The 125,124-nt window shown below is 46.0% G+C and overlaps 3 protein-coding genes and 1 long non-coding RNA gene across 4 annotated transcripts; 2 read left to right on the plus strand and 2 right to left on the minus strand.

The window, feature by feature from the left end:
• The first annotated feature begins 71,133 nt into the window (after positions 1-71,133).
• Positions 71,134-76,816, plus strand: LOC146079702 (uncharacterized). The gene is made up of 4 exons (XM_083186366.1): positions 71,134-71,182; positions 74,773-74,972; positions 75,286-75,444; positions 75,566-76,816. Exons 2-4 carry the CDS (start codon positions 74,788-74,790, stop codon positions 75,849-75,851), a joined length of 630 nt encoding a protein of 209 aa, XP_083042492.1. The 5' UTR covers positions 71,134-71,182; positions 74,773-74,787; the 3' UTR covers positions 75,852-76,816.
• Positions 76,817-80,155: 3,339 nt separating this feature from the next.
• LOC146005803 (uncharacterized) lies at positions 80,156-95,384 on the minus strand. Its single transcript, XM_083145230.1, has 8 exons — positions 95,150-95,384; positions 87,461-87,538; positions 86,913-86,990; positions 84,810-84,878; positions 83,663-83,842; positions 82,756-82,806; positions 80,759-80,797; positions 80,156-80,563 (listed from the first exon to the last, which is right to left on the minus strand). The coding sequence occupies exons 1-8, from the start codon at positions 95,382-95,384 to the stop codon at positions 80,487-80,489; spliced, it is 807 nt and encodes a 268-aa protein (XP_083001356.1). The 3' UTR covers positions 80,156-80,486.
• Positions 95,385-107,247: 11,863 nt separating this feature from the next.
• LOC146081071 (uncharacterized) lies at positions 107,248-111,262 on the plus strand. Its single transcript, XR_014475055.1, has 4 exons — positions 107,248-107,346; positions 108,858-108,920; positions 109,445-109,507; positions 110,571-111,262. It is a non-coding gene; the product is annotated as an uncharacterized LOC146081071 (long non-coding RNA).
• Positions 111,263-112,967: 1,705 nt separating this feature from the next.
• On the minus strand, positions 112,968-118,408 carry LOC146081072 (uncharacterized). Its single transcript, XM_083188998.1, has 2 exons — positions 118,090-118,408; positions 112,968-114,448 (listed from the first exon to the last, which is right to left on the minus strand). Exon 2 carries the CDS (start codon positions 114,427-114,429, stop codon positions 113,038-113,040), a length of 1,392 nt encoding a protein of 463 aa, XP_083045124.1. The 5' UTR covers positions 114,430-114,448; positions 118,090-118,408; the 3' UTR covers positions 112,968-113,037.
• Between the last annotated feature and the right edge of the window lie 6,716 nt (positions 118,409-125,124).

The raw sequence follows: 125,124 nt of genomic DNA on the forward strand, positions 1-125,124 counted from the left end.
TTGATACTGGTTAAACATTGGAATCACTCATGTGAGTGGTGACCTCTGGCCTGCTCAGACTTCCATATATCCTGATGTTCACAATATATCCCTATTTATTTCTTAATGAGAGTGTGTGAGAGCTTCATATCACCATTAGTACAGAGGTGATCTTTGAATTGGGAAGGCCAATCCCTGGCTGTTTTTTCAATCCTGGGTCCAAAAGTAACAGGGTGTGAGAATCAGAAAGTGAGAGATTTTTGGAGCGTTTTCCTATATTTTTAAAGCAGCAATCATTTACATTGACAAGCCAGGTTGATTTTGCTATGTAAATGATTGCCGCTTTAAAAACAGGGAAAACTCCCAAAATCTCTCACTGTCTGATTCTCAGGCCTTATTATATTTGGCCCCAGGATTGAGTTGAAAGACAGGTGTAATCCCATCTAATAATGTAATTCTATGGCACATACCTTGTTTAGCAGGGTACACTTAAGTGCCAAGGTCCAGGAAGTCCATAGCCATGTTGACTTTTGACCATGCTGACCATATAGTGTTGTCATACGACTCAACCTACCATCCGGATTCCTCATTGGACAGTGAAGTTTAGGTGCAAGCTTTATGTGCTATATATACTGATTAAGGATGCCAATCCCGGGGCACTTTTTCAATCCCGGGATTCGGGATTGAAAAATGCTCAATCCCGGCATCCCGGGATTGGCCTCCCTAATAAAAAAAGGCCCCTCCCCCAAGTGTTACTATAAAAAAAATTGCACCCCCCTCCCCGCAATCCTCCCCCAACCCCCCTGCCCTGTCTTGTCACTCACTGCAGCAGTGGTGAGCACAGCAGGGAGCAGGATCGTTTTACTGTCTCCTGGGGGTGGCACAGCGGGCAGCTGGGGGCGGCACAGCGGGCTCTGTCCGGGTTTGGGACAGTGACTGTGCTGTGTCTGACAGGCATAGTGGTGGCCAGGCTGCGCAGCGTGACGTGATGTCAGGGGTCACGCTGCGCCGCCATGCTTGTCAGACTCAGCACAGCACACTGTCCCGACTCCCAAACAGCATCGGGGTAAGGAACATTCAGCCGGACAGCGTCTGAGCCATATTCTAAGGTGCTCAGCGCTGCCCGGCTTTAAACAAACAGTAAATTTTTGTATGGGGGAAGCTTCCAATCCCAGGATTCAAATCCCAACGATTTTAGGCCAAAATCCCGGGATCCCACCTATCCCGATCCCGGGATTAGCCTTCCTAATACTGATAGAATTGTAAATAATCTTTCTACAGTAAAAACTATGGTCAGATAGGGATGCAGTCATTAGGACAAAAGGTCATCCACAATTGGTCAAAAGGTTAACAAGCAAAGGGTCTCCATAGAAAAGGGTCAACATGAGTTTTTCATGATATTTTTTAACCAACTTCATACTTTACCATCCCTGGGGACATGACACACTTATACACTGTCCATGTCAACAGACACCAAAAAAAAGTGTGAAAAACTCAAGTCAACTTAATGCATAACAATGTTTTTGAGGTGTTGACTGACTTTCAACCATTAGTGGTTGACCTTTTGACTGACGACCTAACAACCATCGCCCATCAGATCCCTATAGTGATGTAGTTTACAGGGTTGTCAGATAGAGCTCAGTCCACATGATCATTAACAATCAGTTTTTAGGTTTATTAACCAGTCAGAACAGGTTGCAGGATGACACCGGGAAAAGGCTGGTATCTATGACAGGTACAATGTAGGCATGCATTTCTCATTGAAAGAGACACGGTTTGCCTGGAGCTGCAATTTATTAATGCAGTAGGACAGTGTTGTCATTTGGTGCAGATCTCTTGCTCAGATAACTCCATATGGTGTGTTGACAAAATGCAAATCTTCCACAGTAATTATCAACCATCTCTTGTACAGATATACTGTAGTTAGAACAAAACAAATGACATTTTCTTGGAATTCTAGTATTTCTGGTTTTCCATCTTTTCTCCTTCCCCCTAAACACATGTTCATTTGTTTAAAACACAAGGAAAAGTTGGGGGACATAAGGGTTTCATTAAAGTAATTCAGCTCTAGTTAACAAAACATTCTGCCATGTTTCACGGAAAAGATGCATTTAGAACCTATAAATATGTGGACATATTTGAACAAAAAAAATAGGAGTGTGTGTGTGTGTGTGTGTGTGTGTGTGTGTGTGTGTGTGTGTGTGTGTGTGTGTGTGTGTATGCTAATCCTGGGAAACTGGGATTGAAAAATGCCCAATCCTGGGATTGGCGTCCCTAATATAAAAAACCCACCCGGCCGCTCTGCATATGAACTTAAATGCCCGGCAGGGAGAGTGACCGATGAACTCGGGTGGGCGTTTTGAAGCGGGAGCCAGTCGGATAAAGCCGGTAGCCATGGGCGGGTCGGGCGCACAGTGTATACGGGTGCCGGGAAGCCAGGCAATTAAATCTGCAGTCAGAATGGGAGGGTGGACAGGGCTGTGGGGCCTGCGCAGCGTGACCTGTGACCTTGTCATGCTGCACAGAGCTGCACTGCCATGATGGGAGTAGCTGGGCAGTGCCTGAACACTCACTTAGATGCTGCCTGGCATTAGACTGCGCATGTGCAGTATAATCCCAAAATCCCAGGATTGGAATCCCGGCATTTTAAGGGCCAAATCCCAGGATCCTGCACAAAACTGTTAGGAAAAAGACCAGCACACCACCAAAAGTGTATTGAGTTAAACATATAAAGCAGCCACAAAGAATCAAAAAGTAGAGCAGCATTGCATTAGTTTAGTATAGTAGTTCAGATATATACCGTAGTTATATATAGGTATTTTTTGGTGAGGCTAATACCGCATGCCTGAGTCTGGGGTATAAATAGAAGGTAATGTGGATTTAGAACAGCAGCAGGACTAACTAGACTCAGTTCGGGTTTTCCAACACTCAATACATAGTGGGATCCCACCAGCACTGTTTCTAATGGACAATAATAAATGACAGGTGTTCTTTATGGACCTCCCTTTGGGACCAAACTGACTTTGATTCTGGTCCCTATATTCCTATAAGGGTATCTTTATATCCAAAAGCCTCTCCCTCCACTTTTCAAGAAGTCCTTCAGAGTCTGTACTGACCTTCTAATCAATACCTATTTTCATGTAAAGGTATCTTTCAGCTTCATCTGTTACCACACATCACAATTGGTATATATGGACCAAAGTACTGACCTGAAGGATAATACCTATGTTCACATAAGGGTATCTTTGAACCTGGATCCTTATTCCAATGCAGTAAATTACATCAATCCTCCATTAATACAGGGGGGTTTATTGACAGATTTCCATAAAAACAAAAAAAAGTTAAAATTAATGGATGGTTTACACAAGCAAGACCAGTGGGCCACTGCACATGATGCTTCCCTCTCACCTGGACTGAGTTTGAAGACAAAAGTTGCAGACCCTGTTGAAAGGGGAGACAGGCGTACTGGATCCTCTCTTGGGATTCTGTCCTAGCAGCAAAAGCAAAGCACCAACGCGCTTGGGACAGTTATGTCCTTCCTAAGTGTGTGTGTATATCTCTCCTCCATACCTTCTATTTATACCCCAGACTCAGGCATGTGGCATTAGCCTCACCAAGAAACAGGTCAAAAGTGTTTCCATATTCTTCCTAATAATAGAGAAATTCATTATTTAGCTAGTTTCTATCATTTTTCTACTGTACTTACTGTATATGATTTATCTGCTTTTTCTGTTCCCTAATTACATATTTCTCACTTTACGCAAAATGATCTTTTCATAGTACTTCACTAAATGCCCATACACACAGCATGTTTGAGCGGCTTTCAGTTCAAAGCCGCCCAGTGTGTATGTCCCGGCGATGAGCGGGGATTGCTGCTGCGAACTCCCACATCATCACCGGGAAAGCCGCTCATCTGCTGGTAATACCAGCAGATGAACGGCTTTGAGGACGGCTTTGCATAGCGCTGCGCTATGCAAAGCTGTTCTCCCCCCAGCGATGATAGTGAACATAGTTGTCCATACACGCTGGGTATAATCGCCCAGTGTGTATGGAGCTTTAGATTCCAAGCATTGCACCCTTTTGGGGTTTGGGTAAATAGGCTAGTAACTAGTTGTGCTATACCCTTAAGGGTTGTACTACTTATCTAAGTCACTTTACAATAATTCTGTAGTCCATATTGCTGTTTGTATATTACTTGCTGACAGGTGTACAGTATACGGCATCATTCCGTGCAGTGATGGTGCCACAGTCCAAATATTATAACCTCCAAACTGTTCATAATTATCTTCTATAAATACCATGGCTATTCATGGGCACTTTGAAATCTCAGTAAATTTGTGTTTTTCCAAAAGAAGCATTTAGATCTTCATAATCACCTTTTCCATTTTTATCTACAAAGAATAGAAACCCAGAACATATCCTTTACATCCCATTTAGATCTACATTTTCCAAGCTTTTCAAAAAGCCTTTGACTTTAAGATGAGGAGTTGTTACCTTAATGACAGCTAGCGGAACAAAATTATTAGTTGACTCTAGTATTTAGTATTTCCCATTGATCAAGAAAAGCATTTTGTAAAATACTATGGCAAATAATGGAAAACTGTATCTATGGGTTAGGCCAGGCACACACTGGGCTATATGCCATCCAGTTGGACCAGCATATTCCTCAATATATGCTACACATCACAACATTCACTCTGGTAGATATGCGTTGGAGCAGTTCAGCACCCTTATCACCATTAATACTGATCTCCTCCTGGACTGGAGAAGAGCGTACAGAGCGAGCAGGAACTGAGAAACTGGGATTTAGCGAGAATGCAACCCGGAAGTCTCATCCCCAGTTAGCTCTGTGGAGCCGGGCTGGTTGTGCGGTCGCTGCGCCAACCACAGCTGCGGTGGAGTGGAGGATCGCGACGTGGGACATGAGGAAGACCTAGAGGATGGCCTAGAGGATGGCCCACCATTCACAGGTTATAGGTGCACTGCGGAGGGGACGCCACCACCACCCTGTGAATTCCCACTCTTAGACTTTTGTACCCATCATTCCTGACTGTTGTTCATTCCCCACACCCCTTCTATTCCAACCATTGTAAAACACATGCCCACAGTAGTGAGGCAATATAGCAGCAGCAGCATAATTTCTTTCACCTTTATTTATTTATTAACAGGTTTTTATATAGCGCACACAAATTCCGCACCGCTTTACAGAGAATAGTTATGAGCAAAAACACATACCGAATTACAGTACAAGACAGTTTATGACAAGTACATGGTAAATATTGATAGTTGCAACAGAAGACAGGACACCTACTATAAATGGAAGAGCAGGTGAGGTGAAGTCATTAGAGTTACAGTTGTGCATTTTCAAAAAAGACAGTGCAAATACAAGCTTTAACAGTGATATTCAAAGTTTTAACAGTTGTAGAGATGGTGATATCACGGATGAATAGCCAGATAAAGCAGCCAGGAGTAGTATGTTGTGAGTATGAAGTGAGCTCACTCAAAGCAGTCCCTTGGTTTTCTGAGTTGCTGTTGTTTTCTTTCTGTGTTGCTTTGATACCAAGTTAGTTGTCAGTTTCTGTCCAGGCTAAGTCCAGGCTTGAGCTACTGCAGTGGTAGCCAACCCTAGCCCTCGAGAGCTACCAACAGTTCACATTTCCAGACAACCTAGCTGCTGCACAGCTGCACTCAGTAATCACTGACACATTTTAAAAGATCCACAGATGGAGCTAATTAGCTCACTTGTGATTCTGTGAGGTGACCTGCAAAACATGCACTGTTGGTAGCTCTCGAGGACTAGGGTTGGCTACCCCAGAGCTAATGTATGTAACTGTTTTCTCCCTACTTAAAAATATTCCTACTTTCAAATCTGACAAATATCATTAGTCTGCTTTCAATAGTCATCCAAGGTTGTGGTCAGCCTGGTATCCTCCACAAATACTTGAAGCTGTTTATAAGTGAACTAGGTTATTCATCGCGCCCTATGGGCGCTCTTCACACCGGTGTAAGGAGCTGCGCCCCCTTAACCTGTGAATTCAGGGTGAGGGTAGGGTGCTATAAAGTGTGGTAGGCATTTGGGCATGGGAGATTTGGGCGGAGTGTGGTAGGAGATGGAGGGGGGGTGCGGGTGGTGATGTTTAGGGGTGGGGGGTAGATATGCTGCCGGGAGTGAGGGAGGCTTGGTTGGGGTTTGCGGAGGGACGGAGATGATGGACGGGGGGTGGAAGGAAGACTGGCAGGTGGAGATGCTGCTACCGTGAGGTGGGGTAGAGGTGCGGACGGACGGAGATGAGGGGGGGGGTCGGTTTGGACCGAGATGCGGGGCCTGGGGTTGCGGACGGATACACTGGCCGGGTGGGACGTGCGGGTGGAGATACTGTTGCCGGGAGGGGGGGGGTGTCGGATGGCAGGTGGGGGGTTTGGACAGGTGGAGATGGGGGGAGTGCAGATGAATGGAGACAATGGCCATGGAGGGGCGACTTGCGGTGTGAGATGCTGCTGCCAGCAGGGGAAGGGTGCGGATGGATAAAGAATGGGGGGGGGGGGGGCTGACAGATGGTGGGGGGGCAGGGGGGAAGGAGGGGTCTCAGGTTGAGATGCTGCTGGGAGTGGGGGGGGGGGTGGACGGACAGAGGTGATTGAATATGAGGTTATTGAAGCATATTATTGTGCAGTTATTGTGCATATTGTACATTTAGGTATATGCAACCATGCATTGTACACATTGAGCGCAGGCCTCCAGACTTCTCCTTTCTCAAGTACTACCTATAACGGGTGCCCCCCCCCCTCTTTTGGAGAACAGCAGCTTGTGTATACACCATTTTCCCTATTGGATAAGCACCACCTACCTCTTTTCTTAGATAGTGCCAAATAGTGAATTTACATCATAAATAAATAATGTAGACTACAGGTTGAGTATCCCTTATCCAAAATGCTTGGGCCCAGAAACATTTTGGATAAAGGATTATTCCGTATTCAGAATATTTTTTATATTTTAATGATGTATCTTAAAATATTTAGCAATTTTATTGTACAAACACATCAAACACATAAACATATTTTATTTGTGCATAAAACAAGGTTTCAAAACATGAAACAAAGTTTGTGTTCTATCTCAGACACTAAATGTAAATGCCAAGCAATCATTGTCTTGCACATATTTAGTGCCACCTACATATCATATACCCAGTAGTGCCAGTTACATAGCATGTCCCCAGTAGTGCCAGTTACATATAATATCCCCAGTAATGCCAGTTACATATCATGTCCTCAGTACTGCCACTTACATATCATATCCCCAGTAGTGCCAGTTACATATAATATCCCCAGTAATGCCAGTTACATATCATGTCCCCAGTAGTGCCAGTTACATATCATGTCCCCAGTAGTGCCAGTTACATATAATATCCCCAGTAATGCCAGTTACATATCATGTCCTCAGTACTGCCACTTACATATCATATCCCCAGTAGTGCCAGTTTCATATCATATCCCCAGTAATGGCAGTTTCATATCATAACCCCAAGTAGTGCCAGTTTCATATCATATCCCCAGTAATGCCAGTTTCATATAATATCATATCCCCAGTAGTGCCACTTACATATCATGTCCTCAGGAGAGCCAGTTAAATATCATGTCCCCAGTAGTGCTACTTACATATAATATCCCCAGTAATGCCAGTTACATATCATGTCCTCAGTACTGCCACTTACATATCATATCCCCAGTAGCACCAGTTTCATATCATATCCCCAGTAATGCCAGTTTCATATCATATCATATCCCCAGTAATGCTAGTTACATAACATGTCCTCAGTAGTGCCAGTTACATATCATGTCCTCAGGAGTGCCAGTTACATATCATGTCCTCAGGAGTGCCAGTTACATATCATGTCCTCAGTAGTGCCAGTTACATATAATGTCCTCAGTAGTGCCAGTTACATATAATGTCCTCAGTAGAGCCAGTTACATATAATGTCCCCAGTAGTGCTGTTACAGATGTCACCAGTAGTGCCAGTTACATATCATGTCCTCAGTAGTCCCAGTTACATATCATGTCCTCAGTAGTGACAGTTACATATAATGTCCCCAGTAGAGCCAGTTACATATAATGTCCCCAGTAGTGCTGTTACAGATGTCACCAGTAGTGACAGTTACATATCATGTCCTCAGTAGTGCCAGTTACATATCATGTCCTCAGTCCCAGTTACATATCATGTCCTCAGTAGTCCCAGTTACATATCATGTCCTCAGGAGTGCCAGTTACATATCATGTCCTCAGTAGTGCCAGTTACATATCATGTCCTCAGTAGTGCTGTTCCAGATGTCCCCAGTAGTGCTTTTAGCAAAATATATATATTTTTTCACTCTGGAATGTATAGTTTTCGGAATAATTTGGATAATGGATATTTGGATAAGGAATACTCAACCTGTAGTAATAAATCATTGACTTGCTGTACCTAGTTTTTTTTTTAGCTGTAACAACAACAATACCCACCTGTTGCCCTTGCCATGCTTCGGGCACTCTTATATTCTCACTCTATGCCCACTTAGATAGTAAAGTATGAACCAAATTAATCTAACAGAAAAAAACATGAAAAACTTGTGTCGACCATGTCAGCCTTAAGCTTGTGTTAACCTTCTGTCGATGTCGACCTATGGTATATCAGCCGGATACCATCAGGCCCAATATGCACTAGGTAATTACATTACGACTTCTGATTGGCTAGGTTATATGAACTCTTTGCCCAAAAATTCAGCCACACCTAAGTATCCTGGGAATTTGTTAACACAGATATCTGTCTTTACATTTTAGATTAGCTCATTACATTACATATCAATATACGATGTATTACATAATTTAATACATAGTTTTTCCAGTATTTGCCACTTTGTTGATGGCATTGCAACACGTGTGTCCATGATATGTTACACAGAACAACATACACATTTAATTCACTTTTATCCAGCTTAACTTGATAAATAACTTGAGAGGTGAATCACCCATAAGTGAATATAAAACATATTTTTAACGCAAGACTGTTTACATGTAATTGATAAGACAGAGGGTTCCTATGTACACTCAATGATAGTGTTGCTGGGAGCGATGTGATGTTGTCTCAGAGGATTGCCATCATCTGCTGCTTTTCTCTTGTCACCTCCTGGCTCTTCTGTGCATTGTGTCAAGCAATGGCATCTGGTGTAATGTGAAGACTAAATTCTAACACATCAACTGGCTGCTTCTTCCTTTGGGAAGATACACTCTACATACTCTGCCGTAAGGCATATTAAATACACATAATTACATATATATATATATATATATATATATATATATATATATATATATATATATATATATATACTGTGTATGTAAATATATACAGACTATATTACAGGCTGCCCACTGTGCTGCTGTCAGTGCAGAATGAGCAGTGAGAGAGAGAGAGGACAGCGCTGGAACAGGTGAGTATTATCAGTGGGGTGTGTAATTTTTATTTACTGTTCTTGGTGTCCTGTCATTATTTCCACATTCTTTTTACAGTTAAACTACGAGACCCAGAGTGCACATCAATGCCCCCCATGCTGGGTCTTGTACTTCTCCTGTCAAAAGCAATGTGATTTAATCTAATTTTTACACACATCAGCCCAGCGTTCACCACCCTGGGACACTGGGAACAGCCCCGGGCTTCAGACCTGGACTGGTTAAGCCTGTGGGGGATACCTTTATTGGGGGGGGGGGTCCCCACTCTCTCGCAAGTACCCCATCCAGGGCTAAGCAGCTATGGTGCTCATGTGACGGCTGGGGGACCTTAAGTGACCCTGGCTGTGGCATGACACCGGTGGGTCTTGGAGCCCGGTGCTGGTTCCAAAATACAGGGGACCCTATGTTCCCTCCCCCCCCATATATTTGGAACCAGGACTGGTCCAAGAGCCTGGTACTGGTTTCTGGAATACGGGGGATCCCTATGATTTTTTCCCCCATATTTGGGGAACCAAGCCCTGCTCAATGATCTTGGGTCTGGTTATGTTATGGTTTCGGGTGTGCACCCGGGAACTGCTGTTCAGGACAGCCACAGACGGGATCCTACGCTACCTCTGTTGACCCCCCCCCCCCCCGAGTAGGGTGACCGGTTCCTGCAGGAAATAGGCTTGCTTCGCCTGTAGCCGCTAACGTTTGAAAGGGCCAATTAGGCCCGCCCAAGCTTCGGTGCAGCCAGGTGTTATGTACAGACAAGAAATCGGGGACCCCCTCATGGTACAGCCAAAATAAAAATCTAACTACAGAAGCCTAGCTGGAATTTAAAGAAAAAAGGGAACTTGCCATAACTATCTAATGTGTCTAATAGCACCAGTGACCTAGTCACCCACCAACCGCGACGCATACACAATAGAAAATACACCACACCAAAAAGCACACGACGAACGACCGAGACACTAAACACAGAATAAACTCCCACTGGGAACACCCAGTCTGGGAAAACTGAGGACACAGCAACTGCTGGAGATTCCCCCCTAAATACCGAAGTAGGGGAATGACAACAAAGGAAGAAATGCCCAGGACGGTGCCTTGCAAGAAACAAAGAATCAGGTCCCCAGAATGGGGAACTTACTGCACCAGGAACAGGCTGCCAGCCAAGGGGTGACCACCAAGGGAATTCCAGCAGCAGACAGGCATAAGAGCAGGAACAGCTGAGATCAGGCAGGTGGACAGCGTCTGGGCAAAAGCTGACAGACAGGATTCTGTAACTGAATGAAAGCAGGGTGGAACTGCCAAAGGCCAGGAAGACTGCACTGGGCTAAGTGCAGGGAGAAATGGACAAATCACCAGAAAACGGCTGGTGAACTCCAAACAGAGCAGTACCCAGACAGGTGACCAGCTGTGGATCGGAAATAGCAGCTACCTGCACAGGAAACAGGAAGCTGGTTACTGGAAGGTAGAAGCTATCACTGGCAGGGCAGAGCTAAAGAGAATGCCTTAAGAATGGCTCAAGTGATTAGTTTCACATGGGAGAGATCTAGGCAGCTCCAAGCTGTGATAATGAGCTTTTTACTTATCCCTCCTCCTAACCTCTTTTGATCCTCCATCCGTTCCTACTTATCCTATTGTTTTTCGTTCATCCACCCACCTCCTTTTAGTATGTAAACGAGTAGGGCCCTCCTTCCTCACATACTCACCCTACCTCTTTACCTCACCTGTGCTCCTGTCCTGTTCTTCCCTTCCTCTACTTCATCTTCAGTCTCCTCGACAATTTCGACACCTACTTCTGAACTGATGCTGATTTTAGTTCTACCAGCTATACCCCTATGTATGCTGTATTTTATCAACACACCCTGTACGTTACCTTGTAATTTGTTTTTTGTTTGCTATGTACGGCGCTGCGGACACTTTGTGGCGCCTTATAAATAAACGTACTACTACTACTACTTTACCTCTCAGACCTGTGAATAAATTAAGTTCATAGAATACTGAGCTGCTATGGCACAGACCCACCACTGGAGGACACCAGAGAGTCAAATGCCAAACCCAAAGTGAACAGAACACAAAAAAGAACTGAACCATTAATCATGGTTTCTAACAGGTTATGCTATCTGGATGAGATTTTTTTAATGTACAATTTATTTAGAGAGGTTAAAACGTGCAAAATTTACTGCAATTCGCACATTACATGTGCGGTTTTCGGAAAACATGCGAATTCAGCCATTTTTGACCAAAAATCGCACATGTCTAAAAAAAACACACCCTATATAATATTACATCTCGCCCTAAATCTACTTTTAAACACAAAAATATATCCTTTTCAAAGTGTTAATGTTAAAATTTCTCTTGAACACACATACTGTAATATCAAACTTAGAAAAACTGTGGGGTAGATGTATAATCTGGCGATGGACACTGATAATGCTACTCCCCTATGTATGAAGATGGATGTATTTCCAGGTCACCCGACAGGTGCACTCATTATTCACTAACAGATTTTCAAAGATCACAGGTGGAGCTAATTATTTCACCTGTGATTCTGTGTGGAGACCTGGAAAACGTGCACTGTGTGGGGTCCTGAGGACCGAGGTTGAGAACCACTGGTGTAGATAATCCTCTAAGCTATCAGTGACCAATCCCTTCAGAGGAGCTGTCAGCCCTCTCATTGCTCATAATAAAGCCAAGCGGGATGCATACGGACGACCGGCATTGGGGTGCCATGCACCTCAATACATATACATTCGTTATTGGATGATTTGAACATCACAGCAGTGAATCAGGACTGTATAAATATGTGGGGTCAAAAACTGCAACATCAGTAACTCCAGAAAGAAATCTGATACATTTATTCAAGTGAACTGAAACAATTGTTTCTCATTGCTGGTATTGGCACTGGTAATAATCCCAAATTGGTTTATAGCCAGGGCCGCCGAGAGTGGGGGAGCAGGTACTAATTACCTGGGCCTGGGCTTGCTGGAGGGACATGGTGGGGGCCCAGTTCCCACCCCCCCCCCCTTCCCTCTCTGTCCCTCCCAGGCAGCAGCACACACCTCTACAGCATGTGCTGTGCTGTCAGCACAACAAATGCTGTAGGTGTGTGCTGCTGCTGCACCACCTCCCTTCAACTTTAGAGTGGTTTTTGACCCCTCCCCTTAACATTTTGGGGGCGTGGCCTAATCACGGGAGGTGGTCCCGCCTCCCACAATTAAACCATGCCCCCAAAATTTTACCGGGGCCCGGTGTACCTCGGCGGCCCTGTTCATAGCATTACATTTACTTGTGTAACAATACTTAGAATACACTAAATATAATTCAGCACACGTGCATAATGATATTTCATTGGTATCTGTAACATAAGGTGATAAGGACACGTTATACTACGCTCAAACAATAGCAGGATCTGTTATTTAACAGAATACCGACTTACACACAACCTAATTAATAACAGGACAATAATATAACACCCAAGTCTTACAACCCCAGTGATGGGCACATAACTAACAACAATTAACATACAGGAATTGGTTTTAGATCTTTAATATTTTTGTAATTATTATTTCTTTTCTTACTGTCCTTTACTTGATTTTATACTATATTTCACTTTATTAGCCCTATTATAGGGCACTTTCTGATAATTAATAAAATTGAAGGATAGGGATTATTTTTAAGATAAATTATCTATTCTGTGCAGGGATGAGTGCTTCCTTACAAATTGGTTTCTGTTGCCTTTTTTGACTCAAGCTGCATGGATCAGTCAGATAAAAAAAAGAATAATTAAATAAATACTTATTATATAAGGTCCCGCGGCCAAACCATTAACCCCCTGACCGATAGATGAGTTTGCTTTTGAATACCAACCTGAATCACCCCCACAGTCCCTTGGGTGGAGTAAGGTTGTCCTTGTTTAAACTGACTGAGCAGGATGAAGTAGATAGTAAAGGAAATCATTAGAGAAACAAGGTTATTTCTCATGCACTAAATCATAGTGTGTACTTGTAGTATTTGGGCTTTGTGAAATGTTCATTGATTGGCTGCACTACATACTTGCCGACACTCCCGCATTTTGCGGGAGGCTCCCGCTTCAGCCACCATTCTCCTGGTCCCCCGCAAAGCCCCCCCAATCCCCCGGAATTTCAATGCCGAGCTGAAAAAAACAGACTGCGCATGCGCTAGTCCGGCGCGATGTGGGCGGGGCTTGGAACTACTACGCAACATAGCATGATGAGAGCCGCACGGGAGAGCCTGCTTGCAGTCAGCATTGCAAGCAGGGAGACTACGAGCAGCAGCAGTGAAGCCCGCCCCTCTGGCCTCTTCCCCTCACCGCCTCAACTAGGAGCTGCACGCTGGAGGCAGAGAGGAGGGGGAGAGACGGGGACCTGCACAGAAAGCAGCTGTGTGGAGACAGACAGACCTGCCAGCTGAGAGCTCGGAGGAGAGGCTGGGGGAGGAGCAGGACTAGTGCTCCGTCCCAGGTTAGTTCATGTTGTTCTGCCACAGACAGAAGCTCCATACTGGATGGAACTGTGTGTAGGCAGCTCTGTAATGTGATGTTTCTTTTTGTGTTTACTTATTTAGCTTGGCACTGACTGTAATGTGTGTATGTAGGTGACCTATGGATGTATCTATTACAGCTCGCAGTGTGTGTGTGTGTTTGTGTAGTCAGGTACTGACCCATGTCATTGTGTGTGAATACACTGGCACTGTGTGTGTATAGCCTAACACTGTTCTGTGTGTGTGTGTGTGTGTGTGTGTGTGTGTGTGTTTACTGGCAGTGATCCCTGTGAATTTTAGGCTGGCACAGAGAATTTGTTCATGTTGTAGGTAGGATCCCTGTTTGTGTGTGTGTGTGTGTGTGTAGGGGGGGACACGATAGTGACCCGTGTGTGTGTGTGTGTGTGTGTGTGTGTAGGCCAATAGTGTGACCAGTGTGTGTGTGTGTATGCAGAGACTGGTAGTGACCCCTGTGTGTGTCTGTGTGTGTGTAGGCCGATAGTGACCCCTGTGTGTGTATACAAGGACTGGTAGTGACCCCTGTTTGTGTGTGTGTGTGTGTGTGTAGGGGGGGGGACGATAGTGACCCCTGTGGGTTTGTGTGCTCTGTGTGTGTGTGTGTGTGTGTGTGTGTAGGGGGGGGGGGGGGGAGACGATAATGACCCCTGTGCGTGTGTGCTCTGTGTGAGTGTGTGTAGGGGGGGGGACGATAGTGACCCCTGTGTGTGTGTGTGTAGGGGGGACGACGACGATAGTGACCCCTGTGTGTGTGTGTGTGTGTGTGTGTGTGTAGGTCAATAGTGTGACCAGTGTGTGTGTGTGTTTAGGCTGGCAGTGACCCCTGTGTGTGTGTTTGTAGGCTGGTAGTGACCCCTGTATGTGTGTGTGTGTGTGTGTGTGTGTGTGTGTGTTTAGGCTGGCAGTGACCCCTGTGTGTGTGTGTGTGTTTGTAGGCTGGTAGTGACCCCTGTGTGTTTTTAGGCTGGTAGTGACCCCTGTGTGTGTTTAGGCTGGTATTGACCCCTGTGTGTGTGTGTGTAGGCTGGTAGTGACCCCTGTGTGTGTGTGTGTGTGTGTGTGTGTGTGTGTAGGCAGGTAGTGACCCCTGTGTGTGTGTGTGTGTGTGTGTGTGTGTGTGTGTGTGTGTGTGTAGGCAGGTAGTGACCCCTGTGTTTGTGTAGGCTGCAGACACTCACGGATTTTGCAGGAGGCTCCCATTTTAGGCGTCAGTCCCCCAATTCCCCGCAAAGCCCTCCCAATACCCCTGAATACTCAATTTCCATCTAAAAATCCAGACCGCACAGTGCGAGTCTGTCTGCAATGGGGGCATGATCATGCCTAATAGGCCTGCCATGCACCCCTGGCAGTAGTTAGCATGAGAGCCGCCCAGGCCAGTAAAGCCTGCTGGCGGCCAGCCACCGGGGAGACCTTCCATCACAGCTTTCTCTCTCTAGTGGGAGTGGCAGTAGCAACGGATCCTCCCCTCTTGCCCTGACCCCTGCATGGTGGGAGCTGCACCTTGGAGACATCCAGGACGGTGAGAGACGGTGAGCTAGTGCAGAGAGCAGTTGGTGGGGAGGCTGACAACTGGGAGCCCACAGGAGAGGCTGCGGGAAGAGCAGGAGTGCCAGGGCTGCAGGTTAGTGTTTCCTCAGCAGCTCCATTTGTCTCCTTTTTGTGTGTGTGTGTGTTTGTACAGGTGACCCTTGTTTTTTGGCTAGAGTAAGTTGGCCCCCGACCCCTTTGTGCAAGACACGGTCCCTCATCTGCAGGCCATGCAAACACTCGAGAATCTCATACCTCTCAATTACAGTTGGACAGTCTTGCTAATTGCAGACAGTCCCGCTGTACCTAAGGGGGCACAGAGATCACTGGCAATCGCTGAAGAGATGCTGTGTTCATGTGCATGGCATCTCTTCAGTGCAGGGAGGAGGCATGCCCCCAAAATGATGAGAATGGGTGTTGCTACACTGGGCCACGCCCACTTTACTGGAGACCACACCCACTTTTGAAGCCCCACCCCCCATCCTGGGTCGGGCGCGCCTCCGGCGCGGCAGGTCACAATTTCAGCCGTGCACAAGTTGGGAGGTATGGAATCTCCCTGAAAGCAGTTTCAAAAAGTAGGCAAGTATGCTGCACTATGAATCAAGATCCAATAGGAATGCATTGATTATTACACCGATTTCCCATGCTCAGCTGCACTGCAGTTCCTTGTATTGTTACAATGTGTTCATAATATAGTAAATCCGACAATTACACAATAAACAGTAATGAAATATGCTTGCTGATCTGCCTGCCTGCAGTTTTCATGGGCAACATGAATAATTGTAATTGTCCTGCATGTCAAATCACAATAAACAGATATCACAGTGTAGAAGCGCATGAAATATTCATTTGTCAATGTGGTATTTTTAGAAGCATAATAAACAGACAAAATGACATTAGACAATGCTCAGTGATTTTATTCATTTTCTTTCTCCAGCAGGTCAGTCACAACTGTGGCTGCCTCAAGGGGAAGGTAAAGGAGACCTAGAGGTGTATAGTCTCCCCAAGAAAGGTGGGACTGTAATTGTCCTTGAGGTGTCAAGTATAGGGAATGTGGCACAGTGTACTGGAGCCAGAACTCAAATAAGCAGGATGTTGATGGTAGACAGATATGCCCCTTGGATCATCATAGGAGGATTGTACAGATAATGAAATTAAATGCTAATAACGCTATATCCACCTATTTACCCAACCCTGAGGCTGGGACCGAAGCAGTAGATTATGGTGTACCAATGCCTCTCCCTCTGTCTGTTTTAGGCACTAGAGCGGATTTTGGGTTAGCCTGCGTGGGTGGAAGTCAGGGGTAGATGGTGCACTGCCTGTGAGGAGGAGGGGAGAAGGAGGACCCAGCAAGTTGCGAGGATCCACAGAAAACACTGCAGGAAGGAACTCCCTGTCAGCCTCCCACCCAAGGGAGTACTTGTATTATGTATTCTAGTCAGTGACGTGCGGTGAGGTCATTGCCTGGGAAGGCACTGACCTCACCGCACGTCACTGTCAGGGACTGTTCTGCACCCCCCCCCCCCCCGCCGGTACATGCGCGCCCCACCTGCCCTCCCTCCACCCGGCGAACTCACCTGTCCTCTTCTCGGCGGTGACGGCGGCCGGTCCTCTCCACGGCGGTGACGGCGGCCGGTCCTCTCCATGGCGGTGAGTGTCAACGGCAGTCCGTCTACCAGCAGGCGCCGGACTCCCCGCTGCCCGCGCCCCACGCTGCTGCATCCTCTCACGGGTGATTGGACAGCGGATCCAGCACTGGATCTGCTGGCCCAATCACATCTGGGGGCGTGCGTTTATACTGGTGCCCCTGTCATTGCGGCACCAGTATAAGTGCCGCTTCCCCATTCATTTTCAATGGGCTTTTACAGCCCATTGCTGCACCCTGCCCCCCTGCCCACCCTTCCCGCCCCACGCTGCCCGGAGTTTCAATGTAAACAGCGGGAGGCACCTCTCCCGCTGCCTCCCACCCTCACATGCAGCAGTGTAAGAGGGTGGGAGGCAGCCGGAGAGGGAGAAATGATGAAAATAATAAAAGAAGATATATAAATATCTTCTTTTTATTATTTTCATCATTATCACAGGGGAGGCTCTGCCTCCCCTGCCTCCCCTGACTGCACGTCCCTGATTCTAGTTCAGGCTGATATCTCTATTGCTCCTACAGTACCTCTCTCCCAATTCTTCTATCCCTCTCTCTCTCTTATTTCTTACTCTGTCACACACTCTCCAATTTCACCTATTCAACCTATTCATTCTCTATCCTAACCTCCCTCTTCTACAGTATATCCACCTATTCTCTTCTCCCCCTCTTTCCTCTCTCTCTCTCTCTCTCTCTCTCTCTCTCTCGCTCTCTCTCACACACACACTCCCATTCCCTCCTATTCATTCTCTCTTTCCTGCCTATTTCTTCTGTTTCTGCAATTTTACTATATTGCTCTTGCGCAGGGGGGTTCCTGCTTTTTTGACAGTCCCAGGCCCCATCATTCCTGATGGCAGCCCTGATGGTATGCCATGGGCTACAATTGCTAATGCCATAAATGTGTTAATAACGGAGCCCCCATAGAAACTTACGCCTTGGTTGGGGTTGTGACCTTGCTCTGTGCCTGCAACATTTAACTAATCAGCAGGGCATAGAGGTAACGGGATCTCCTGGAACAATAAAGTTATTTTTGTTCTCTATCCTGTAACTGGACTTCAAGGTCTACCAAAAGTTCCCATTTTCCAGACAACCTAGCTGGTGCACAGGTGTATTAATTAGTCAAATTTTCAAACATGTTCTGCATTCATTCCTAACAGACACATTCTACAGATCCACAGGTGGCCTGGAAAACCTGAACTGTTGGTAGATCTCAAAAACTGGTTCAGCAACCCCTGGTATTGCCCTGGTGTCAAATCACAATGATTTGTTCCGTCAAAGTAATTTGTTAATTACCATTTCATGAAATGTTTAATGGTGGGCATCAGTTCCAGCCTTGTTCTGTGCAATGCATATAAGAAGGGAGAAAGAAATTGAAGATATAAGGAGAACTGGTGTTGGGGCCACTGCAGAGACCAAGCGAGGGGAGCAGATCTTGTAGGAGTACCAGGAATCTGCCTGTGAGAGGAGCTGCCCAGGACTGGTTTCTGAAGCATAATCTGGCCCTGATGCAGGCACCAGGGATCCTGGCCACTGCTTCACATATGTAGTCAGGGTGAATGGAGTCACCAATCCTCCCATCTGCCCGGGTGCCATGCTGACATGCAGGAGTGCCAGCGGTACCCCACTGATGGTAGCCCTCAATTAAAGGAATATCTAGTCACTTTAAAAGATGAGTACATATAAAGGCTCCATACACTTACGCAACTTCTCGGAGGGAGAAATCGCATAGGATATTGCATGCGGTTCTTTTGCATGTGATATATACCATTCATCGTTACCAAAGGCTGTCCGATCCGACAGATCCTTCATGTGGCAAGTCCAGTCTCCTACTCTGATCTGATGCGCCCAGGACCACAAATCTGATTGGATGTCAAAACACATGCGATTTGGTCCCTTTTCACATGATTTTTCAGCCTGATCTGTTAAAATCGGTTGAAAAAGTTGCCAAATCGCACTAGTGGCCATACAGTCTTAACTTGGAATTAGTGCTGCCCAGATTTTATTGGGAGGAATGTGACTTCCTTTAACAAAACTACAATTTTTTTTTCAAATAGTTGCTCAAATTATCAAATAAAAGAACATGTTGTAATAGATTTTTACTGTTCATAAGATGAAATCGGTGTTAGCACTATAGAATGAAATAACAGGATAATAAACTGATAATGGCAGATTACTCCCCATTATCAACATACTGTATGTGGCAAAGCAGTTCCAATACTTTATTTTACACAAGGTTAATAATAAAATAATAATAAAATTACACATAATGTGAACATAATCACTCACTGTTCAAATGAAGAATGAAAATGAGCACTAAAATGTAGCTAAAAATAAGACTTAATATAATTATATGCAGAAAATTCGGTATAAAAGGTTTGAACAAATTTCAGCAAAACCCATTGCATCTTCAGACAATTAAGACATTAGTTCAAAATCATGTGTGCTACTGCAATTTCTTGTGTATGTATCATTATGCACTCACACTTATGTATTCATTATAATTTTTCTGGTACCCAAATTTTTTATTTTCCATTTTTACAGACAGGGGCATCTTAAGAGAGGAGGAGGCCTTAAGAGAGGAGGAGCCACATGTAGAGCACTCAGACCCTACCGCTCAGACCCTACCACTCAGACTCTACTGCGCATGCGCAAAACTTAGCAAAAATGGCATAACATCCATTTTCCAGCAATTTGTGCACCGCTGCTGCCAGCAGTGGTTCTGCGCTATGGAGTCTGATAGGGTGCTTAGATTCCACTGCGCAGATCACCAGAAAAATGTCCGCCACGCAATTTTCACAGGATCTCGGCAGTGCTCCTGCAGCCGCTGCACTTTGGAGGGTAAGCATTGTTAAAATGGGTGCAGTATGCACGGTATGAGCACCCATGGGACTCAGGAGTCCATGTGCACCACGCACATTGCACCCATTATAGATATGGTTCCGGGGGCCGCTGTCAATGTTCCATTCATTTTGAAAATGCGGTACTTGTTTCCTATCTGGGCGCCCAGGTTTTCTACGTACGGCACCGTAAGGAAATCGAATCGCATCGCATCGGATTCGGCATCCGATGCTGTACGATGACATACGATGCGATCCGATCCGATCCGATTTCATTGTAAATCGGATCGCATTGCATGCGGTACACAATGCTGTACGATGGCGTCCGATCCGATACGATCCGACTACATTTTGTAGGGAAGACAGTTTGGTACCCATTAATAAAATTCACAATTTTATTAATTTTTTACAATACAATTAAAATAAAATAATCAGGCGACACATTTATTTCATTCAAATGTTTTTATTAAAAAAATTTTTTTTATTTTGAACTAACTATTTCAGGCCCTGGCCTGGATTCCTTGCAAAATAAGCAGAGACCAGCTGCCTTTTGGGAAGAGACAGCTGTAACCAGAGAATTTGGAATCGGGCATACAAATAGTGCCGCAAACTGCACATGGGTTCAGCATAACCAACAAATATGAGTAACAGTGCTTCGTGAAGGAGCACAAAAAGTAGGGATTCACAACGTTCAGAACTTCGGGACTGTGTCCCGAAAAAGCCAAAATTGTGGTACAACAGAGGAAATAAATAATGTCCGTGGAACAAACACAGGAAGAACAACAACAGCATTGCTGTATGATAATTTAGGAAAAATCTGAAACTGCCAAATTGGGGAGAATTTAATAGAAACGCGCATCATCTGAGGAAGGTGATTGTGTACTCACCAAAGATGTATACACAACCCCAGATAATGTCGAGGGGTCAGTGGCAGAGGTAGATGAGATATGGCTTCCCGCCGCATAAAAAGAAGGGGGAGGCGGAGGATTAACCGGCGCATAGTACATAGGATGTGGATGTGGGTATTGGGGTGGAGGGGGGAATTGACTGGGGGTACTAGCATGTGGTACGATATCACACACATCAGTCAAAGTCTTGTCTGATGCGCGGATCAGACCAACATGCAGTAGACGCTTGAAAATGCGGAACTGGTGTGGATCCATATTCCGCATCTCATCGATGACGTAATTTCCAAAACGTTGGAAATAATCTGGAGGATTTTTCCGTGCTTCCTCCGCATATATACAGCCACACTGTTGCCCACTAGAAAGAGAGCTGGTTGGCTGGGAGCTTTCTCTACTCCTTCGCCTCCTTGAAGAAGCAGCAGTTCTTCTTGAAGCCTCCCGCGGAGGAGGAGGCGCTGCTTCCGCTAATTCACCAGCTTCTTCTTGTGGCTCAGGGGAAAATTGCTAGTTAAAAAAAGCAAAAAAACATAATTACTGTACATAAACATTCAAATTTACAGTTGGTCTCATACAATAAATGGCATATGAAACACTTACTAATTCTGCACTCTCAGAATCACTGCAGTGAGAGGCATCCTCTGTACAACTTTCCTCTGGTGTTCTCCCTGTTGTCTGTTCCACGACAAACTTCATTTCCTCGTAATACCACAATGTTGGCTTGTAACGGGGAACAGTCTCGTCTTCTGAACGCTGTGAATCCAATACTTTTTTGTGCTCCTTCACTAGCACAGTCCTCATATTTGTCAGCTTACGCCGAACCCATTTACAGTCTGCAGCACTGTTTTTACGTTTGCTGTAATCCACTAATTTGTTGTATGCCCGATTCCGCATTCCCTGGTTCCGATAGTTCGGATTTGCCACGTTCCAAAGGCAGCTGTTCTCCTTGAAGATTGCAAGGAATCCAGACCAGAATTTATTGCTGTATGTGCGTGGCATGTCTAAAAAAATGCAAAGAAAACAAAAACATTGCTTCATCTAATCATGGAATGCACTGTTAAATAGTCACCGTGAACACTGAAATGGCCCCCACAATTGTTAACGCCACCCCACCATCAACGTTAACCCGAAGCGTGGCGAGCGGCGGCGGTACGCGTCCTCCGACCTTTTCATGCCCTACTATCCACGTCGGCGTGGAGTTGAGAATATAATAGTGTGGCGAGCGCAGCGAGCCACCGAGCCCGAAGCGTCGCCACGGACACCTGTGGAGCCCACGAAGGGACGCGCTTAACTGTGAAGGTATCCGCGTCCCCTCGCGGGGCTCGCTGCGCTCGCCACGCTTCGGGTGTGCATGGATAGTGGGGGTGTCGTTGGTAATGGGGTGGGAAATTACCAATATCAGTCCAATAAAAATTGCAATCAACTTTTTTGGTCCTTATACCAGACTTAGGTCTACATTTATTAAGTCGACACCGTAAGGTCGACAGGGTTGAATGTCGACATGACGTAAGGCCAACATAGGCCAAGGTTGACATGGGTTTAGGTCAACAGGCATTAGGTCGACCGGAGTTTTTCACTGTGATTTGGGGAAAATGTTGACACAGTCAACATGGACACAGTTGAAGTTGAACTGCACACACTATTTTCTTCTACAATAACGTCCTAGTGCATGGTAGGGCATGAAATACTGCCTGTTGGCACATGTCGACTCAATATACAGTTCAAAACTCTTATGAACCTAATGCCTGTTGACCTTAACCCATGTCGACCTTTGCCTATGTTGGCTTGAAGTCATGTCGACCTTCAATTCTGTATCCCCCACAGCCCCACCTCACCCCCCAACAAACACACCCCCCCTCCCCACAGCCACATAAACATGCCCCCCACCCTGTGCATGCCTCCCCCACCCCCATCCCCCCACCCCCATATCTCCCCCACGTCCAGCTATGTGCTGGATTACACTTTTAAGCACTTACTTATTGTAAGTCAGCCAGGGAGCCAGACAACGATCCTGTCTGCACAGTGTGTGGTGTGATTTCCTGGTTTCATGTACGTTTTGGCGCCTGTACAATGTGATTGACAAGAGGGCGTGAAATCGCGTCTCCGATGCGATGCGACGCGACGCGATTTCATAGCTAAATGTATTGACTGAGACGACTGACTTAACATATTAAACCTATGGGAAACGATAATAAATCGTGTGTCATCGCATCTTATGCCATACGATTTTGGCATAAGATGCGACCACACTCAATTTACTATTACACTACATTTGTAATGTGCTGTATACCCCAGCACACCCCATACCCCAGCCCCCACTGCTCACCCCAACCACAACCAAAACCCCCCATCCACAATCCTCCACCATATTCAACCCCCCTTTTAGCCCCCCCACTATACATGTTTTGCAGAAGTGTGGCAAGCGCAGCGTGACTGCGCAAGGTGACGCAAATTATTTAACTGCACTCACCACACATTTTGAAGTAAAGGCCAGTAGGAAGGGGCGGGGGGGGGGGGGGGGGGTGAAAAGGGGTGGAGGGAAACATTGTTATCAAGTATATCATACCGTATCAATCATATCATACATCTGAGACAGTAAAGATGACCTGTTTTAACAATGGTTTTTTTATATTATGTTATTAATATACAACTTTACAGGCAGACAGATCAATTAATGGATTATTCATCCTTAGGGAGGAGGGTTAATGCATAAAGTGCCCTTTGGAAAAGATTATCCCTGGCCAATGTCTGTCTCCAAATGAACTCCTGGAGATATGATTTGAGCATGTGGCGTGCTGTTCCTCTGTGGCGTTTGTTGCGCCACTTGCACGCACCCCACATACGTTCGACGTTTTGCGTATGCACGCCTGTATTTGGGTCCACAAAATTAAATCTATGGTTTACTTGGGCATGAAAATAACCGGCTTGTGTCAGTTCATGTGTCGTATAGCCCCTCCAGCAGTCACTGTAGATTTCAGTCCCAGGCTCAATGTTTTCAATAATGGCGGCCACCAATGTGGCCGCATCCCTCCGCTCCACCATACATAAAAAACACTGGCCTGTCTCACGGCAGATGCCCCCAAAAACCCACTGCTGTGGGAGCATCCTGCCAACATTGTATTTTCTCTTCACAAATAAGGATTCATCTACTTCCACGATCCTTCCTGGACCACCAATTCTGCGCTGTGGCTGCGACAGGAGGTCACAAGTGCAGGCCTCTCTCATAGTGCGGTTATAGAGGACAGCAGTCTTCTTGGACATGGTCAGTTCTTCCGCACAATATTGGATCGAAGTGAGCTCCTTCGTCCAGGAATAAATAAATCTCGCCATGATGACAAGAGGCATGCGGCTTCCTGAGAAACAGCAGGTGGCACGGACGCTCACTTTTTTGCGACACACTTTAACGTGGCAGCGCCACTTCATCTCTTTGACAGACATTTTCATATTATGCCCATTTTCACATGTCATGACGGAAGGGATCAGACTACAGCGTTGGAAAAACGTAATCGCATCCTCCTCCGATTTAGGCAGCGTAAACAAATTAGTGGCAGATGCCATCTCAGAAGCAAACACTATTAAAATAAAATGAAAAATCCACCATCAGTACTTTATCTGTAATATATTTTATCCACTATTATTACCCATGTTATTAATCATTCAGTAACTCACCAATATAATTCAGATGGATACTGGAAGCAGTAAATGAAGTCTGGGAAATGAAACTCAGTCCAAATTCCAATAATTCGCTAATTATCTGTCAACTAGGTGATTCATCGCGCCCTCCGGGCGCTCATTACACCGTCGTGAGGGGCTTCGCCCCATTAGAAGTAGAAATATGTGAGTGTGAGATGTAGTGTAATTGTGTCTGAATAATGTGCGTGAAGTGCATTTGAGTGAGAGCCTAATTGTTTTTAAATGAAAGTGCTTAGAATTGCAAAGGGGGGTGTAGTATGTGATAGTGTTATGAAGAATTTTTGTTTTCTGAGCTCTCACAATATCAACCTCTCTTATCACCAACAAACCCACAAAGATTTCAATGTACAGATGTGACAGGGGGCCGGCTTGGGGCGGCTGTCATGACACTGATAATGATGATGTAATGTGTAACTGTGCAGAAACTGAAGGGGGCAGGATTAGCATGTACATATGAAAACACATTATTTACAGTGTTTCTGTGCAGATGTGACAAGGGGAGGGCTTTCAAGGATAAATAAACACAGTAGTGATACAGATGGGCCATCCTATGGGCCAACCATAAAAGCGGGAACGAAATCGGATCGCATCGCATCGTTCAATATCGTGTATGTGCATTTGTGGTATACGATGCGATGCGATCCGATTTTTATACGGAGAATACATAGGAGCGCAATTAACGTAGCGGGCGCCCAGATAGGAAACAAGTACCGAAAATGCCATTATTTTGGGGCCACGCTTATGGGTAAATGGGTAAAGTATTGTTCCTGTACTACAACTGTCAATTTTCGTGGTTCCCTAAAAATATATTACACATCTGGCAATTGGGTGTTCTTAAAAACAGGTTCTTGGATTTGTTACAGGTTGTGTACTTGTTGGTTGGGGTGCTTAACATGTTACATTGCTAAGAATAAAATAGCCTATTTTGAATAAAATGAGTGTGCTCTCATTTTTGTAGGATTTTGTAGATGGGCGAGATGTAGGCACATAATGTCCCTCCCTGTCCTCTCCAATTTTTATATTTCCACTATCAGACACAGTAATGTTGACTGATTGGGAATAAGTAATCAGGCTTGTCCTCTGAAGTCTTAAGACCCCCATACACTTATGTGATTTCTCAGAGGGCAGAAATTTCGGTACTTGTGTATTTTGGCATCGCATACCATAACGTATACGATGGTATGCGATGCGACGCGATATCGTACGATAGTGCACGATGGCATACAATTTTCAATTTGTATGCCATTGTACATGGCATACAATGCCATACGATGCAATGCGATTAAACATTGTATAAGCACCCTAATGGGTGCTTATACAATGTTAAGCACCCTAATGGGTGCTTACAATGTTAAATGCACCCCCACGCCACCCCCCCACTATAAACGTGAACCCGAAGCGTGGCGAGCGCAGCGAGCCCGCGAGGGGCGGCGGTACGCGTCCTACGACCTTTTCATACCCCCACTATCCACATCGGCGTGAAGTTGAGAATAGAATAGTGTGGCGAGCGCAGCGAGCCACCGAGCCCGAAGCGTGGCGAGCGGACGCGGATACCTGTGAAGCCCGCGAAGGGACGCGTTTACCTGTGAAGGTATCCGCGTCCCCTCGCGGAGTTTGCTGCGCTCGCCACGCTATGGGCTCGCTGCGCTCGCCACACTATTCTATTCTCAACTCCACGCCGACGTGGATAGTGGGGGTATGAAAAGGTCAGAGGACGCGTACCGACGCCCCTCGCGGGCTCGCTGCGCTCGCCACGCTTCGGGTTCACGTTTATAGTGGGGGGGGTGGCGTGGGGGTGCATTTAACATTGTAAGCACCCATTAGGGTGCTTATACGATTTTTTATCGTATAGGGGGTCAAAATCGCGTCGCATCGCATCGCATGCCATCGGGTACATGGCATGCGATGCGATGCGATACGTTCATCATACGATGGACATCGGGGGCGCCGCCAAAATACACAAGTACCGAAATTTCCCTTGATAATTTGGAAATGATACACCGTATGCAGTCCATGTATCGTATGTGATCCCAGCCATGGCTTCGGGATCTAATAAATCCTTATGACAGCCATGGTGATCTCCGATCCGATGCGCACGAGACCGTGCATCAGTTAGGAATCGAGTTAACACTTTCCACTTGTTTTCTCGGCCCAATGCTTTGGAATCATATGAAAAGGGCCCAAATCACACTAGTGTATGGGCACCTTTACAGTATATGCAGAGGACGAGCCTTAAGGTGTATACACACTCTATGATTTTTTGACCAATATCGTCCAATTTGGCCCTTGTGAACAATATTGGTCAAAATATCGTCCAGTGTGTATGCTATGAACGCCGAACAATGACCGATGATGCGCTTACCTGTCGGTCGTTCATCAAGGTTGTTCATCGACAGTGCAGGCAGCTTATAATATAACACTTATATATAAGTGAAAGTGGGAGGAGCTGAATGACATACATCAGATGTTCTGCACCTACTACACTCGGCATTTTTTCAGTTTTTATGACACCTTCACCTTGGGGAAATATGGAATGAAGGACGACACCTTGTCGGTGGACATAATTCACATGTACAACCCCAGGGGAGTTGTCTGTTTATTGTATTATACATATTATAGGGCTAGTGTGTATTTCCCAATTTTTCTTGTTTGAGCTTAATTTGAATATCTTTTAAAAAAGGGTACTTGTGACTTATCTGGGCGCCCGATGTTGAAATTGTATGCCAGTACCCTAAGCATGCGATTTGACGCGATTTCCCTTGAAATTCCCTTGAAGAGAAAATTGCGTTGCATTGTATGCTATTGTATTGCATGCGATGCGATTTGATGCGATTTGATGCATTGTTAAAGCCACCCCACTATCAACGCCAACCCGAAGCGTGGCGAGCGCAGCGACCCTGCGAAGGGCGTCGGTACGCGTCCTCCGACCTTTTCATACCCCCACTATCCACGTCGGCGTGGAGTTGATTTTATATAGTGTGGCGAGCCCGAAGCGTGGCGAGCGCAGCGAGCCCCGCGAGGGGACGTGGATACCTTCACAGCTATACGCGTCCCCTCGCGGGCTTTACAGGTTTCCGCGTCCCCTCGCTGCGATCGCCACGCTTCGGGCTCGGTGGCTCGCTGCGCTCGCCACACTATATAGAATCGACTCCACGCCGACGTGGATAGTGGGGGTATGAAAAGGTCGGAGGACACGTACCGCCAACACTCGCGGGCTCGCTACGCTCGCCACGCTTCGGGTTGGCGTTGATAGGGGGGTGGCGTTAACAATGGGGGGCATTTAGTCATCAGGGTGGGTATACAATTAAAAATAGGGTCTGGGGGGGCATTTCACATATGAAACAGGCATCTGGGTGCCTTCACATATTAAAATCGAGGCAAATCACGTCAAATCGCATCGCATGCAATCTGATTGTATGCGATGCGATTTGACGCGATTTTTAGGAGCGATGAAGAAAATTGGGCGCCCAGATAAGTCACAAGTACCTAAAAAAGGGTTATGTACAAGTCGCAACTATTTATAAATTAATTGTGTTTTGACTGTAAGCTCACTGATTTACGATTTGTTTGATAAAACAGTTGCGCTATATTGCGTAGAGGTCAGGATTTGACAGCCATCATCCGACCTAAGCAACAATCTGATCACCCTGAGGCCCTGCACGGGCACACACCTCAGGTACCCACGGTTGATAGGGTCCAGGCAGTTAGCCTCCCCACAACACAGATTGAACTTATACGTATGAACCCGATCTCATGGTAGATCTCATTCAAGGGTCGCGTAAAAACCGCAACTGTTCTTGAGTCTAACAGTCACCTACAAGTGGGTCTCTCCTAGGTGCATACACACCAGGAGACGTACATAATAAAATCTTTGATATTATTACTACAATCTGGGGGCACACTGCATGAGGATTTCTTTCCTCTTTTAAATCACCAGTTATGTGTGTATATGTATGTTAGTGTGTTTTTATATGTTCGCAACCTTTTAAAACATCCTCATTAAAAGTTACATTTTATTGTACAATTGTTTTCAAGGTGCACCATAACAGACATTCTTTGCTCTCTCTCCTCGTGTACCTAAAAAAGGCCTATAGATAGTCTGTAGCTAGACGGTTTGTCTCCTATCCTGCCTCCGTTCCTGCCTTCGATCCTATCCGTTCCTACTTATCCTATTGTTTTTCGTTCGTCCACCCTCCCCCCCCCCCCCCCCCCGGGAAGGTGGGCAACCCCCCCTCCCCCCCCCCCCCCCCCCCCATTGCCTCAAGGCAGAGTATGGAGGTGAGGTCTTTCTTAAAAGTTCCACAGCAGCCACGTGCATTAAGTACAACAAAGATCCTCATAGACATTCTTTATTTTTTGATAGGAAGACTTGATGCCCCTCCCCCCCCTCCCAGGATCCCAGCGCCCTAGGCCTAAAGTTGCCTAATGCTAATGGTAGAGCTGGCCCTGAATCTAAGAATAATATAGTAGTAGAAAATAAGTCAAAGTCATAATTGCATTTGTGTCTTAATTATAATGTATTAAAAGTGACAAATGACCATATAAAACTGTAATGCTCTCACAGCGGAAATCTCGCTAAATGTCAATGCTTCTTAAGACATATTCATAATAGAACCACATTCTGATAAAAAATATATATATAACCACTCTCTCTAAGGTTAATTACCATTTTTATCGCACAATATAATGAAGCACATTTAAAAAGAATTTTTAATACTTTGCCTAAATCTTAATTTTTATCTGAATACTTATCTTGGAATTTGCTAATTGTCAGTTCAGAACTGTCCTAAAGCGCTTCTTAATATATGCTATTCGCTAATGTAATGTCCTTGAATGACACTCCTATAATCTCACAGCTCCTCTAGTGCAGCTCCTTTCCTATGTGTTGGAAGGAAGCCTTGTCCTAAATTCTGTCTATATGGGTGCACAGCCTCTTCTTTCTGGTGCCTACAGCTGACTTTTCCTGTATGCTGAATCAAATATACTGTAAGGATTCAATTATTCTAGAGCACGGTTGTCAAACACAAGGCCCGCGGGCCAAATCCGGCCTGCCAGACCTCGTCATGTGGCCCGCGTGAGGAGATAGCACGCAGGGGCAGTGTGTCTAAAACAGGAGTGCTGCGGGACGCGTCCACGTCCGCGGCCGCCTTACCTGTTCCTCCACTGTTGGCGGCCATGTTCCTGTAGGCACATGTATATGCGGCTACAGAAACATGGCCACCGGCCTCCACGGCTACGTGGAGGAGGGCCCGGCCGCCTGTTCCCTCTGATGCCCGGCAGTGACAGACACTGGGTGGGGACGTCATGACGATGACGCCGCCCGCCCATGCGTCTGTAGAGAAGTATGAGCAGGCAGGGAAGCTGGACCGGGAGTCGGGGACAGTGTGGCCGCAGCAAGCAGTGAAGAAAAGCTGGAAGCCGCAGCAGCTGCAGGACAGACGGAGAAACAGTAAGTGAGGATGAGGATCACACTCACAATAAAAAATATATATATATCTGCTGTTTCCTGAGGTGTCCCCGTGTATAATAATAATAATGCCATGACACCACAGGCTGCTCCTCCTGTATAATCATTTATGTGTCATGGCATTACTTTTATTATATTATACAGCGGGAGCAGTCTGTGTTGTCATGGCATTATTATTATACAGGGGGAGCAGCCTGTGGTGTCATGGCATTCATTTTATTTTATACAGGGGGAGCAGCCTGTGGTGTCATGGCATTATAATTATACAGGGGGACCTACAGATACAACCGGCCCTTTGAGGGTGACCAAACTGCTGATGCGGCCCCCGATGAATTTGAGTTTGACACCCCTGTTCTAGAGCTTATCCTACAGGGTTATGGGATTGATTCAGAGTTGTAAAGAAAATAGGAGTAAATTACTCCAAAAACCATTCTTGCAAATAATTGTCACATGTTATATGGGGGAAATTGACTAAGCTGCTGTATTTTATTTGATTTCATTCGCTTACAAATGGCATTTATTTTTTTTATTTTACAGATGAAAATGCATTATTTACAAAGCTGATGAGTTGCCGCCATTATGATTCAGGAGAAGACACAGTACTGAAACAGCCCTGGTATGTGTGCCTAATGATCTTCTGATGGCAAGAGACAGAGGTGACTGCTCAATCTTAATCCTTCTGGATCTCTCAGAAGCTTTTGATACCATGGACCATGATATTCTAATTCAGCACCTGAAAAATTTCTGTTGGTTGGATGGCACAGTTCTTAGCTGGTTCAAATTTCATTTCTCACTGGTAGGTCACAGCAGTGGCGTCACTAGGCAGGTGCGGGGGGTGCGGGCCGCACCGGGTGTCACCAGTTTCTGGGGTGACACCACCTTCTGCAGGCAGCCAGTGCAGTGGCAGTGCACAGCTCTGAGATATCATATGAGGATGTCGCCTGCACTCCCTGGCTGTCAGTGATGACTGATAGTCAGCAGGCTGCGAGTGCGAGCGGCGCACATACAGCAGGGGGGGGCAGCGCTAATACAGCAGGGGGGGGCGGCGCACATACACCCCACGTTTTGGCGGGGTGACTGGCATTGCATACCATAGCGGTATGCACAATGCGCAGGGAGGCTGGGCGGCTGGTGGTGTCCGTGCAGGGAGGCTGGGCAGCTGAGAGTTATTGAATCCGCAGCCTGCGACGTCTCTGACTTCAAGCAAGTTGAGTTCTGCTCCGTCCAGCATCTTCCACCACCACCTCCGAGTGACCTGAGCGAGCAGCCTGCCTGCTTCTTCTGTGTGGAGAGTGACAACCAAGTCGGACACACACTGGCACTGAGTCACTGCTGCCTAACCTCCTGGACTGGTGAACAGTGCATCTTATTTGTTGGTGAGTGACTGAGTCTGTCTGCACTGCAGCAGATAAGTAAGTTAGTACTGTTCAGTGAGTCAGGGGCAAGGCAGGGCGTGGGGCCTGGGGGATCAACAGTATGTATAATAATGTATGCTGGGATGTTTTGACACTGTGGCGCGGGGGCATATATGGCACTGTGGGGGCATATCTGTGTCTGGCACTATGGGGCATATGTGTAATGGGCATCATGATGTGGGGTCTAATGAGCAGTATTATGGTGTGGGGAGTATTGTGTAATTGCCATCACAGTGTGGGGTGTAATTGGCATCACGGTGTGCGGCATATTGTGTAATTGGCATCACGGTGTCTGGCATAGTGGGCATCATGGTGTGCGGTGCAGTGGGTATCACGGTGTGCGGCCTATTGTGTAATTGGCATCACAGTGTGTGGCACAATGGGCATCATGGTGTGCGGCGTATTGTAAAATTGGCATCACGGTGTGTGGCGTAATGGGCATCACGGTGCGCGGTGTAATGGGCATCACGGTGTGCGGCTTATTTTGTAATTGGCATCACGGTGTTGCGGCATAATGTGTAATTGGCATTACGGATAAACAGTATTTAATGATTTAAGTGGGCTGTAAAATTGCAGGGAAGAACTAAGCTGCACTGATCAATCAATTAATCTATACAGCCCTGCTATAATACTGGAAGATTAGAATAGGTGCGCTGACACAATCTGCAGGTACACAATACAATCACGGTACAGGCCACACCCCCTTCTGATAGGCCACACCCAATTTTTCAGCGTGCACAAGCATCATATCTCTGGATTATGGAAAGTTGGGGGGTGACACCATGAGTTACTACACCGGGTGACACCAACCCTAGTGACTCCACTGGGTCACAGAGAGTTTCATCTGGAGTGTATTCATCATCACCAGTGCCACTTCCATGTGGTGTTCCGCAGGGTTCCATATTATCTCCCATGCTTTTTGCTGTTAACATGCTACCACTGGGTGAAATAATCAGACGTCATGGCCTCATTTACCACTACTATGCAGATGATACACAACTATACCCGTCCAGGTACTGAGAACCCAATACCAACCCTAAATGGCTGTCTAGCTGAGCTGCAGGAGTGGATGAGTGCCAGTTGGCTGTGACTGAACCCTGATAAAACAGAGGCGCTTATTATACAGTAGATCACAGGACAAGACTGCAGAAGAGCCAACCAACAGGACTTATGCTTGGGGGTGCAGAACTTCAAAATAGGGAATATGTGCGGAATCGTGGTGTTGTCCTGGATAGTGGCTTGACACTTAAACATCAGGTATCAGCCACAATCAAATCCTCATTCTATCATCTAATGAATATAGCCAGAATCAAGCACTTAATTCCCTCAGAAGATCTGCCTTAAGTCATACATGCATTTGTATCATCATGCCTTGACTACTGCAATGCCCTCTACCTCGGTCTCCCAGCAAAAGAATTGCACCGCTTGCAGATGGTACAAAATACAGCTGCAAGGCTATTAACCAATCAGCCCCGCTCTAGCCACATAACACCCATTCTGCACTCTCTTCACTGGCTGCCTATAAGACGGCAAATAATTTTCAAGATTGGCTTACTGACTTTTTTTTTTTAAATATTAAATGTTTTATTGGTTTTGGAAAAATGAACATATTAATATACATACAGATAGGAATGTATATAATCTTGATACGCACAGAATCCGAAAACAAAGTACAAGTACACAAAAATCAATGTCAGTATGTAGGACATTTGTAGGACAAGCTTATCCTATAAACAATAAAAGTGGTATTGGACACAACAGAACATAACAACACAGACACAGAAGGAGGAATAAAGGTAAGGGGACGCACATATCACACACCAAGGACTGATATCATATTCAGTTAGGAGGAGTCACCAAGCTCAGGTGAATGTAGTACGGACATGTCAATGGGGTCACTATATATGGTAGAATGTCCCTGTCTCTCCCGATATTCACTCCATTTAAACCATTTTATATGAATTGAGGAGGGCGAGGAGGAGTATCTGCAGCCCGCTGTCTCAAACAGAAAGTGTTTGTGAGTGTTATTAATTATAGTTTGTATACTGGGTATGGAGTGCGATTTTCACAATTGTCCTATGGCTGCCTTTGTAGAGATCAAAATGTGGCCCAGTAGGTAGCTATCACAGCTTAGAAGTGGATTTGGGGTATGATGGAACAGAGCAACCACGGGATCGACAGGTACATGCATTCCAAGAACTTCGCTGATTAGGGAGAATACTTCAGTCCACAGCGGCTGCAAAACTGGGCATTCCCAGAAAGTATGTAAGATTGTTCCGATGCATCCACAGTTTCTCCAACATAGACTAGACACCGACGGCCAAATTAGGTGCAGCCGCTGTGGGGTAAAGTAGGCCCTATGACACAATTTATAGAACATTTCACAATGGTGTAGGCATTTAGATACCTTAAAACATGACTTAGAGATTGAATCCCACTCAGTATCTAGAAACACTCTGGACAAATCTCTCTCCCATTTAAGTTGTGAATTTAATTTCCCCTTCTTGCCTAACAAAGTAATATATTGGTACCAACGGGATATCCCTCCTCTGTGGTTAGGGGAGGCCAGTCTAAAAGAGACCACAGTAGGCAGACATAAAGTAGTGAACGGCTTAACCTTATAAGTGGATAACCAATGGCGTATTTGTAGATATTTAAAGAAATCCGCTTTAGGGATATCAAATTGTGCCTGTAATTGGGAGAAGGAAAGCAAGGCATCTGTACCAAAAATATCCTTCAAGCAAGTAATGCCTCTCTCCCTCCAAGGGTCTAGTTGAAGATCGGGAATGAGGCTAGCCAGAGTCCCAATAGTGAGACTGGGTGCTGGTAATGTCACATCAGGGTCATCCGAAATCACAGTGCCATGCTTGCAGAGTGGTCCTGATTGAGATTCCAGGGCCCTTCCAGGATGGGATGGCCTGCTCGGGGAGTAAAAATAATTCGGTGAGATTATACTTTTCCAGAAAGGATCTTTCTATAACAACCCAGGTTTGGGGGAGGTGACATCATACCAATCACGGGCTTGACTGAGTATACAGGCCGAATGATAACTGTTAAGATCTGGATAGGCAACACCTCCGGAGTGTTTAGGCAAAACTAAGATATGTCTGGCAATACGGGGTCTAGAACCCTTCCAGATATATCGTGAAAATAGCTGGTTAGCTCTAAGACTGATGGGTCTGGGGATAGGTTGCGGGATGGCACGAAAAAGGTACATCATTTTAGGCAACAACACCATCTTAGCTGCAGCTATACGCCCCAACAATGAGATTTCGTGAAGCAGCCATTTTTTTATCAGCTTTTCGAATGAGGAGAGTAATGGTAGGAAATTACAATTGATAAGGTCAGCGTCTCTGGCCAACTGAACCCCCAGATATTTAATAGAACGCTGTTGCCATGCATATTTATAACTATCTTTGAGGGAGGCCTGAGTCGTCAGGGAGATGTTAAGTGGGAGAGCTTCAGTTTTGGAGGTATTCAATTTATAATATGATATTTTTGCGTATTCGTCGAGAATGGCATGGAGTCTGGGAAGAGAAGTTTCAGGGTTCAACAGGCATAGGAGGATATCGTCAGCAAACAGGCTGATTTTATGGGCTACACCTCCAATCACAGGCCCCTCCACCTCACTGTCAATTCTAATAGTCTCAGCCAGGGGCTCGATCGCTAATGCAAATATAAGGGGCGACAAGGGGCATCCCTGTCTGGTGCCGTTACCTATATTAAACGCAGAGGAGAGACTACCGTTAACAAATACCTTTGCAGACGGGTCAGAGTACAGGGCTAAGATAGAGTCTAGAAATCTACCTTGAAAACCAAATGCCATTAGGACAGATCTTAGGTATCCCCAGTGTAATCTATCGAATGCTTTTTCTGCATCCAACGACAATACTAACATCGGAGTCTTATGGAAATCACAATGTTCAATGACATTAAAGACTCTACGAGTATTATCTGGGGCCTGCCTTCCCGGAACAAAGCCCACCTGGTCTGCAGAGATAAGGGAAGGGAGAAGGGGGCAAAGACGGTTTGCTACCAGTTTGGCATAGAGTTTGATATCTGTATTCAGCAACGCTATAGGGCGATAGTTTTGAACTGAGGAGGGGGGTTTACCAGGCTTTGGGATCGCTACAATCTGTGCTTCCAACATTTCTTTTGGGAACCTCCTGGTATTGGATGCCTCGTTAAAGACGTTCAGTAATATAGGGGCCAATTCCGTTTTGTAGCTTTTATAAAAATTGGTTGGATATCCGTCCGGTCCAGGGGCCTTATCATAGGGTAGACTGTCAATAGCTTTTTCAAGTTCAGGGAGGGACCACGGGGAATCTAGGGCCAGGCAAGTCTCAGGGTCCAACTTAGGCAGAGCTAGTTTGTTAAGGAAGGATAATATGTCTGCTTCCCGAGGTTGGGGCGTATTAGAGTCGGAATGCAGATTATATAACTGGGAATAGTATTCAGCAAAGGTGTTAGCAATATCGTCTGGATCAGAGACCTTTGAGCCCCTAGAAGTGTACACGTGTTGTATACGAGCCTTAGCTCGATGACCTCTCAATTTACGGGCTAGAAGCCGACCGGCTTTATTGCCAAGAACATAAAATCTCTGATTCATACGAGACAGATTACGCTGCACTTCCTGGAGTGAAAAGGTGTTAACCCTCTCCCTCGCAGAAAGCAAAAGTCTATAGATGGATTTATTAAGGGGGTCTCTTTTATGCGCCTCTTCTAGTCTTGCTGCCTCCTTTTCTGCCTGAGCAAATTTAAGTTTTTGGGCTCTTTTGAGCCTAGCAGCAGTTTGAATGGCTGTTCCACGTATCACTGCTTTAAGGGAACACCAATGGTTAAAAACAGATGTGTCCTCGGGGGCATTAGAGTGCATATACATTTTTATAGATTGCTGAATAGATTGAAAGGCTTCTGGTTGGGATAACATATATTTGCCAAGTCTCCAAGGGCTCGGGGTCATTCTACGGTCCCCTATATCCCAGGCAACAAATATGGGGGAATGGTCAGACCAGGTCATAGGTAAAATGTCAATCTTGGTGATTGACGGTAAGGTCCATTTATCGGTCAGGACTAAGTCAATCCTAGAATACGAGGAATGCACATGCGAGTAGAACGAATAGTCCCTAACCGTCGGGTGTTTGGTACGCCATGCGTCATAGAGGTCATATTCCCCGAGCAAGTGTCTAAATCCAGAGGGGTTGGAGTGGGAGGGCTGGGGGCCATGGAGAGGAGATTTCGTCGGGCGGGATCTGTCAACTGTAGGATCTACAACTAAATTAAAGTCCCCTAGCATCATTATGGCACCTTTTGCACATTGCTGAACCTTCACACATACATTCCTACAGAATGTTAATTGTCTAGAGTTAGGGGCGTAGCATGATACTAGGGTGACTGCAATGCCGTCCAGGGTCCCCACCAGTATAAGATATTGGCCCTCTGGATCCACTAGTTGGGATTCTAATACGAAGGGGCTGTGAAGAGAAAAGAGAATGGCCACACCTGCTTTTTTAGTCGGGCCATTCGCCATATAACACTGGGGGAAATGGCTATCAAAGAAACGAGGAGGGTCAGAGCGTCTAAAATGAGTTTCCTGGATAGTGACAATATGTGCCCTCATTTTATGAAAAGAGGAAAGCGCCAGTTTTCGCTTTTGTGGGGAATTCAGACCCTTGACATTTAGTGATACAACATTAACCATAGTAGAAAGAGAAGAAATATGTAATTTTCAAACATAGAAACAGTATTGGTGACGGCATACGACCTTGGTGCGCAGAGGGGAAGACATGAGACAGACAACACACATGGGGGAGGGATAATAGACAAGAAGCACATAAAAAACAGAAATAACAAACAGACTCCATATGGAGTCCTAGTAAGGCGCCAAAGAGGCAGCGCCTCACCTATCAAGATGAGAGGGGGTGGTGGCCAACCCCCCCCCCCCCCACAGCCACCTAATAGTCAGACAGACATAAACCAAGAACCTTATGAACATAGAAAATATGGATCTCTGGGGTGAATGTCGAAAAAGGGAAGAAAAACCTGTTTTGTTACAGGAGACGCTTGGCCTCAACAGCGACAGGGGTACCCGAGGCCCCGTCGCCGCCGTGTATATTTACATTTCCTGAGCATATCACCGAGAGCCAGAGATCCACCAGCATACATACACATGTAAAGATATGTATATATATATATATATATATATATATATATACATAACAAATATACAAAGCAACATCAAATTTGCAAATAGCTAGGCAGGATAACACATGGCTAAATTACGTATCAGAATGTAGAAGATTTGGGTATATCCTGTCATCAACATCAGGGGAGCAAATGGATATATCTAAGACCAAACAAAGAACCACTGAGCCAGAAAGACCTGTAATAAGCAGAACAGATAATACCGCTATTTCTCATGCGTCGACCAGACCTGCTGGAGTCGACGGCCTAGGGAGAGGAGCGTTCGGGCAATCGGCTAGGTTCCAATTAGCAAGTTGTCTCATACCCTCTTCGGGGTTGGTAATAGAGATGGTGGAGCCTTCACGGGAAATAAGGAGTTTAGTAGGGTACCCCCATCGATATGGGATATCTGCTTTCCGGATAGTGGAAGTAATAGGTTGCAGGGAGCGTCTCTTGGAAAGGGTAATTTGAGAAAGATCTCCAAAGAGCTGTAGTGAGCCCAGAGCATCTACAGTGGCAGATGTAGGCCTAGAAGCCTTAAGCAGAGCTTCCTTAACGTGGTAGAAGTGGACTCGCATGAGGACATCTCTTGGAGCTCCCTCCGGGGCGGTTCTCGGCTTTGGTAATCGATGTATACGGTCCAGAAGCAGATCGTGGGTCGATGCCGAGGGGAGGAGCTTCTTAAATATGTCCATGGCAAAATTGTGGAGACTGCTATTGGAGACATTTTCGGGGATCCCCCTCAGTTTGAGATTGTTTCTTCGGGAGCGGTCCTCCAGGTCCGCCACCTTATTACGTAGAGCTGCTACCTCATCCTCCAGAGAGTTGTGTGAGTCTATTAAGGCATTGTGAGACCCAACAGTTTCACCTAGCTTGGTTTCCAGGTGATCAGTGCGCTCCCCAAGATCATCCACGGAGCGCTGGCATGACTGTAGCAACGTGCGGAATTCAGATGTGACTTCATCTTTGAATTGGTGTAGTAATAGCCGCAAAGTGCCAACAGTTAAAGCTTCACTATCTTCCAACCTCGACGGAGGTGGGACGCTTTGAGGTGTAGGGCGGTCCTCACGGTGAGGTGAGGGAAGAGGGAGGAGTGCAGGTCCCGCAGGGGGTGTGACCGTACTATGAGTGGCGGTACGTTGAGGGGACGGTTTAAAGAAGGAAACCTGGGAGACGGACTTGGAGACTTTTTGTCTTTTTGAAGGCATAGTTTAGAAGTATAAGATAAAGTTTTCCTGATAAAGGTATGAGACAATATATAGAAGTTAGCTATCCAATGCACCCCTTCTACTCACCGCAGATCATGGGTGGCTAAGGGGGAGGCACAATGGGGGCCCATCAGGTGAGGCTACTAAAGTCAGCCATTATAGTTCTTATCGCTGGGGATGTGGCCGTGGCAGGTAGCTCTCTCCGAAGGGGACAAATTGCAGTGAAGCAGTACTAGGGGAGATCAGGGTGGTCGTCACTGGCCAGGCGAGGGGCTACTTTGAGCTTCCTGTTATTCAATGGGAGCCCAGATATATCGAAGGGGGTGAGAAGGCAGCGAGGGGAGGGTGAATAGTTCAGGGCATCAGGCCCAGATCTCCCAGAGTTATAAGTGCTGTGCTAGGATAGGACTGGCACTGCAGCTGCCCCAGCAGTTTTCAAGATGGCCGCCGCCTATGGAGAGGGGAGAGAGAAGCACAGGGTCTAGTGCTTCTAATTCAGCTCCGGGGCCTCCAAGGTAGGGTGAGGCAGGGTGTACCAGGGTAGGGGCTGAGCTGGGGGCCCCCGGGACCGGAGCCAGCCGTTTTGCGGCGGTTTCGCGGCCGCGATCTGGTGCTGGAGCCCGACTGCCGGGTGCAGCAATTAATTTAGCCCGCGACTTGGTGCTGTGAGTAGGCCGCGGCGCGCCTGGATTGATTTTTCTGTCCCCCGGCTCTCAGGGACACTCACCCCAGCTCCGGAGGGACCCGGTGCTGCAGCAGGGCACTCTGATGGGCAGCAGGTGGGAGGAAATCAGCCTCTTTGAAACGAAGGAGCCGGAGCTCTTAAAAGTAGCGTCCGGCGTCCTTCTTGTCCAGGCCACGCCCAGGCTTACTGACTTTTAAAGCTTTACATGACCAGGGCCCAAGGTACCCGCAGCAGCTTCCTTACTGTCCTACTCGATTACTGTGATCTGTTGATGAAGGACTACTAACAGTACCCAGAATTTCCCTGAATTCATCTGGGGGGTCAAGCGTTCAGCGCTGGGGCTCCAACTCTATGAAACTCACTTCCCCTCTCAGTTCGAGAAGCTTCCACTCTGGAAACATTCAAAAATAAACTCAAGACTTTCCTGTTCACCCAAGCATTTCACTAATGTCCCTTGTTAAGTTGTTAAGTTTGTTTTGTATTTTGAGCTGAAAAAGGCTAATGCAAGCACTTTGAGTTCTATTAGGAGAAAAGTGCTATATAAATAACATTATTATTATTATTATTATTATTATTATTATTATTATTACGTACCCATTCGTATTTTCCCATCCATATTTTAGTATGTATTGGTATGTACAATTTTTTTATTAATTTAATAATCAGGCTCTAAACAACATTTTTCAAACCAAGCCTGTAACATGACAGTTAAGAGCCGATTGGCTGGTTGTTTATCACTCTCTACTCACTTTTTGAAGATAGGTACAGCTGGCCCTGTGTATTGCTAAAGGTAGATCATGTCTGTGCTTTTGGCAGCTTGTTTCCAGTCTTGCCGACCATGATTCAGGGCAGCAGCCACAATGCACCCCCTATACAGCTGCTCCGATGGAATGACCCTTGAACATGCTCTGTCCACATCCATGTACTGAATTACCAGAAGCCTAAAAAGTTTCTTCCCTCAAGCGGTTCACCTGTTGACACATGAACTCATGAACACCTCACTGTCTAGTCGCGCCATAACCCTTTGCACATAATCTAACACAGTGTCCCCTCAGAATAACTTTCTATATGACTGTACATGTTCCTCCACCTGGTTATATTGTTTATTGTTTATACTATATGCTGTTTACTTGTTACCCACCTGGCTGCTGCACAGCAAACCAAAAACAAATTCGTAGTATACGCAAGTATACCTGGCCAATAAAGCTGATTCTGATTAGTTTTACAGTATAAATTGCTATATGAATACAAATCTATCATCCACTTAACCAAAGTGTGTAGGAAATACAGTCGACATATTCAATAAAAACAGTACATATAATTCACATCAGACATTATGCAAATTATGAATGGCATTACCACTCTGGGGGATCATAAGGAGGTTTCTGATAACATTAACTCCCAATTTAGGGACATTGTGTCCATTCAACCAGTGAAAATTTTCTCTCTGAGTTCTTGCATGGATGACTTGGATAATTGCAGTCTTCACAGTAATATCCATGTCTGATGCCGTCTGGAAGTCCTTCCACAATCTAGATCTGGGTTTGGACCCTAACTGCAACATTTATTTGATAGGGCTCACCAAGCTCTCCGTCCCAGAGGTTACCAACTGACAAACCTCAAGATGCTATCTGTCACCTCCCATTCTATACTCAAACAGACCATCCTGGTGAACAATCATCAATTTAACACAATGGACTTTAAAGGCAATTAAATGCAAATATTTCCTGATCCCCTCCCTCTTCTTAAATTGAGAACCATGGTATTGTGTCCTTGGAATTAAGGCATCTATCTGAACCTAGTACGCTTTATGTTACGTGAACTTTTTCTGCAATTACCACTTTTGGTGAGCGTATTCCTGTTTACTATTTTGTGCCAACAAAATTGACTAATTTTGTATCTTTTCCGCTGTCATATTTTCACTGTTTAGCATTAGTTTCTTGTGTTTCTAGTAACATGTTCTTGCCTTTATTCTAGTTTTGACAAAAGTTTTTTTTTTAACTGATTTCAGTTTGTTTGCTTTAGTATGTCTATGCTGTTTGGACATAGCCTAATGTGCCATGTGCTATTCTTGCATATTCTACCAAGTTACCTTGTGGCCGCTTGCTGTTCCTTTCTGGACTGGAGGTGGTCGTGCCTCTCCTTTTTTCCCAAATGCAGTTTTATTCAGTGGTTTACTTTCTTTTCTCAGTTACTGTATATAGGTTTTGTTATTATCCCTTCCTACTGCCTTTATCCTTTCTCTCCCGCTACCTTACCCATTCTTTACTTGGATGATGCTGCCGGTTTATGGCACAATGGGAGTTTATCTAGGTTGTATACCGCGTATACTTTTCTTTACAAAATTCTGTTTCTGGTCAGATGAACACTCTATGAGTTGAAACCCGAAAAAAAGAATCCAGTTATTTCTGTCTTTCCGGGCTGATAACATCCCTGCAGTTCCCATACAAGAAAGTAAATTTCAATATGCTAATGCAATCACTCAGACATCACTACTTTCCCCGTGCCTTTTACAGTGATATCTCTTCCATAGAATACCTGATGTAGTGCAGTGGTTCCCAACCTTAGTCCTCAAGTACCCCAAACAGGTCAGGTTTTCCAAGTCACCCAGCCAGTGCACTGCATTTTAGCAACTCTCACATTTTAAAAATCCACAAGCGACCTGGTAAATATGAACTGTTGGGGCTACTTGAGGACTGGAGCTGGGACCCACTGGTGTAGGTTATTTGCATGAAATCTATCTTAAATTGTTTGCATGACTTCTATCCAGCATGTTGTGGGCCCTCTCAGCAGCAGTTGTTCAATTTATGCCCCATAGCTGTGCCCTAGTTCATTTTCTGGACTATAGTAATGCCTTAGTTAATGTTATGCCCCATAGCAGTGCCCTAGTTTATATTATGAAACCATAGTAGTGCTCTATTTCATGTTATGTCACACTGTATGAATACACGTACACATATGCTACATAGTACCCTTATTTCACATTATGACATACAATGCACCAGTTCATATTGTGTCAGAGTACAGTGTTCCCAGTTCATATTATGTTGTGTTACAGTGCCCCAGGTCAGAAGTTTGTACGGACCCCTAGGCATCACTTGATGGTAAAAAATATTTTTAGAACATACAGTATGGAATTTTTGATAGGAAAGGCAGGCCCTTCATCTTTCTTGGCCCCATAGCATCTGCGCTCCTTGCGCCTATGGTAGTTATGACCTTGCATCTATTATTCACATAGACTTTTTGAATGGAGATCACAGTGATGAAGGCTGAGGCTTTACTGCAGGGTGTTGGGATAGTGGGATGTAAACTGGCCCTTAGAATCTGAACATGATACTTCAAATAAAACCTCACTGCAGGCCCAGTAAAGCTAATAGGTCAGCGAGACATTTTATATGTTGTGTCACCTGTCCCCCCTTTTTATATTTACTACAGGGTTGCCGACTTTCAAAAAATCCTCTCCGGGAGAAGCCCGGAGAGGAATCTTGCATTACGAGTTTTGGGGGCGGGGGCTTAACGGTGATGTCATTAAGCCCCGCCCCCATTACAGCAAATAGTCAAAATAACTGATATCCATGGAGGGGGCGGGGCTAAAACATCACGATTGTGCCATTTTAGCTCCGCCCCCTCCCCTGAGACCCGCGGATTGCGGCATATAAATGCCGCGATGGGGGGGCTCAGTGGGGGTCCCCCTGATTCCGGGAGGGTTGTCCACCCTTCCGGGGGCCGGGAGGAAGGACCCGATTTTCGGGAGACTCCCGCAAATTCCGGGAGGGTCGGCAACCCTGATTTACTAATGATAATTACTATTTTCTGACATTGGGCCTTATTTTGGTTCACTCCTTCTGGCAAATTCCTTCTTAGATGGACAAAACCATGTGCACTGCAGGGGGGAAGATTTAACTTGTGCAGAGAGAGTTAGATTTGGGTGGGGTTTTACTTCAAAGTGAGATCTATATTGCATTGTAAAAATAAAGCAGCCAGAATTTACCCTGCACAGAAACAAAATAACTCACCCAAATCTAATTCTCTCTGCACATTTTACATATGCCCCACCTGCAGTGCACATGGTTTTGTCCATCTAAGAAGGAATTTGCCAGAAGGAGTGAACCAGAATAAGGCCCATAATGCTCATTTGTAATTCAGTACTATCTTTATCTTCATGTGGTACTATAGCTAGATTTGACACTTTAAATATAGTTATTACAAATACCCCTATATCTACCAAACAGAACTTCTACTAGCTCTAGGTCCCACAACTTAAGTGTTCTTTATTCATAGTCTGTACAGTATTCTTGTATAGCGTCTTGCATAGCATCCTGTACATACAGTTTTTCTTACATTCAAAATAAAATTCATTGTTATAAACAACCGAAAATGACCTTTAACCCAGTAAGCACCTGTCTGGATATTAAGCCGTAGTTTCAGGTTTCAAATGTATCTGTGTGGAAATGTTTGTCCTTGAAACTGTTCTTGTTTGTATTTATACTGAGCCAAAAACAGAATAAAAAGCAGTTCAGAGTTTGTCCATTGATTCATAACCAAGGTACCAGTAGACCAGTCCCATGTACGGCCCAAATTTTTCAATACAAATTTGTCGCTCTGGGGGCATATTCATTTGTAACTGCGGACTGCAAAGTGCCTGCAGAAACAGTCATGTGAATGCAGTTTGTTGCCAGTGACCTCGCTTATTTCCCTATATCCTACCCTTAGTGAATAATTGCTGGACTTAGAGGGCTGATTTTCAGAGAGTTTTGGGTTAGGGACATCCGAGTGCGTAGGGTTGAGGAATGACATAGTTCTTATGTCTCAGATACCAATATTGTACACAGTGGTACTGAGAACCTATGCTGTTGCCACAGTTGATGCATTATTTTACAGACACATTTTGTACACAGTGGAAAAGGGAAATACCGACAGGATTTTCAAGCGCTCCTTCTAATCATTTGGCCAGATGTCACTCCGTCTTAGATGTCTCTGATGGTGACTCGTGTGACATGGAAGGAAAGAAAAACCATATATAGTGTAATACCCTTAGGTATGGTTTCTAGCACAGAAGGATTCTATATGTTGAGAACCGTACCCTTTGTGGTGGTCCACTAAATGAATGGTGGACAAATCACGCTCAAATTTGAGGGAGTGGTACACCTCCAACGGATACTTCAATATTCTCCGAGTTGTTCCACATAGAATAACCAGAAAATAGGTGTCCAAATAGTGAAATAACGTTTTAATAGTTTAAAATAACATACAATAAAAATTGGGTGTAAACAATGGACTCTCACCAGATAGATGGGTCTACTATACAAAAGCAGACATACAGAGCATAAGATGGTAAACCCCAGGCGTCCCTGGATGCTTTCTGCAGGTGTTCAAGTCCTGGTGTGATGTCCAGAGTCCACAAGTCCCCTCCGCCAACGCGTTTCAGACTATATGTCCTTTATCAAGGCATAGAGACTTATCCCAAAACCTGGGTTTTTATACCCACAACTCTAATTGAAAAGCCAAGCCTATTTCCAGACATGGATTTCTATCCTCTAAGACATTCCCCTTTATTCCCGGATTCTACAGCCACTTTTTCGATAGCACGCTGATCTCAGGTGCAAAACTTGATTAAACACATGCTATCCTGTCATTTTCTGTCCGGCGCCGTCTGCCGGAACTTCCTTGCGTTCCATTGGCGTCGGCGCCGGAAGTCGTCTGCGTCTCACCGCTATAACTGCATTCTTTTGTCCGGCGCCATCCGCCGGAACTTCCGTGCGTTCCACTGACGTCGGCGCCGGAAGTAATCTGCGTTTCACCCCGCTGTTTCTGTCTCAATGGACGTCATTTCTCCATTCGGCTTGTGTTCTGATATGTTCCGCCTTACAGGAGATCACGTGTGCGTTCCATTGGTTTTAGTCAGGATGTAAATGCGGTTCACAGCTGAATTTCTGTTCTTAGATACCCATATGTGCAAAGAATTATTAGCGAAGTGCTGGGATCAATGTTGCAGTGTCCCATAACATTCAAAAACAAGAAGAAAAAGCCATATTAATGCCATATTAATATACATTGATCAAAAAACATTTAAAAAATATACTCATAGAAAACGAAGTCTTTTTTTTAAATAATTTTTATTAGTATATTAATACAGAAGATATAACAGAAATTGTATTGCATACAATCCAAATATTATTAACGGTACAGGTGCATTGCACAATATAAGCATAGGTAGATGCAGACATATCACTCCTCCAGAAAAAACGAAGTCTTTTAAAGTGCCAGGTACATCTATAAAATATTATAGAAGAATACATAAAATACATGGAATATTAAAAATTTATAAAAACCACTTCAATTCGAAGTCCTTGTTAAGGCCACCAGGTATTAATGTTTTGTATTGATATATCATGTTCTTTTCAGTCCTGGCTAATTTTGTTGCAGTATTCCCACCCCTCTCCTCCACATTAATCTTTTTGAGGGCCGCAAAACTTTTTATGTGTTTGGGGTCACACTGGGGCTCTTCTTTAAAGTGCAAAGAAAGTGCATGTATTTCCAGGCCCTTTTTTATATTGCGGAGACGTTCTCCGATTCTGATCTTCAAGGACCTGCTGGTACGTCCAATATAAAACTTCCCACATGTACACTCTATAATATAGATAATATTTACAGTGTGGCATGTTAAAAAGTCCTGGATAATGCACTTCTGCCCATTCATTAATAACTCTGTGAGTGTAGCTCCAAAGGTGTTGGTCACACACTTGCACCCTAGACATGCTCCACATCTAAAGAAACCCTTAGTGTGTATTATATCTCTTTTTGGTGAGCTTGGGCACAAGCTTTTAGTGAGTTTAGATTTTAGGTTAGGTGCCCTCCTAAAGATGCACTTTGGTAGGTCAGGTAGTAGGTGACCAATTATTGGGTCTTTCTTTATAATCGACCAGTGTTTTCTGAAGATGGTTTTAACCTTGCTGTGTTGAGTGGTATAATCTGAAATGAAAGACCACTTGAACATGTCGGTTTCTGATGTGCTTGATTGTGGTTTTTTTCTGAGTAAATCTTTTCTGTCAATATTTTGTACGACTGACATGGACTTCTCCAAATCCTGTTGTTTATATCCACTGGATATAAAATTCCTTTTCATTTCTTCCGCTTGACTCATATACACAGTTGGCTCAGAGCAATTCCTCTTGAGCCTTTTGAATTGTCCTATGGGTATTGAGTCAAGCCACGTGTCTTGATGGCAACTGTCTCGATTTATATATGATCTGGAATCATTTTGTACACAGACAACCATCGGCTATGCCTCTAATCCGCCACTTGCGTACAAATACCCACCATCGGTCGTAGAACTTCTGAGCAACCTTATTACTTCATAGAAAGTCAGTTGAAGCTAAATCATAAGGGGCTGTGAGACTGCATATACAGACTAGGGTCTTCGGAGAAAAGAGATCGACCCCCCCCCCCCCACACACACACACACCTCCTCCCGAATTTCACGATCTGAGAGGGTATGGAAGCCTGGCTCAGATTTTCCCTCTAGTCTCGGATTCCAGACTGAGGCAAAACGCCATCATCCCGCTGTCGGTTTATCGTGGGTTTTGGATCCCCACCGTTAGGCGCCCTCTTCACTCCAGCAGTACAAAGAGCAGTTTTAGTGTGGCGTAGGGTGGGTGCTGCAAACTACTGAATATTGGTCCAGTGGCTGTGGTGTCCTGTTCTGTGCTGCTGTATAAATCCAGCGGTGGTCTTTTGTGCTGTGCTGCCCTGTGCTGCCGTATAAGTCCAATGTTAGTGTCCTGTGTTGCCATCTGCTGCTGTATAAGTACAGCGGTGGTGTCCTGTGCTGTGCTGCCCTGTGCTGCTGTACAAGTCCAGCGGTGGTGTCCTGTGCTGCTGTATCAGTCCAGTGGTGTTGCCCTGTGCTGCCTTATAAGTCCAGTGGACGTGCCATATAAGTTCAGTGGTGCTGCTGTATAAGTACAGCAGTGGTGTCCTGTGTTGTGCTGCCGTATAATTCCAGCGGTGCTCCTGTATTAATCCAGCGGTGGTGTGCTGTGCTGCCCTGTGCTGCTGTATAAATCCAGCAGCGGTGTCTTGTGCTGTGCTGCCGTATAAGTGCAGCTGAGCTGCTGAATAAATCCAGCGGTGCTGTCCTGTGCCGCCGTATAAGTCCAGCGGTGGTGTCGTGTGCTGTTAGGGGAGCTGCTTTCCTGTGCTGTTAGGAGAGCTGCTGTCCTGTGTTGTACAGGGTTACAGAGCTGCTGTCCTGGGTTGCTGTTCCGGCGGCAATGTCTTGTCCTGCGGTCGTGTGATATTAGGGTGCTGCCCTGTGCTGCCGTATAAGTGCAGTGGTAGTGCGTGTTGTTCAGTGGTGGCTCCTACCTTATAGTAGGAGGGAATCAGGGGTGGAGGGAGGGCGGAGCACGAGCTCTGGACACTCCCCTGCTCCATCCCCTGCCCACTCCCTGCTCTACCCGACTGAGCTCAGCTGCCCTGTCCGCCGCTATCAAGTCTCCCGGTGGGCCGCTAGCCAATAGGCGCTTGCAGTCCTGCAGCCAATCTGAAGCAGCATTGATGGCTGCTGGACCGCAAGCGCCTATTGGCTAGCGGTCCTGCAGGAGACTTCTATTAAAATAGATTCGGACAGGGGCATCTCAGCCGGTCAGAGCAGGGAGCGGACGGGGACCCCCTTGGCAACGAGCAATTGTAGTCCCCCTTGGCAATGAGCAATTGTAGTCCTCCTTGGCAATGAGCAATTGTCGTCCCCCTTGGCAATGAGCAATTGTAGTCGCATTGGCAATGAGCAATTTTATTCCCCCTTGGCAATGAGCTATTTCAGTCCCCCTTGGCAACTAGCTATTTCAGTCCCCCTTGGCAACTAGCTATTTCAGTCCCCCTTGGCAATAAGCTATTTCAGTCCCCCTTGGCAATAAGCTATTTCAGTCCCCCTTGGCAATGAGCTATTTAAGTCCCCCTTGGCATCGAACATGAAGCCCCTTGGCATTGAGCATGAATCCCCTGGCATTGAGCATGAAGTTCCTAGCAATGAGCATGTAGGTAAGTGGCACCTATGTGGCAGATGTGTAAAGGGCATTAAGGTATGTTATATAGTATGTAATGGGCATTACGGTTTGTTATATAGTATGTAATGGACATCATGTGGGGCCTTATATGTAATTGGGATTACAGCATGTGGCTTTATGTGTAATGGGTATTACAAAGTTTGCTAAAATGTGCAATAGGCATTACAATGTGTGGTATAATGTTACGCAGCGCAATAGCGCCGTGCCTACTACAAATCAGAGGGAGGGGGGGGGGGTGAAACATGCCCTTGGCAGACTAGATGGGCCAAGTGGTTCTTATCTGCCATCAAATTCTATGTTTCTATGTTTGCTCCGGGCACCGTGACACCTAGCTACACCACTGGGATGGAGGCAGCCGCAATGCCCTCCTCTCCCCACCTCTGCTGTTGCTCCTGCTCCCGGCAATCCACACTGCTGCAGCTCCTGGGCAATCCCCACCGCTGATGTTCCCAGGCAGTTCCTGCCTCCACTACGGTCCCGGCACTCGGCTGATGACAGGCACTAGCACATGTGCAGTACTGACCTCTGTACTACGAATGCGCTGGCCTCTACCTTCTATGGGCAGCCCAGAGAAGGGAAATCAAGGTGCATGTGCAGTACTGACATAGGTACTGCACATGCGCAGACACCAGATTTTATTGGCAGCAGCTCAGCACAGATTAATGCGCAGTACAGATAACGTTGACCAGCTGCGCAAATAGCAGCATAGCATACAACTCTGAATCAGGACCAATATTTTGAAGCAATCCCTGGCAAGTGGCATTATGCAGCAGTGAATGGGTCCTACATGGCACATCATCACACCCATCTCATCTGAGAACTGATGGCATGGCATTATATGCAACAGATGCCCACTCTCACCAAAGAGGGGAAACTCCACAAAACTGTGCAAAGGTGGGCAAGCACGCCGAGGGGGGTTCTGCCTTCTACGGTTATTTGTGAAGTCAAAAGTCCTGAAGAATTTAATCTCCCATGAGTACAAAACACCTTGGTGTGGGCTTAATTTAAAAAAAGTGGTAAAGCCAACAAAAACTGACACATGACATAAGGATCAGAGCTTGCGCCCACAAGCTAACACCATCATTAGGTAACATTAGCTATTGCAGCCAATCGCCTTCTCTTAGCTAAAAGCCCCAAATGCCTATACTTTTACCCTCAAGCCATAAACCTGGAAGTCAATTGGGGAAATTTACTAAGATTGGAATTCAATTTCACAGATTCTGACTGTTTGCCTATAGCAACATCCCATGTGAAATAGAACTCCCATCTTAGTAAATTTCCCACAATGCATCTATTAGGAATAGATGTCCGAGCAAGAATGTATTCATGTATATCAGCAATCTAAAAAGCCAGTATGGTCCAGAATACAGATGAGATTATTGCAATATATCTGCAATAAATTATACATCACCCCTCTAGATTGTAAGCGAGTATTATGCATCCTTATGCGTGTCCTTATATTAAGGAGTAGCGGAGGAGTAGTGAGCAGTCAGGATCCCTCTGTGTCTGGCTGCTGGCTGTGTACTGTCTCTGGGGTTCTCTCTAACACCTGTAAGATTAATGCCGCTGCTTCCTCCAGTGTGGGGCAGATGATCGCTGATGTCTGAGGGCATCGGGGGTAGCTCCCAGTGGATTGCTGGTTGGGCAAAATATGTACGTTTTTATACTCCGCCTTTTATCCCAATATCTAATAAAATATACTTTTTAGGACTGATATTATTACCCCTCTTTGGTGCACTATAAACATGACATATTCTCTTTCCTCATCATCTGGTTGGGAAAAGCCTGAGGAGACAATGGTGGCGGCAGACGGAAATGACGTGAGTGGTTTGTCTTCAAGGCAATAGGAGACTTCTTCCGCCATCGGGACACTTCTTCTTCCCGCCATTACCAATATTATTTTCAAGTACCCCCAACCGGTGTGCTGCATACCTCCAGGGGTTCGAGTACCCCAGGTTGGGAACTGCTGTAGAAGGAAGTGTAATCTGAAGTGGATTTGATTATTATAGCATTTCCCAGGTAAGAAAACACAGCCATGGTAAAAGGACAGTTGGCTTGGAGCAATCGTGTTGCAAGTGTCCTGTATTATGCAACCATATGACCTTATTGAAAAAGCAGATAACTGCAGGCAGCACATATAACACATTGATACTGTATTACATCTGCAAGGACATGGAAAACTGCAAGCACATGAATGACGTTATAAGATAAACACTGATAATAAAACAGCCATAGCTGGGTCTCATGTGCAACATCTGGGATGTAAAATTAGATGTTGTTCTTTTAGTGCTAACCCTGTATGCGTCTGTCCCCTGCTGCCAGGCTCATGTGTGTATGCTTCAGCAACACTGTACAGATGGCTATATGACAATATTCTATAAGACCAAGCAGACTACAGAAATCTCTGCCTCACTAATGGTGGATGATAATAACATTACAGGATCTAATAATGAAATTGCACTGAAGCAGCTGCATGTCTTTGCCAGGAAAGAACTACAATTAGTTCTACTGCTTAATATACTGCACATTTATGAGAGTACATTGAAAACTGCAGAAACCATGTTAATAATTAGAATTACAGAGCTAGTTGATATGTTTAAAGGTGAATGCCTCTATTGTGAGTTGATATTAACATATTCATTGTGGCCAGGTAAGACATAAAATGTATATTTTTGGAGTAATTGTTTGTTGCATATTAAGAATAAATCATAGCATTCTGCAGGAGACTCCCTGAAATAACAGCAATCTCCCTCATTAGTCTAGCAATCTCCCTCATGTCACCTAGCCCACATTACACTGTTACATTTGTGTCACTTGTGCTCAGGGCAGCCGAGAGGCATGCCGGGCCCCAGTAAATTTTTGGGGGCGTGACCTAAGTGTGGGAGTTGTGGGCACGCCCGAACTTAGGCCACGCCCCCAAAATGTTTAGAGGAGGGTGAAAGAAAACGCTAAAAACTGTAATCTCAGCAGCAGCACACACCTATAGCATGTGCTGTGCTGACAGCAGGCTCAGCATGAGCTCTCAAGCTGTCAGTGAGACACACATGCTGATCCTGCTGTCAGCACAGCACATGCTGTAGAAGTGTGTGCTGCTGTTGCTACCCGAGAGGGACGGAGGGGGAAGGAAGGGGTCCAACCAGGGGCCACTCCAGTAAGCCTGGGCCCAGGTAATTAGTGCCCCCCTCTCGGCTGCCCTGCTTGTGCTCAAGCACGGATGTCACTAAAACCTGGACTTTTAGTGTGCCTTGAGGATTGGAGTTGGAAATGCCTGCCTTTTATACCCTTTTCACTCTATAAGCAAAAGTCCGGGTTCTTGTACATGTAACCCAGGCAGTCCAATGTCAATGTCAATGTCAATCCTGATGTCAGAATCCTGACTGCTGGTGCTCCGACGGGGGGTCGAGCGCAAAGAAGCCCCCTGCGGGCTTGTTGCGCTCGCCACGCTGCAGGCTCGGTGGCTCACTCCGCTCACCACAGGTTCTATTCTCCCTTTATGGGGGTCGTGGACCCCACAAGGGAGAATAGCCCCTGTCAGTCGGGATCCCCCTGTTGGAGCACTGGCAGTCGGGATTCCGACGTTGGTATACTGACCGTCAGGATCCCCCCTGTCGGGTAGTCATCCGGCAACCCCCAAGACTAAAGGCAGTATTCTGACTGGATGCATTTAATCTACTGGATTTATGATTGCCCTCACCTGTAGTGAAACACCTTTAAATGCTGGGGATTGCAGCCAGACCCCCGTTCTCCCTGTTAGGCAAATTACCGGGTGAAGCAGTTCTACCCGGTAATTTATTTTGCAGTATGAATGGGTCAACCCGGGTCGGCATACCCGGGTCTCCAAACCGGGTAAAAAGCAGGGTTAGAGTCGCGGGAATTTCGACCTGGGTTGACCCATTCACACAAAAAAAATTGCAAATGGTACAAAGGCCGATAAGGCGCGTGCTAGCGGAAATGGCAAGACACTGTAATATGCTGGGATAGTGCTTCGAGTCCATGATTCCTTCTATTTTCACCAAATCATCAACAGATCCATTTCCAAAACAACCTCAGACCAAGATAGAACCTCCTTCATACCTCCCAACATGACCCTCTCCAGGATGGACACAATACTCTCTTTCTGAACTTCCCTCTTAATTTAAGATTACCATCACCTGTGGTGAAACACCTTTGTTATCAGGTAACCTGTTTAAAACAAGTGATGGTAATCATAGATTTAGAAGGAAGTTCAGAAACAGAGAATGTGTCCCTCCTGGAATGGGTTATGTTGGGAGGTATGCTTTAGGCCAGGGGTTCCCAAACTTTTTTGAATCGCGGCACCCTAGAGCATCAAAATGTTTTCAAGGCACCCCTAGGCCAAATGTTTCTTATTGAGAAATTACGGAAAAAATATAAAAGTAAGTACATTGTGTTTATATGTCACAGTTATGTGGTGAAGGGCAGGATTTGCTCCTGTTTGTCCACATATGTTATGATTGGCGGCCACTAGCCCTGCTTTTGCCTGTTACATTGCACATAACTAATATGAATTGATCCTTGTCCACCAACCCAAGGCAACCCTGTAAGTGTCCTGAGGCACCCCAGGGAGCCTAGGCACACAGTTTGGGAACCACTGCTTTAGGCTTAATGCATGCTGGGAGAATGCGCTCGCCTGGTACTCGATGGACAAATTTGTGGCTCTTTGACCCAAGTTAGAGGTTCAGGAGAAAAGTACTCTCTTTTTGTTGGGGCACTCTTGATATAAGTTAATATATATAACTTAAATTTTTATTTAAGAATAAAAAGATACGGAAAAATATTTCTGTATCATTAATTATACATAGAAAAAAATTACACAACAATATAAGCAGACACTGTACACAGAGGAAAGCAGCACATAAATATAAAAAATCAGCCCACAGTAAAATTGAGGGGCACTGAAGTGGCACTACATAGTACAAGGAAAGTTACTCAGAATTGCTGAGGAACATCATTTTAAAACATAACTTTTAATGGTGTTAAACTGCGGAATGTTCTGGAGAGAAAACAAACAATGTTATGCTGTTGTAATAGCAACACAAATACAAACACACACACACAAAAAATGAGTAACGAAAAATAACAAATATAGCATTTTAGTAAAATCGGAGGAGATGATTACACAGTGGTAAAGATCACATGCATGTGCAGGGCTGATACAATATTGCCCTGAGTGATGCTGTCAAAGAGCCTTGATTGCATTCAATAATGTGGAGATCATTCCATGTGCTCACAAATGTACGGTTAGAGGTAATAATGGTATATACAAAGCAGTAATAATAATAATGGTTATAAAGTGACAGGGATCACATACATATGTACAGTATGGCTGATTAGTATTATCCCTGGCTATGAGTGACACTATAAATGTGCCTTAATTGCAATCAGGGATGCAAACAATCATCAAATGTGCTCGCAAAAGCACTGTGATTATATAGTCTCTATATAGTAAATCCAACTAGCCTAGATAAGCCTCTATATCACATCCAGCTGTGCTAGGTGTCTTTTTAGAGGATACAGTAATGATTACACATAAGCAAAATCAATTATTATATTCACAGTGCGTGCAGAAGGTAGTATCACTTATTTGTAGCAAGTACATATAGGGTTCGATTCCGGTTCAAGTAAACCAAACTTGCCCCCTGCCCCGATGGTTGGTGATTGCGCATTTCTAAGCAGTTGCAAACCCTGACTGCAAACTGCCCAGTGTGTATTTATTTAACTATTTTTTTTTCTGTGGAACTACAAGTGCCAGCAGGCCCTTTAATACCCCGCATGCTGGGACTTGTGGTTCTCCAAGTCCCAGCATGCGGGGGAGGCTTGCTGGGACTCATAGTTCCACAGGAAAAGATAATAGTTTTTAATTCTTTTTTTTTTACACTGAATCAGCTCGTGGCCACCAGGGACAGCACCAGGCTTCAGCCTGGTCAGGTAAGTCCTGGAGGGGGTCGGGATCCCTTAATTGGGGGGTCCCCACTCCCCCAGGACCCCTGGCCAGGCTGACCGGTCAGAGGGCTGAATGCTTTGGCCGTGGGACCTTATATAATAAGTGTCCCCCGGCTGTGGCATTACCCTGCTGGCTGGTTTGGCCTGGGGCTGGTTCTTAAAATACGGGGGACCCCTAGTCAATTTATCCCCCGTATTTTGGGAACCAGCCCCGGACCTGGAGCCTGGGGCTGGTTTTAAAAATCAGCGAAGCCCTATTTGTCGGGTTTCCTGATTTTTTAATACCAGCCCCGGCTCTTCAGCCTGGTGCTGGTTACAGCAGTGGGGGGGACCCCACGCCATTTATTTATTTTTTAGTCACCCTGCCAGAGGTGATGCAGCTATGGAACGCCCACATGGGCGTTTCAGCTTTGGCAGTATAGTCGCAAGGACGGCCAGCATATCGGTCGAACGTGCGTACACACTGCACTTTTGTTCCGATATGGGGCCATCCTGTCGGATGAAAATTAAACAGCAAAGAACCGACAGTTTATCGCTCGTACGGGACAGTGTACACACATATACAATTGAACGGCCGTCCGACCCAGAACGGAAGAACGGCCCGACAATTGTATATATATATGTGTACCCAGCTTAATAAGGCTCTTATTTTTTTGTTTTGTTTGTTTTTTTCTCTCTGTGGGGGAGACATTCTGTTAAGGGGAAAGTATGCAATAAAGTAATTATTTACTTTAAGACTGATCATAGAACACCATGCACACCCCAAGTCTGACACTGATCTGAACGCCTTATCCCCTTCGTAAGGTAAACATATAAAGTGATTATTTTGGATCTAGAGGTTGAGAAAACAGTTACATAGCACTAAACTGAAGAACACGGTCTCCTGTCCCAAGCACACTCGCAGGTGCCGCACTTCCTGCGTGCCCCGCAGACCCCACTGGTGCTGGCTCCGCCAAGCCACTGCGGAGTCTGCGGCAGGATTGTTACGCCACTGTACTTAACCTGTATATATACGCAGCATGTGTAGATTCTGTATGCAAGCTATACTTCAATATGAAATGCCGCATTATAGTGCCAGTGTAACAATTTTGTATACATAGTCACACTCACACACAAACATACACTGTAATGTAGCAGTCAGACACAGAACATACAATTACCGCACATCATATTAATTATAGTAGTCTGCTGAGACTTGTATTACAATGCAGAAGAAGAAACATGCAGGTGCACACTTCAAACACTAAGAACACTGATAATCAGAACAATTATAACAAAAGATACCATTTAACACAGAGTAATAATTTGGTTTCTTAGCACGTTTGGCCAAATATGCGAGTCCGCCCAACACGGCACGGTGAGCCTTTATCAGGTGGGTCCAATTAGAATGTCAATATTTTAAATGTCCACCTTCTGACCTTAATGTCATCTATTACATTTCCCAGCAGATATCAGATGAATAGAATTGGGGATTTTGGCTCTAATGACAGCTGTGTTGTTGAATCACAATGAGAAGAAGGACTTGCTTTTGTTCCCATTCTGCTGCTTTGTATTCTGGATTATTTTGAAGCATGCGATTGCCAGAGAAAACGTATTATTAGGCACCACAGAGAAACTTCACAGGGCGATATGACAAGCGTAAGCAGTGCAGCGGCATGCATGGCGTGCTTACACCAAGAGGACATCTGATTTTTCTGATGAATCCTCTCTCTTTTGAGGCTTTCATCTAGCACACAGTGACACAGAAGTGGAATTGGACAAATTCTATCTGAAACTTGTGCAGAGATTTTACTGGGCTTAGAAATCATAGCAGTGTCATAGAACAACAGTGCAATGCATACACCAATATAAACAAAACAAACAAAAATGAATTTGGGCCTGGTTCATGGTTGGACGCTATGCCGATTATTTGCAAATGAGCAGTTGTTAGAAAAATGTACAAGTATCGCACTGCACATGTGCAAACACCCACCTGGGATCCCACATGCACTGCATATATCCAAGCAGAGTGATTCATGGGAGGGAACGGGGGAGTGTTGGGAGAAATGCTGGCATGGTGTGGACATTTTATGGGCATGTTGATGGCTGTGCCAGTGTATGTGATCCTGTGCACTATGAGCGGTATCCAGTCACTGGGTCGCCAATGTCTTGGTCATAAGTCACTAGGTCAACCACTATTGGTTGAAAGTGACATTAGTGAAGAGTCATGCAGAGAACCAGGCCCTTTTATAAATTAGGGAAACAGGGGTTTTTAAGGAGCACCTACTTTGATTGTAAGTAGAGCTAACCTTGGTGGTTTCCATAGAAAAAAAACATGCACCCAAGTTCATCCATGATTCTGCTCCACCAAGTTACTGACCTCTAGAAGAAGAGGTAGGGCCCACATCATTTCCCCTGCACACCTCTGAGTCAGTTATATATGAGCCTGCTATATAATCATAGTCACCTCTCTGGATTCCCACTTAAGTGCAGCAGCAGCATCTACCTGTAAAATTAAGTGGTTGTCTACATGTAAAATAATGTATTTTGGACTTTTCCCTGGTGGATGTAGGAGAGAAAATGACAATGTACATTAGTGTTGTGGATTGGTTAGGAAGGGCAGGAGCACCATGCAATTTGCATGAGCTTCCAGGAGGAAAGGCAAGTATTCCCTGAATGTATATACCAGGGGCCGGAGCAAATATCAGTGATATATGTTTAAATCCCCCATTTTTGTTTATCAGGATCCAGCCTCGGTAACCAATGCTAGCCTCTGTAGCCTATGAGCGTCTTACTACAGCATTGGCATGGGAGGAGGCAGAAGCAGAGTGTGCAGTACTGTAAAGTGTTCCACCTCTGTCTCGGTGGTTCAGTAATGACAATGTACATTCCTGCTAATAAAGAATCCATATAGATGCAAATTGAGGCAATAAGGAATCTTTATTAGCGGGGGCTGGCTGTAAAACTGAATAAACATGCTCCTTACAAACATGTTTTTCCTTGTACATATACAGGAACCTGTTGAGGAACACGATGAGTACAAAGGGCCTGGACTACTGAAGAAGGTAGAGACAAATCTTCATTGTACTTGTATTTCTAATAAGCATGGCCAAGTCCAACGCACTTGGCCATGTTCCCTAGATTTATAATGATGACTGGCAATTAAAAATTATGCATGTACCAAGATTAAAACTTAATGTTTAGTTCAATAATGTCAGTATGACAGACATGGCAGTCGCTCAGAAGAATTAGTAATAATTTAAAATTAATGCAATTTCAGACCTCATTTATAAAAAAGATGGCCATAGGGGAAACAGGAGGCCTTGACCTGTAATTATTTTAAAATGGCTTACATCAAAAATTATCATAAAACTATGACAATGAAATATAATGAAACTAGTGATTTATACTCACAGTACTATATCAAAAGACAGAAAGCACCTTTATATTCATCTGAATCAGCAACACCTTGTTCTAGATAAGGACACAGGCCCATTATTTGTGTAATTGTTTACCACTGCAACTGCGCCAAAGCTGCAGCGGCACTGCGCATGTGCTGTGACTGAATAGCAATATTGCAAAAAACGGGACGTTCCCGCAGTATGCGGGACAGTTGGGAGGTATCATACCTGCACATGCACAGAAGATGTATTCAAGTGAGTGACCGGTAGTCAGTGTTTTGTGGGAGGTAACGGGGGTAGCTAGATAAATGCAGGCATGTTGGGACCAATTTCTGAGCATTCCCTAGTCAGCCACTGCTGATATACCTACTTATGTATATGACGGGCAAATACGAGATGCAAACTGTGGGTGCCTCTGTACTCAAGATGGCAGCAGAGCCATTAGCCTATTTTTATAAATACCCAGGAAGTAAAATTGCAGCTGTGCAAACATCTCTGAATCAGGTCAAAACCTCAATAAGGGGGGGGGGGGGGGGGGGGGGGGGGGGGGAGATTCTGATGACTAAATTGGTGATGGTGAAGATCTGGGCATGCGGATAAGCACATGTGAAGGTCTTCTCTGCGGGCGCCACTGGAGACTTGCCTGGGGAGCCCAGGAAAACTCGGGTGGTCACCTGCCTTCCGGGAGCGGGTGGCTGATGTCTACAAATGGACACTAAAACAACCATGAAAAACTCATGTCGCCCTTCGACACAAGCCTATTTGCAAACTAGAATGCATTGCTGACACGTATGTAACATTTTATACTTTATCAATGTGTCCTTTTCCATATCGCCAAAAAATGTGGATGTTTTTCCAGTTATTGCTGTTGATGTTATAACATGCTGATTAAAGTGAGTTTCCAGATTACACCAGATTATCTGGATTATGTCCTTTTGTGTATGCTTGTATCCCGTCATATTTTCTAGCGGAATCCCTGGGAGGTAAATCAATTGGAATTAGAGAGCCAAAGATAGATATGTCAAGGTTTGTGTGAGTGACACACATGCTGCAACGGAACCAGTTCTCAGCAAGATTGGGTGGGGGAATGGGTGAGTACAGAACACCTCTCCTCTCTTATATTCTGTTTTTCTACTCTCCTTCCTTTCTCGCCTACACTCTGTCTATCAGCAATGTTATAATTAGCTTTACGTACTACCCTTTGCAATATACGACCAGCCTATAAGAATATTGGGTGTGATTTAGAGGGGAACACAGAAGAGTAGCGGCTGCGAATTCCAAAATTCAAATAGGGGAGATACACCAACTGCCAGTTAGAGTCTGGAGTGGCAGGTGATGGCAGTGGGTATGGCTCCCCTATTTGAATTTTGAACTATGCTGCCGCTTTAACTCTGGAGCCTCCCCTGATGGTGGCAAAAGGATCTGCAGTGCCTAACAAATGGCCTAATTCATGGGTATGGATCAAAAGGGTTGACAGTATCTAGGTCGACCCCAGAAGGGTGACATGCACTAGGTCAACGGCACAAGCAAAAGGTCGCCATGGGAAAAGTCTACATGAATTTTTCGCATATGTTTCGCGTCAATGTCGACATTGGACCTGAAGCATGGACACACTTCGCTCACTATGCTACGGGCCTGGTGCCACGCTCTGCTGCTGCTGCACTCAGCACACTCAGTAGATCATAAAGCAGGATAAAGTCCAAACAATGAAGAAGAAAAAGCCATGAATGAGTTTGTGTTGGCTCTGGTGGACGTCTCATTTCATTATGGGTGGCCGCTAACATCAGCAGTTCCATTGATTTCTGTGAATTAAGCCCAAAATACACCCAGTAAACAGATAACCAAGACAATGATTAGTAACTACAAGACTAATGGAGCCTACACATGTAGCGATTAAGGGGTATTTTGTAAGCGATCTCACATTAATGGGCCAGATGCACTAAGCTTCAAAAGTGATACAATGGAGAGTGATAAACAGCCAGCCAATCAGCTTGTACATGCTATGTCACAGGCTGGGTTTGAAAAGTGTCAGACAGGAGCTGATTGGCTGGCTGCTTATCACTCTCCATTTTAGCACTTTTGAAGCTTAGTACATCTGGCCCTAGATTGCATAGAAAATGCCCCTACTGTGCATTGCTCCGTGTGTAGGGGCATAGTAATGCGCTGGATATATCTAGTTAATCACCGGGGTCAGGGCCTGTGTTCTCATGGAGAACACTGGCCCGACAGATTGCTCAGCGGCAAATCCCTGTGCAGTGCTGTGTGCTGAGCGATCTAGCATCGTTCAGAACGCACATCGCTACGTGTGTAGGTCCCAAAGCAATCAAATAAGCAGGAGAGAGGCAGAAACCAAGAGTTAGGTGCAGTTGTAGCAAGTATGAAGTCGGTCATAGTATAAGCAAGGGAAGAATAGCACATAAGGGAGGATGACCAGAGACAGAGATGGCTACACCAGTTTACAGCCACCACCACCAGTTTAACTGTTATTTACTGGTCTCTTCCTGCTCCAGTCCTGTCTTTGTATCTTGGGAAATCAGACCACCACTTTCTGACATCAATGGGTCCAGATTTGACTGCTGGCACCCCCTCCTCTTATAATTCGCTAACAATCATTGGTTGGCGGCTGCTGTTGTTGCTCTCTCTCTCACAATGATGGTTTCAGTGTCAGTCACAGTGTCCCACTTCAAGGGCTTAAGAAGCTGTCCGGAGACTGCATAGGGCATGAATCGGATATAGAGATGATGAGTCACAGGGAGCAAGGTGACGAGCCGCTCGGGTGTACTGCTCCTATACTGTACCCACTAGCTTTCTAGGAGAACACAAGGGTAGCTGGGCAGTGACTCATATGGTATTCCCATGAATACATTTTTAACTCTACCCCCTGGACACTGAAAACCATTGGCATTAGCATAATGTCTCTTCTGTGTTGTGCAAGCAGATGTGTCGGGCACAGACTCTACTGTGTCCTTCTGGGGTTAAATGTGTTTTCTTTTTCTGTTCTATGGGGTCATATGTTTTTTTTTCCCCGTTGAGACCAATGTGTTTTTTCCCTGTGGGGGTCTAATGGTGTGCCTTGGTAAGTTTTACATCTTGTTTGGTGTGCAGAGGGTTGAAAAAGGTTGAAAATCACTGGCTTCGAGTCTACATGCCTATGCCTAGGGGCAGCACTTGATAATTATTGTGGTACTCTCAGCATGAAATGTACCAGAAATTGCTAACATATTTTCATTCTACTGTACCATATGCCATTGTGAGTGTAGTGTAAATGAGTAGGACGGGTGTGGTATAACACCCCAACAGTCGGGATGCCGACAGTCATTAGCCTGATGTTGGAATCCCAACTGCCTGGACTCAGACAGCGGGGGGAGCGCAACAAAGCCCCTTGGGGGCTCGCTGCGCTCGCCACAATGCGGGCATAGTGGTTCGCTATGCTCGCCATCTAGTTTATTCTCCCTCTACGGGGGTCATGGACCCCCACGAGGAAGAATACCCGCTGCCTGTGTGTTGGGCTTTTAGCAGTCGGGGTAATAACTGTCGGAATCCCGTCTGCCGATGACTCCTCCGGCACCCCAGTAGGACATGCACATACTTCCTGTGTCATAGATAGCGGCTTTTTTAAAATGATTATTCTATTAAATTGGCAAACACAAATTAGGGCTTATAACCAATTAATGAAAATACTAAAATAAGGCAAGGGGGTGCCCTCGCCCCTAAATTTGAATCTATCGCCCAACCCACAGCTTGTGCAAGAAGCCAAACTGCTCTATATGTGGGAGGACTGGGCCTGATTAAAGGTTCCAGGTGCCCTAGGCTATTACACATGTAACTTCCCCTGTAATACTGCTAAACACATGTGTATGAGCACTCAGGGACTCGCCATTCATACTACCCATGTGCTTGTACCGAAGGTTATACAACTGGCATGTATGGTCTAATGCTTGTGGCGGAGGAAGGAGGCTTTGGCTTTAGGCTGACCAGCTGGTGCTGTAGCCCAATGTACATAGGCCCTTATTCAGATCTGATTGCAGTACACATTTGTTCTCAAAATGGGCAAAACCATGTGCACTGCAGGTGGGGCAGATGTAGCATGTGCAGAGAGAGTTAGATTTGTGTGAGTTATTTTGATTCTGTGCAGGGTAAATACTGGTTTCATTATTTTTACACTGCAATTTAGATTTCAGTTTCAACACACCCCACCCAAATGTAACTTTCTATACATGTTACATCTGCCCCACCTGCAGTGCACATGGTTTTGCCCATTTTGAGAACAAATTTTTACTGCGATCAGATCTGAATAAGGGCCATAAAGTAATTCTGGATACACACCTACAGATTTATCTGCCAAATCTAACTGGTGGGAACAAAAACCAGGAAATATATGGGAGCAAAGGACATTCAAAAATGTACTCCCAAATGCTGGAGAACAGACAACGGTCAGTCAGAGAAACTGTTTAAATCATTCTGATCTAACAAATTTTTCCAAGCAACTGTTTTTGTTTGTTTTCAGCATTTGGAAGCAAATGTTGATTTGCTTCCATACATTTCCAGTTATTTTTTTCCCCACCTGACAGATTGGACAGATGAATCTTTGTGTGTGTACCCTGCTTTAGGGTTCCATCAGTAAGTTACATTGGCACACCCATCCTGCAGTCACCTTAAGAACTTTGCCCCCCACTGTTATGAAGGTGTCTGTGGCCCCACTCCCTAACTCTGTTGCCCAGGCCTAGCGTCCACGGTTAAGTGCAGAACTAGGCTTCGCCTGTACCCATCCCGGCTGTAAGGGCGGATTAGGTCCTCCCAGACTCCGTTACAGGCAGGAGTTAAGATTGGACAACTTATCCCTCCACGAGAGACGTGACTGCCAGGACGTATGGAAGCAGCAACACAGGCACACAGGGTGGTCTCTCCAGGTGGAACACAGGACTACTTGGTAGTAAACTCCGGATGAAAAACACCAACAGGCAGGAAAATCCAATGAGGACCGGGAACACTCCTAGACACGCTAGGGGAAATTTACTAAAGGAAATTTGTAAAAAAATAGGTGTATTTGTATTTAGAAATACACTTATTTTTGACATTTACTATCCCGAAAATACGGCAATTCGTAGTCGTATTGAAGTGCTATCAATACGAATACAAATTGCCGTATTTTCGGGATAGTAAGGGGGAAATTTACTAAAGGAAATGTGTAAAAAATAGGTGTAAAAATAGGTGTATTTGTATCCAGAAATACACTTATTTTTGACATTTTCTATCCCGAAAATACGGCAATTCGTATTAATGTGCTATCAATACGAATTGCCGTATTTTCGGGATAGAAAATGTCAAAAATAAGTGTATTTCTGGATACAAATACACCTATTTTTACACCTATTTTTTACACATTTCCTTTAGTAAATTTCCCCCGCTGGGTCAGAACTATAACCGGCGTCTGACCCAGCTTACTATGGTGCTTAAATACTGGAAGCATCCAATGACAGCCTGCCTGCCTAATGAAACTACCGCCGCCGCTGATCGCTGCACTCGTTCCTTCCCGCGGCTGCCTGGTGTCCCCATCGCCTAGGCAACCGCTGCGGCCGGGGAGGAAGAGGCGGCATGCAACTAGCTGGGAGGTCAGCTCCGCCTGCCGGCGCGATGTCACAGTGACGTCCCGGCTGTTGCACTGGTTGGAGAGTGCCGGAGGATGGCGGAGGCCGACTGTGCGGCCTCTGACACCCACAGAACATTGGGATGGGCAATATCTAAGAAGCATGGAATAAATGATGCCTTAATTTTATTCCCCAATTGTCACTTGCAAGGCACCGCCCCTCCCAGTCCTGGCACTCTAGGCTGCGGCCTGATCAGCCTTTTGGTTAATAAGCACTGGAGGAGGATAAACAGGCAATATGGCTACAGGAAGGTTCATGGCGCATTCCACACAGGAGATCAGTGCTGAAGAGATAGCTGTTGAGGCAATAAAGGAGCATGCACATGTTGTGTGACATTAACGCATTCCATCTCATTGGCAATGGAGACTTTCTCAAGAGAATGTGTGCAAGTGGCGTGGAAGTGGAATCATAAGAGAAGACAGAGAAGGAGCAATCAGAGATGTAGGAGAACAGTCAAGAGAGGACAGTATCATGATCAAGGGCATGAAGAATTTGTAATCGGGAAGGGTGGTCCACTGTGTCAAAAGCAGCATGGAGATCCCAGAGAATGAGCAAGAGTAGTGTTTCTCAAGGTTGTGATATTTATGATTTCTCCAACTCCCCATTTCCCATCTCTGACCACCGCCTGTTCTCTATTAGCTTATCTCTCTCTGTTTTTCCATCTCTCCCTCCTAAGGCTACTATCACTAAGTGTAAAATTTGGGTCTATTGACACCACGTCTCTATCCTCCCTTATTGGATGACTTCTCTCTCCTATTTTCATCTCTCTCTTAGCCTGAGCAAGCCACTCCCCTATACAATTCATCCCTTACCTCTGCCCTTAATTCTGTCACTCCACCGAAAATGATTCACCCTCACAGGTCAACACCTCAGCCCTGGCACACCAAATGCACTGGATATCTGCAAAAATGCTCATACTGTACACTGCTGAGCAACAGTGGAGGAAATAAAGTCATGGCCTTCATCAGCTCCCCCTTCCACATCACCATTTCACCCAATCCCCTCCTACCCACTCCTCTACCTCTCTCCTTCTGCCTGTTTGCATCTTGCCATCCTCCTCAAACTCTCCCTCTCAGACACTGTACCTTCTGCTTTCAAGAATGAACTAGTCTCCCCTATTCTTAAAAACCTACCGTTGATCCTAACACCCTCTCCAACTACTGACCATTCTCACTCCTCCCTTTTGCCTACTGACTCTTTCCTCACACTGCTTGACACATTCCAGTCTTGTTCCATCCTCTCAACTCCACTGAAACTGCCCTCACTAAAGTCTGCAATGACCTCCTTGCTACAAAATCCAAGGGCCACTACTCTTTGCTTATTCAATTTGACCTCTGCTCTGATTTTGACGCTGTGGACCACCTTCTCCTTTTGCAAAACCTTTACTACCTTGGTCTGCATGATACTGTCCTCTCCTAGTTGTCTTCAAACCTATCTGGCCATTCCTTCTCTGTTACCTCTCATGACTCCTCCTGCCCCCACTTCCACTAAAAGCAGGTGTCCCTCAATGTTCTGTTCTTGATAATTTTCCTTTTCTCACTCTATACATACATTTTAACTTACAATATCATCTCTATGCTGATGATACTTTCTCCGCTATCTCTTCTTGGGTGTCCGAGCGCTTTTTTTTTTTATTAAACTCAACATATCTAAGACTGAGCTGTCATCTTCCCACCCTCCCACACTACCTCACCTTACACAATTTCATGATCTATTGATGGCACTAGTATGTCCTCTAATCCCCAAATGCCCTGTCTTAAAGTTATCCATGACTATCCCCTCTCCTTCAAACCACATATTCTGCCCCTTTCACAAACCTGCCATTTTCATCTGAAAAATATTTCCAGTGTCAGACCATTTCTCACCCAGGATGCTACTAAGACCTTCATTCACTCACTGGTCATCTCCAGACTGGACTACTGTAATCTCTTATGTGGAATTCCTTTCAAATACCTCTCTCCGATCGAATCTATCCCAAATGCTTCAGCCACAGTTATCTTACTCACCGAATGTAGTGCATCCACCTCCCCCTCTTACAAGCCCTTCACTGGCTCCACTTCCTTTCCAAAATCCATTTCAAGCTTCTCACACTCACAAAGCTCTCACCCACTCATCTCACATTTCCATCTCTGAACTTATTTCCCTTTACACTTCCATCTGCCTCTCCTGCAAACTGGTAACTTCAACGCACTCCTGTCACAAGAATGTTTTTTATGTGCTTGCTTCCTATCTTTTGAATTCTCTTCCTCTCCCTTTCTCATCAAAACTTTAAATGAGCTCTCAATGCCCACTGCTTATCCAAACCCAGCCAACTCTCAACCTAACACACTGTTACATGCTCAGTTCTACCCCTTTCAGTGTCACTCCTCGCTGTCTGCCCTCCCTCATTCTTTTACCTAAACCATCTCTATTCTTATGGAGTTTTTCTGGGGGTGATGCAGCAACCTGAGATATGTCTGGCATTTTTCTGGGGGTGATGCAGCAACCTGAGATATGTCTGGAGTTTTTCTGGGGGTGATGCTGATGATGGAGTTGCAGTGCAACCAACCACTGTCCATCTCCATTCTTCATTGGAGGGCATCTAATCCCTCAGTTTTATGCCATCCTAATACTTTTTTTTATTATTGTCTGCTGATGCAGATACAGTGGCAAACGCAGGATTTTCAGAAGGGGGTTTCCAGAGGGGCGGAGCAAAGCACGGAGATGGACACTTAGGTGACCCAGTATATACCGGGTCAGTTAAAGTATTATAGATAGACCAAATGTATATAAATAATAATAATAATAAAAAAATATATATATACATACATACATACAGGGGCGTCAACAGCAGTGTAGACCCCTGGGCATAGCAATGTATTGGGGCCCCTGCCGATCCTCCAGCGGTAGGGATGGGGTAAGCTTTGATGTCCCGCGGGTGGTAGGGGGTGTTATATAAACCGCTCAGCATGTAGGGCTAAGTAATTTCCACTAATTACCCCTTTACTGCACAGATGGTGGGAGATGGGGGCATTGGGCTGAATAAAGGGGCCCTGATACATAACTTCCAGGGTGGTAGAGGATGTTTAATATGCAGAGGAGGGGTGTGTAGTGGAGTGGGCTTATTATTCATAATTTTCTGCTGCGAGGACAGCTTGCTTGACTGCAGATATCTCCAGTTCCTGGAAATAGATTTCTTAAAAAAAACTAGAGAATCCCACCTACCAAATGGTATTGGGACTAGGGGATCAGAGTTCAGGAGGCAGAGCAATCCGCCAACGAGTATATAAAACTACATACCAGGTGTGTGGAGCTGGGGCAGTAACGCCAGCTGCTGGAAGGCTGATATCTCTGGTTCTGGGAACAGTAGAGACAAGCTACTAGGGCCCCTCAAAGGGGGAGAGTCCCAGCTTTTGGAATATATCCTCAGAAAAACTCTAAGTCAGACAGAACCTGAAATATCTGACTGGGAATAACAATTAACATGCTTGGATGGGGACCACTGCTTTGAAGTCAGATATCTCTGGTTCCCAAGGGCCGATTTTTACAATTCTTGTATCCATGGAAAGAGGGGACCCTCAGCTTTCAGCTGAGGGCCCTTAGACTCCTGGGGCGTTTCTGGGTACTCAGAAACCCCCCCTGCGTGCGCTACTGAGATATCTTTATATAATATCTATTTGACCTAGGTTTTTAAAGAAATCATCCTTGACAAGGCATTTGATTGACAATGATGGACCCCAGAGGAGACATTGCCGCCTGCTCCCGCCTGACGCCAATACAAGGCAGAAGCCGGAGAATCGAGTGACGTCCCCAGAAGCCTCCCGCCACGCGCTGAAACCGCTAAACGGCAACACGTTGCCGCATCCAGCCACCTGAAGTTTTCATACAATGGAACTCAGGTAGCCATTAGGGAAAGCCAGTTAGCCTCTGGATTTTGGACTTATGCCCTCCCAACATCTCTGAAAAGAGTTGTAAAACCATTACAGAAAAGAAACAAAAACCTAAACCAAAAATAAAAATGGTAGCACCATACTGTCACAATTCTCATTGTGCAGCCTAATTTTTATGGGACTATACCACTTTTCCCCCTGTTTTACGGGGTGGTGGCCAGTTGGAAGACCCCCTGGCACACAGCATCTATTCGCAGCAGACACAGAGACAGGGAGCCTGCCAGCAGCTCACAGAATGTTGGGCATGCCAACATAATGATAAATGGGCTTACAGTTACAGCACTGCTGTTAAGCCACTCCCCCTTTGTCAAGGCTGCATCCCCCTTTAAAACTACATGAAAACCATGTACAGTAGTAACGATTCCATATTTCTAAAAGTTGGGAGCTATGTAGCACTGCGAGGCACGTTGTTACAAGTAACAACTTGCCTCTGATACTGTGTAACAACTTGCCCCAAGTGATTTCAGATAACTAAAGGAGCCTACACAAGGAACAATTTGACGTTGTGGGCATTCCTGATCGATCGGCACGACCAATGGTTCAAATCGCTCTGTGCATCGTTAACGATGCGCATACCCGCCAATTGTTATTGATGATCTATGATCTTCCATGCATGCAGGAAGCGCATGATGAATGATTTGATACACTTGTTCATGTCTGATCGCTGTAACAAATAGCCCGCTTTCCCCTACTGTTTTGTGACCAAAGCGACACTTATTAGGGATTGCGCTGCTGCTGATTATGAGGAATGTGGAGGAGAAATGTGTAGGTATTTTAGCAATTGTCCGTGGTGATCGCCCCTGCGAATGTGGGGCAGAGAATCGGCTGGCCTGCAAGGCGTGAAACTTACTTTTACAGAGCAAATGATTTTAAGCTCAATCAGTCCTAGTGCTCTCACAGTGGAGCGAACCCATCGACAAGGCACATGTAGTCACCACCCCAGAATACACCCCGGTTACTGCCCAGTTGTGCCCAGTTTTGTGGCCACGCCAATCCATACGCCCACATTACGACTACTCTGCACAAGTTTATTCGCTAGCGTATTCTACTCGTAAGGTCGTGAGTTTGCACGGTTGCCCAAACCTACACATGCGCCTTGCGAATGGTACGCATGCGCAGTGGGCTAAGATACACTCTGCAAGCAGAATATGGCCCTACAGTTCTGGCCAGGTACATCGTGGTTTACAACGCGCTTTTGAGGGCTCTGACTCGCGAGTTGCAGATCGCGTTTTGTCCTGCGTTATGTACCACGCCATGCAATACATAGTTTAACCACTGGGTGACTAATGCTCCACGTTAAGACTTTACGCTACGGATTTTTGCTAACCAGCCACTTTTCACTAGGGATTTTGTCCTTACTTTACGGACAGAGTATTTTGTATTTATTCGCAGACGCAGCTACGTACGGTCATTTATGTAATTGGTACAGAAGCCATGCTAACCTTTGCTATTGCTAGATGACTACTTAAATTATTGGAGGACCTACAGTATCATACAGTACTTTACACTACGGATTTTGTCCTTACTTTACGGACAGAGTTATTTTCTTTTATTCGCAGCCGCAGTGACATACTGGATGGTCATGAACTGTATTTGATTGGTGCAGAAGCCATGCTAACCATCTGCCAGCAGTAAAATCACAGGCAATAGTGGCCTAGCGGGTAGAGGCACGGCTTCACTACTGTATCTCAGTATCAGTAGTTCGATCCTCAGTTGGTTACATTATATTTTTATTTTTGAAACGTTCTTTTTTTTTTTTTTAAACTAATACAGGTACTGTAGTTACAGTAGTTGGTGCTTATCAAATTCTTTCGGACTTTTCCACAAACAAAAATTCACAATGGCAGGCATCCATGTACACGATAGTTAATACCCATACTGTACATACTGTACAGTACTGTACGGCGCTACAGAGAACGGTTTTTTTCGCAAAATAGATTTAGCTGTGCAGGTAAAACTCCTTGCCTTGAGGACCGTGTTTCGGGATAAAATTCGCTAACCTTTGCTAACGTCACTTTTCACTACGGATCTTGTCCTTAGTTTACGGACAGTTTGTACAGTATTTATTCGCAGAAGCAGCTACGTACGGTCATGTATGTAATTGGTACAGAAGCCATGCTAACCTTTGCTATTGCTGGATGACTACTTAAAACATTATTTGAGGACCTACAGTATCATACTTTACACTACGGATTTTGTCCTTACTTTACGGACAGAGTTATTTTCTTTTATTCGCAGCCGCAGTGACGTACTGGATGGTCATGAACTGTATGTGATTGGTGCAGAAGCCATGCTAACCATCTGCCAGCAGTAAAATAACAGGCAATATTGGCCTAGCGGGTAGAGGCACGGCTTCACTATCTCAGTATCAGTAGTTCGATCCTCAGTTGGTTACATTATATATTTATTTTTGAAACGTTCTTTTTTTTTTTTTTTTAACTAATACAGGTACTGTAGTTACAGTAGTTGGTGCTTATCAAATTCTTTCGGACTTTTCCACAAACAAAAATTCACAATGGCAGGCATCCATGTACACGATAGTTAATACCCATACTGTACATACTGTACGGCGCTACAGAGAACGGTTTTTTTCGCAAAATAGATTTAGCTGTGCAGGTAAAACTCCTTGCCTTGAGGACCGTGTTTCGGGATAAAATTCGCTAACCTTTGCTAACCAGTCACTTTTCACTACGGATCTTGTCCTTAGTTTACGGACAGTTTGTACAGTATTTATTCGCAGAAGCAGCTACGTACGGTCATGTATGTAATTGGTACAGAAGCCATGCTAACCTTTGCTATTGCTGGATGACTACTTAAAACATTATTTGAGGACCTACAGTATCATACTTTACACTACGGATTTTGTCCTTACTTTACGGACAGAGTTATTTTCTTTTATTCGCAGCCGCAGTGACGTACTGGATGGTCATGAACTGTATGTGATTGGTGCAGAAGCCATGCTAACCATCTGCCAGCAGTAAAATCACAGGCAATATTGGCCTAGCGGGTAGAGGCACGGCTTCACTATTTCAGTATCAGTAGTTCGATCCTCAGTTGGTTACATTATATTTTTATTTTTGAAACGTTCTTTTTTTTTTTTTTTTAACTAATACAGGTACTGTAGTTACAGTAGTTGGTGCTTATCAAATTCTTTCGGACTTTTCCACAAACAAAAATTCACAATGGCAGGCATCCATGTACACGATAGTTAATACCCATACTGTACTGCGCTACAGAGAACGTTTTTTTTTCGCAACAATAGATTTCTCCAAACTCAGACACAGACCGACACCTCACACAATAAGATGTTGATTGCAGTCATATGTTAATTGCAGTCTGCCTTTTTGTTATGCTGGTAATTGTACATAATTCAAATGCACCTATCAGCTTCATGAAGGATTTCCTTTGTCTGCCAGCATAAATTCAGCTACAGATATTAAAATTGTCAAACAATCCAGTTTGTTTTTCTGCATCTAAACCGTGTAGAATTGCTACGGATCGTCTCTTCATCTCTTGCCTGTATACAAGCACGAGATTGTACCTGTACACCTGGACTATTCATTCTGCTGAATCCAAAGTCAAGTTGTTGCTGCGTTCCTGTTCTACCAAGCGTTACCATCATACTGCCTTCCTTCCGCAAGAAGAGTACAGTACTGTATCTTCTCGCTGGAGCAGTAAGTACACTATACAGTACAGTATTTATACTATACTGTAGTCATTTGTACATTTCACTGATTGCTGCATTACAGTATACAGTAAGCAGCACTACAAAACGGTCCCTGCGCGGAAGCGCTCGTTTCCCACCCTTCCCTGAATGAAGATGTTTCCCTTTTTTCCCTACTGTTCAAATGCACCCGGTGCAGAATACTGTATACAATCGCCTGCTGTGTATACTGTATTCAGATACTGCAGGCTGCCGCTATGGGTATTGTCCGTAAATACTAGAGTCTGTTTCGCAGACTACTGTAACTGTATACAGTAGCGAGTAGTGATATCGTGATTTTTGATGTTCAGTGCAGTGCAGTAGAGATAGCGCCATTGAGAATATTGTACAATGTGTTAAAATTGCCTGGTGTGTATGGGCCGCAAATCCCCGACTAGCGATGACAGTACTCTATTAGGGTGGGCTACTGTAGGCTGCTAAATACTAGTTCTCTCCGTAATACCATTGGTGTAATACCGTAAAACACGTATTTTTTCCTCAAACGAGGGGACCGGTGTTTTTCTCATGTTTACAGACTGTTTCGCAGGCTTAGTCAGTAGTAGGAGCACGTGATACAGTATCGTGATTTTTTCATCTGAAAATTGCCTGGTGTGTATGGTCCAGAGTTCCCCGACTAGTGATGAGAATACTTTATTAGGCTACTGCAGGCTGCCGCTATGGGTATTGTCCGTATAATGTGTAATAAATCCTGGATTGGGGTATTGTCAGTAATATTGTTGTAATACCGTAAATAACGGATCATTTTGCATTTTTTCCCGCATACTGTACTAGTAATTGAAGTAGTCACAGCAATAGGATCACGTGGTATCGTGATTTTCCGCCATTTTAGGGATCAACATGGATGCCACATACAGTACAGTGCAGTGCAGTAGAGATAGCGCCATTTAGAATATTGTACGTGTTAAAATTGCCTGGTGTGTATAGGCCGCAGATCCCCGACTAGCGATGACAATACTCTATTAGGGTGGGCTACTACTGGCAGGCTGCTACTACTGTATGGGTATTCTCGTATAATCTGTGCAACTGTAAATACTGTTGGTGTAATACTGTAAATACTGTACAGTAACGTATTTTTTCGCAGGTGGGGGATTTTTGCGCATATTAATAGACTATTTCGCAGACTCAGTCATACTGTATTTGTGTAAAAAAAATCCCCTAGCTGTGTACAAAATCCCCTAGCTGTGGGTGTATTGTAAGTACTGTACAGTCATTACATTAAAAGTAATGCCATGACCACAGGCTGCTCCCCCTGTATAATAATTTGTGTCATGGCATTACTATTATTAATAGTAATGCCATGACACAAATTATTATACAGGGGGAGCAGCCTGTGGTGTCATTGCATTATTATTATACAGAGGGAGCAGCCTGTGGTGTCATGGCATTACTTTTACAGTATATTATACAGGGGTAGCAGCCTGTGGTGTCATGGCATTATTATTATGCAGAGGGAGCAGCCTGTGGTGTCATGGCATAATGCCATGACACCACAGGCTGCTCCCCCTGTACAATAATAATGACACCACAGGGTGTGTCATGGCATTACTATTATTAATAGTAATGCCATGACACAAATTATTATACAGGGGGAGCAGCCTGTGGTGTCATTGCATTATTATTAATACAGTATACATGAAACAGCACAGCAGATACTGTACTGTGTATTACGCGTCCCCTCACGGGTCTTGCTGCGCTCGTCACGCTTCAGGTTCGGTGGCTCGCTGCGCTCTATACAGTATACTGTACTGTAAAATCAACTCCAAACTCCACGCCGACGTGTGTAGTGGGGGCTGCCTGCGCTCGCCACGCTTCGGGTTGGTGTTGATAATGGGGTCTCGTTAACAATGGTGGTGCATTTAAAATAGTCATTACCCATCAGGGTACTCATCTGGTTGCCTGTACAATTAAAAATCGTTCCTATCGCTTCATATCACATGCGATGTGATTTTTGGTTGTACAATGCCCTGCGATGGAAATCGGGGGCGCCTTGATAATACACAAGTAACCCATTTCTTTTTAATCATGCTACTTTTTGCCAATTTTCCGATCTACAGTAAATCTCCAAGTGTGTATAGTGTAGGCCACCAATGGGAGACACAACACTAGCAAAGTCTCCCGTCTGCTGATTTGACCAGCATGCCAGCGATGATGGATAATTTTTCATCCATCATCGCTGTGTGTGTGTGTGTGTGTACACCGCGCGTGCTTTCAACTTGCGGACCGCCTCTGCGCCTCCCCTTCTCCTGCCCCTGCTCCTTCCCCCTGCTCTGTGTTGTTATGAGCAGGGAGAAGCCACACATTACCGGCCGCTAGGGTTGCCACCTCATCCCTTTAATCCTGGAGACTGTACTGTATTTGGTACTTTATAACAGAAAAAATGGGAAAGGTCACTTATCGGGCGCTTGAAGGAGTTTGTTCTGCGCTGTAATCTCCAAAGTCAAATCTTATGGGAACTGAGTTCTCACCAGTCCCATATGCGTTTAAAGATGTAGTCTCTCCAGGGCACATCAGCTGGGCTTTAGTACTGCCAAAGGTCCTGGTCCAACGATTCCTTTCTCTGTCCCATACACAGTCCACCAACGCGTTTCTTCCTCCGCAGAGGACTTTTTTAAGGTGTCCTGCATTACTGCGTATGAGCCCTTTATACAGTATACAGTACCTGGTCTATTCCCGCTTCCTGGCCGGACTCTAATTAATTGTGTAGAACTACTGTACGTGTCCCATAGTCCTTTGCGAGGAACAGCGGGACTTCCTGTTTGCCGCTGCCGGCTTACAGGGTAGTCTTGGCAACCCTGACGCTCAGACGCAGCAGAGCGCAGGGTGCGTGTTCACGTCACTCCCGATCCGGCACTCTTATACTGTAGATCAGTGATTTTCAACCTTTTTACCTTGCGGCACACTAAATATGATTTTAAAATTGCCAAGGCACACCATGAGATCCCTACAGGGCAAAACTCATTGGCCCCCACAGGAAAAAAAAACAAACCTATTGGCCCCATACAGTATAAAAGAAATCACACTGGTCCCCACAGGTAACAAAAACAAAATACTGTACATTGCTCTTTACACGAAAAGAAGAGACCAGTAAATAACAGTTGAAATGGTGATGGCTGTAAACTGGTTCGGGCATCTCTAGATCTGGGGGCACACTTGAGAACAGCTCAAGGCACACTAGTGTGCCACGGCACAGTGGTTGAAAAACACTGCTGTAGATCCTTTATATCGTGGGCTGTTTGTAGACGTTTGTGTAATGTCGTAACGTCACTTCCGGTTTCGTCTGAAGTGACTACAGCTCACAGGATTCCTCTCACAAAGTGCCGTGATTCTGGGCAGTGTATTTGGTACAGTACTTGTCTATTATCACGGCGCCCATCGCATCGCATACCACTAATTAAGGGAAGGCAACCCTACCGGCTGCACGTCCGGCCCCAACTTCACTCCTGCCTGCCCGGCTGCCAGCCAGTCGACTTGTTGCCGAAGTACCAAAATTTCCATTACTGGTCAGTATTTACGGTACATTACTGTATCTTGTCTCCACAGTTCCTGAGATTAAACATGCCGCCAAAAATCACCAAAGAAATGAGCCAGATCATCGTCAAGATGAAGCAAGATAACAAGACAACACGAGAGATCCAGGCTTGGCTGAAAGAAAGTGGTACTGAAGTTCATTTACAGACTGTGCGCAATCATGCTTCTATGAGGATGCGCCCCAGATACAGAACTCCTTCTCACTGCACATTGTAAGTACAGTACTCTATACAGTATTAGCAGATTCTATAATTACTGTACTGTACATTACTACTGTATACTGTACTGTACCAGGCGGCTTCAAGCTGTGGCCCTCCAGCCGTTGTGAAACTACTGTACAATTGCCATCATGCTGTGCCATCGATTTGCTATTAGAGAAAGATACTGTAAAGTACAATTACAGTGTGGCAAGGCATGCCTGGATGTGTAGTTTCACAACAGCTGGAGGTCCACAGTTTGGACATGCCTGCTGTACTGTACAGTATGCTGTACAATCATTTTTGTCTGTGTTATACTGTACTATAGGAAAGTCCAAAAGATTGTAGAAGAATTAACTTGTGGTGATGATGAGCGTACTGCTGGAAAAATAAAAAACATTCTTCATTCGGACTATGATATGGACGTTTCAGTTTCCAGTGTGAAACGGATGCGAAGAACAATGGGATGGAGATATTGTCGCACAAGGTAATGTAAAATACTGTACTGTACAGTACATCAACCTTAATTTTACAATACTGTATACTGCAAGTCATAAGCATTTAATGTCTCAATGGTCCTAATTTTTTTTTACTTACTGTACCTGTAGGCTGCATCCCATGATAAGAGATGTCAATAAAGAAAAGAGAGTGATACAAGCTCAACAGTGGATTGACAGTGCCGAAAAATTTAATGATGTACTTTTCACAGATGAAACTTCTGTTTCTATGGAGAGGTTCTCAAGAATGTCCTTCCGCAAACCTACCTTTATCTCATTGAAACCACGAGCAAAGTTTCCATTAAAAGTCCACGTATGGGGAGGTATATCTCGCAGGGGTGCTGGACCTATGTTAGTTTTTGAAGGTACTGTACTGTACATTTCTACTGTACTGTAGTTTTAAACAACTCAGAACCCTGAAATGTGTACATGTTAATGGCATCTTACTGTATCTCTGTAGGGATTATGGATAAGATCTTCTTCCAAGAACAAATAGTCGATCGTGTTTTGGTGCCATTTATCAGAAAATACTATCCATCTGGACACAGAGTATTCCAAGATAATGACCCAAAACATTCTGCTTCTGCAAAATACATGGAAGAGAGAGGAATAATTTGGCAACGCACACCACCAGAGTGAGTATTATTCGAACAGCATTTACTGAACTACAGTACACTACTTATTGTACAGTCGTGATTTTAATACTACTGTACTGTACAGTACAGTATGTTAATACAGTAGTACGTACTTAACTTTTGTATGTACTGTACTACGTATACTTTAGGTCACCGGACATGAACCCAATTGAAATGGTCTGGGCACAAATGAAGAAGTTCATCAGGAATGAAGTGAAACCGAAAAATAAACAAGAACTTTTGGATGGGATCAGGACTTTTTGGGAAAAAAAACTGACACGTGTCCAGTGTATTAAGTACATAAACCATCTGGACACCGTCTTGCCTGTCGTCATTGAGCGAAATGGGCATGCAACTGCTATGTAGATTCTCCAGTACTGTATAATACAGTATAAAGTACTGTACCTGTAAAACTGAACCCCTCGCAGCAGTCTCTTACAGTACAGTATACTGTACTGTACAGTACAGTACAGTACCTCTCCTTTTACTCGCTGTCCACCTCACAACTTACTGTATTTCCCTCCCTTCAATGTTTACTTGACATGTACTACACATTGCAGTTTGCTTGGGTCAGAGAACAAGGAAGAACCACTGGCCTGAAAAAAGTAAGTTTATGATCTTACTGTACAACACTCTTACAGATTGTCATGTGTACTGTATCTCTCGCTCGCTATTATTTTTTCTACTCTACCATGAGCAAAATCAAGCGTGTTTGGGCCAGAGAACAAAGGACAGGCAATGAAATGGAAAAAAAGTAAGTTTATGATCTTACTGTACATTATCTCTCTCCCTCTCTCCCATCCCCTTCCCCTGCCAACATGTCCCCCCCCCCCCCCCGAAACCCTTGTGACCATTCAGTACTAACACTATTCTTTTTTCTTCTCCCCTTACTGTATCCACCACATGCCACTCTACCATGAGCAAAATCAAGCGAGTTTGGGACCGAGAACAAAGGACTGGCAATGAAATGGAAAAAAAGTACGTTTATGATCTTACTGTACTGTACATTATCTCTCTCCCTCTCTCCCATCCCCTTCCCCTGCCAACATGTGTCTCCCCCCCCCGAAACCCTTGTGACCATTCAGTACTAATGCTATTCTTTTTTCTTCTCCCCTTACTGTATCCACCACATGCCACTCTACCATGAGCAAAATCAAGCGAGTTTGGGACCGAGAACAAAGGACTGGCAATGAAATGGAAAAAAAGTACGTTTATGATCTTACTGTACATTACTGTATCTCTCTCCCTCTCTCCCATCCCCTTCCCCTGCAAACATGTGTCTCCCCCCCGAAACCCTTGTGACCATTCAGTACTAACGCTATTCTTTTTTCTTCTCCCCTTACTGTATCCACCACATGCCACTCTACTATGAGCAAAATCAAGCGTGTTTGGGACAGAGAGCAAAGGACAGGCAATGAAATGGAAAAAAGTAAGTTTATGGGGCGAGATTTTTTAGTCATGAAAAGTTGCAATTTTTTGGAAATGTGCGATTTTGTGATTGAAAAAAAAAAAAAATTGGCGTGAGGTCCCCCCTCCTGTACATAACCAGCCCCGGGCTCATTGAGCCGGACCTGGTTCCAAAAATACGGGGGACAAAAAGCGTAGGGGTCCCCCATATTTCTGAAACCAGCCCGGGACTCTTGGACCGGTCCTGGTTCCAAAAATACGAGGGACAAAAAATCTGGCGGTTCCCCCGTATTTTGAAACCAGCTCCAACAGCCCGCAGTGTCATGCCACAGCCGGGGGACACTTTTTACACAAGGTCCCCCGGCCGCACCATGAGCACCGTGGCTGGTCAGCCTTGGACGGGGTACCTGGAGGAGTGGGGACCCCCCCCCCCAATAAAGGGGTCCCCCCCCCCCAGCCTTCACCCGTCCAGGGCTGAAGCCCGGGGCTGTCACCGGCGTCCCTGGCCATTGGACGCCGGCCTGATAGGGTTAAATTGTCATTCCTAGCATTGCTTAATACAGGAGAACTGCAAGTGCCAGCAGACCTCCCCAAGCAGGCTGGGACTTGGGGAACCACAAGTCCCAGCATGCGGGGCATTAATAGGCCCACTGGGACTAGTAGCCCACCTGTAAAAAGAATGTTAAAATAAAGCACACGAATGCGAATTCCGGAGTTAAAAATAATCGCACTTTTAGAAAAGTGCGATTTACAGTATGCCGCAAATCGCCACCCATTAAAAAAATGGATTTGGGAAAACAATGAAAAAACGGCCGTTTTGGCGATAAAAATCGCCAAAAACCCACCATCGATCTCTAATACTGTAAATGTCACCCATGAACTTACTGAACATTACTGTATCTCTCTCCCTCTATCCCCTCCTCTTCCCCTGCCAACATGTGTCTCCCCCCCCCCCCCTGAAATCCTTGTGACCATTCAGTACTAACGCTATTCTTTTTTTCTTCTCTCCCCATACCACTCTACCATGAGCAAAATCAAGCGTGTTTGGGACAAAAGAGACACCCACTGCCTTGGAAAAAGCTTTCTTGTCACCTACTGTACTGTAAAATACTGTACTTTACTTAAAATACTGTGTTAGGACTGATTGAATTACTGTACTTTTTTATTATTATACAGTATTCTACGTTAAGTCCCCAGACAAACTGCAAACCATCTGTACAGGGTCTTGCCTGACGTCATTGAATGAAATGTAATGTAATGTACATTACATGCATACTGTAAATAACACTTCTCCTGCACTGTATTGTACTGTACTGTATGTTTTAAGAAAAATGAAGTGCTGTAATGTACTGTACAATATTTTTGGTCAATGCTGTGTTTTGTCAATAAAGTACCGGTAGTCCTTGCAGGTGCTGAAGTACTGTAGCAGGCAGCGGCGGAGAGTTGAGTGCAGTGGTGGGTGTCAGGGTAGCGGCACTGCGGAGGTAGTAGGCGGCTTTGCGGCTGTGAGGGGAGTTGTAGCTTGGAGGTCGCGGCTGGAGAGGGTAGCAGGCATTGTGCGCACTCTGCAGAAGTGTGTCAGTGAGTAATGAGTACACCTGTGTGTCTGTGCTGTGACCTGGGAAGTGTGTCAGGGGGTGCGGGTGCATATACTGTAGTACAGTATTTGGCTTTTGTGTGTGTGTGTGTGTGTATAATGCTGGGGGGGCGGGGTTCATTGGGGAGAGAGTGTGAGAGAGAGAGAGCAGGGGATATAGAGAGACAGTGGGAGAGAGAGCAGGGGATACAGATGCACAAATATTAAGTACTGTAGCACTGAAATGTACAGTATTAAGGTGGACCGCAGCAGGAATCTCCGATCCCTGCTGCGATCCCCCCCTGCAGCACCGCCGGCCGCATCCCCCATAGGTTTCTATGGGGGATGCGAAGCTGCCCGATGTATCAGCCCCCCTTTCGTAGCCCTGTCCCTGCGCACAGCAGGTGATACAGTACATCCCGGTGATACTGTATGATCGCATTTTACAATGCGATCCTGGAGGTACTGTAATATTCCGCCCAGATCGCATTGTAAATGCAATCAATGATAAATGGGGGCCATAGAGAGACAGTGGGAGAGAGAGCAGGGGATAGGGAGACAGTGGGAGAGAGAACAGGGGATAGGTGTACAGTGTGAGAGAGAGCAGGGGATAGATGCACAGTGTGAGAGAGAGCAGGGTACTGTATACTGTAGATGCACAGTGTGAGAGAGAGCAGGGGAGTGGGAGTACCTGTGTCTGTTGTGTTCCGCAGTTACTGTAGCTGCTAGGTATAGAGCCAGCCTTCTTCTTTGTGCTGCCAATGGAACCCGGGAGGAAGAAGATGACCACGGGAGAGGTGAAGGGGGAGGGTGCTTCCAGTGGAGCGTGAGCTTCAGCAGCCGGGGGGAGAGAGCAGCGTTGCCGCTGCTGCAGGTCGGCAGAGCCCATGCTCTGGGATGTGTGGCTGCGTGGAAGACCAGCGGGGATTAGTGCAGAGGCTGTCCGGCAGCGTGAAGGAGACCAGGGGAGATTATTGTGTTGGCTGTCCGGCTCCTGCTCACCTTGTAATTCACCGCAGTAATTCCATTAAGGGGGGGTGGGGGGGGTGGGTAGAATGGGACTTGTTTTATAACTTCCCTGTCTCCAAATCTCTGCTGCTTTGCATGGAGTCCAATCTTACTGTAAATCCCAGTATACAGTACCCGCTGCCAGATGCCCAATGCTGCAAAGGGACAGTGGATTAGTGAGGCAGCCAGCTCGCTCACCTCAACCCCCACTGTGCCAGTGCTGGGGAGATGGCAAGTGACATGCTGCGCGCTGGGGTCGGCCGGCTGGCGGGCCAGGGATTGCCCTGGTGGCTCCGTTTCCATGGGCGGGGTGATCAACCACAAAAAAAAAAGTAGTCTACTACTAAGATGGATACTGTAGTAACACAAATAAATAGCACTGCACATTTAAAACAAAATAAATTATTTATATATTTTTTAAAATATAATTAAAAACTTCATTTTCGGTCGCAATCAGTCTCCCGATTTCACTTCGTATGGCATCTGTGAAAATAAAAAAAAATTAACAGTTTTAGAACAGTAATACAAGTTGAGTACTTTACAGTTACTGTACAAGGCACCGTGTGGGGAATTAAGTTGAGAGACAGTGGTGAAAGCCTTAATTACTGTAAAAAAAAAAGGTTTAAAAACACCTGTACTGTAAGTTACAGTATTAAGAAGTACAAAACTGTACTGTACCTTGTTGGTCTTCATCCTGAATTGATGGTGCAGGAGTTGCTGTAAAAAAAAAAGCACTGTCAGTTTACTACTAGTTTAAAACTAAACTTCTAATCTTCCATCCCCCGAACATACTGTACTGTACAGTACCCTTTTTCCCACTACAGTATCTTCATCAGCATTGGTGAAACCGAGATCACCTCCACCGACCAAACGCGCGGCCTTGGTGTCATCATTGACTCCTCCCTCTCTTTCACCCCCTACATTCGTGCTCTCTCCAAGTCTTGCCGTTTTAACCTACGCAACATCTCACGCATCAGACCATTCCTCTCCACTGACACGACCAAAATTCTCATTCACTCTCTTGTCATCTCCCGCCTTGACTACTGCAACATCCTTCTCTCTGGGTTACCTCGAACACGCCTTGCACCACTCCAATCCATTATTAACGCTGCTGCTAGGCTCATCTTCCTCTCCCGCCACTCTACCTCTGCCTCCTGGAACAACCTCCCGCCACCTACTGTATCAGGCTTTCTGATTCCCTTACCTCCTTCAAGCGCTCCCTCAAAACCCACTTTTTTCGACTAGCCTATCCCTCCTCCTAACCTCTTTTGATCCTCCTATCATGCCTCCGTTCCCATCTGTTCCTACAGTACTTACAGTACAGTATCCTATTGTTTTTCGTTCGTCCTCCTTTTACTGTAGTCTGTTAACTCTTATGAGTAGGGCCCTCCTTCCTCCAGTACTCACCCTACAGTACCTCTTTACCTCACCTGTGCTCCTCTCCTGTTGTTCCCTTCATCTACTGTACTGTACTGTACTTCATTTCAACACCTACAGTACTTCTGAACTGATGCTGATTTTAGTTCTACCAGCTACAGTATACTGTACCCCTATTTACAGTATGCTGTAATTTTCAACACACCCTGTACAGTACGTTACCTTGTAATTTGTTTTTTTGTTTGCTACAGTACTGTATGTACGGCGCTGTGGACACTTTGTGGCGCCCAGGGGCGCTGGAACGTTTTTAGGTTGGGGGGGGGGCAAGATATAATCTCATTTTGGCGCACCCTAAATTGCTATATGTTACCCCCGGGCACTATACACACTGGCAGCGGCATATACTGTACACGTGGGCATTATACACAGGGCAGCGGCATACTGTACTGTATATGCGTGGGCATTATACACTAGGCAGCGGCATTTACGCATGGGCATTATACACAGGGCAGCGGCATATTCTGTACACGTGGGCATTATACACCGGGCAGCGGCATATACAGTACATGTGGCCAGAGACACCAGGACTGACATTAATCCAGGGGTTGTCATTTACTCGTAAAAAGTGGAAAAAGTGGCACTGTCACCCCCAAACAGATTTATGTGATTATGTCTGATTATGATAATCAGACATAATTACATAAACCTGTTTGGGTGTGAATCCAGGGGTAAATGACAACCCCTGGATCTGTCAGTCACTGGGGAAGGGAGGGTGAGAGGAGCAGCATTTACAGGTACCTTTAAGTTTTAGTTGTGGCAGCACAGCGTGATGGCTGCTGCTGCGGCTGTTGTAGGATGCTCCCGCGGCTCCCGCCCATGCACTGATCCACGCGACCAGTCTCCCTCCCTACGGCCCGCATCACGCCCGCCAATCACTGTGGACGCATCACAGCCACTGTGATTGGCGGGCGCTGGTTCTCAACATCTCCCCGCAGAAGTCATCCATGTGGGCGGACGGCTGCGAATAGGAATCGGATTCTTGCTGAGGCGCTAAAGCAGCTGTGCGGGCGGGCGGCTGCGATTAATCAGTAATATACTGTAGGCGGACGGGCGGGAGGCTGGATCAAGCTTAATCAGCCCACCGCCCGCCCGCCTATATTACTGATTAATCAGCCGCCCGCACAGCTGCTTTAGCGCCTCAGTAATTTTGGGGGGGGCAAGCTGCCCCCTCGCCCCCCCCCTTCCGGCGCCACTGGTGGCGCCTAATAAATAAACGTACTGCTACTACTACTACTTACATGGTTGGGGAGGAGTTTGTTCGTACTGCCAAGGTAGCCAAGGGGAATGCACTGTGGAAAAAGAAATGTTTGATCATTTTCTGTAACAATAGTAATACAGTACAGCATATTGTACAGTACATACGGTACTGTACAGTACAGTACAAATACAGTACTTTACTGTACAGTACTGAACAATAGTGTCTCATACTGCAGCACATACAGTACAGTACTGTACACTAGTGTACTGTACAGTACTGTATGAACACCAATAAAGTCATAAGAATTGTCATAGTGGAGCACAACTTTCTGTGTACGGTAATGTACAGATGGAGCAGCTCCCATTTCAGCTGCTCCTGGAGACAGAATCTCAGGACAGCTATCCATACTGTAGGCCAGTATTCAATGCAGCAGAAGCAGTTGCAGCAGTGAGTGTTGATGAATGAAGGCATTACACAAGTCAGGGGGCATTGTGCATTAGGTGATTGGGGGGGGGGGGGGGGGGTTGAATGCATACTGTAATTACTGTAGGCACTAAAGGGGGGCATTCTTCATACAGTATGGGTCATTCTGTACAGTATACAGAATGGCAATATTGAGGGAATTTTGTAGTGCACAGGTACAGTACAGTACTGTACTGTATATGGCTTTACAGGTGGACTCCACAACTCCCTCAATGCTCCACACCATTACTCCCACCTTCCCTCCCTGCTCCACACTACTACTCCTACCCTCCCTCCCTCCCTGCTCCGCACTATTACTCCCACCCTCCCTCCTGCTCTGCATTATTACTCCCTCCCTCCCTTCTCCACACTATTACTCCCCCCCTGCTCCACACCACTACTATGCTTGATGGGGAAGGGGCCCCAGAGAGATCAATTTATGGGGCCCCAGGATTGCTGTTGCTGGCCATGAGTACAGTACTTACACCCTGGGGGAGTTCTGCTGGATGCAGGAGGAAGCGCTGCTGCCACCTCGCTTTCTTCCTCCGAGCGGCAGGAACAGTAGCTCCAATTTTCCTGGGGCTCCGGGGATGAACAGCTCCAGGTGTCCATACTGCAGGTGTCCGTCATGTCCTCTTCAATTGGCACCTCTGGGTATTTCAGGTCTGTAAAAAAAATTGCACCAAAATTTGAGCTTGCTGATACAGTATACTGTAATACAATAGGTAACAATAAAGTCTTGAGCGTAGAGGATACTGTATGCTGTACAGTAGAGAGGGGTGAAGAGAGACAGAGTGCCTAATTCAGAGGTGAGCACAAGCAGACACACTTGTACAGTATTTCTGCGCATGTGTAAGAGGGCATGGAAGGGAGGTGGGGTATATTAGCAGCACTTGCCTCCATACTGTAATACAGTATACTGGACACAGGTCAGTGTTGGTGTAAAAGGGGCCACCCTGGTCCAGTAACACTGGTTTCCTACCCAGGTCCTGACCGAAGTTACTGTAAACACTGGTTGGACCTGGGTCGTGGGTGGTGTAAATGGTCCCAACCCAGGTTCCACAGGGGAGCTCACATGGTTGATGCTGTACTTTTATACCGCTACTGTATGTGTCCTTGAGCACTGAATAAAACTTTTTGAAAAAATATTTAACAAAATAAACAAACCAACATTTTTCAATGCTAACTTTTCATGTCTTTTTTATTTTATTTTTTTAATCAATGACGGAAGGTTGACTGGAAGTTTATCAGTCCTAAAATGGAAATTTTTTAATGTCATCCAAAGGGAAAAGCAGGGCTGACCCAGGTTCAGTATAAATGGCGCAGACCTGGGTCCGACCTGGGACATACTGTAAATGGGGTCTAAAGCTGGGTTCAACCCTGGAAACTCCTGTGTACAAAGATCAGGTCCAACCAAGGATTTTGGTTTAAAAGGGGTATAAGTCACTCCCCTAGCTTTGTGTGACCATGCCCCCTCATGACACATGGCCATGCCCATTTTTGGTGGAAGCTATCAGTACCACCAAGAAAAAAATTCTACTTGCACCACTGTACAGTACTGTAACATCTGATGCAGCCCCATAGAGAGAAAAACTAACAAATACTGTAAACAAAAACATGTACTGTACTTACTAGGTGGAGGGCTGATACGGCCTCTCCAGAGCTGTCTGGGAGCTCCCACTTGTTGAGGGGGTTGCTGGGCTGTTGGAAGACATGTCACCACAATTAGGGATAAGATCGACAGGTCATCAGGTCGACACAAGCTTTAGGTCGACATGGTCTAGGTCGACAGTCGAAAGGTCAACATGGGGTTTTTCACTGTTTTTTTTTATCCGAATGTCGACATACAGTACTGTAGTTTTAAGTGTCCATGCACTCGGCACACTATTTTATTCTCCCACAATGCCCCAGTGCAGTGATGGCTAACCTTAACACTCCAGCTGTTGTTGAACTACACATCCCAGCATGCCCTGCATCAGTTTTAGCATGGCCAAATAGTAAAACTGTAGCAGGGCATGCTGGCATGTGTAGTTCATTAACAGCTGGAGTGTCAAGGTTAGCCATCACTGCCCTAGTGGATATTAGGGCATGAAATACCGCCTGTCGGCTCTTTAAACAGTGAAAAATCCTATGCCGACCTAATGACTTGTTGACCTTGTCCCATGTGGACCTTGCAGTATGTCGACCTAGTGGTGAGGCCCTAATGACTGTCGACCATCTTTAGGTCGACCAACTGAATGCTGCTGCAGGGGCAGAGGACTGGGGGGAGCACATGGGTGATGCTGCACTTTTATACCGCTACAGTATGTGCGCTTCATCACTGAATACTGTATAACTTTTTGACAAAATATTTTGCTAAATACTGTAAACCAACCAACATTTTTCAATGCTAACATTTCATGTCTTTTAATTTTTATTTAAATCATCGAGGGAAGGTTGGCTTCAGTTTCTCACAAATACAGTATCCTATAAACGACAATACATTAGTGGGGGTTGGTGGTGGAGCTTTACCAGATAGAAATGCTAATGAGTTAGTGTACTTGGAGTGGGGAGGCTAATACTGTAGTGTGATTTTTCCTTTCACAGATACAAGATTCAAATGTAAATGTCCTTTTTAGACAATGCAGTCCAGGTTTATAGCGACCCTTAATCAAATTACTGTATCTGTCTGCACTTAACACTACAGAAAGGAGGGTGAACTGGCATCTCTAGTATGCAGCTTTGAAAAGGGGAATCCAGTCATCACATTTGAAGAAAACTTTCAGATTTTCACAAATACAGTATACAGGCCCTTAATCTGATCTAAGCGGTAACGGCCCCATGCGGCCGTTCCGCCGATGTTTTCGATCTGCGCATGTGCAGAGGGCACTCTGCGCATGTGCAGGCGAAATCGCCGCACAATTTTTTTTAACGCCGCAAAGGGGGTGGATAGGGGCGTGAGGGGCTACTTAGCCTCATTTCCCTATGCATACGCCCCGCGTTTCATGGGCGTTCCCATGCAAACGCGGGGCGTACGCATGGTAATGAGGCTGTGACGCATGTGTTGGGGGCGGGCATCTGACATCGCCGGATGTCAGCTGCCCGGCCCCATACATGCTTTTACACGGACAAGTGTCCGTGAGGTCTATGGGTGCGGGAGCTGGTGACGTCACCGGCGCGCGCACACACTCGCGCAATGCATTCCTGGGACCGCTGGAGACCCTGGAGAAGATGCCGGAGGCCTGCTGTGGACGCCCGGGGACTTGGTAAGTATGAAAAGAGGGTTAGGGGTTAAAAAATAAAAAATAAAAAAAAATTCGAATGATTCCAAAAACCACGGTTTTTGGAATCATTCGGATAAGGGATGTCCGGATACCGGATACTCAACCTGTATACTGTACTATAGTAGCAAACAAAGATGGGTCATAGGAAAGACAGACATTAGGTCTACAAGCATTAGGTCGACCACTGAAGGTTGACATGCATGAAGGTCGACATGACTGAAGGTCAACATGGGTTAGGGAGACATGGTCATTAGGAAAACTAAATTATTAAGTCGACATGGGTATGGTCAACATTCAAAAAGTTCACCATCGAGTTTTTCATTATTGTTGACTGAATGTCGACACAGTCGACATGGACACTAGAAAAGTGCATTGCGTCCCCTCAGCCTCGGCCAACGGCACGCCAACAAAAGACACAAGTTGAAAAGGAAGAAAAAATACACAAACTCAATAAAGAAATGACAGGACTTACTCTCAGACGGAGCGGCTGAGGCGCTGGGGGCTGTAACGGCCCGCAAGGGCAGGGTGTCCTCGCCTTCAAGCGGAGGCACTGTGTGAAGATGAGAAAAATGAGAAAGTGTGCTGTTTAAATAAAGTTACTGTACTCATTACTGGGTTTACAAAAAGGCGTGGACTGGATTTTATAAAGTGCTGCGCCCGCCATACTGTACTTTAGAAAATCCACTCCGCTCCAAAGTGGATAGGACACATACCGCTGTGCATTCCCTGCTTACGTCTGCCCTGGATAGTGGTTGTTTCAAAAGGAGGCATTTGCCAGTGCAGTACCGGATGTACACTAGTACTGCCAGTGGCAATTGCCTCCTTTTGTGCATCAGAGGCATTGGCGCAACGCTCCACCCCCACCCCCCTGACATGGACACAACGCTGACTACGCAGGGCTGCGCTAGGCTTCCATTGGCCCACGCTACCAGCGTGGGCCAATGGCACGCCAAGAGAAGACACAATTAGGAGAGAAAGGAAAAAAATACACAAACTCAATAAAGAAATGACAGGACTTACTCTCAGACGGAGCGGCTGAGGCGCTGGGGGCTGTAACGGCCCGCAAGGGCAGGGTGTCCTCGCCTTCAAGCGGAGGCACTGTGTGAAGATGAGAAAAATGAGAAAGTGTGCTGTTTAAATAAAGTTACTGTACTCATTACTGGGTTTACAAAAAGGCGTGGACTGGATTTTATAAAGTGCTGCGCCCGCCATACTGTACTTTAGAAAATCCACTCCGCTCCAAAGTGGATAGGACACATACCGCTGTGCATTCCCTGCTTACGTCTGCCCTGGATAGTGGTTGTTTCAAAAGGAGGCATTTGCCAGTGCAGTACCGGATGTACACTAGTACTGCCAGTGGCAATTGCCTCCTTTTGTGCATCAGAGGCATTGGCGCAACGCTCCACCCCCACCCCCCTGACATGGACACAACGCTGACTACGCAGGGCTGCGCTAGGCTGCCATTGGCCCACGCTACCAGCGTGGGCCAATGGCACGCCAAGAGAAGACACAATTAGGAGAGAAAGGAAAAAAATACACAAACTCAATAAAGAAATGACAGGACTTACTCTCAGACGGAGCAGCTGAGGCGCTGGGGGCTGTAACGGCCCGCAAGGGCAGGGTGTCCTCGCCTTCAAGCGGAGGCACTGTGTGAAGATGAGAAAAATGAGAAAGTGTGCTGTTTAAATAAAGTTACTGTACTCATTACTGGGTTTACAAAAAGGCGTGGACTGGATTTTATAAAGTGCTGCGCCCGCCATACTGTACTTTAGAAAATCCACTCCGCTCCAAAGTGGATAGGACACATACCGCTGTGCATTCCCTGCTTACGTCTGCCCTGGAGGATCCGATATGATATCCCGGCGGTCGGGATCCCGGCGGTCGGAATCCCGACACTGGAATCCCGACCGCCGAAATCCCGACAAGGGGGGGACATGGATCGCCCCCCCTTGCGGGCTCGCTGCGCTCGCCACGCAGCGGGCCCGGTGCCTCGCTACGCTCGGCACGCTATTATATTCTCCCTCTATGGGTGTCGTGGACACCCACGGAGGGAGAAAGTTTCGGGATTTCGGCGGTCGGGATTCCAGTGTCGGGATTCCGACCGCCGGGATCCCGACCGCCGGGAAATTAACCGCATCCCGCCCTGGATAGTGGTTGTTTCAAAAGGAGGCATTTGCCAGTGCAGTACCGGATGTACACTAGTACTGCCAGTGGCAATTGCCTCCTTTTGTGCATCAGAGGCATTGGCGCAACGCTCCACCCCCACCCCCCTGACATGGACACAACGCTGACTACGCAGGGCTGCGCTAGGCTTCCATTGGCCCACGCTACCAGCGTGGGCCAATGGCACGCCAAGAGAAGACACAATTAGGAGAGAAAGGAAAAAAATACACAAACTCAATAAAGAAATGACAGGACTTACTCTCAGACGGAGCGGCTGAGGCGCTGGGGGCTGTAACGGCCCGCAAGGGCAGGGTGTCCTCGCCTTCAAGCGGAGGCACTGTGTGAAGATGAGAAAAATGAGAAAGTGTGCTGTTTAAATAAAGTTACTGTACTCATTACTGGGTTTACAAAAAGGCGTGGACTGGATTTTATAAAGTGCTGCGCCCGCCATACTGTACTTTAGAAAATCCACTCCGCTCCAAAGTGGATAGGACACATACCGCTGTGCATTCCCTGCTTACGTCTGCCCTGGATAGTGGTTGTTTCAAAAGGAGGCATTTGCCAGTGCAGTACCGGATTTTGTACTGCCACTGGCAAGTGCCTCCTTTGCACAGCGTCTATTCTCGTATGAAAATGAGGTTGCGGCTAATTAGCATAAGCTGCGCCCTCATTTGCATACGCCCCGTCCCCTTTTCGGGCACTCGCGCGAGTGTCCCTATTTCCCCAACACAGAAGTATAACTTTTTGACAAAATATTTTGCTAAATACTGTAAACCAACCAACATTTTTCAATGCTAACATTTCATGTCTTTTAATTTTTATTTAAATCATCGAGGGAAGGTTGGCTTCAGTTTCTCACAAATACAAACGACAATACATTAGTGGGGGTTGGTGGTGGAGCTTTACCAGATAGAAATGCTAATGAGTTAGTGTACTTGGAGTGGGGAGGCTAATACTGTAGTGTGATTTTTCCTTTCACAGATACAAGATTCAAATGTAAATGTCCTTTTTAGACAATGCAGTCCAGGTTTATAGCGACCCTTAATCAAATTACTGTATCTGTCTGCACTTAACACTACAGAAAGGAGGGTGAACTGGCATCTCTAGTATGCAGCTTTGAAAAGGGGAATCCAGTCATCACATTTGAAGAAAACTTTCAGATTTTCACAAATACAGTATACAGGCCCTTAATCTGATCTAAGCGGTAACGGCCCCATGCGGCCGTTCCGCCGATGTTTTCGATCTGCGCATGTGCAGAGGGCACTCTGCGCATGTGCAGGCGAAATCGCCGCACAATTTTTTTTAACGCCGCAAAGGGGGTGGATAGGGGCGTGAGGGGCTACTTAGCCTCATTTCCCTATGCATACGCCCCGCGTTTCATGGGCGTTCCCATGCAAACGCGGGGCGTACGCATGGTAATGAGGCTGTGACGCATGTGTTGGGGGCGGGCATCTGACATCGCCGGATGTCAGCTGCCCGGCCCCATACATGCTTTTACACGGACAAGGGTCCGTGAGGTCTATGGGTGCGGGAGCTGGTGACGTCACCGGCGCGCGCACACACTCGCGCAATGCATTCCTGGGACCGCTGGAGACCCTGGAGAAGATGCCGGAGGCCTGCTGTGGACGCCCGGGGACTTGGTAAGTATGAAAAGAGGGTTAGGGGTTAAAAAATAAAAAATAAAAAAAAATTCGAATGATTCCAAAAACCACGGTTTTTGGAATCATTCGGATAAGGGATGTCCGGATACCGGATACTCAACCTGTATACTGTACTGTAGTAGCAAACAAAGATGGGTCATAGGAAAGACAGACATTAGGTCTACAAGCATTAGGTCGACCACTGAAGGTTGACATGCATGAAGGTCGACATGACTGAAGGTCAACATGGGTTAGGGAGACATGGTCATTAGGAAAACTAAATTATTAAGTCGACATGGGTATGGTCAACATTCAAAAAGTTCACCATCGAGTTTTTCATTATTGTTGACTGAATGTCGACACAGTCGACATGGACACTAGAAAAGTGCATTGCGTCCCCTCAGCCTCGGCCAACGGCACGCCAACAAAAGACACAAGTTGAAAAGGAAGAAAAAATACACAAACTCAATAAAGAAATGACAGGACTTACTCTCAGACGGAGCGGCTGAGGCGCTGGGGGCTGTAACGGCCCGCAAGGGCAGGGTGTCCTCGCCTTCAAGCGGAGGCACTGTGTGAAGATGAGAAAAATGAGAAAGTGTGCTGTTTAAATAAAGTTACTGTACTCATTACTGGGTTTACAAAAAGGCGTGGACTGGATTTTATAAAGTGCTGCGCCCGCCATACTGTACTTTAGAAAATCCACTCTGCTCCAAAGTGGATAGGACACATACCGCTGTGCATTCCCTGCTTACGTCTGCCCTGGATAGTGGTTGTTTCAAAAGGAGGCATTTGCCAGTGCAGTACCGGATGTACACTAGTACTGCCAGTGGCAATTGCCTCCTTTTGTGCATCAGAGGCATTGGCGCAACGCTCCACCCCCACCCCCCTGAAATGGACACAACGCTGACTACGCAGGGCTGCGCTAGGCTTCCATTGGCCCACGCTACCAGCGTGGGCCAATGGCACGCCAAGAGAAGACACAATTAGGAGAGAAAGGAAAAAAATACACAAACTCAATAAAGAAATGACAGGACTTACTCTCAGACGGAGCGGCTGAGGCGCTGGGGGCTGTAACGGCCCGCAAGGGCAGGGTGTCCTCGCCTTCAAGCGGAGGCACTGTGTGAAGATGAGAAAAATGAGAAAGTGTGCTGTTTAAATAAAGTTACTGTACTCATTACTGGGTTTACAAAAAGGCGTGGACTGGATTTTATAAAGTGCTGCGCCCGCCATACTGTACTTTAGAAAATCCACTCCGCTCCAAAGTGGATAGGACACATACCGCTGTGCATTCCCTGCTTACGTCTGCCCTGGAGGATCCGATATGATATCCCGGCGGTCGGGATCCCGGCGGTCGGAATCCCGACACTGGAATCCCGACCGCCGAAATCCCGACAAGGGGGGGACATGGATCGCCCCCCCTTGCGGGCTCGCTGCGCTCGCCACGCAGCGGGCCCGGTGCCTCGCTACGCTCGGCACGCTATTATATTCTCCCTCTATGGGTGTCGTGGACACCCACGGAGGGAGAAAGTTTCGGGATTTCGGCGGTCGGGATTCCAGTGTCGGGATTCCGACCGCCGGGATCCCGACCGCCGGGAAATTAACCGCATCCCGCCCTGGATAGTGGTTGTTTCAAAAGGAGGCATTTGCCAGTGCAGTACCGGATGTACACTAGTACTGCCAGTGGCAATTGCCTCCTTTTGTGCATCAGAGGCATTGGCGCAACGCTCCACCCCCACCCCCCTGACATGGACACAACGCTGACTACGCAGGGCTGCGCTAGGCTTCCATTGGCCCACGCTACCAGCGTGGGCCAATGGCACGCCAAGAGAAGACACAATTAGGAGAGAAAGGAAAAAAATACACAAACTCAATAAAGAAATGACAGGACTTACTCTCAGACGGAGCGGCTGAGGCGCTGGGGGCTGTAACGGCCCACAAGGGCAGGGTGTCCTCGCCTTCAAGCGGAGGCACTGTGTGAAGATGAGAAAAATGAGAAAGTGTGCTGTTTAAATAAAGTTACTGTACTCATTACTGGGTTTACAAAAAGGCGTGGACTGGATTTTATAAAGTGCTGCGCCCGCCATACTGTACTTTAGAAAATCCACTCCGCTCCAAAGTGGATAGGACACATACCGCTGTGCATTCCCTGCTTACGTCTGCCCTGGATAGTGGTTGTTTCAAAAGGAGGCATTTGCCAGTGCAGTACCGGATTTTGTACTGCCACTGGCAAGTGCCTCCTTTGCACAGCGTCTATTCTCGTATGAAAATGAGGTTGCGGCTAATTAGCATAAGCTGCGCCCTCATTTGCATACGCCCCGTCCCCTTTTCGGGCACTCGCGCGAGTGTCCCTATTTCCCCAACACAGAAGTATAACTTTTTGACAAAATATTTTGCTAAATACTGTAAACCAACCAACATTTTTCAATGCTAACATTTCATGTCTTTTAATTTTTATTTAAATCATCGAGGGAAGGTTGGCTTCAGTTTCTCACAAATACAAACGACAATACATTAGTGGGGGTTGGTGGTGGAGCTTTACCAGATAGAAATGCTAATGAGTTAGTGTACTTGGAGTGGGGAGGCTAATACTGTAGTGTGATTTTTCCTTTCACAGATACAAGATTCAAATGTAAATGTCCTTTTTAGACAATGCAGTCCAGGTTTATAGCGACCCTTAATCAAATTATCTGTCTGCACTTAACACTACAGAAAGGAGGGTGAACTGGCATCTCTAGTATGCAGCTTTGAAAAGGGGAATCCAGTCATCACATTTGAAGAAAACTTTCAGATTTTCACAAATACAGTATACAGGCCCTTAATCTGATCTAAGCGGTAACGGCCCCATGCGGCCGTTCCGCCGATGTTTTCGATCTGCGCATGTGCAGAGGGCACTCTGCGCATGTGCAGGCGAAATCGCCGCACAATTTTTTTTAACGCCGCAAAGGGGGTGGATAGGGGCGTGAGGGGCTACTTAGCCTCATTTCCCTATGCATACGCCCCGCGTTTCATGGGCGTTCCCATGCAAACGCGGGGCGTACGCATGGTAATGAGGCTGTGACGCATGTGTTGGGGGCGGGCATCTGACATCGCCGGATGTCAGCTGCCCGGCCCCATACATGCTTTTACACGGACAAGTGTCCGTGAGGTCTATGGGTGCGGGAGCTGGTGACGTCACCGGCGCGCGCACACACTCGCGCAATGCATTCCTGGGACCGCTGGAGACCCTGGAGAAGATGCCGGAGGCCTGCTGTGGACGCCCGGGGACTTGGTAAGTATGAAAAGAGGGTTAGGGGTTAAAAAAAAAAAAAAAAAAAAAATTCGAATGATTCCAAAAACCACGGTTTTTGGAATCATTCGGATAAGGGATGTCCGGATACCGGATACTCAACCTGTATACTGTACTGTAGTAGCAAACAAAGATGGGTCATAGGAAAGACAGACATTAGGTCTACAAGCATTAGGTCGACCACTGAAGGTTGACATGCATGAAGGTCGACATGACTGAAGGTCAACATGGGTTAGGGAGACATGGTCATTAGGAAAACTAAATTATTAAGTCGACATGGGTATGGTCAACATTCAAAAAGTTCACCATCGAGTTTTTCATTATTGTTGACTGAATGTCGACACAGTCGACATGGACACTAGAAAAGTGCATTGCGTCCCCTCAGCCTCGGCCAACGGCACGCCAACAAAAGACACAAGTTGAAAAGGAAGAAAAAATACACAAACTCAATAAAGAAATGACAGGACTTACTCTCAGATGGAGCGGCGCCGCTTGTTGAGGCGGTGGGGGCTGTATCGGCCTGCATTTCCCTCCTCCTCCTCCTCTGAAGTCCTGTGTAAAAATAACATTTACAGTATACTGTAGTGTCCTTTCAAACATTAGTGCATTGGGTCAACACCACTAGGTCGACAGAAAGCAAGGTCGACATGGTTTTAGGTCGACTTTGGTCAAGGTCGACATTTTATTTGGTCAACACACCTATTACAGCATTCCCGCCAGACAATGGGCCTTATTCTGATCGGTGCAGATTTCTCCGCATGCGGTCGTCCCGCCGATGGTTATCGTCTGCACATGTGCAGAGGTCACTCTGCGCATGTGCAGGCGATTTCGCCGCACGTATTCTTTACACGCCGCACAGGGGGCGTAGAGGGGCGTGAGGGGCTACTTAGCCTCATTACCCTATGCATACGCCCCGCGTTTCATGGGCGTTCCCATTATCTGCAAATATTGGGGAAGATGTAGAACCGGCCCTTTGAGGGTGACCAAACTGCTGATGCGGCCCCGGATGAATTTGAGTTTGACACCCCTGCCCTAGTGGATGATAGGGCATGAAATACAGTTTTGCCTGTCAGCACATGGCGGATTCCAAAAACACTGGAATATACCATGTCGACCTTTTGAATGTTGACATACTGTAATGCTTGTGTCAATTTAATCACATGTCCACCTTGGCCCATGTCGACCTTCCTGCAAGTCGACCTAGTGGGGTCGACCTAATGACTGTAGACCTAAGTTCATTCTGACCGATGTCCCGATTCCCTTTTTTCACAGTAAACCACCCCCACTATCAACGCCGACCCGAAGCGTGGCGAGCGCAGCGAGCCCACGAGGGGCGGCGTTACGTGTCCAACGACTTTTTCATAACCCCACTATCCACGTCGCCGTGGAGTTCAGAACAGAAAGTGTGGCGAGCGCAGCGAGCCACCGAGCCCAGCGAGCACCGGGCGCGAGGGGACATGGATACCTGTACAGATAAACGCTTACCCACGCGGGCTTCACAGGTGTCCGCGTCCCCTTGCGTTTGTGTCTATCCAATTATCCATACCCGCTATAACAGTAAATACTGTACTACAGTACTAATGTACTTTAATTTTGTTAATGTCATGTACTGTACAGTACCTCTGCTGAGCTTGGCCCTCAATTTGGCCAGTTTATCTGGCTGTCTCCGAAGCAGGTCACTCCACCTCTTCTGCAGCGAGAGGATACTCCTCTCCCTGTGCAGGACTTCCTCGATCTCCTCCTTTGCGCTCCTGTATGCGCTGTGCTTCTCGGCATTACTGGCCAAGGATTTGTCCACATGCCGCAGCAAAATCAGGAGCTCCGCATCAGAGAAGTTCCTGTTTCTGTGCGCCATGTTGCCTACAGTATACTGTAATGGTGGCCGCCTTCCACGCATGTCACATGTCGACACAGGTCACATGTCAAACACAGCAAGTCCCATCATTCAAGTTTTTGTCCCTACATTAGAGTACTACTTACGGAAGCCCTCCACTATAAAAACGGAAAAATTCGCAGAACAAATTTGTGTTACTAACGGAAGCCCTCCACTAAAAACGGAAAAATTCGCAAAACTAAGGGGACCCGCATACGGATACATTCCACTGTAAACGGAATAATTCGCAGAACAAATTTGCGCCAGAGACCAGTAAACTGCAATAACTGATTAAGGAAGCCCTCCGCTGAAAACGGAAAAATTCGCAGGACTAAAAACAAAATAAAGTACAGTATGCTGTAGTAACGTATATTGAGTACTAAAAAACCTACAACGCACAGTTTATTAAAATAAATTAATACAGTAAGAGGCCTCCCATATAATGTACTGTACGGTATGAAGACACAATTTTATTAAAGTTAAGAAACCCATTCACTGTATAGTACTGTACAGTATGTCTCCTGGATTGATTACTTTAGCCTACTGACTACCATGTGTACTGCGTTTTGTGTCATGCGCTGGGGAGTGTTCACTTCCAAAATGGATTCTGCTCGGAGGCTGCGTTACAGCTACGCCGAGCTGATCATTTTGGTTAGCTGCCGGGACAAGCCTCTGAGCAATAACCGGGAGAAGCGCAATGCTTATAAGGATGCGCGCAGGATAATAATGCGCAAGTACTGCCGGCTGCGCAGGATTAGGTCGCTCCAAAGAAAATGGAGCGACCTAGTCACAAGGCAGCCTGCGAAGCTGGAGGCCCTGCGCCGTTCCGTCGCCAGTAAGTACTGTACACTACTCCTGTTAGGTACTTTACATTGAACTCTACTGTACAGCATACTGTACTGTATTTAGATTGTGTACTGATCCTGTACCTACAGTACCAACTACTGTAGGTTGACAAGCATTGTGTCGACACCCATAGGTTAACAGACAGCAAGGTCTACATGTGTTTAGGCCAACATGGGTCAAGGTGGACATGTGGTTAGATTGACACAAGCATTACAGTATATCAACATTCAGAAGGTCGACATGGTGTTTTCCAGTGTTTTGGGGATCCGCCATGTACTGACAGGCGAAACGGTATTTTATGCCCTAACATCCACTAGGGCAGGGGTGTCAAACTCAAATTCATCCGGGGCCACATCAGCAGTTTGGTCACCCTCAAAGGGCCAGTTCTTCATCTTCCCCAATATTTGCAGATACAGTAATAATTACCCCGAAACACCATTTTTAAGGGCATATCCGCAAATACTGTATTAGGTAATGCAGCACACAGTACTGTACTGTATACTGTACAGTATTTTTTTTTAAAATTACTACAGTATACAGGTACTGTACTGTATATTCGGCTAGCCCATGGTACAGTCAGAGCCGGCCTTAGGCATAGGCAAACTAGGCAATTGCCTAGGGCATTTGGAATGCCTGGGGGCATCAGCAGCTTCTGCTGATTAAAATGATATGCAGCATGCCTATGTTCTGTGTGTGAGTGAGGCTGTATCTGCATATAAATTGTGTAATCATGGAAATCACTGTAACATACAGTACAGTACTGTAGCATTCTGTATGCAGGTACAGCCACAGTCGCACACAAAATACAGTATAGGCATGCTGCATATCATTTTAATCATGGGAAGCTCCTTGTGTGTCCTGGTCACATAACAATGCAAATAAGATGAATTTTCAGCAAAAAATGCACCCAACGTTAGCAGAACTGGCCAGGAGCTGCATGGCTTATTGAGTCAAGATATACTGTATGAGGAAACATCTGTATCCAAGCAGAGGCAGAGGTCACAGTGTTAGCGGCTGTGCGAGTGCTGTCTGTGGGTGGGTTGGTTGTGCCATAGTGTTCGGCATACAGTATGTCTAAGGGGCATTACTGTATGTGTGTCATGTACAGTATAAATGCATTAATAATGTGCGACATACAGTACTGTACAGTATGTGTAACAGGCATTACTGTATGTGTGTCATGTGTATACGGGCATTAATAATGTGCAACATACAGTACTGTACTGTACTGTACAGTATGTGTAATGGGCATTGTGTGTGTCATTATGTGTATGAAGGGCATTAATAAAGGTTGGCATAATGTGTAAGGGGCATTATGGTTATACAGTAAGGACATTAATAACATGTGTCATGTGTAAGGGGCATTACTGTGTGGTATTATCAGGGGTGCCGAGAGAAAGGGGTAGGGGGTACAAATTACCCAGGCCAAAGTCTGATGGATGATGTCCCTGATCACATGACGGTACAAACATTGTCTGGCGGGAATGCTGTAATACTGTAGGTGAAGGCTGCGTGGGCCACATGTCGAGGTCTTGCGGGCCAGATTTGGCCCATGGGCCTTGTGTTTGACACCCGTGCACTAGAGCGTGGTGGGATAATAAAATACAGTACTTGTACTTTACTGTACTAATGTTTGAAAGGACACTACAGTATACTGTAAATGTTATTTTTACACAGGACGTCAGAGGAGGAGCAGGGAAAGGGCACTTTTGTCATCAAGTGGAAGCGTGGCAAGCGGTATGTGTCCTATCCACTTTGGAGCGGAGTGGATTTTCTAAAGTACAGTATGGCGGGCGCAGCACTTTATAAAATCCAGTCCACGCCTTTTTGTAAACCCAGTAATGAGTACAGTAACTTTATTTAAACAGCACACTTTCTCATTTTTCTCATCTTCACACAGTGCCTCCGCTTGAAGGCGAGGACACCCTGCCCTTGCGGGCCGTTACAGCCCCCAGCGCCTCAGCCGCTCCGTCTGAGAGTAAGTCCTGTCATTTCTTTATTGAGTTTGTGTATTTTTTTCCTTTCTCTCCTAATTGTGTCTTCTCTTGGCGTGCCATTGGCCCACGCTGGTAGCGTGGGCCAATGGAAGCCTAGCGCAGCCCTGCGTAGTCAGCGTTGTGTCCATGTCAGGGGGGTGGGGGTGGAGCGTTGCGCCAATGCCTCTGATGCACAAAAGGAGGCAATTGCCACTGGCAGTACTAGTGTACATCCGGTACTGCACTGGCAAATGCCTCCTTTTGAAACAACCACTATCCAGGACAGCCGTAAGCAGGGAATGCGCAGCGGTATGTGTCCTATCCACTTTGGAGCAGAGTGGATTTTCTAAAGTACAGTATGGCGGGCGCAGCACTTTATAAAATCCAGTCCACGCCTTTTTGTAAACCCAGTAATGAGTACAGTAACTTTATTTAAACAGCACACTTTCTCATTTTTCTCATCTTCACACAGTGCCTCCGCTTGAAGGCGAGGACACCCTGCCCTTGCGGGCCGTTACTGCCCCCAGCGCCTCAGCCGCTCCGTCTGAGAGTAAGTCCTGTCATTTCTTTATTGAGTTTGTGTATTTTTTTCCTTTCTCTCCTAATTGTGTCTTTTCTTAGCGTGCCATTGGCCCACGCTGGTAGCGTGGGCCAATGGCAGCCTAGCGCAGCCCTGCGTAGTCAGCGTTGTGTCCATGTCAGGGGGGTGGGGGTGGAGCGTTGCGCCAATGCCTCTGATGCACAAAAGGAGGCAATTGCCACTGGCAGTACTAGTGTACATCCGGTACTGCACTGGCAAATGCCTCCTTTTGAAACAACCACTATCCAGGACAGCCGTAAGCAGGGAATGCGCAGCGGTATGTGTCCTATCCACTTTGGAGCAGAGTGGATTTTCTAAAGTACAGTATGGCGGGCGCAGCACTTTATAAAATCCAGTCCACGCCTTTTTGTAAACCCAGTAATGAGTACAGTAACTTTATTTAAACAGCACACTTTCTCATTTTTCTCATCTTCACACAGTGCCTCCGCTTGAAGGCGAGGACACCCTGCCCTTGCGGGCCGTTACTGCCCCCAGCGCCTCAGCCGCTCCGTCTGAGAGTAAGTCCTGTCATTTCTTTATTGAGTTTGTGTATTTTTTTCCTTTCTCTCCTAATTGTGTCTTCTCTTGGCGTGCCATTGGCCCACGCTGGTAGCGTGGGCCAATGGCAGCCTAGCGCAGCCCTGCGTAGTCAGCGTTGTGTCCATGTCAGGGGGGTGGGGGTGGAGCGTTGCGCCAATGCCTCTGATGCACAAAAGGAGGCAATTGCCACTGGCAGTACTAGTGTACATCCGGTACTGCACTGGCAAATGCCTCCTTTTGAAACAACCACTATCCAGGACAGCCGTAAGCAGGGAATGCGCAGCGGTATGTGTCCTATCCACTTTGGAGCAGAGTGGATTTTCTAAAGTACAGTATGGCGGGCGCAGCACTTTATAAAATCCAGTCCACGCCTTTTTGTAAACCCAGTAATGAGTACAGTAACTTTATTTAAACAGCACACTTTCTCATTTTTCTCATCTTCACACAGTGCCTCCGCTTGAAGGCGAGGACACCCTGCCCTTGCGGGCCGTTACTGCCCCCAGCGCCTCAGCCGCTCCGTCTGAGAGTAAGTCCTGTCATTTCTTTATTGAGTTTGTGTATTTTTTTCCTTTCTCTCCTAATTGTGTCTTCTCTTGGCGTGCCATTGGCCCACGCTGGTAGCGTGGGCCAATGGCAGCCTAGCGCAGCCCTGCGTAGTCAGCGTTGTGTCCATGTCAGGGGGGTGGGGGTGGAGCGTTGCGCCAATGCCTCTGATGCACAAAAGGAGGCAATTGCCACTGGCAGTACTAGTGTACATCCGGTACTGCACTGGCAAATGCCTCCTTTTGAAACAACCACTATCCAGGACAGCCGTAAGCAGGGAATGCGCAGCGGTATGTGTCCTATCCACTTTGGAGCAGAGTGGATTTTCTAAAGTACAGTATGGCGGGCGCAGCACTTTATAAAATCCAGTCAACGCCTTTTTGTAAACCCAGTAATGAGTACAGTAACTTTATTTAAACAGCACACTTTCTCATTTTTCTCATCTTCACACAGTGCCTCCGCTTGAAGGCGAGGACACCCTGCCCTTGCGGGCCGTTACTGCCCCCAGCGCCTCAGCCGCTCCGTCTGAGAGTAAGTCCTGTCATTTCTTTATTGAGTTTGTGTATTTTTTTCCTTTCTCTCCTAATTGTGTCTTTTCTTAGCGTGCCATTGGCCCACGCTGGTAGCGTGGGCCAATGGCAGCCTAGCGCAGCCCTGCGTAGTCAGCGTTGTGTCCATGTCAGGGGGGTGGGGGTGGAGCGTTGCGCCAATGCCTCTGATGCACAAAAGGAGGCAATTGCCACTGGCAGTACTAGTGTACATCCGGTACTGCACTGGCAAATGCCTCCTTTTGAAACAACCACTATCCAGGACAGCCGTAAGCAGGGAATGCGCAGCGGTATGTGTCCTATCCACTTTGGAGCAGAGTGGATTTTCTAAAGTACAGTATGGCGGGCGCAGCACTTTATAAAATCCAGTCCACGCCTTTTTGTAAACCCAGTAATGAGTACAGTAACTTTATTTAAACAGCACACTTTCTCATTTTTCTCATCTTCACACAGTGCCTCCGCTTGAAGGCGAGGACACCCTGCCCTTGCGGGCCGTTACTGCCCCCAGCGCCTCAGCCGCTCCGTCTGAGAGTAAGTCCTGTCATTTCTTTATTGAGTTTGTGTATTTTTTTCCTTTCTCTCCTAATTGTGTCTTCTCTTGGCGTGCCATTGGCCCACGCTGGTAGCGTGGGCCAATGGCAGCCTAGCGCAGCCCTGCGTAGTCAGCGTTGTGTCCATGTCAGGGGGGTGGGGGTGGAGCGTTGCGCCAATGCCTCTGATGCACAAAAGGAGGCAATTGCCACTGGCAGTACTAGTGTACATCCGGTACTGCACTGGCAAATGCCTCCTTTTGAAACAACCACTATCCAGGACAGCCGTAAGCAGGGAATGCGCAGCGGTATGTGTCCTATCCACTTTGGAGCAGAGTGGATTTTCTAAAGTACAGTATGGCGGGCGCAGCACTTTATAAAATCCAGTCCACGCCTTTTTGTAAACCCAGTAATGAGTACAGTAACTTTATTTAAACAGCACACTTTCTCATTTTTCTCATCTTCACACAGTGCCTCCGCTTGAAGGCGAGGACACCCTGCCCTTGCGGGCCGTTACTGCCCCCAGCGCCTCAGCCGCTCCGTCTGAGAGTAAGTCCTGTCATTTCTTTATTGAGTTTGTGTATTTTTTTCCTTTCTCTCCTAATTGTGTCTTCTCTTGGCGTGCCATTGGCCCACGCTGGTAGCGTGGGCCAATGGCAGCCTAGCGCAGCCCTGCGTAGTCAGCGTTGTGTCCATGTCAGGGGGGTGGGGGTGGAGCGTTGCGCCAATGCCTCTGATGCACAAAAGGAGGCAATTGCCACTGGCAGTACTAGTGTACATCCGGTACTGCACTGGCAAATGCCTCCTTTTGAAACAACCACTATCCAGGACAGCCGTAAGCAGGGAATGCGCAGCGGTATGTGTCCTATCCACTTTGGAGCAGAGTGGATTTTCTAAAGTACAGTATGGCGGGTGCAGCACTTTATAAAATCCAGTCAACGCCTTTTTGTAAACCCAGTAATGAGTACAGTGACTTTATTTAAACAGCACACTTTCTCATTTTTCTCATCTTCACACAGTGCCTCCGCTTGAAGGCGAGGACACCCTGCCCTTGCGGGCCGTTACTGCCCCCAGCGCCTCAGCCGCTCCGTCTGAGAGTAAGTCCTGTCATTTCTTTATTGAGTTTGTGTATTTTTTTCCTTTCTCTCCTAATTGTGTCTTTTCTTAGCGTGCCATTGGCCCACGCTGGTAGCGTGGGCCAATGGCAGCCTAGCGCAGCCCTGCGTAGTCAGCGTTGTGTCCATGTCAGGGGGGTGGGGGTGGAGCGTTGCGCCAATGCCTCTGATGCACAAAAGGAGGCAATTGCCACTGGCAGTACTAGTGTACATCCGGTACTGCACTGGCAAATGCCTCCTTTTGAAACAACCACTATCCAGGACAGCCGTAAGCAGGGAATGCGCAGCGGTATGTGTCCTATCCACTTTGGAGCAGAGTGGATTTTCTAAAGTACAGTATGGCGGGCGCAGCACTTTATAAAATCCAGTCCACGCCTTTTTGTAAACCCAGTAATGAGTACAGTAACTTTATTTAAACAGCACACTTTCTCATTTTTCTCATCTTCACACAGTGCCTCCGCTTGAAGGCGAGGACACCCTGCCCTTGCGGGCCGTTACTGCCCCCAGCGCCTCAGCCGCTCCGTCTGAGAGTAAGTCCTGTCATTTCTTTATTGAGTTTGTGTATTTTTTTCCTTTCTCTCCTAATTGTGTCTTCTCTTGGCGTGCCATTGGCCCACGCTGGTAGCGTGGGCCAATGGCAGCCTAGCGCAGCCCTGCGTAGTCAGCGTTGTGTCCATGTCAGGGGGGTGGGGGTGGAGCGTTGCGCCAATGCCTCTGATGCACAAAAGGAGGCAATTGCCACTGGCAGTACTAGTGTACATCCGGTACTGCACTGGCAAATGCCTCCTTTTGAAACAACCACTATCCAGGACAGCCGTAAGCAGGGAATGCGCAGCGGTATGTGTCCTATCCACTTTGGAGCAGAGTGGATTTTCTAAAGTACAGTATGGCGGGCGCAGCACTTTATAAAATCCAGTCCACGCCTTTTTGTAAACCCAGTAATGAGTACAGTAACTTTATTTAAACAGCACACTTTCTCATTTTTCTCATCTTCACACAGTGCCTCCGCTTGAAGGCGAGGACACCCTGCCCTTGCGGGCCGTTACTGCCCCCAGCGCCTCAGCCGCTCCGTCTGAGAGTAAGTCCTGTCATTTCTTTATTGAGTTTGTGTATTTTTTTCCTTTCTCTCCTAATTGTGTCTTCTCTTGGCGTGCCATTGGCCCACGCTGGTAGCGTGGGCCAATGGCAGCCTAGCGCAGCCCTGCGTAGTCAGCGTTGTGTCCATGTCAGGGGGGTGGGGGTGGAGCGTTGCGCCAATGCCTCTGATGCACAAAAGGAGGCAATTGCCACTGGCAGTACTAGTGTACATCCGGTACTGCACTGGCAAATGCCTCCTTTTGAAACAACCACTATCCAGGACAGCCGTAAGCAGGGAATGCGCAGCGGTATGTGTCCTATCCACTTTGGAGCAGAGTGGATTTTCTAAAGTACAGTATGGCGGGCGCAGCACTTTATAAAATCCAGTCAACGCCTTTTTGTAAACCCAGTAATGAGTACAGTAACTTTATTTAAACAGCACACTTTCTCATTTTTCTCATCTTCACACAGTGCCTCCGCTTGAAGGCGAGGACACCCTGCCCTTGCGGGCCGTTACTGCCCCCAGCGCCTCAGCCGCTCCGTCTGAGAGTAAGTCCTGTCATTTCTTTATTGAGTTTGTGTATTTTTTTCCTTTCTCTCCTAATTGTGTCTTTTCTTAGCGTGCCATTGGCCCACGCTGGTAGCGTGGGCCAATGGCAGCCTAGCGCAGCCCTGCGTAGTCAGCGTTGTGTCCATGTCAGGGGGGTGGGGGTGGAGCGTTGCGCCAATGCCTCTGATGCACAAAAGGAGGCAATTGCCACTGGCAGTACTAGTGTACATCCGGTACTGCACTGGCAAATGCCTCCTTTTGAAACAACCACTATCCAGGACAGCCGTAAGCAGGGAATGCGCAGCGGTATGTGTCCTATCCACTTTGGAGCAGAGTGGATTTTCTAAAGTACAGTATGGCGGGCGCAGCACTTTATAAAATCCAGTCCACGCCTTTTTGTAAACCCAGTAATGAGTACAGTAACTTTATTTAAACAGCACACTTTCTCATTTTTCTCATCTTCACACAGTGCCTCCGCTTGAAGGCGAGGACACCCTGCCCTTGCGGGCCGTTACTGCCCCCAGCGCCTCAGCCGCTCCGTCTGAGAGTAAGTCCTGTCATTTCTTTATTGAGTTTGTGTATTTTTTTCCTTTCTCTCCTAATTGTGTCTTCTCTTGGCGTGCCATTGGCCCACGCTGGTAGCGTGGGCCAATGGCAGCCTAGCGCAGCCCTGCGTAGTCAGCGTTGTGTCCATGTCAGGGGGGTGGGGGTGGAGCGTTGCGCCAATGCCTCTGATGCACAAAAGGAGGCAATTGCCACTGGCAGTACTAGTGTACATCCGGTACTGCACTGGCAAATGCCTCCTTTTGAAACAACCACTATCCAGGACAGCCGTAAGCAGGGAATGCGCAGCGGTATGTGTCCTATCCACTTTGGAGCAGAGTGGATTTTCTAAAGTACAGTATGGCGGGCGCAGCACTTTATAAAATCCAGTCCACGCCTTTTTGTAAACCCAGTAATGAGTACAGTAACTTTATTTAAACAGCACACTTTCTCATTTTTCTCATCTTCACACAGTGCCTCCGCTTGAAGGCGAGGACACCCTGCCCTTGCGGGCCGTTACTGCCCCCAGCGCCTCAGCCGCTCCGTCTGAGAGTAAGTCCTGTCATTTCTTTATTGAGTTTGTGTATTTTTTTCCTTTCTCTCCTAATTGTGTCTTCTCTTGGCGTGCCATTGGCCCACGCTGGTAGCGTGGGCCAATGGCAGCCTAGCGCAGCCCTGCGTAGTCAGCGTTGTGTCCATGTCAGGGGGGTGGGGGTGGAGCGTTGCGCCAATGCCTCTGATGCACAAAAGGAGGCAATTGCCACTGGCAGTACTAGTGTACATCCGGTACTGCACTGGCAAATGCCTCCTTTTGAAACAACCACTATCCAGGACAGCCGTAAGCAGGGAATGCGCAGCGGTATGTGTCCTATCCACTTTGGAGCAGAGTGGATTTTCTAAAGTACAGTATGGCGGGCGCAGCACTTTATAAAATCCAGTCAACGCCTTTTTGTAAACCCAGTAATGAGTACAGTAACTTTATTTAAACAGCACACTTTCTCATTTTTCTCATCTTCACACAGTGCCTCCGCTTGAAGGCGAGGACACCCTGCCCTTGCGGGCCGTTACTGCCCCCAGCGCCTCAGCCGCTCCGTCTGAGAGTAAGTCCTGTCATTTCTTTATTGAGTTTGTGTATTTTTTTCCTTTCTCTCCTAATTGTGTCTTTTCTTAGCGTGCCATTGGCCCACGCTGGTAGCGTGGGCCAATGGCAGCCTAGCGCAGCCCTGCGTAGTCAGCGTTGTGTCCATGTCAGGGGGGTGGGGGTGGAGCGTTGCGCCAATGCCTCTGATGCACAAAAGGAGGCAATTGCCACTGGCAGTACTAGTGTACATCCGGTACTGCACTGGCAAATGCCTCCTTTTGAAACAACCACTATCCAGGACAGCCGTAAGCAGGGAATGCGCAGCGGTATGTGTCCTATCCACTTTGGAGCAGAGTGGATTTTCTAAAGTACAGTATGGCGGGCGCAGCACTTTATAAAATCCAGTCCACGCCTTTTTGTAAACCCAGTAATGAGTACAGTAACTTTATTTAAACAGCACACTTTCTCATTTTTCTCATCTTCACACAGTGCCTCCGCTTGAAGGCGAGGACACCCTGCCCTTGCGGGCCGTTACTGCCCCCAGCGCCTCAGCCGCTCCGTCTGAGAGTAAGTCCTGTCATTTCTTTATTGAGTTTGTGTATTTTTTTCCTTTCTCTCCTAATTGTGTCTTCTCTTGGCGTGCCATTGGCCCACGCTGGTAGCGTGGGCCAATGGCAGCCTAGCGCAGCCCTGCGTAGTCAGCGTTGTGTCCATGTCAGGGGGGTGGGGGTGGAGCGTTGCGCCAATGCCTCTGATGCACAAAAGGAGGCAATTGCCACTGGCAGTACTAGTGTACATCCGGTACTGCACTGGCAAATGCCTCCTTTTGAAACAACCACTATCCAGGACAGCCGTAAGCAGGGAATGCGCAGCGGTATGTGTCCTATCCACTTTGGAGCAGAGTGGATTTTCTAAAGTACAGTATGGCGGGCGCAGCACTTTATAAAATTCAGTCCACGCCTTTTTGTAAAGCCACCCCGCCCTATTTACAGTAATAAGAGTATGGTAAGTTTATTAACAGTAAACAGCACTTGTTTTCATTTTTGACATTTTCCCACAGTGCCTCCGCTACAAGACCAGGGCACCCTGCCCTGCGGGCAAGCTACAGGCCCCCCCTCAAGCATCGCCACGATGCTAAGCAGTAAGTCCTGTCATTTCTTTATTGTGTTTTGTGTTTGTGTGTTTGAACTTGTGTAGTTTTTTGCCGTGCCGTTGGGCGACGCTGTCAGCATCGGCCAACGGCAGCCTAGCACAGTCAGCGTAGTGTCCCCGCGGGAGCCCTGCACAATTACCGTAATGTCCCCGTCAGGTACTGTAGCTCTGCGTCTCGTGCACAAAGGGGGTGGGGGTGGAGGCGTGCGGTACGTCTGATGCACGACGTTTTGACCTACTGTAGACATTATTTATCTACAGTATACAGTACTGCAATACTGTATACTCTACCATAACCTCAGTGATCACAGTAGTGTGTGTGAACTAATGTTTCAAAGGACACTACAGTACAGTACAGTATACTGTAATGTACAGTACTGTAATTATTTTTACTCAGGACTTCAGAGGAGGATGGAAAGTGTACGCCCCAGAAGGTCACCTCAAACTTTGGCAGCCAGTAAGTGTCCTCCCGACCTGTTCATACAGTACCCCCAGTATCCACGTTGACGTGGAGTCTATTTTATCAAGTGTGGTGGGCACAGCACTTTATTGAAAACAGTCCACGGCTTTTTTTTTTAACACCCCCTCCTCCCCAGCGCAGTTAGCATAGTTTCCCTGCAGCAGCCCTTCGTAGTCATGCAAATTAGCGAGTAACTCTCACACAGTGCAGGTAAACGCCAGATCCCCTGCGCTGGTGGATGGGTAATCATGCGTGTACAATACTGTATTGCACAGGGGCCAATGTGTTTTATTATTTTTTACAGGGCCAGTCCAGAACAGACATCAGTGGCTGACCACCCCTCCTCGTCCTCGTTACCCCTTTGAATACACCAGTCCCTGTGCTTCCATCCGCCATGAAGAAGGTAAGCATTGCTGCGCATACTGTACAGTATAGTAGGTGTGCGTAGCCCATTTTATTAGGGGGTGCACCATTCCAGGGGCATGTCAATCACTGGACATGTCCATCACCGCCTATTATTACACAAAATGCCACACACTTTAATGCCCATTAGAGATACTGTAATTACACACACAGTAATGCCAATTCCACATACAGTACTGTAATGCCATGCACAGTAATGTCCATTCCACATACTGTAATGCCACACACAGTAATGCCCATTCCACATAATGCCACCCAACATACTGTACTGTACAGTACAGTAATGCCAATTACACATACAGTAATGCCACACACCATAATGGCCAACACTCATACTGTAATGCTACACACAGTAATGACCATTTTACATAATGCTACACACCATACTGCCCATTACACATTATGCCAGGGCTTGACCAATGTTTGTAAAACAGGGATAATAGAAAATGTGCGTTCCAATGGTGCACGTCAAAAATTTACACCGTAATGCCGATTACATGTCACACAGCCAATACATACTCTAGTATACCACATGCCATAATGCCCATTACACGTTATGCCACACACCGTAATGCCCATTGCACTGCAAACTGTGATGCCCTCACTGTGATGCCCATTACATGGTGCACCTCACACTTCGTAATGCCTATTACATGTCACACAGACATTACACATTATGCCTCAGACCGTGATGCCCATTCAACATTAAGCCTCACACCGTGATGCCCATTACACATTATGCCACACACCATGCTGCCCATCACACATAATGGTACACACAGTAATGGCCATTACACAGAATGCTATACACTATAATGGCCATTACACATTAGGCAACATACTGTACTGTACTGTATTGCCCATTACACATTATTTGACACACATTATGCCACACACCGTAATGCCCATTACATACTGTACTGTACTGTACATTATTATGCCACACAACTGCGGCTTACCTACAGTGCATTCTCATTGCTAGATGTTACATGCTTGATGCCAGGGATTTATTGCTCGATGCCAGGGATTACATCTTATTGCCCTGGTCTACATGCTCCATTCCAGGTGTCTCATGCTCGTTGCCAGAGGGTGTGAAATGCTAATTGCCAGGGGGGTGGGGTGAACTGCTCATTTCCAGGGGGTAACATGCATTTTACCAGGGGTTCCATGCTACCTGAGAAGGGGGTGGTTAAATGCTAATTGACAGTGGAAGTTTCATGCTCATTGCTTGGGGGCACACTGCACACACTTTCGGGAAGCATTAAGCACTCTTCGTATCAGATACAGTACCTGCCGGAGCCGCAGCCTTCTTCCTTTTTAAACTGCATTGCCACATGCCAGAGCCACAGCAGCCTCCTTCCCTTTTGAGCTGCTGCGTATGCTGCACGTCATTTTTGTAAAGCCACCCCCGCCCTATTTACAGTAATAAGAGTACGGTAAGTTTATTAACAGTAAACAGCACTTGTTCTCATTTTTGACATTTTCCCACAGTGACTCCAATTGTAGACCAGGGCACCCTTCCAGCCCCCACCGCCTCAGCCGCTCCATCTGAGAGTAAGTCCTGTCATTTCTTTATTGAGTTTGTGTTTTTTTTTTCTTTCTCTCCTACTGTAATTGTGTCTTTTGTTGGCGTGTCATTGGCCCACGCTGGTAGCGTGGGCCAATGGCAGCCTAGCGCAGCCCTGCGTAGTCAGCGTTGTGTCCATGTCAGGGGGGTGGGGGTGGAGCGTTGCGCCAATGCCTCTGATGCACAAAAGGAGGCAATTGCCACTGGCAGTACTAGTGTACATCCGGTACTGCACTGGCAAATGCCTCCTTTTGAAACAACCACTATCCAGGGCAGCCGTAAGCAGGGAATGCGCAGCGGTACATTACAGTACAGTACAGTATGTGTCTTATCCACTTTGGAGCAGAGTGGATCATCTAAAGTACTGTATAGTATGGCGGGCGCAGCACTTTATAAAATTCAGTCCACGCCTTTTTGTAAAGCCACCCCCGCCCTATTTACAGTAATAAGAGTACGGTAAGTTTATTAACAGTAAACAGCACTTGTTCTCATTTTTGACATTTTCCCACAGTGACTCCGATTGCAGACCAGGGCACCATAACAGCCCCCAGCGCCTCAGCCGCTCCGTCTGAGAGTAAGTCCTGTCATTTCTTTTTTGAGTTTGTGTTTTTTTTTTCTTTCTCTCCTAATTGTGTCTTTTCTTGGCGTGCCATTGGCCCACGCTGGTACCCTGCGGGCATTCTACAGGCCCCCCCACCAATTGTTAATGTTGATTTATTATGACCAAAGGACAATACTGTAAGTGAAAAGCCTAGGTTACGTATTATGTCCGTAACCAGCGTACCTTTTATACCTACAGTAGGTACAGTATGTGCGAACAAATCGTGGCGCAGCGTAGCGTACCTTTATTGTGTATTATACACCAAAGAACCAATACCTTAATAATAGATCCCTTCGCAGTACTCTGTCTCTAATCTGCGAATACACCTTTAAGGACAGTGTCCGTAATATACCGTAACAATACACCGTTACACGTTATGCCACACACCGTAATGCCCATTGCACTGCAAACTGTGATGCCCTCACTGTGATGCCCATTACATGGTACACCTCACACTTCGTAATGCCTATTACATGTCACACAGACATTACACATTATGCCTCAGACCGTGATGCCCATTCAACATTAAGCCTCACACCGTGATGCCCATTACACATTATGCCACACACCATGCTGCCCATCACACATAATGGTACACACAGTAATGGCCATTACACAGAATGCTATACACTATAATGGCCATTACACATTAGGCCACATACTGTACTGTACTGTATTGCCCATTACACATTATTTGACACACATTATGCCACACACCGTAATGCCCATTACATACAGTACTGTACTGTACAGTATTATGCCACACAACTGCGGCTTACCTACAGTGCATTCTCATTGCTAGATGTTACATGCTTGATGCCAGGGATTTATTGCTCGATGCCAGGGATTACATCTTATTGCCCTGGCAGCAGCCTCCTTCCCTTTTGAGCTGCTGCCATATGCTGCACGTCATATCGCACACTTACTGTACTTTACAGTAATAACCATACAGTAACTAGTGTATTACAAGTAATAATAATAATACTACAGTAATAAAAACTTTATTTTTAAAGCATATTTTCTCATTTTTCCACAGTGCCAAGGGTACAAGAGGACGAGGCAGCCTCCACCCCTCATCCAAATCCACCCATGGATAGAGGTAAAGTACAGTACAGTACAGTATACTGTAGTAATAGTAATGCTTACTGTACTGTAAAGTACAGTATTCAACATGTACAGTATTTCTGTTCTAAAACTGTACATTGTTTGTTTGTTTATTTTCACAGAAGAATTAAGAAGAGTGGTGCAAATGCTGCAGATGATAATAAATCGGATTTTCAATTTATTATTAGAATTAATATAATTTTTTTTTTTTTTTTAATAAAAAATTTATAACAATCATTACTGTCAGTACGTTTCATTAAAGATGGTTTGCAGTTTGTAATTATTACAGTACAGTCTACTGGGCAGGTGTCAGTACAGTACATCTTTCCAAAACTTCTTTACACAGTACCATACTGTACAATTTGAATCATGTGTGGGGACTTCAAATACAGTATAATAAAAAATAAAATAAAAAAAAACACAGCACATTAATTTAAACAGGACAAAGTCATACAGTATTTTAGGTACAATAATTTAAAGTACTGTTGGTCACAACAAAGCTTTTTGCAAGGCGTGGCTGTCCTTTGTTCTCTATCCAAAACACGCTTGATTTTGCTCATTGTAGAGTGGCATGTGGTGGATAAGGGGAGAAGAAAAAAGAATAGCGTTAGTACTGAATGGTCACAAGGGTTTCGGGGGGGGGGGGGACATGTTGGCAGGGGAAGGGGATGGGAGAGAGGGAGAGAGATAATGTACAGTACAGTAAGATCATAAACGTACTTTTTTTCCATTTCATTGCCAGTCCTTTGTTCTCGGTCCCAAACACGCTTGATTTTGCTCATGGTAGAGTGTCATGGTGGATAATGGGAGAGAAGAATAAAGAATACAGTAACGTTAGTACTGAATGGTCACAAGGGTTTCGGGGGGGGGGGGGGAGACACATGTTGGCAGGGGAAGGGGATGGGAGAGAGGGAGAGAGATACAGTAATGTACAGTAAGATCATACAGTAAACGTACTTTTTTTCCATTTCATTGCCAGTCCTTTGTTCTCGGTCCCAAACTCGCTTGATTTTGCTCATTGTAGAGTGGCATGTGGTGGATAAGGGGAGAAGAATAAAGAATAGCATTAGTACTGAATGGTCACAAGGGTTTCGGGGGGGGGGGGGGGGGGCAGACATGTTGGCAGGGGAAGGGGATGGGAGAGAGGGAGAGAGATAATGTACAGTAAGATCATAAACGTACTTTTTTTCCATTTCATTGCCAGTCCTTTGTTCTCGGTCCCAAACACGCTTGATTTTGCTCATGGTAGAGTGTCATGGTGGATAATGGGAGAGAAGAATAAAGAATAACGTTAGTACTGAATGGTCACAAGGGTTTCGGGGGGGGGGGGGGGAGACACATGTTGGCAGGGGAAGGGGATGGGAGAGAGGGAGAGAGATACAGTAATGTACAGTAAGATCATAAACGTACTTTTTTTCCATTTCATTGCCAGTCCTTTGTTCTCGGTCCCAAACTCGCTTGATTTTGCTCATTGTAGAGTGGCATGTGGTGGATAAGGGGAGAAGAATAAAGAATAGCATTAGTACTGAATGGTCACAAGGGTTTCGGGGGGGGGGGGGGGGGGGAGACATGTTGGCAGGGGAAGGGGATGGGAGAGAGGGAGAGAGATAATGTACAGTAAGATCATAAACTTACTTTTTTTCCATTTCATTGCCTGTCCTTTGTTCTCTGTCCCAAACACGCTTGATTTTGCTCATGGTAGAGTGTCATGGTGGATAATGGGAGAGAAGAATAAAGAATACAGTAACGTTAGTACTGAATGGTCACAAGGGTTTCGGGGGGGGGTGGGGAGACACATGTTGGCAGGGGAAGGGGATGGGAGAGAGGGAGAGAGATACAGTAATGTACAGTAAGATCATAAACGTACTTTTTTTCCATTTCATTGCCAGTCCTTTGTTCTCGGTCCCAAACTCGCTTGATTTTGCTCATTGTAGAGTGGCATGTGGTGGATAAGGGGAGAAGAATAAAGAATAGCATTAGTACTGAATGGTCACAAGGGTTTCGGGGGGGGGGGGGGGGGGAGACATGTTGGCAGGGGAAGGGGATGGGAGAGAGGGAGAGAGATAATGTACAGTAAGATCATAAACTTACTTTTTTTCCATTTCATTGCCAGTCCTTTGTTCTCTGTCCCAAACACGCTTGATTTTGCTCATGGTAGAGTGTCATGGTGGATAATGGGAGAGAAGAATAAAGAATAACGTTAGTACTGAATGGTCACAAGGGTTTCAGGGGGGGGGGGGGGGGAAACATGTTGGCAGGGGAAGGGGATGGGAGAGAGGGAGAGAGGTACAGTACAGTACAGTAAGATCATAAACGTACTTTTTTTCCATTTCATTGCCAGTCCTTTGTTCTGTGAGTACAGTAGATGCCAGTTTGAAGAGACGTCTCCAGTTGCTGTGCTACAGTAAGCACGTCCAGCGTGTAACTCTGGGCATCCGTAGCAATCCATTTAAAGTGTCCTTTATCTTTGTACAATCAGCCTTTGTAAGCTCAAATTTCCCCATGAGCCGTGTCACTATATCGAGGCGCAGATTTTCTGGGATTGCAAATTTATTACGTTGCCCATCATAATTGACCCGATTGCACCAATTCTTATACAGGTCAAAAGAAACATGCTCTTGGAAAATCTGTTGTGCATAACGGTGCATTTCCATCTTCGCTGCTTTAAAGAGAGTGTTGACACCCTCAGCTGTGATGACTTTGAGTGGCATGTCAGGCAAGGAAATCCCCACAGCGCACAATTCTTTGGGTATGCTTCTAGGTGTTCTTTCATGTAGAGGTGATGTTGTTTGATGTTGAGGTAAGGTTGCGACGATCATATTTCCAGGGGACAATTGGGATGATGCAACCATTGCAGTGTCCATGTTGTTAGAGGCTTGGGATGGTGCATTGTGTCTGTCAGCCAACCAGTGAGATGTCAGTGGGGTACTTGTTAAGTTGGTCTGACGTTGTTGTGTATCTGAAGCATTATGTGTGGCAGGCAACCAGTGAGATGACACTGGTGTTGTGTCCATGTTCACCAATTCATTTGGTAAAACAGTTTCTGTGTCCACGCTAGGGCTGGCCAATCGGTTGGATGAAGCTGGTGTCATCTCCAAATCAGAAAAGTGGAAAGATGTGGTTGGTTGGGTCATTTCCAAGTCAAAATCCTCTGTTTCAAATGCATCAGGGCAGTCAAATTGTGATTGTACTGGATTAGATGTTGTGGGTGTAATGGGTGGCCCTGTAGCAGCTTGCCATTGTTTGGCTTGAGCAAGCATGTCATTCAGACCTCCTGACAGCACTTTAATTTGTCCTGTCAGTACATGAATTTCCGCTTTCAGTTCATCCACATGTACAGACAGTCCATTGTTTTGGGTTTCCAGGCGGGTCATCTTGCCCAAAATGTCTCTCACCAGCCCTGTGCAGCTACATTGTGGTGGGTTGTGATCCAGAAAGTTAAGTTTCCTACGGGACGGTGATTGAGATTTTTGTTCAAGAGGTGTAATGTGAAGCTCCAAAGGGTGCAAGTCATTATCTACGGGAACTGACACATCTGTCACTGTGTTAATGTCTTGCTGTGCATCAGTGTTAATGTCTTGCACCAGACAGTCATCGTGAGATTCTCCTGTAGTCGCGAACAAAGACTTGTTCTTGGCCTTGGCATTTTTACGCAGTTTGACAACAGGAATATTTTCTTTTCCTGCTTTCTTCTTAACGATATTATTTTTAATGTTTGGCACTAATGCAGCCATTCTCTTGGGACATGCAAGTGTAGGTTCTCCAGAATAGAATTTTTTTGTTTTCACCATCTTCAGTAGGCAGTGCACTCTACAATACACAACAATAAGATTCAAGTTAATACAGTACATACAGTACAGTACAGTACATTAGTTACAGTACAATACAGTAGCATACAGTATTGTATTATGGTACAGTATTACAGTAGTGAAAATTAGGTACTTGTGACTTATTTGGGCGCCCGATTTTCTTCATCGCACCTAAAAATCGCGTCAAATTGCATCGCATACAATCATACAATTGACCCCATTTTTTATTGTATTCCCACCCTGATGGCTAAATGCCCCCATTGTTAACGCCACCCCACTTGCGCTCGCCACACTATATAAAATCAACTCCACGCCGACGTGGATTGTGGGGGTATGAAAAGGTCGGAGGACGCGTAACGCCGCCGCTCGCCACGCTTCGGGTTGGCGTTGATAGTGGGGTGGCGTTAACAATGGGGGCATTTAGCCATCAGGGTGGGAATACAATTAAAAATGGGGTCTGGGGGGCCATTTCACATATGAAACAGGCATCTGGGTACATCTGTACATACAGTACAGTATTAAAATCGCATCAAATCACATCGCATGCAATACAATAGCATACTGTACAATGCAACAGCAATTTTCTCTTCAAAGGAATTTCAAGGGAAATCGCATCAAATCGCATGCTTAGGGTACTGGCATACTGTACAATTTCAACATTGGCTGCCCAGATACTGTAAGTCACAAGTACCGAAAATTACTGTATGTGACCGTACTGCATAGACATGAGCTTTTTTTTTTAATAAAAGGGATGAAGCGATAAACAAAAGTACAGTACGTTAACAGATGGGGCTTAGACAGACAGACTAGGAGGGGTGGAGGCAGGGGCGGGCTGGGCCGGGGGGCAGGGTGCCATCTGCCCCCCAGGCCGCTCTGGCAGGTGTGCTGCGGGCCGCGCCGCCGCGCCCGTTTCTGAGGCCGGCGGCCATGTTCCTGTGGGCGGCCATGTTCCTGTGGTTTTTTAAATGATGTCTGAGGCCACAGCAACATGGCCGCCGGCCTCCACGGCTACAAGGAGGAGGGCTCCGGTCGGCAGCCTGTTCCCTTTTATCCCCAGTGGCAGTCGGCAGACGCTGGGTGCGGTGTGGACGTCATGACGTTGACGCCTCCCACCCACGCGTCTGCACTCAGAGACTGGAGGAAGGCTGGGGCCGCCCGCAGAGCAACTCGTGGGGGACGCTTCAGGAGGCCGCAGAGAGGGGAACAGAAATTTGTGGAGCCGCAGCAGGACAGGAGGAGCCTGGTCGAGGATAAAACACAGGACAGTAGTAAGTTAACATGATCTAAAACGACATACAGTACAGTATCTGCTGTGCTGTTTCATGTATACTGTATTAATAATAATGCAATGACACCACAGGCTGCTCCCCCTGTATAATAATTTGTGTCATGGCATTACTATTAATAATAGTAATGCCATGACACAAATTATTATACAGGGGGAGCAGCCTGTGGTCATGGCATTACTTTTATATTATACAGGTGGAGCGAGCACCCTGTGGTGTCATTATTATTGTACAGGGGGAGCAGCCTGTGGTGTCATGGCATTATGCCATGACACCACAGGCTGCTCCCTCTGCATAATAATAATGCCATGACACCACAGGCTGCTACCCCTGTATACTGTAATATACTGTAAAAGTAATGCCATGACACCACAGGCTGCTCCCTCTGTATAATAATAATGCAATGACACCACAGGCTGCTCCCCCTGTATAATAATTTGTGTCATGGCATTACTATTAATAATAGTAATGCCATGACACAAATTATTATACAGGGGGAGCAGCCTGTGGTCATGGCATTACTTTTATATTATACAGGTGGAGCACCCTGTGGTGTCATTATTATTGTACAGGGGGAGCAGCCAGTGGTGTCATGGCATTATGCCATGACACCACAGGCTGCTCCCTCTGCATAATAATAATGCCATGACACCACAGGCTGCTACCCCTGTATAATATACTGTAAAAGTAATGCCATGACACCACAGGCTGCTCCCTCTGTATAATAATAATGCAATGACACCACAGGCTGCTCCACCTGTATAATAATTTGTGTCATGGCATTACTATTAATAATAGTAATGCCATGACACAAATTATTATACAGGGGGAGCAGCCTGTGGTCATGGCATTACTTTTATATTATACAGGTGGAGCACCCTGTGGTGTCATTATTATTGTACAGGGGGAGCAGCCTGTGGTGTCATGGCATTATGCCATGACACCACAGGCTGCTCCCTCTGTATAATAATAATGCAATGACACCACAGGCTGCTCCCCCTGTATAATAATTTGTGTCATGGCATTACTATTAATAATAGTAATGCCATGACACAAATTATTACAGTATGCAGGGGGAGCAGCCTGTGGTCATGGCATTACTTTTAATGTAATGACTGTACAGTACTTACAATACACCCACAGCTAGGGGATTTTGTACACAGCTAGGGGATTTTTTTTACACAAATACAGTATGACTGAGTCTGCGAAATAGTCTATTAATATGCGCAAAAATCCCCCACCTGCGAAAAAATACGTTACTGTACAGTATTTACAGTATTACACCAACAGTATTTACAGTTGCACAGATTATACGAGAATACCCATACAGTAGTAGCAGCCTGCCAGTAGTAGCCCACCCTAATAGAGTATTGTCATCGCTAGTCGGGGATCTGCGGCCTATACACACCAGGCAATTTTAACACGTACAATATTCTAAATGGCGCTATCTCTACTGCACTGCACTGTACTGTATGTGGCATCCATGTTGATCCCTAAAATGGCGGAAAATCACGATACCACGTGATCCTATTGCTGTGACTACTTCAATTACTAGTACAGTATGCGGGAAAAAATGCAAAATGATCCGTTATTTACGGTATTACAACAATATTACTGACAATACCCCAATCCAGGATTTATTACACATTATACGGACAATACCCATAGCGGCAGCCTGCAGTAGCCTAATAAAGTATTCTCATCACTAGTCGGGGAACTCTGGACCATACACACCAGGCAATTTTCAGATGAAAAAATCACGATACTGTATCACGTGCTCCTACTACTGACTAAGCCTGCGAAACAGTCTGTAAACATGAGAAAAACACCGGTCCCCTCGTTTGAGGAAAAAATACGTGTTTTACGGTATTACACCAATGGTATTACGGAGAGAACTAGTATTTAGCAGCCTACAGTAGCCCACCCTAATAGAGTACTGTCATCGCTAGTCGGGGATTTGCGGCCCATACACACCAGGCAATTTTAACACATTGTACAATATTCTCAATGGCGCTATCTCTACTGCACTGCACTGAACATCAAAAATCACGATATCACTACTCGCTACTGTATACAGTTACAGTAGTCTGCGAAACAGACTCTAGTATTTACGGACAATACCCATAGCGGCAGCCTGCAGTATCTGAATACAGTATACACAGCAGGCGATTGTATACAGTATTCTGCACCGGGTGCATTTGAACAGTAGGGAAAAAAGGGAAACATCTTCATTCAGGGAAGGGTGGGAAACGAGCGCTTCCGCGCAGGGACCGTTTTGTAGTGCTGCTTACTGTATACTGTAATGCAGCAATCAGTGAAATGTACAAATGACTGTACTACTGTATAGTGTACTTACTGCTCCAGCGAGATGATACTGTACTCTTCTTGCGGAAGGAAGGCAGTATGATGGTAACGCTTGGTAGAACAGGAACGCAGCAACAACTTGACTTTGGATTCAGCAGAATGAATAGTCCAGGTGTACAGGTACAATCTCGTGCTTGTATACAGGCAAGAGATGAAGAGACGATCCGTAGCAATTCTACACGGTTTAGATGCAGAAAAACAAACTGGATTGTTTGACAATTTTAATATCTGTAGCTGAATTTATGCTGGCAGAGACAAAGGAAATCCTTCATGAAGCTGATAGGTGCATTTGAATTATATACAAACAAAAAGGCAGACTTCAATTAACATATGACTGCAATCAACATCTTATTGTCTGAGGTGTCGGTCTGTGTCTGAGTTTGGAGAAATCTATTGTTGCGGAAAAAAAACGTTCTCTGTAGCGCAGTACAGTATGGGTATTAACTATCGTGTACATGGATGCCTGCCATTGTGAATTTTTGTTTGTGGAAAAGTCCGAAAGAATTTGATAAGCACCAACTACTGTAACTACAGTACCTGTATTAGTTTAAAAAAAAAAAAAAGAACGTTTCAAAAATAAAAATATAATGTAACCAACTGAGGATCGAACTACTGATACTGAGATAGTGAAGCCGTGCCTCTACCCGCTAGGCCAATATTGCCTGTGATTTTACTGCTGGCAGATGGTTAGCATGGCTTCTGCACCAATCACATACAGTTCATGACCATCCAGTACGTCACTGCGGCTGCGAATAAAAGAAAATAACTCTGTCCGTAAAGTAAGGACAAAATCCGTAGTGTAAAGTATGATACTGTAGGTCCTCAAATAATGTTTTAAGTAGTCATCCAGCAATAGCAAAGGTTAGCATGGCTTCTGTACCAATTACATACATGACCGTACGTAGCTGCTTCTGCGAATAAATACTGTACAAACTGTCCGTAAACTAAGGACAAGATCCGTAGTGAAAAGTGACGTTAGCAAAGGTTAGCGAATTTTATCCCGAAACACGGTCCTCAAGGCAAGGAGTTTTACCTGCACAGCTAAATCTATTTTGCGAAAAAAACCGTTCTCTGTAGCGCCGTACAGTATGTACAGTATGGGTATTAACTATCGTGTACATGGATGCCTGCCATTGTGAATTTTTGTTTGTGGAAAAGTCCGAAAGAATTTGATAAGCACCAACTACTGTAACTACAGTACCTGTATTAGTTTAAAAAAAAAAAAAAGAACGTTTCAAAAATAAAAATATAATGTAACCAACTGAGGATCGAACTACTGATACTGAGATAGTGAAGCCGTGCCTCTACCCGCTAGGCCAATATTGCCTGTGATTTTACTGCTGGCAGATGGTTAGCATGGCTTCTGCACCAATCACATACAGTTCATGACCATCCAGTACGTCACTGCGGCTGCGAATAAAAGAAAATAACTCTGTCCGTAAAGTAAGGACAAAATCCGTAGTGTAAAGTATGATACTGTAGGTCCTCAAATAATGTTTTAAGTAGTCATCCAGCAATAGCAAAGGTTAGCATGGCTTCTGTACCAATTACATACATGACCGTACGTAGCTGCTTCTGCGAATAAATACTGTACAAACTGTCCGTAAACTAAGGACAAGATCCGTAGTGAAAAGTGACGTTAGCAAAGGTTAGCGAATTTTATCCCGAAACACGGTCCTCAAGGCAAGGAGTTTTACCTGCACAGCTAAATCTATTTTGCGAAAAAAACCGTTCTCTGTAGCGCCGTACAGTATGTACAGTATGGGTATTAACTATCGTGTACATGGATGCCTGCCATTGTGAATTTTTGTTTGTGGAAAAGTCCGAAAGAATTTGATAAGCACCAACTACTGTAACTACAGTACCTGTATTAGTTTAAAAAAAAAAAAAAGAACGTTTCAAAAATAAAAATATAATGTAACCAACTGAGGATCGAACTACTGATACTGAGATAGTGAAGCCGTGCCTCTACCCGCTAGGCCAATATTGCCTGTGATTTTACTGCTGGCAGATGGTTAGCATGGCTTCTGCACCAATCACATACAGTTCATGACCATCCAGTGTCACTGCGGCTGCGAATAAAAGAAAATAACTCTGTCCGTAAAGTAAGGACAAAATCCGTAGTGTAAAGTATGATACTGTAGGTCCTCAAATAATGTTTTAAGTAGTCATCCAGCAATAGCAAAGGTTAGCATGGCTTCTGTACCAATTACATAAATGACCGTACGTAGCTGCTTCTGCGAATAAATACTGTACAAACTGTCCGTAAAGTAAGGACAAAATCCGTAGTGAAAAGTCGTGGCGGCCACTGTTTTGTAGAAGAGATTTTTACGCATGCGCTGTACTGTTTGGGAAAAGTGACATCTGGTGGTCAATGAGTGTAAGTGCAGGTTACATTTACAAGATTACGTTACGTTATAACGCGATCTATAACGGGACTATAGCGCAAGGAGCAGGCGCGATCCAGGCGCGATTTGCATGGCGCACTTTATGCGCAACGCAGCCACGATGTACCAGGCCATAACTGTATGTGTGTAAGAGCGGTCAGCAAAACAAAATCTATTGTGGGAAGCATAGGGCCTGTGAGCCTGGTTCAGAGGTGGATGCTATGTATGTATATATATATATATATATATATATATATATATATATATGTATGTATGTTTGTGTATGTTTGTGTATGTATGTATGTATGTATGTATGTGCAGTTGTTGATTCTTATATATTCATATCTGCAGAAATATACAGTTACCATCTCTACTGGCAGCAATGCCATGTGCAACTGTGCCCGCCATCGTACAGTTAGATTTACGGGTCTGCAGTAAGGGGTTTCCGGTACTTTCATGCAAAATGGTAGATACACACTAAGAGCATGGGGAAAGGAGCTGGACCAGAATGAATAGGGGAATATAGCAAGATGGGTATTCCGTCTCAGCTGGTCAGAGATGTAACTGATGTTGGGGGGAAGTTTGATATGCCCACTGCCCGCACTAGGGATGGACATCGGAAGCCAACCATCAAATGATGGCAGTGCTTCCACCATTGAAACTTTTGATGCGATGGTAATCAACCATCGCATCAAAAGTATTCGATGGTGAAAACTAGTTATATGACTAGCGCATGCGCAAAAGCTTGTATTGCCATTTTTAAGGTGGTAATTGGGTTTGGTGACAGGGCCCAGGCTCTGAGCAACATATTACTTTATCACTGGACATTGTGTGTATAATATACATATATAATATTCACACAATGCCCAATTATAAAGTAGTATATTAATTTTGTACACATTATTAACACTTTAACAGCAAGTAATCAAAATGTAATAAAATTAGATAAATTGTAAACTAACTCCCTTTAGGTTTCACTATTTTTCCAGATAGGAAAATGTCTATGGGGCAGATGTATTAAGCCGGGCGAAGAGATAAACTGGAGATAAAGTGGAAGGAGATAAACCACCAGCCAATCAGCTGTGTTCAACATCTGACAGTTGGGAGTTGATTGGCTGGTGCGTTATCTCCTTCCACTTTATCTCCAGTTTATCTCTTCGCCCGGCTTAATACATCTGCCCCTATATATTAAGGCAAGTGTAACTACACACACAAATAAGGGAGATGACGGTACAGTGGTCATCACATCCTTTATATGGTGATATAAATATTGCAAAGAGCAGGGCCAGCTCTACCATTAGGCAGCTGCCTAGGGTGCCAAGATCTGTGGGGGCACCACTAATAATGCTACACACTAGGCGATTCTAGCTTCCATCATCGTCAGCTATATGGTCGCTCAGTGACCATATTGCCGGTGATACCTAGCGACCTTCGCCGTGTGTGCGCTCCCACCGCAGCTCAGCGATGGTCGCAGGAACTTGCTAGAATCGCTGGTCCCCAGTAAATACTGATAACCAGCAATTTGGTCGCTGAGCGACCAATCGCTAGCGACCAGGTCACGTAATATAAAAAATAGTTCACTATATATAAAAACAGTTAAGGTGCCCCTACACTGAGGCGATTTGGTCCAATTTTGGCCAATTGCGACCAATCGACCAGTTAAATCGGACCAAATCGCCTCTCCCTGACATGCTGTTGGGTCCCATGCGCATCGGACCCGACCAGGTGCTCAGACCGGCAGGCCGTCCACCCGTTCCTCCTGGCGGTGAGGCGGGCCGGAAGCAGGGACGCATGCAATCCATCACAACGGATCGCATGCGTCCGTGCTGCCAGGAAGGTCCCGGCAGCTTGCAGGCTGTCGAGTGTCCGTACACTGTTGCGAGGCGTTGCAGCAGTGTATGGGCACCTTTAGCTTGGTTCATTCCACTGGTACCCCAGGGCTGCGTGTATTGTTCCTCACTATATTCACAGAAACAGACAATCTCTGACCAACACTTCACTGATGATGATATAGTGGTTGCTGCCTGGTAATACTAATGCAGCTTATTAATGAGTGTTGTATGTGACTGACATTCACAACTGTCTGTAGCTGGTTGTATTGTGTACTTATTATTATTGTAGCTTGCCTGAGCTGGTATAACATTCAGTGACTTCTCCTCCTCTATGAATCCTCCAGAGCTCAGTGTGTCTGTGAAATTTGCTGCTGTTTGAGTGACTGGTGCTGCAGGGTGAGGTTTGTGCTCTGATTGGCTCTCTGAGTCAGTGAGAGCCAATAAGAACTAGCAGTGGGCCCTGTTGCCTAGCAGCTACAGCAACCATAGAGAGGGAGAGGGAGGGAAGCAGAGAGAAAGTCAGACAGCCTCCAACGAACCTAGGAAGTTTCCCTGACACAGACACAGCAGCCAGGGGAGGCATAGCTTTTGGGAATTACAAAAAATAAGCCACCATCGGTACACCATCGAATGATTAGCATTCGATGGTGACAAACATCGGAAGGTCACCATTAAATGTCAAAAACACTAACATCGAAAGAAAAACATCGATGTTTCCGAAACATCGACCATCGATGTCCATCCCTAGCCCGCACTGCTAGGTGCCAAAGGAACGGCAAACAAGTAGTTCACCGAGCCCACTCTCACCAAGTGGCTGTACGTGCGCATAATGGTATATGTGCATGCGCAGTCGCATACCTCCCAACTTCTGGCCGGAGGAAATAGGGGGCGGGACGTATGCAAATGAGGGCGCGGCTTATGCTAATTAGCCGCAACCTCATTTTCATGCGCACAGCGTCTATTCTACTAGATTGGGGGGTCTCCCAACTGCCACCCCCCGCAGCGGGACAATGCCTGCCGCGGTGGGACAGCGGGACAGTACCCGAAAATCGGGACTGTCCCTCTAAAATCGTGACAGTTGGGAGGTATGCAGTCGCTCACCATCGATTCCCAGCGCGAACATGCAGGGGAAGGTGGCGATTAGAATAAGGGCCATATAGTTATATCATGGAGCCTATATGATATAACTATGAGCGGACAGCAAAACAAAATCTGTTGTAGGAAACATAAGAAGCATCGGGCCTGTGAGCCTGGTTCAGAGGTGGATGCTACATATGTAATTACGTATGTATGTATGTATAGTTGTTGATTCACCCCTGCCCTAAAGTATCAGAATATTTTTCACGGCACCCCTAGTTCAAAAGTTTCTTGTTGATAAATGTCATCCTTAGGATCAATTGTGGTGAGGAACTGTCACACGTAGCCGCGACGGAGCGCGGCGGGTACAGTACTCACCCGTCCGCGTCCGCCGCCGGCTAGCGTGTGCAGGCTCCGGTCTGCGGTGTGCGGGTAGCGGCAGCTCTGGGTAGGGATGGCAGCAGTAGTGGTGCCGGGAGGCCGGCGTCGCCATCTTGGTTGAGGGCAGGAGACAGATTGGCCCAGAGTGGAGGTTCCCTCCTCATCCTGTGCTGACAGCCAATGGCAGCCATCCCCTGGGGATATAGGGGATCTGCCTAGGCTGTTCAGTGTCAGTGCAATGAGTCTTTGGAGTCATTCACAACTCCTAGCTGATTCCCGGATCCTGGCTCTTTCTCTCCTGACTCTGGTTCCTTGCTCCCTGCATCTTGCTACAAGGAAGTTTTCTCCTGACACCAATGCTGCAAGTCCTACCTAGTGCTTGTTCCTGCTTGTGTCCCAGAATTACCCTGCACAGCTTTCCGCTGTCCTCCTTCATACAACTCATTCATTCCATCATCTTTCAGTCATCCGGATCCATTTCTTCTGTCATCAAATCAATCTCCATCCGGATCCTCATCTATGTACTCTGGCTCACCAAGTATACGTTTCCAGATTTCACTGCCCGTTATTAGTATTGTGCTGGACTCTATTTAATTTATTCCAACTGTCACTTAAAGAAGTATTTGAGTGAAGTTTATCATTTATGAAATCCGTTATTAAACCTGCACGTTTCAATCCTACTCCTCCTGGTCCGTCTCCGGTTCCTGTGCACCACACGACTCCATCCAGCCCTTTAGCCGTGACAGTTTGCACTGACCCGATGGAATCGGGTGAAGCACAGGCCTCCATGACGGATGTTCTTCAAGGCATCATGGCTCGATTGGAACAAGTAGAGACTACCCAGCGTCAAGTGGCTCAATTTCTCCAGACCTTGTCATCACCTCAGGCGGCTCCCTCAGTTTCAGCAGCACCAACCTCCGGAGCTTCGGCCCCTGCTGCTCCCCCTGGGCCAGCTGCTCCTCACCAGCTACACCTGTCAACCCCCAGTAAATATGACGGGTCCCCGAGGGGGTGTCGAGGATTCCTGAATCAATGTGACGTCCATTTTACCCTCCAGCCTTCCAATTTCCCCTCTCCCAAGACTCGGGTGGCTTACATCGTGTCCCTACTGGCGGGTCCAGCCCTGGAGTGGGTGTCCCCCCTTTGGGAGCGTGCGGATCCCATCCTCAATAACTATGAAGAATTTGTGGCCTCCTTCCGTCGCATCTTCGACGAGCCTGGCAGAGTGTCCTCCGCAGCCACGGAGATCCTAAGGATTCGTCAGGGCAGTCGCCCAGTGGGACAATATGTCGTACAATTTCAAACCCTGGCTTCCGAACTCAGATGGAACGAAGAGGCTCTCGTTTCTGC

Source organism: Crinia signifera, chromosome 5 (genome assembly GCF_055691185.1).
Source record: "Crinia signifera chromosome 5, ASM5569118v1, whole genome shotgun sequence".
NCBI lineage: Eukaryota > Metazoa > Chordata > Amphibia > Anura > Myobatrachidae > Crinia > Crinia signifera.

Excerpts from the sequence above, each read along its gene's own strand:
- LOC146079702 (XM_083186366.1), top strand. The coding sequence starts at position 74,788 with ATGCCGCCAAAAATCACCAAAGAAATGAGCCAGATCATCGTCAAGATG. Across the intron at positions 74,973-75,285 it reads ACTCCTTCTCACTGCACATT|GAAAGTCCAAAAGATTGTAG; the intron begins GTAAGTACAGTA and ends ACTGTACTATAG. Across the intron at positions 75,445-75,565 it reads TGGAGATATTGTCGCACAAG|GCTGCATCCCATGATAAGAG; the intron begins GTAATGTAAAAT and ends CTGTACCTGTAG.
- LOC146005803 (XM_083145230.1), bottom strand. The coding sequence starts at position 95,384 with ATGGCGCACAGAAACAGGAACTTCTCTGATGCGGAGCTCCTGATTTTG. Across the intron at positions 87,539-95,149 it reads GAGGGCCAAGCTCAGCAGAG|TGCCTCCGCTTGAAGGCGAG; the intron begins GTACTGTACAGT and ends ATCTTCACACAG. Across the intron at positions 86,991-87,460 it reads CTCAGCCGCTCCGTCTGAGA|TGCCTCCGCTTGAAGGCGAG; the intron begins GTAAGTCCTGTC and ends ATCTTCACACAG.
- LOC146081072 (XM_083188998.1), bottom strand. The coding sequence starts at position 114,429 with ATGGTGAAAACAAAAAAATTCTATTCTGGAGAACCTACACTTGCATGT.